This window comes from Puma concolor, chromosome C1 (genome assembly GCF_028749965.1).
Source record: "Puma concolor isolate L17-30 chromosome C1, mPumCon1.1.hap2, whole genome shotgun sequence".
Classification (NCBI taxonomy): domain Eukaryota; kingdom Metazoa; phylum Chordata; class Mammalia; order Carnivora; family Felidae; genus Puma; species Puma concolor.
The window spans coordinates 96,886,365-97,005,513 of NC_141674.1; the positions used below are offsets into that span (position 1 = coordinate 96,886,365).

General features: G+C 40.2%; 2 protein-coding genes and 1 long non-coding RNA gene across 4 annotated transcripts; 1 reads left to right on the forward strand and 2 right to left on the reverse strand.

Annotated features, from left to right (window-relative positions):
- Nucleotides 1-7,198: 7,198 nt before the first annotated feature.
- SLC16A1 (solute carrier family 16 member 1) lies at nucleotides 7,199-69,401 on the reverse strand. Of its 2 annotated transcripts, none has more exons than XM_086717869.1 (6): nucleotides 69,259-69,401; nucleotides 25,012-25,272; nucleotides 19,845-19,988; nucleotides 14,764-15,630; nucleotides 7,574-12,542; nucleotides 7,199-7,332 (listed from the first exon to the last, which is right to left on the reverse strand). In XM_086717869.1, exons 2-5 carry the CDS (start codon nucleotides 25,226-25,228, stop codon nucleotides 12,271-12,273), a joined length of 1,500 nt encoding a protein of 499 aa, XP_086573995.1. In that variant the 5' UTR covers nucleotides 25,229-25,272; nucleotides 69,259-69,401; the 3' UTR covers nucleotides 7,199-7,332; nucleotides 7,574-12,270. The 2 variants fall into 2 exon arrangements, with proteins under 2 accessions (XP_086573995.1, XP_086573994.1); XM_086717868.1 differs by lacking the exon at nucleotides 69,259-69,401 and adding an exon at nucleotides 52,685-52,823.
- On the forward strand, nucleotides 52,358-60,298 carry LOC147578254 (uncharacterized). The gene is made up of 4 exons (XM_086717870.1): nucleotides 52,358-53,258; nucleotides 53,545-53,643; nucleotides 55,781-55,860; nucleotides 59,871-60,298. Exon 1 carries the CDS (start codon nucleotides 52,580-52,582, stop codon nucleotides 53,033-53,035), a length of 456 nt encoding a protein of 151 aa, XP_086573996.1. The 5' UTR covers nucleotides 52,358-52,579; the 3' UTR covers nucleotides 53,036-53,258; nucleotides 53,545-53,643; nucleotides 55,781-55,860; nucleotides 59,871-60,298.
- Nucleotides 69,402-108,053: 38,652 nt separating the features above from the next.
- Nucleotides 108,054-111,356, reverse strand: LOC147578255 (uncharacterized). Its single transcript, XR_015254992.1, has 2 exons — nucleotides 110,703-111,356; nucleotides 108,054-109,347 (listed from the first exon to the last, which is right to left on the reverse strand). It is a non-coding gene; the product is annotated as an uncharacterized LOC147578255 (long non-coding RNA).
- Nucleotides 111,357-119,149: the final 7,793 nt, after the last annotated feature.

Sequence of the window (119,149 nt, forward strand, 5' to 3'; positions counted from 1 at the left end):
GGACCCAAGGGCTTTGTCTAAGGCTCTGCTGATTCCCCTTGTATCCTTCTATCATAGGGGGTGAGAGGTCATGGGTCAAGATACCTCCTACACAAGGAGAAGAGGGAAGGCCTGAATGTTGGCTATGTATCCACAGCTTCTCCCTGCCCACATTCAACCTCCCATCCCTACTCCCGAGTCTCTTAGTCATCCAGTTTAAACCCCCTTAGGTGAGACAGGGAGAAGCCTCCCTGCTTCCTGGCACATAATAGCTGCTTAATAAATGTTGGTGGCATTGAATTGCATGTAGGCCATAAGGTTCACGGGAGGGAAGAGGCTTTCTGTGAACTCAGCTTTCAGAGGCAGGGAGCCTGTAGGTGGGCACCACCCCAGGATCAAGTGCCAGGAGTCGGTGGGGGCCCACCCTTCTGGGTGTAGCTGGTGTTGAAACCTGGCAGCCACCCCAGGTTTCTCTCTGCTCCCACTCCCACCCCCTCCCGGTTGCTCCGCCTCCCTAAACTCCCAACAACCTGCCTTGTCTTTTCCCTAGTCCTCCTCTCGGCAGCCATGATCTTCAGCCCAGACAGCTGCAATATCATCATTGAGATCTTTGCCCACAGTCCGGCCCTCTCCAGCCTGCAGCACAAACTGCACTGAAGTGATATTTCAGAAACCAGAATGGTGATTCTCTCCCTGCTTAAATGCCTGCTATGGCTCCCCATTGCCCACAGGATAAACTCAAATTCTTCAAAATGATGTGGAAGCCCCTTGAGGTCTCCAGTTCCCTGCTTTCCTCTCCAATTTTGTTTCTTACCCACTGCCCTCACTCATCACCCTGTGCACTGGTCAGACTGAACTGTCCACTGGTGGAAAATGCCAAGCACCCCCCATCTTCCAGGGGTTTGTAGATATACATATGCTCCCTTAAGACTGAAATAGCATTGTGTCTCTCTCTCACACACACACACACACACGCCCTTTGTTCCCTCCTACTTAATTTGGATTTGGTTAATTTGTAGTTTTCCCTTTAAGCTTTGCATTAGACTCTGCTACTACTGGAAAGCTGGCTTTTACCATTCCGCTTCCCACCCCCAGACTGGCCCAGGTGGGCCCCCTGTGCTCTCAGCTCCCTGTGACCCCAGGCTTTTCACACACACGGTTACACCGATCACTTTCCTTGATGATTCCAGTCTCTGCTGCCCCTGGAGGGCCATCGCATCTTCAGGGTCAGGCCCTGTCTTGTTTGCGGGTGTATCTCCTGGGGCCTAGCCCTGAGCTGCCACCTGGCAGCCACCCAGCAGCCATGTAGCCGTCACCACAGGAGCCTCACCAGAGCCGCCTCCAGCCAGCAAGTGCTGTGTGCCTGGAGTGGTGAGCGCTCTCCAGGCTTAAAGGTGCTTGACCTCATGGGGCTGAGGGACCCGGTCCCACCTATTTCCTGTCCTTTGCAGGTACAAAGCTAAATAAAGCTCCATTTCTCAGACTGCCTCCTTCCAGAGTGGTGGGTGCCTATCGTGAGCCAGCGCTGAGACCCTCACGTGGGACTTCTTGAAGGTGGAAGGAGCCAGAGGCCGCCTTCCTGTGCCTTGGCCGCTCCCTTCTGACAGGCAGGCTGGTGCAGACGCGCATCCTTTCCTGCACTGGTGTCCAGGGTGCGGTCACCCCTGGTGGGGGAGGCCCTGCCTGCTCCCCGGATCACGGCCATGTCGGCGTGTCCCCTAACGCCGAGTGCCCGAGGCAAGCTCCGGACGCCCACCTGCCTTTCCTGCTCAGGCCAGGGGAGCAGATCCTCTCAAGCCTCAGCCTCCCCTCCTCTCCTCCCCCATCCAGCCACTCCAACCATCCCATGAGCACCCAACCCCCTGTATTAGTCACTTTCTGCTCAAAATACCCATGGCCAGAGGGTGGTAGAGCCAGGCTCTGAACCCAAGTGTCTCTGAGTCCGGGGCCACCACACCCCCTTGCTTCAGTGGAAATGCTTTGAGGTGTGCCAGGTGCCCGACGTGATCAACGTGGTGCCCACACAGTTTGGCTCTCTCAGCAGCCTCCCTGCCCCACACAACCCATCTGAGTCAGCCCCAACCTCTGGGACGGTCCCCAGGAACTGGCCCCACTTGTGCTGCCTTCTCAGGACCCGCCATGGCAGTGAGCCCAGCCCATGCCTGTAAGCCCGCCCAGCCACTTCCCGTGGTTAACAGATCAGCAGTGTTCGGAGAAACACTTCAGTGACGGGTGCAATATCAAAAGAGGCAGATGGTACGGTGGAGGTGCCACCAGGCCTGTGGGTCAGGAGGGTAACGTGGGTGGCACCGCCTTGGTGAACTTACAGTGCTTTGGTCTTGTCGGTATCCCAGGGTTGAATGGAGCCCGGAGCCTGACGGACGGTATATACCAGAATTCACAGGGAGAGTATGGCAGGCACTCAGATCGAATGTTCCTGCCGACGTGCTGAGTTTATCATCTCCTATCAGGTAACTAAACATATAGAGGAAGCCAAGCGAGGAGAAAAGTAAATCAAAGGAGTTGGTTGGTGCTTCGAGTATGTCAATGCTGCCGGTCTTTAGCTGACTACCTCTGAGGGCAGAGCAGGGCAGCCAGTCATCCAGTTTCCTCTCCCTGGACAAATCCTCTGGAGTCCCCATTCATTCATTCTTTCTTTTTATATATTCAACAAATGAGTCCTATCAGATAATAAGCAAATTCAGATACTCCCTGCCTCACAGACCTTAAATTCCAGAAGAGAACACATTGTCCTGAGTTTCCTTGTTGATTAGCCCCCTTTCAACATACTGCCTTTCAGCTGGCAAGGACTATTTTCTATGCAATGGCTTTGTGCGCTAGTTCCCGAAGTAAGACTTTGGAAATGCTTCCGGGTTGCCCCTGCCCATAGTGAGGACTTCCATTCCCAGAGATTTGAGGGAACTCACCCTACTTCTACATTGCCACCCATCTGGCCAGAAAAGTCTGATGAAGAGCAAGAGCAGGTCTGACAATGAGCGTAGAACAGATATTTTTTCATTGATGTCTCGGAGGCTGCCCAGAGGCTCCCAGCAATCTCCTGTCTTTGGTCCTTCATCAAACCTGGGCCCAGCAATTTACTTGAGTTTCTAAAGTTTGGCTTGTGGGTTTTAGGGCCCTCCTCGTACTGTGTTGTAAGCCTTGATCTCCTCTTATTGCCTGCAATGGAGTGCTTCTTGAAAACAGAGATCAGGCTTCATTCATCTGTCTTTCTAGCCTAGCCCAGGGCCTGGCATATGGTCTATGTTTAACACCTGCTTGCCAGTCATTTCTGCCATGGCCCCACACAGTGGACACTGTTCTCCTTTAAGGCTACATATCTCCACCCAGCTCAAATGTCATCTCCTGCATCTCTACCCAGCTCAAATGTCATACCCACTGTCCTCTACCCAGCTCAAATGTCATCTCCTGCAGAAGCTTCTCCGGCCCCTAAGATCAAAAGGGATCAAGGAGTTTGCATGTTGCTCCCTCTCATCTTAAGCAACTCATAGCTGGTGGGGTTTGGGTGTTTAGAAAGGCAAAAAATAGTGCAGCTATTGTGGTAGGAAAAATTGTGAGGTTTTACAAATGGGCAAAGGATTCCTGGGTGTTCTCTTGATGGGATGCTGGGTGTTGTCTAGGGTTCCAGGCCACCTGGTTCTATAGGGACGTCTGCATCTGTCTTCTGCTGGGCTACATATCAGCTCTGCAGAGATGGAAGCTAACCTGTGGAGGGCTGACAGTGGTGCAGGTGCTCCCTGTCTGATGTATGACGCAAATTGTTCCTGGTTCATGGCAATGCAAATGCATTTTGTCCAGTAGAGAATAAATCTCCATAAATCCAACTCTCAGTTGAAACAGTTGTAAGACCTTACTGGTTCCCTCCTTAATGAGTTATATAAACATGTGCATTTTATAACTATATGAGAGTTATTTTACCATTTTGAAAATTCTTCTTTGGCAGAAGATCTAGAACAGAGGTGGCAAAAATTCTTACTGAGCATTTATTCTGTCAGGTGCTATGCTAAGGGTCTTACAGACATTGCCATATTTAATCCTCATGGCAACCCTATAAGGTAAGTTCTTTCAGCCCTTTGTCTATTAGTGCATATTTATGGATGTATAAAGTGTGGCCTAGAGGTTAAGTAACTTGCTTAAGGACTCAGAATTAGTAAGTGGCCTACCTGGAATTTGTGCCCAGAGACCTGGGACTTGACACAGAATCATTCTCGGTGTTGTAGACCTAAGGGCAATTGAAAACAAATAGGGGAATCAGCATGGCCTCCTTTAAAAGACATGAACCAAATTGCAAAGGATGAATAGGAGTTGGTGCAGAGAGAGGAGGGAGGGGTTTCCAGGCACAAGTCAGCATGTAGGAAGGCAGGGAGGTGTGGAACTAGAGCCAGCATTACTAAGAAATTCAGCTGGCTCAAGAGCAGGGTGCGGCTGAGGACTGGCAGGAGATAAGACTGAAGCAGTCCACAGGTGCTGATAGCTGACAGAGAAGGGCTCTGGGCAGGGGTCAAACTGAGATTGGACTTTAACCTCAAACTACAGAATATTAGGCAGAGGAGTGACATGATTAGATGAGTTTTATTATTTTTATCTTTATTGCTTTTATGTGAAGTTATAAAAGCGGCTGAGAGACTGCCAAAAAATCATTTTGGCATCAGTGTTGAGGTTAGATGGGGGGTGGTGAGAACAGAGGTAGGGAGGCTGTTAAAAGACAAGCCTATGGCAGGGGAGAAAGAGGAGGGGATGAAAGGAGAAACGGGAAAGCTGTTCAGTCTACCCATTTGGGCAGCTGAGGAAGCATGTGGGGGTAGGAATGGGGAAGGGGAGGGAGGGGCTAGGGCACAGGCAGAAGTTTAGGAACCCTCTCCAAGTGCCTAGCTCACTTGACCCCCTACTGCAGGCCTGATCTTGCTCATTCTCAGCATTTGAGAAACAAGATGGTACCTGGAATTTAAAAGAAGGGTTGTTAATCAAAAGTAAAGCTCCCCTTTTGAGAAGAGTATATAAATAAACAGGGCCTGACATAAAAGCACCCAGGCCTATTTTTTTGGTCTTAAAAGGGATAAAAACAGTGAAAAAGGAAAGAAAGATGAATCACAACGACAAGAACCATTAGAAGCCTTCTCTTGATAATTATTGATGTACAGATTGTTAGCACACCAGGTGATTTGTAATCCCAGCCCAGTTCTCCTCCTGGCTTCTTAATGGCTGCTGGCCACTTCCTCTTGGGACCCGGCCAGGGTAAGCTCAGGAAGTGCAAACTTTTAATTCTGGAATTAGTAAAGCATATTAGGAAAGGAAATCCACTAGTGAAGAAATCACATTATGAATTCCAAAGCCAAGGAAAAGGACTCTAAATTATATTGTGAATACATTGGGGACAGGACCATTTTACTCCTTTTGGTGTACGACCCAAGTGATTGGTTTGGTCACTGTTCCAAGATTACCCAGGATTCGGCCTCTTCCATTAGGTACCTTCAGCTCTAGCCACTGAGCTGTCTGCAGTCTTGCTTTGCACTCTTCTGACAGCAGGGGAGATGCCCTGCTGGGATGAAGACCCAACTAAAGGGTATTTTCCATTACACCCACCTCCCCAGGATTTTGTGTGACTCAGATGATAGAATATACTTGAAAGGCCTTTGAAAACTCTGATGAGCCATACATATGTTAGCGGCTGTTTATTCCTTCTTGTTCTGGTTGGTGACTTGCCACTTGCCACTTAATTTTTAACACTATGAGCTCAATGTAATGCTACTATATACCCAGCAGCACGCCAAGTACTTCCACACTTAATCCTCACAATTTTACTATGTTTATTTTACCAAAGAGGTTCAGAGAAGTTAACTTGCAAAGAAATATACTTTTTGTCCTTTTGAGGGCCCTCTTGAGGTTGGGTTAAAGAATTCCCCATGTTCTGCCCTACAACACTGACTACACAGTCCTTCCCACTACACTAGAAGCTGTGAGTGCCAGGAATCAAATTTTGCTCACTGTTATTATCTCCTCTATCCAGCAAATAGGCACAAGATGGTTTAAAAAAAAAATACTGCTACTTTCCTTAGAACTTACTGTTCACGGTCCTTCTTCTGCCACTAGAATGTAAATGCATGGGAAGACCTATCGTGTTTTGTTCATGGTTGGATTCTCAAAGCCTAGAACAGTGCCTGTGACATAGTAAGAGTCCAATAAATACTCGCTGGTAAATAAATGATAGCTGTGCAGACAAGCAAATTCTCCTTTGTGTGACATCAATGAATTTTTTTTCGATGCTGATTTCGGTAAGATAACGCTTAAGACTGCAACATGTGATGTGGGTAAGTGCCGAATGCTCTAGCTTTCGGAGTTAAACATTCACTTGCAGCTAAATGATGATCAGAGGGGGAACTACAGGAATGCTGTCCCCAAGAGCACTGTCTCCAGGAAGACAGCACTGGAGGCTGGCACAGGCAGCCCGTGGACTCTATGCTCCACAGCTCTGGTCCAGCAGCAGCAAGATCATGCCTTGAGAGCACTGTGCTCTTGAGGTCCCGGTCTTACTCCCCTCCCTTTCACCAGATGCAACTATCGAAGAAACAGGAAAAAATAACCTGCTTGTAATAATCATCAGCTTCATTTTCTTAGGAGTCATGTGTCAGAACACTTCTAGATCAAATGTACTATTTTTTTTCCCCTCTGTAAACCAGTAGTATCTCCTACATTAAATATTTTCTTTTAGTATAAAAGTTATCATCACATTAAGAAAATTTAGGATATGGAAAAAATATAGAAAAAGTCATCTCTAATTATGGTCACAAAGTGATTAGCCTATTTGTGTATGTTCTTTCCCCCAATGTGAGTGTGTTATAAGCATTATGCATATATATGTGTGTGTGTATATATATATACATACATATATATGTATATATATGTATGCAGTGTATATAGATGTATGTATATATGTATGTATGTATATATATGTACGTGTGTGTGTGATAGACAGACATGTATCATAGTAGTTTGTGTTCTGCTTGTTTAACATTGTGCCATGTTTATACCACAAGGACATCATAACCATCCATTTAGTTACTGATATACACCTTAGGACTTTCCAAAGAAATTGACAATTTCAAAGACAGACATATTTTTCTTACATAAATTCCATTATCTGGAATGTGATGTGAACTCATGGCACTTGACACACATCATGAAATATGTCTCATATACTCTGTCAATATGTTACACCAATTTATTCAGCCACCAACTGATAATTTATAACTTAAATCATGTTACGTATATAGTAGGTAAAAACTAAAACCTCACCAATTTTTCAATTTGCATTTAAGAACATTGGTAGGGGGGCGCCTGGGTGGCGCAGTCGGTTAAGCGTCCGACTTCAGCCAGGTCACGATCTCGCGGTCCGTGAGTTTGAGCCCCGCGTCAGGCTCTGGGCTGACAGCTCAGAGCCTGGAGCCTATTTTGGATTCTGTGTCTCCCTCTCTCTCTCCCCTCCCCCGTTCATGCTCTGTCTCTCTCTGTCCCAAAAATAAATAAATGTTGAAAAAAAAAATTAAAAAAAAAAAAAAGAACATTGGTAGGGACAGACAATTTTAATCACGACTAGTTATGGCTTAGTTATATTTCTTCTTTTAGAATCATCACAAATATCAAGAGGAAAGCTTTATGTGCTGCTAGTCAGGCATCTCTTCCTTGGAGACAGTGTATTGTCAGAATATCAGGAGTGCAAGGGCTTTGAGATTTACAACCCTTTTGCTCACAGAGCTAGACATGTATGTACCAACCTTGTAAATTGTTCATTTCACCCATTCATTTACCAAAGAAAGACCATTACATTTACAAGAATAAAAGGGGGATCTAATCAGAAAGGAGAATCTGATAATTTAGCTAATATTCTTATCTTTAAGAGTCTCTTCCAAACTATCCTCTCCAAGTAAGGATCCATTTTGGGAATTAGAAGAGCTCAATTTTTTCCCCAAGACTTTTTTTTAATAGGTATTTACACTTATTAAGCTCTTACTTAACACCAGCTGTCAAATATCAACTAACCTTCCGGACAACTCTGCCGGGGGGGAGGGGGGGGGGGGCGGTGCGCTACCAATTATTCTTAACCCCTTTACAGAAGAGAAAACCTGACCCTTATGGAGGCTAAGTAATTTGTGTGAAGTCACACAGCCTCAATTTGAACCCAGGGGGCCTATACTGTTAAGCAACCAGCAGACTACAATTCCGTTGCTAGCTATCCCTGTCTCCTCTAGGCAAGTCAGGGTAAAACTCAGCAAAATGCAGTAGATCAATGCTGTTCAGTTGAGGAGAAAAATAATCTACACATAACACATGGTACTTTTTCCAACTACTCTCATTTGAAAGCTTTAGTCACTATGGCCCAGACTGAATGGGGGAAAAGGGGAGACAGAATCTAAAACGCTAAAGCTAGAACACATTTCAGAAATGATGTACCTGAAATCCCCTTAGATGCTTCTGAACTCTGAAGCAACCTGGCTTCATTGCTCACATCTGGGAAGCCAGGCAAGCTTGGGCTGTCGCTTCCTGTCAAGAACTGAAAGAATTTTCATATTGACACAAGTCTGTCATTAACCTCTTTCTTCATGTCTTCCAGGCAAATGCCTGATCTGATTATTAAAACAAGTCATGTTGCAAAGGTGGAAATCTGCTGTTCACCTTTCCTCGTCTTTCCAAGCAAAATGGTGGAGGGGCACATGGCTACCTGATTATTAAGTTTATTATACTATGAACCATTTGCTAGGGAAGGTAAAACCCAGACATTTAGGTTTTTCACACAAACCAATACCCAATTTATCAGTCTGAAATTCAACACAGTAAAACACTGGCTCATACAAAAATATTAAGTGGTTTTTGACAAAACTTTTTCCTTTTTAAAAATACAGGATTAATATTGACATACGTATCTATAATACACACATAAACTAATTCAGATAACCCAAGAATTCAGGACTAGTCATCAGTGTGATTAAATCAGGGATAAAACACCTCTGAATTTCCCATAATTTGTTTTACCATCATGTTTTCCTGAATACTTTTTATAGAAATTATTCACTTATCATGACTAGTTCAGATAATTTAAATTCTCAACAAACTTGTGTAGAGCATGAGAATATGGTCTTGTCACCATGATAATCTGCAACTGTCCAACCTATCAGCTTCTTAAGTAATTTCCCAGCTTTGGCCTGGGAGCCTGTTTCAGAATATACTCTTGAACAGAGCCAAGCACTACGACTACCTAAGAGCTGTATATGTCCTGTGACTTACAGAGGGTGTGGCACAGAGAAAAAGCAAACACAGGCAGGTACTTTTTGCATACATCTATTTTCCCAAAGCAGCCACTGAAACCATGTGAATTGGAATAAAACTTAGTCCTCACACGGAATAAAGGACAACAGACAGAATCAGAAAGCTCGGCTGCTTCCCACTGTTGAACATAACCTACAACACAGAGAAAATTCACGGGGACTGTTAGCAAGGAAGACGGCACAGAGTAGGCCTGTATCAGGTTTTAATGTTGGCTGTTACCAAAATTGATGTTGAATAAATAGCTGAAATCCTCCCTCTTTAGGGGGAGAAAGTTAGGGTTGGACTGGCAATAAAAAGTTTAATTCCAGCTTGGAAGCGGTTTTCAACCCTTTTTGCTAATGAGTAGTGGTCAGTCTGCACCACAAACCCCTCACCTCACTAAAAAGATTCAGCTATTGAACAAAGACTAAGCAGGCTCTTAGGTGCGGATGTAGCTCAACTGTGATGGGAGTGATGGGGTCCAGGACAGGGCTGCCCCAAATGGGCCACTTTAGCATGTGGATTATTTGAGCTGAAGGCCACCAATGCCTAACAGACTCAAGAACTTTTTACCTCCCTTGGTACTGCCTGAAAGAATTTAGACAGGGAGTCTGTACCAAGGAAGAGATTACCAAAGTTAACTTTTTTTTTTTTTAACATAAGAGTTCTCCACATGGCATAGTTTACCAAACATTTATTCTTCCCATCTTTCTATAAATTGTTTTTATTCCTTTTGAAGCTGAAGACCCCTATCCCCCTTCTCCTTAGCTCAAGATGGCTTGTAAGCCTTGGTTGCCTAATTATTTATGATACTGTCAAGTCTATGTGAAGTTCCCACATGTATGAAATTAAATTTTTCTCCTATTAATCTGTCTTAGGTCAATATAATTATTAGGCCAGCCAAAGAACCTAGGAAGGAAGAAGGGAAAAGTTTTCCTCTCCTACTGGGGAAAATAATCCTGCACTCCTCCTCCTCCACCCTACCTCCCCTTCCCATTTCCTTTACTTATATTACCTCACTGACAGTGATCCTCGTTTTTATGGAAGGGGAAAGAAGCACATAGAGGTTATGGACTCGGGGCCATGGAAAATAGCAGAGTCCCAACTGGAGCCGAGCCTGCCAACAATCACAGCAGGCTTCTCCCCTAAAATGCCTCCTCCATCTGCCATGACACTCAGGCACTGAAAGGGAGTTTTCATTGTGTCCTTAAGTCTAACTGCTTTGGATGCTTTCAGAGAGGTGATTTCAAAATTCCCCTCTTCTTTGCCTTAAAGAAAAGATGAAAGAAGAAAAATATAAATAAAATTAGCAATATGCACAATTCCCACAGCACATAAGCTAAATGATTTAATATTAGCAAGGGCCAAAATGGATCTTGATACTGAAAATAAAGACACACTAATACTTTCTCAAGAAAATAAACATTTGGAGGGAGAAACATTTCTTAAAAAAAAGAAAAAAAAAGTTTATTTGGAAAAGCCAGCCTCTTACACAAAAGGTTTTGTACCTATACTTTCTTTCACTGTGTCAATTACAATGATATTTTTAAATTCACGGAATATAATTTATCGAGTGTCTATCATTATCTTCTTGCGCCTTTTAGAAGATATTAGGTTAAAAAATATTTACAGTTTTCATTCTGGTCCATCCTCCCTATCCTTATATTAAACCCATTTCTCTACTTCTCAAGTAAGTAAAAAGGGTCACAATATCTTTAGGTTTGTGTGGAAAGTAAGAATGTATCCAATAATTGTAAGCAAAACATAATTTTCTGTCAGGCCTGAGAAAAAGAAAAGGAGCAACTTTCCTCCAAATCTTATCCTTATTTGTTTGCCTGGGGCCAAATTGCTCTGGCTTTCTTTAATTAGCAAACATTAAAGAAAAAAACCCAAATATACAAAGATTGAATATCTCACACGCAGCTCTAAGACTGACACAGATATAAATGGAACCACTATGAATCAATGGGGGGATTCCAGGAAAATCATTAACAAAAAAAGATTCCAAGTCTCAGTTTAACTGAGGTTTTGGTAAAACTGAAGCTGAATTCAGCTGCTGTTTGAAATATCTGTCTGCATTTAATTAGATGTGTTGTATTTACTAATAAGGAGGCACAAATACATAGTTTTGCATATTTTAAAATTAACTTTTACACTGAAAAATACTAAATGACCTCAAAGGGGGCAATGGCCTATAAGCACTCAAAATGCATCTTTGAAAAGGGAAAACAGTAATGTAATGAAATCAATTCTCAAACACTAATAATATTAGCATCCCAAGAAAAGATTCCAGAGAGGTGCTGATGAGTACAATGTGTCTAGAATGGCCAAGATGTTTCCAAAGCTTTATGCCTTAAATTTCCTAAATATATAGCTAGCAGGCACTATGCCAGGCAACTATTGATGCTAGGAAAATATTTTAGTCAGGATTTTATAAAATCCCAACTTGCAACGAACATTTCTACTTATAAATCTTCCAGTGATGATGTATGACACTATATTACAAGTAACAATGAAACAAAGGTTAATTTTAAATTTTAGATTGGTCTCAAACAAGTTAGTTGTTACTCTTCCTTACAACGTAACACTTAGATGAATTCAGCAGAATGGCTTAAAAAGTTAAGGCTCCCTAAAGAGTTCTAAAGACTAAAACTTAAGGCACATATTATAATCTTCTGGACACTGGTAAAAGCTAAGATTTAAACAAACAAACAAACAAACAAACAAAAAAACCCCCATACTACTTCCTTCTGTCATTCTTTGCTAACCACTCCCTTCCCAAAGGTATGGCATTTTAAATTCAGGCTACTGGTAAGGAGTGAAACAAAAATTCCATCACTGAACACCTGGTATGATTTCCCACACAAATGTCCACTATTTGCATTGAGCACCACTGCTGGATTACAGGCCAGTAGAACATTTTCAGGTATCTTGGGTCACAAGCTGCTCCATTGACCCTTGGGCCCCACACGTTTAGACTGGACTCTCCTCCTCTTTGGGACTTCCTTCTGTGTCTTTCTGCTCTTCAGATTCTGCTGTGTATTCTTTTGGCTTCTCAGCAGCATCTACACTGGTCTCCTCCTCTTTATTTTCCTTTTTCTGCTGCTTCTCTGCTTTCTGTTCTTTCGCCACAAGCCGATAATTGATGCCCATGCCAATGAAGAGATAGATGCCTGCGATAATTAGGATCACACCACACGCCCAGTATGTGTATTTGTAGTCTCCATAGATGTCATTCAGACGACCTGAAGATATCCAAAACACAGTTATGTGGGCAAAAGTAAACAAGTATACCTTTCCCAAATGAAGCTGAAGGATCTACTCAGAAAGATGTCAACCAATCCTCAAAGAGCCCATAAATGACAAATTAGTCTAAAAAAAGAACTGCTAAAAATTATCTCATCTTTTATGTCACACTTGGGTTTTAGATGGCCTTGCATATTTTGTTATTTTTAGCAACTTGAAAATAACGAAATCTTTCCAAATTTGAGCCAGGAAAGACCTACAGATCATCTAGAATCAATTCTCTGGATTCACAGTGGAAAAATTTGTTGCTCAAAAGAGGTTTAGGAGTCTTGCCCCAGGCCACAGAGCTAACTGCAGTCTCCTGGCCAATGCTCTTTCGCTGACATCAGCATTTCCCAAAGAGCGGTCCCTGTGAACACTTGGCCTGTGCTATACAATTAACAGCAACACCTTTCCACCATTCGAAGTGCTTAATCCTCACAACAGGCAGATTCTGTCATCATTCCCGCTGTAGGATGTACAAACTGAAGTACAGAAACCTTAAGTAACTCGCCCAAGGTCACAGAGCTCATAGGTGAAATAACATGGCTTTTAATCCAGGAAGTCTGACACTGAAGCTGCACCTGTAACCTCCTGAGTGTTCCCAAAGTCAAACTTAGGGAATGGCATAACATATTCTTTTCTGGTAAAGATTCACCACGTGCATATTAAATAGGCTTTGCAAGGTCCTCTGGTAATCTATCAAACTTGGGGTTTCCAAAAATGTTTTGGCCATGAAATCCTTGTTATAGTAAAATTTATTAGCATCTCACCCAATTGGTTAGTTAAGGAATAAACACCCAAGAGGACTAAATACAACCAATTCAAATATGATTCCATATGCTTTTCTAACTCAGGACATCGTTCATTCAGCAATATTTATCGGGCTGACGCATACACTCGGCTCCGGGCTGCTGGCCCTGAGGATAAGGGAGAGCAGAGGAGAGAACATCCACAGTTCAGTGGAGAAGAGAAATGTTAATCAAATAATTATACAAGCCGTGACAAGGAGTGTTTGAAAGCAGAAAATAGGGGGTTGGGAGCAGCAAGCAGGGTCAGGAAAGCTTCTCTTACAGTGTAAATGAAGCAGGGACCTAGAGGAGGATGGGACCCATCTAGGAGGAGGGGATGGGAGAAGGATGAGGCCAGAGCACAGCAAGTGCAAAGGCAGGTGGTAGGAAGCTGGGGTGTGAGAGGGGAAGGAGGAAGGGCGGGGCTGTTGGAGCAGAGAGAACAAAAGGTGAGTGACAGGAAATGAGGCTGGAGAGATTGGAAGCCAGGCTGGGGGGCGCCTTGTAGGCCACAAGGGAATTTGCTCTCCACCCCAAGAACAATGGGAAGCAACTGGAAAGATCTCATCAGCTGGAATATCGAGTTTGTATTTGCCTGCAGAGTAGAAAACAGATTGTAGGCTGGCTAGAGTGGATATGGGTAGACCAGTCTGGAGGCTGCTGGAGCAACCTAGATAGGGGACAGGAACTGTGGATGGGGTGGTGTTGTGACAGAAAAAGTGGGCCAACTAGAATCACTGGATATGGGGAGGAAGAGAGCAGTATCAGAAGGAGAGCTATAGGTCTTCTTTATGTATCCTTATTCCCCAAATCATACTTCTAATAAGTACACATCTTCACTAATCTGTTATCTAGTGAGCTATTAACTGAAAAGATAACCTTAAGAAACAGTTCCCAAATTATATACTCACTTACTAGCCATGTGATGTAAGGCAAACTATTTAACCTTTCAAAACTTCTATTTCTTATGAAGTAGGAACTATGACAGTCCTATTTCATAGGCTTATGAGCTGTAAGAGGATACAGAAAATGTTTAGGACAGTCCCTGGTAAACCAGGAGCTCACATGGTAGCTATTATCAGAGGTGTTGTATTTTACATGTTTCCTACAATAAGCACCTAAGTTTTATGAAGATAAAACACTTCAAAAAAGAATGCCATTTGTAAAAATACTGGACTCCCCTTTCAACTTGATGGTTCAATGCAATTTGATTCTGTAAGGATCTGAGCAATTATGCTGTGCCAAGCATTGTGTCAGCACTGAGGCTACAGAGATGAAAAATGCTCTCTGCCACCCAGAGGCTCAGTAATCTCTGCTTTTTATCACCTTCCCAATTTTCTATGCCTGTTTTATGTTAAGAGGACCAAAGAGGTAGTAAGGCATACTATACCTAAAAGTGGCGGCCCCAAGAGGACAGGACAGCATTCCACGATGGTCACCAATCCCACAGCACTGGAGAACCTCTGGGGTCCAACAAGGTCCATCAGTGTTTCGAATAATACGGAGCTGAGCCATCCAAATGCAAATCCAAAGAATCCCGCATAGACACAGAACCCAATGTAGCTGGAGGATAAAGGTGCTAGCAGATGACACACTCCATTTGCAATAATAGAAGCAGCAAAAAAGTACTGAACTCGAGGTCTTATCCACTTTGTGTTGGCTACAAGTCCCATAGAAGGTCTGGCTACCATATCGACGAAAGCCAGAATGGAAAGAAGGAAGGCAGCCTTCTCACTAGAGTAATGTTTACTCTTGCCATAATTACTGAGAAAGACCAAAGGAGTAAATAGTCCAAAAAACATGAGCACATTTCCGGAGAGGTATAGCAAAAAGCCTCTGTGTGTGAACAGAGATAAGTCCAGGAATTTATTAATTGTTTGGAAGAATGATCGTTTCTCTTGTTTGGGGTTTCCTCCAATAAGATCTGTATTTGCATCACCTACTCCCTTTTTTCCTTCAGATTTTCCAGCATCCTGAAGGGATTCTTTAGACCTATCTTTCCCTGCATTGGTTGGCGGGGGCCCTATCGGTCGCATCAGGGCACCAGCTACACAGCAATTTAGTAGGAGGCCCCCAAGAATTAGGAAGCTTCCTCTCCAGCCAAAGATACCGAAGAAAGCCTGATTGAGGGGGGCCAGAGTAGAGAGAAACACAGGGCTGCCTGCCATGGCCAGTCCATTTGCCAATGGTCGCCTCTTGTAGAAATACTTGCCAATCATGGTCAGAGCCGGATTCAAGTTGAAGGCAAGCCCAAGACCTGGGGAGGAGGGTTAAAAAGAATCACATACTATAATAAATGTCAGCAACGTATTTGGAATTACTTAACAAAACAAAGAAATTAAAATAAGAGTTATAAGTAATGCAAATGAGACAAAAATCCTCACCATTACAGGATATACTGTATAATGGTTTAAAGTGTGGTATCTAAAAGCAGACGTATGTGGGTTCAAATCTCAGCATCGCGACTTGCTGGTAATGTCGGACATGTGAGTGTCTCATAATACGTAAAACAGGTGCACAGTGCTGTTGGTTAAAACAGTGCCTGGTATTGCAGTCTGCACTCAATAAATGTTAGTTATTTTTATTATTGTTTATAGTATTTGAAGGTGAATAACTATTTGTCTAATCTCGCAAAACCACCTGAGGAATCATTGTAATGACAGAAAAATCATTAAGTGGATAATTATCAACTAGAGACAAGTTTTACAACAGAAAGTGCAACACAAAATTATTCCTTTTATAATAGCACCAAAGGGGCACCTGGGTGGCTCAGGTGGACAAACGTCCAACTTGAGCTCAGGTCATGATCTCATAGTTCATGAGTTGAAGCCCCACATCAGGTTCCTGTTGTCAGTACAGAGGCTGCTCCCTCCCTCTCTGCACCTCACCTGCCCGTGTTCTCAATCCCTCTCAAAAATAAAGAAACATTTTAAAAAATGACTTTACAATAGCACCAAAAGTAAAAAATGTGCAATTTTAATCACTGCAACCGTGTAACTTTCCTAAAGGGTCAGAGAATGAAAACACACACACAAGCGCACACACAATTTTTGGACAATAAAACACAACATCATCAAGACGTCAATACTCCCCAAATGAATGTATTAATTTAATGTGATTCCAATGAAAATGTCAGTGCATTTCATTTTGGAATAGGGTAAAATGACTCTAAAACATACTTAAGAGAATGCATGGGAGTCAATCAGGAAGTCCTCCTGTGGTACAGGAGGAGTGGGACAAACAGTAACAGATATTTAAATGGACTTCCAGAAGCTACAGTCATTACAACAGTGTGGCTCTGACTCAGGCATAAACACTGATCCATGAAAGTGGACAGAGTCCATGAACATTTAATGTAAAAAAAATATTATATATATATATATAAATAAATATTATGTATATATATAACATATATTTTAATGTAAACATTATATATACATACACTTAATGTAAAAGTGAAGTTTTTAATTCCTGTAGAAAGAATTGTTCAATAAACAGTGCTAGTAAAAGTGAATATTCAAATAACTTCTAGATGCTTTCCCTGGTCCCTGCTTGTTCCCTACCATTTATGTTTAAGCCATTCACAGAGCATTAAACCAATACACCAGGGCAGATCACTCCACTGTTTCAAGCCTGATAGTGGCTTCCCAACCATAACCTTCCCTTACGTTAACTCCCTTCCTCATCTCATACCAGACCATTCTCACCTGTGCCAAGAAGTACACTGTTGACCTGGGGCTTAGGTTCCCCTAGATTTTCACATAGCTAGTTCCCTGTTTACTCAGATTTCTTGGTTAAGGACATGTCTCCAGAGCACCCTACCTTCATAGACCACCTAGTCTTTCTCTGTCAGAACACTTTGTTTTGAGGCTTTGTATAGCATTATTACTAGCTGATATTTTCCCTATTTATTCATATATTTGTGAGTAGTATTGTCTGCCCCCTCCCATTAAAGAGTATGATTTAGCCCAATTTGGTTGTTCTATTCCCAACAATATCTAGAACAGTGCCTGATACACACATGGTTGTTAATAAATATTTGAGGAACGAATAAAAGAGAATAAGCTAAGTAACCATGTGGGAGCAAACAGACTTTTATATTTCTTCTCATTTTATGTAAAATGTTTTCTTCTATTCAGAAGTTTTAAATGTAAAACATGGCAGGGGGAGGGTAGGGTACCAGATGTTTAAAAATAGGCAAACAGGGGTGCCTGGGGTGGCTCAGTTGGTTAGGCATCTGACTCTTGATTTTGGCTCAGGTCATGACCTCACGTGTTTGTGAGTTCAAGCCCTGTGCATATTAGGCTCCACCCTGGCAGTGGGGAGCCTGCTTAGGATTTTCTCTCTCCGCTGCTCCCCATTTGCTGGTGCATACAGGCTCACGTGCACGCTCTCCCTCTTCCCCTCACTAAATAAATACATAAATCTTATAAAAATAAAAAAAAAACTTAAAAATTTTAAACGTTTACTTATTTTTGAGAGAGAGACAGACCGTGAGTCAGGGAGGATCAGAGAGAGACAGAGACACAGAATCCGAAGCAGGCTCCAGGCTCTGAGCTGTCAGCACAGAGCCCGACATGGGGCTTGAACTCATGGACCATGAGATCATGACCTAAGCAAAGTCGCATGCTTAACAACTGAGCCACCTAGGCGCCACCCCTCTTTCTGGTTTTTTCATGTTTATTTTTGAGAAAGACAGTGTGACTGGGGGAGGGGCACATAAGGAGGGGGACACAGTATCCGAAGCAGGCTCCAAGCTCTGAACTGTCAGCGCAGAGCCTGATGCAGAGCTTGAACTCATGAACCATGAGATCATGACCTAAGCTGAAGTTGGACTCTCAACTGACTAAGCCACCCAGGCACTGCCCCCCACCCCAAATTTTTCTTCCAAAGAAAAGTCAACAGAAAAAAATTGGCAACAGATATTTGGAGGGATGGGGACTGGGAAGTTATTGTTTAATGGGGTCAGAGTTTCAGTTCTGCAAGATGAAAACAGTTCTGAAAATGGATGGTAGAAATGGTTGCAAAACAATGTGAATATAGTTAATACCACTAAACTGAACACTTAAAAGATGGTTAGGAAAGTAATTTTATGTTATGTGTATTTTCACAAATGTAAAAAAAAAATTGCAAAAATAACTGTGTCTTATGCAAAGGGACAATAATTTAACATGTAAAGTTACTACACATTATTCTTAAACAAGTACACAAAAGCCATTAATAAGAATTTTGTACAAAGACAAAAAAACCCCAAATACACAGCCACAAATTAAAAATATTTACTTTCCCAATAATCAAAGAGATTTAAATTAAAACGAGGAGAAGACACCATTCACCCGATGAAATGATTTTTAAAAAAGATAGTATCCTATTTTTGCCAAGGCTGTATCCCCTCTCACATGATGATAGAGCTCTTAGTGAGCGTGATCTTTCTGGAGGGCAATTTAGCTTATATGTATTTTTCAAAAACATAGCAGTTCCACTTTTACAAAGTTATCCTAAGAAAATATTCATGTTCATAAAGGACTATTAATGTAATACTGTTTACTAACAGTAAGAAAATGCAAAAAAACCCCAAAAAACAAAAATTAAACCCTAAATATTGAACAATTAACTAAGAGACTGGTCAAATAAAACTATGGTATATATTAGGGAGCCTGTTTGGCTCAGTCAGTAGAGCATATGACTCTTGATCTCAGGGTCGTGAGATCTTGGCATACAGCTTAATAAAAAAAAATTTTAGTATATATCTATTAATGGAATATTGTTATCAGAATATTTAATGACATGGAAAGATGTTCATGGTATCTTGGTAAGTGAATAAAAAAGGTGACCAAACATAATCTTACCATTTTTTGTATTAAAAGGTTATACGTTTGTACACAGAAAAAAGTATGGAAAGACATACATTAAAATATTAACAGTCACATCCTCTGGATTGTGAAGTTATAAAACGTAATCTTTATTATACTCATCAGCAGTTCATTATTTTAATCTGGCTATCAAAAAAGGAAGAAGGGAGTTTATTAAGTGGATCTTTTATCCCTCAGAAATGTATCTGGACATTCTGTCAGATAATTCCAGCTTTATGTTTTATGCTCTCCTGCTCCAATAGAAGGCCATTCCCTGTGTGAGGAAGAGGTAATGAGAAAGAGTAATAACCAATGATCAACCTTGCAAGAAGTTGCCTGACACATTTTATCTACCACCATTGACTATTCTTAGGACAAGAGATGCTATCATCTCTTTGATTCATTCATTCAACAATGAACACATACTGTATGATAGCAATTTCTTTGAAAGTTTGATTTTCTAGTACCCTTAAAAGTATTTATATAGCTCTTCAAAATGATAATCAAGTAATTTCCGTAAGGAAGGAATTTCACTCAAAAGATCTGAAAGATGAATGTAAGTGAAAAGCAAATAGCCAGTAATAAACTAATGCTTGAAAATGAACCAACAGCAACTCACCTCCAATGACTCCAACACACAAGTAAAGTTCCTGAACGGTATTACAGAAAGAAGCTGCAATCAAACCACAGCCTGACAAACAGCCACCAGCAATCATGATTGGACGACTGCCATATTTATTCACCAGGATACTGCTGATAGGACCTGGGAGAGAACCAGAAATTTAGTAGCATAGAAGAAAGGAACCAACTCCTGCACATCTATAGAAGGCATTAATGACACTAAATGACAAGTTCTCCAAAATAAACAGAAAACAACAAAAGACGATGGTAAGAATATTGCTTTCTATAATTATTTCATAGTCAAAGTGTATTAGAAATAAAGATGCTAAAAAACATCACTGTGTGCCTTCTACATCTATAAATGTTGGACAGAATTTTGCTAAAATATAAAAGGGCTCTGGTCTCTCCTCGGTCTTCTTCTTATAAGGCAGAACTGGCTGAAAACACCTTGGTAATGGATGTTTGTAGGCTTGTTGTCATATCTAGGATATGATCAACGTATTCAATAAGTTTGCTCCGGGGGCGCCTGGGTGGCGCAGTCGGTTAAGCGTCCGACTTCAGCCAGGTCACGATCTCGCGGTCCGTGAGTTCGAGCCCCGCGTCAGGCTCTGGGCTGATGGCTCGGAGCCTGGAGCCTGCTTCCGATTCTGTGTCTCCCTCTCTCTCTGCCCCTCCCCCGTTCATGCTCTGTCTCTCTCTGTCCCAAAAATAAATAAACGTTGAAAAAAAAAAATTAAAAAAAAAAAATAAGTTTGCTCCGTTTTCATTTTTTGGACAGGCACTCTGACATGATGAGATGATTTTAGAGTATTATTTATACATTATCATAAATGCAGTTTGTGTCATATTTTTAAAAAAGAAAAAAATGAAAATGACCAATATTTTTTCCAAGTTTAAGTAATTTTGCAATTAGGAAATCTAACTTTAAAACAAAAAAAACTGTTCCCAGTTTTACCTACATGTCTCAGGTACTGAATTGAGTCTTTCTTTCAGAGTTAACTTGGCTCCGTGCCTATATTACTGTTTCATGGTAACAATACTGTGGGGAAAAAAGCTTGTGGGAGATTAAGTCAAATAATGGTCAAAATATCTTGGGTCTAACAACTCAAGAAGATAGAAAATAGAGTGTTATTCTGAGAAAATCAGATTAAAAACAAAAGAATATCTGATTAAATTTCCTCTGCTAAACAGATGAATACCAAAATATCAGCTTTTCTTGAACATGAGAGAAGGAACCAAATAAAATATGAAGTATCATAAGGATCAGGAAGAAAAAGATTTGTTGTATTTATCAGTTTTCAAATATGAATATCAAATGGCCTCTCCTTACTTGCTACAAATAGGTATAATCTGTAAGTCCTTTTACCAAACTTTTAAATGTTAATTATAAGAAAGTCTTATCCAAACCAATGTTTTAAAAGCTGTAACACAATTCTTAAGTAGACTAACAGTATTTCTAATTACACTGAATGACATTCATTGAATTTCATTTATGTATAAGAATACTTATGTCTCTACTTCATGGATATGGACTTGTGGGAATGACACCTTTGTTTACCTGACACTGTACCTCGTCTGCCTGGAAAAGGTAGATGACTGCAAACAGAAAGGATCACTGCAATGCATCAGTAGGGAAAGGACACAAGGAAATGATCTGCTGTTTGAACACTGCAAAGTCACAAAGCTACTGAAAACCAAGTTTCAAATCCAGCCCGTTTCTCCCCATTACATGCACTCTATGTGTGTGGAACTAAACTACAAAGCAGAAGTCATACAAATCATGTTTTTCTTCTATTAGCACAGTAAATTCTGACCTTCTTCTGTTCATTCTATAATTAGTTCCCTAGAAGACAGTCTACTTTTTAAAACAAATATACAGTGTATGTATTCAGAATATACTACTGGTTATATGTTGACATATTCTATTTCCATAAACACCATGGAAAATTCTGCAGTTACTTATATTGTAGTACTACACTCAAAGTTGCAGGATGATACAATTAAAAGGTCAGGCTCTGACCCCAGGGAATCCAAATTCAAATTATGGTATGTTTGCAAGAAGGAATCAAACCTTTTGACATCCTAGTGTTTCAGAGTACTCACTAAGTCTATCTCAGGGGCTGGTTTCAGAAATGGCTGCTAGGAGAGACTTCAGGCTCAGCTTGAATTTGTATAAAAATTTTTCATTGACTTTCTAAGTCACTTCATGAAAATATCAGACCACGGCTCGTTTGGAAATAATTTGAATTTATAGCTTATGTAAGATGAAATAATTAAAGAGGCGCCTGGGTGACTCAGTCAGTTAAATGTCCGACTCCTGATTTTGGCTCAGGTCATGGTCTCACAGTTCATGAAACTGAACCCTGCATCGGGCTATGCACTGACAGTGCGGAGCCTTCCTTGGATTCTCTCTCCCTCTTTCTCTGCCCCTCTCTGGCTTGCGCTCTCTCTCTGTCAAAAAATAAACATAAAAAAAAGATAAAATAATTAAATACTGGAAGAATATTCATGAAATATTTCCATATAAATTCCATATAAATTTTCATATACATTCTGTATAGTCAGAATTACAAAGGTCAAAATAACTGCCACATCGTTGATTCTGTGAATTAGAAGTTAATACTGTAAAGCCCACAATATTAAAGTAGGAATGTCAAAATGACGTACATTAGTGTGAAACTGAAAATATGCAAATTTACACTTTCATGTTAAAAAAAAAAAAAACTCAAGTAAATAAATCAAGAGTAGGCAACTAAGATTTCCTCCCTTAAAAATACACTTATGCTCTAACAAGCATCAGTATATATCTCTGAACCAAAGCATTAAAAAAGCCCACTAAACCACTCATAGGTCAAAACATATTAGCGTTGAGGGTGTGGCCCAAATACAGAAGTTACAGAATTATGGCAGTTTAAAAACTGATGATAATTCTTAGGGGATATACCACTTAGGAGCCAATCAAAACAAAATAACCCATTTAGGAAAAATTCCACCACAGGCTCTCAATAGGCAATTTGTCTTTCAGAGTTATTTCAGGAAGGATGGCCCCAATTAGCTATCATTAAAAATAGAGAGGGGTACAGTTCATAGGCCTATTATAACACGAATTCAGAGAAAATGTGCTAGTTATCTCTGGGTGAGGACAAAGAAGGAACTGTTTTCCCAGAAGAAAGTGTCATGTGCAATTAGCACAACTGACATCACTTACTTTTGATGCAAAATACAAGTGGCTCTCAAGCTCTGTGACAGCTCCAAATTGCAACATGTGAACCTCTGGTTCATCCTCAGCTCAACACACATTGAACACACACCTGGACTACTTCTGGATAATACTTATGCCAAAAATTTCTTCAAGCCATCATAGTCAAAACCTGATTTGAAAATCCAGGCACATAGAGTTCAAAGCCTCTAAAACTACTGGCTCTTACAATCTAAATAATGTCCAAAGTCCCTTTTGGTTTCTCTGAATTTATAAAAAGAAAATAACTACTACAATATAGCACTTAGGTTCTCTTATAAATTTTTTTTTTCAACGTTTTTATTTATTTATGGGACAGAGAGAGACAGAGCATGAACGGGGGAGGGGCAGAGAGAGAGGGAGACACAGAATCGGAAACAGGCTCCAGGCTCCGAGCCATCAGCCCAGAGCCTGACGCGGGGCTCGAACTCACGGACCGTGAGATCGTGACCTGGCTGAAGTCGGACGCTTAACCGACTGCGCCACCCAGGTGCCCCTAGGTTCTCTTAAAAGTACTGAAACAAAACAGGCATACCTTCAAAATTCAAAAGGTATAAAAAGATACGTAGTGAAAAAAGAAGCCTTCCCACTCCTGTTCCAAGTCACCCAATTCACCTCTCTGTAAGGCCACTAGGTTACCTGTTTTTTCTGTGCAATGAAATTATATACTTAATTAAATTAGGACTTCAACTATTTACTGTTTCAGAAGTTTATGTTATTGTCTCAGTTGGATTATGAACTCCCCAAAGGCAGGGATCAGGATCAAGTGTTCTCTGTCACTCACAAGACCTAGCCTAGAGGAGGTGGGGTGGAGAGAAAAAAACAAACAAGACCCAGCCTAGGGTGAAATATGTGCCTAGTGCTTAATATTGGTTCAATCTGCCACCAGGTGAGAAGCCCAAGGCTAAAGTTTTACAGTTGAAGTATAGAATCTTTATATTGGCTGGCTATTAAGGAGCTACATGTGAAAATAAGCTAAGGTACTAAACTGCCACCAAAAAATAGTATTAATAGAGGTGAAAGCTTGGCTAAATAAGCACCATGAGACACTGTCAATCTCAGTAAATAAATACACTTGGCTTTAGAATCTCTCACTAAGCAACTATACATTTTAAGTATTATGGAAGGTTTTGACTTCTACACGTTACATTGTGATTTGATGTTCCAAGGTGAAACAAACTATTTTAAATGATGTTAAGTAAGCAACTTACTCTCCGTATCTCCTTTAAAACATGTCAAGGAAAACAGAAAGGAAAAAGTGATGAAACTTAAGCTAAAATTTAAGTTTAAGGCGAAACTGAAATGCTTTTTAAAAAATTTTTTTAATGTTTATTTATTTTTGAGAGAGAGAGACAGAGTGCGAGCTGGGAAGGCGGCAGAGAGAGAGGGAGACACAGAATCCGAAGCAGGTTCCAGGCTCTGAGCTGTCAGCACAGAGCCCGATGCGGGGCTCGAACCCACAAACTGTGAGATCACGACCTGAGCCAAAGTTGGATGCTTAACCGACTGAGCCACTCAGGTGCCCCTGAAATGCTTTTAGGACAAATAACATCACAAGGAACAAGGGGAAGATTTTATTCAGTTCTTTAATGCTAATGCCATGAAAAGATTTTATCTGACACTTTGAACCATGCTACTATTCAGGTGAGCCTGATTTATTTCAATTCTCCCAACATCAATTTAAGAAAACCCTTCATGTTTACATCTCAAGAATCTAGCAGAGAGCAAGAAGAAAAATCAGTTGTGCACATGTCATTTTTCTGAGTGCTTTTTAAAGCTCAATGATTAGGAGTTAGACCAAATCACAGCTCCTTACAGTTTCTCATTTCTGTTTCAGAATACTACAGGGGAACAAACAGAGCAAGAGTTGTCATGGTTAACAAGAATGAAAAATATGAATAAAACAGCAGGCCTTGGGGGTTCTTACCTCCACCATACATGACAGCCAACATGATTGAGGATATCCAGGACACTTCACTGGTGGTGGCATTGAAGATACCTTCAATTTCTTTGAAGAACACAGTAATGGATTTGGGAAACGCATAAGAGAAGCCGATGGAAATGAAGGCTCCAACTACTACCGCCCACCCCCAGCCTCCATCTGGGGGAGTATATCCAACTGGACCTCCAATTGCTGGTGGCATTTTATGTGTAGATGAGTTCCAAAATGCAGTTCAAATCCAAATATCTGAAAAATATAAAATTAAAATACCATGTCAACAATGAAGCACTCCCACCAGCAAGGCACTTGCACACTTTATGGCCAGCTCTCAAGTAACTGAATTGTTTTTCAATATTACTTTTCCAATAGAGATTATCTTCTAAGGGCATTATCAGAAAAAGAGTCTTAGAGCCATGGTATTGCCCATAGTTTTTAGTAGGAAAACAGGTCCTTACCATTTAAGGAACCATAACGGAAATAAATCCTGTTCAGTAAATATAGCCTTTGTATTTCAAGTAAGCCTACTTGTTTTAGAAGTTAATATAATTCCTCAAATTATTGTGAATAACTAAATGCCTCATTTGATTTATCTGCATGCAAAATCCACGTAACACATGCCACACACAAGTTTCAAGTTTTAAAACAGACTTTTATAAGTTTTCCCCTTTCCCAAAATGTATTCTTCAATACTATTTTCTTTTTACTTTCTCTTATATGCTGACAGAATATTAGGAAGTGGGTACCCAAGTCACCAGATACATAGCAATTTGCAAAATAGATCATTCCGAACACACAAGAATTTCATTTAATGGGCTGGAAAATTATCTCAGAAAAGTTTCTTTTTATTTATATAATTGCTTTGACTCAAGATATTTTTTTCCATTATATGACAAGAAAAGCCCCTAAACAATAGCTCAGTCAAGTATCATTAAATCCACAAATTGAACTATGATGTCAAAAGATGATACTTCAAATTAAAAATTGTCCCCTTTTCTTGAAGTGACCTAGTATTAATGAATAGTATGGTTAGAAAATGCAACTTTCAGGGTGCCTGGGTGGCTCAGTTGGTTAAGCGTCTGACTTTTGGTTTCAGCTTAGATCATGATCTCATGGTTTGTGGGATCAAGCCCTGCACTGGGCTCCGTGCTGACAGCGTGGAGCCTGCTTGGGATTTCTTTCTCTCTCTCTCTCTCTCTCTCTCTCTCTCTCTCTTTCTCTCTTCTCCCTCTCTTCCCCCCCACTCCATCTGCCCCTCCCTTGCCCACATGCTCTCTCTCAAAATAAATAAATAAACTTAAAAAAAAAAAAAAGAAAATGCAACTTCCTGTTAAATTATGAATAAGAAGATACGAGTGAAAGGAAACAATCAACGAAACTAAAAGGCAGCCTACGGAATGGGAGAAGACATTTGCAAAAATGACTTATCTGACTAAGGGTTAGTATCCAAAATCTATAAATAACTTATCAAATTCAACACTCCCCCCCAAAAAACTCAGTTAAGAAATGAAAAGACATGAATAAACACTTTTCCAAAGAAGTCATCCAGATGGCTAACAGACACATGAAAAGATGCTCAATATCACTCATCATCAGGGAGATACAAATCAAAACCATGATGAGATATCACCTCACACCAGTCAGAATGGCTAAAATTAACAACACAAGAAACAACAGGTATTGGCGAGGATGTAGAGAAAAGGGAACCCTCTTGCACTGTAGGTGGGAATGCAAACTGGTGCAGCCACTGTGGAAAACAGTATGGACATTCCTCAAAAAACTGTTTCTTCCAATCCATCTGAACACTTCAAATAGGATTTAAGAAATGAATGTTGCAAGATAGGAAAAAAGTAGCCCATAGTGGAAGCTTCCCTAAAAGCAAGGACATAGGTTGTCTTTATTCACAAAGGACATAATTGTCCACATAGGCAATGCTAAAGAATATTAAGAAAAAGGTACTAGACCTAAAAATAAATTTAGGTTTCAGGATACAAGATTAATAAACAGAAATCATCTTTTTATAAACCAGCAATCAGAATTTTCAAGTAAAAAAAATAACATTCACAACAGCATCAGAAAACTACTGAATAGGGATACATCTAATAATGTACAAGATGTATACACCGAAAACTATGAGATATTACACTAAGAAATTAAAAAACAAAAAAAAAATTAAAAATACAAAAGATAACCCATCCTCATGGTTTGAAAGATTCAATATTTAAATTAGGCAAATATTTCTAAAAGCATGTAACACATTTATTAAAAAGTATCTAAATTGGATTTCAAGCTACAGGTTGGGAGAAAATATATATAAAATATATCCAACAAAAGACATGTCCAAATCTTTTATAAAAAGATCTTTTATGGCTCAGTAGTAAAAGACAAGAAACTCAAATAAAAATGGACAAAAGATTTGGGTAATTTATCAAGATACATGAATAACCAAGAAGTACATGAAAAAATGATCAAAATTATTAGTCACTTGTGAAATGCGAATTATAATAAAGAGATATTGATATAGGGGCACCTGGGTGGCTCAGTCGGTTAAGCATCCGACTTTGGCTTAGGTCATGATCTTGCAGTTAGTTCACAGGTTCAAGCCCCACATTGGGCTCTGTGCAGACAGCTAAGAGCCTGGAGCCTGCTTCAGATTCTGTCTCCCTATCTCTGCCCCTCCCCTGCTCGTGCTCTATCTCCGTCTCTCTCTCTCTCAAAAATAAACATTAAAAATAGAGAGATACTAATATATATCTACTAGAATGACTAAAATTAAGACTGATAATACCAAGAGTTGGTGAGGATATGAAGCAAATGGAACCCTCTGTTGCGGGTGGTAAAGCAAAATGGTACAGCCAGGTTGGAAAACATTTTGGCAATTCCTTAAAAAGTTACACAAACATATGATCCAGCCATTACATCCCTAGGCATTATCCAAGAAATGAAAACATACATCTTCATAAAGACTTTTATGAGAATTCTCTAATAGCTTTATTCATAATAGCTCAAAACTGAAAACAATGCAAATATCCATCAACAAGTGAATGGAAAAACAAATCATGAGATAGCCATAAAATGGAATACTACTCTGCAATAAACAGAACTACTGATGCAAACAAGAACATGGGTGAATTGTAAAAATGTTCTGCTAAGTGAAAAAGGACTAGACCTAAAACTATATTCTATATGGTCACATTTATATCAAGTTCTAGAAAGGCCAAATTCTAATAATAGAAAACTTATCAGGGAGTGAAGAGAAGAGACTGACTACAAAGGGGCATGAAAGAACTTTTCAGGGATAGGAAATACTCTTATGATTTGGCAGTAGTTACTCATCAAATTGTATATTTAAAACTGGCTAATTTTATTGTATGTACATAAAATTGATTTAAAAAAATAGTTCAAAGGCAGTGTCAAGGCAGATAAAATCTGTTTAGTGGCACATGGAGACAATACAAAAGCAAAAGATGATGGCAAGCAAATTTTCTCTCTTGGCCATCTGGTGGTTAAAAATAAGAGGAGGGGCGCCTGAGTGGCTCAGTCAGTTAAGTGTCTGACTTCAGCTCAGGTCATGATCTCATGGTTCATGGGTTTGAGCCCCGCATCCAGCTTTGTGTTGACAGCTCAGAGCCTGGAGCCTGTTTCAGATTCTGTGTCTCCCTCTCTCTCTGCCCCTCCCCTGCTCACGCTCTGTCTCTGAAAAATGAATAAACCTTAAAAAAAATTTTTTTGTTAACAAGTAAGAAGAGGAAAAGGAAGAAGACAAGGAAGAGGAGATAGTGCTCTCTTCTGAGAATTCACAACTACAGGCCTGGGTGAGCTTATGGTTGGCAGGACAATGTCTGTGGGAAATTTCTGTTGTTCTTCCAGAGATATGTTTGACTTTGTCAGTAAGATTTCCCACAGACAAAGCCCTGCCAAACATAAGCTGATGATCTAAAATTTCAAAACACTCAAGAACCAATTAACCATGAGTGAAGTAAAGCCAACTCAATATAGCTAGATTAGACACAAGAACTAAAGACAATGATATATTTGAAATGATTAAAAGCATGAAATAAGAAATTAAGAACACTAAATAAAAGCAACACATTAAAGACTATTAAAAGAGTAGTTGACTTGAAACAGAACTTCTAGAAATAAAAAGTGTACACAATGAAATTCATAACAGGTTAACCAGCAGACTGAACATAGCTAGAGAGACCATGAACCTGATGACAGGTTTGAAGAAAAGTCAATTAGGGGAGAGCTTTCTTCTTGATCTGTGAAAAATTTAGAAAAATAGACTTTAGAATGGGAGGATGTGCATACATCTAATGGAGCTTTGGAAGAAGACAATGGAAAGAATGGGGAAGAAGCAATTTTCAAGAGTTAATGCCTATACCTATTCCAGCTTCGATGAATATGAACCTACAGTTTGAGGAAACTCAACCAGATAAAGAAAAAAAAACAAAACAAAAAACCACCAAGAAAATATAGATTACATAATCTGGAGATAATCACGCTGACAAAACAGAATTCTCACTGATTTTGAAAAACTCTCAGCCACCATGTCTTCAAATATTTGTTCTTCCCTTTTCCCCTCCTTCCACTCCCTGAGACTCCAATTGGATGTGGACTGAACCTTCTCAAGGTATCTACTCTCTTTTTTTTCTGTGTTTTCCATCCTTAGTACGGTTCCATCCGTACTGAGAATTTGAGGCTTGGATATTATCTTCCTCCAGAGATGATTCTCATTTACCTAAGGCTATATAAACCCAGAATCTCTTTAAGAATGTTTCAAGGACCAAGATGTTTTGTTCATCCAGATGACCTGAAATCACGTTGCAGTTCCTTTGAGGACTGGTTTATCTCAAATGCACCCTTACTCCTATGGCACAGCCCTTTAGGATCCCAACCAAAAAGAACAGGATTTACCAGAGCTCTTACTCTTGGTGAGCCCTAGACTCCAAAATTTGTTCCTTTGGATCTCTGAAGCTTTCCAAAGCACTACTCAGGTTCCCAAGAGAGTTGCTCCTCCTTCTATAACCAGAAATCTGCTGACCCCATAATCATATCACTATTGCCATAATTAGGAAGCCAGCAAAATAAGAAGCTGCCAAAAATCACGTTATCATCAAAATCAGGAAGTCGGCACAAAGGCTGTTAATATCTGCAGTTAGCTCGAGAACAATATGTACCTCCTATGACATCATCAAGATGGATCTCATGTGCTCTGCTTCTCAAAATCTCAAAGCCAATGAGTAGACATAGAGACCTCTGTTCTAATTTTGCCTTACAAATGTCAGATGATCTATCTGACTGGCAGAATTTAAATCAAATTCAGAAATATAGTTGCAAGGGAACCTGAGAAATGTAGTTTAGCTTTAAAGCCTATGCAATATATTAATGTACACTAGAAAAGAGGATGTAATGGATGCTAAACACCATTTCCAAAATATACCTTAGACATATGCAGTATGATTTATGTAAAATCTAAATTATGTAAAACTATATATGTATACACACACATATCTCCATACCAGTGTCTTTATAAAAAGTGTACATTGATACTATTATATACAGACATACACGAAATGGGTATATAAAAAAATGAAAAACTGTTATAAAAATTTCTAAATGCTTACTTACTGTCAGTATTTGTATTTATCTCATCATGGACTAGCAATATACAACAGACTAGCACTGATCTGTGGGCCATACTTAGTAGTGCTCCTTTCAAAATTATCTGGGAGAAGTGATTCAAGAATGCTAGGCAAGGGCATCTCCTCCATATCCTCCTGGCATTGGAACTAGCCAAGATTGAGAGGATCAGATATAGATGGGAGGCCACCACAATTATAAATTTGTTCTTATCAGGAGTTTCCCTTGGTTAATTCATCAGGATGGGTGAAATTATGCCACAATATAATTCCCAACCTATTCTTGTTCACTGGTGAAACAAACAGGGCTAATGAAAAGGTGAAGTGCCCAGGGAAATAAAGAACATACTGTCCCATTTCCCTTATAGAAGAGGTTTAGACGGTATGAGAGGACATCTCCAAGAGTTATTCACAACCTCACTAGAGTTGCAGATAGGTCCTAATCTGATGCATAATTCTCCCTTCTCTAAGAATATTGTTTGCACAGCAAGAATTGCTGGCTTCTCTGGATTTCAGGTACTTCGCCTATCCGAGGATCCATAGCTTGTTCTCTATGTGAGAACAGTGTCAACATTCTAAAGTAATATTCTTTTCCTTGGAACTGTAGTCTTTAGTTTTCCTCAGTGTGCACATCATTATATGACACATCATTACTTGACTCTATAGTTTGCCTTAAGGTTCACTCTTGGTGTTGTACATTCTATGTCTGGACAAATTTATAATGATATGTATCCATCATTATAGTACATAATAAGTACTTTCATGGCTCTAAAAATCTTTTGTGCTCCCTCTATTCATTCCTCTCTCCTCTTTAACCCCTGGCAACCACTGATCTTTTTATTGTCTCCATAGTTCTGTCTTTTCCAGAATTCCTTATAGTTGGAATCATACAGTATGCAGACTTTTCAGACTGGCTTCTTTCACTTAGTAATAAACATTTAAGTTTCCTCTAGGTCTTTTCATAGTACATTTCTTTTTAGCGCTCTATAATAATATTCATTGTCGGCATGTACCAGTTTGTTCACCTACTGACAGAATCTTGGTTCCAAGTTTTGGCAGTTGTGAATAAAGCTGTGTAACCTCTATATGCTGGGTTTTGTGCATATAGAAAATAACCTACTGCCTTGTATATTAATTTTACATCTAAAGTTTATTATTAAGCTTAGGTTACATAGAATATAATTTCTGGCATATTATATGTTGTATTCTATGCACTTCAAATAGATTTCAAAATTTTGGCACTAAATATTTAGCCCAATTTATAGGAAATACCATATAATCTAACTGGCCAGTTCATTTTTAAACCAGTCAAGCAAAACAGGTTTCTGTCAAAGTCATACCTCATTTTAATTGAAATAAATGTATTGACCCACATCCTGTGGTAACTATTTCATTTTTAAAATCTAACTTAAAAAACAGAGAGGAAAGGAGTTTGTCGTCCAGAAGGAATAAAGTCCTGCCTCCTCCAATATTTCTCACCTAACCCCTCTTTGGATTTCTGTCATAAGACTCTCTCTGGGACAATGCATTCTGCAATTTTCTCTTGTTTGGGGATTCCAGAGACTTTGATAGTCTGGGGCAATGAGCCACAGTAAGAATTAGGATAAGTCAAAGATATACTTTTCTTTCATAGTGGGGTTAAGGGCTTTTAGATAAAACAAACTGAAAAAGGAAAGGAGAAAACTTCAGGCATCTATTTTCAGGAGACGTGATTTTTAGTTTAGAGTACATCTGAATCTGAAAATCTGAAGAATAATTCCCTTAAAAATATAACCCAGTTTAAAGATTAAAGATCTTTGTCCTAGGGCATCTATCTATGATTCAGGTGGGATAAAAATATTTACAAATTGAAGCTTCCTAAAATTTCTATTGGAATAAATATAATAAAAAGTTATTTAACAGCTCAGTTCTGCTAAAGGAAACAGTCTTGATTCTAAAATTATATTAAACAGAACTGCTCCCAACATTAGTTTCATGAGTTTTTCCCTCACTTAAGTATGAAAAAAGAGAAAAGCACATGAAATTTTTCAAAGAACCACTAAAAAGATTAGTTCACCCCAGATTGTTTACACACATAGACATCCATGCAGATGGCAAAGCTATTTAATGCATCAAGCTCTGACTCGAAAAGCTAATACGTGCTGGACGTGATTAAACTTTGAGCTTAGCTGCCAGCTATGATTTGTCCCGGTTAGTTAAAGCAGTTACAATTTTTAGTCACTAAGACTTGCCTCATCAAGTTAAAAATACCTTATTCCATAGTGTCAAAAATTTAAAACTTCAAGAAGCTTAAAAAAAAAAAAGATTCAGAAGTTAACAAGAAGTCTAAAAAATTAGACTATACAAACTGTGAAAACACTTCAAAAAACCAGATACAGATTCAACATAATTCTGCTACTCTCTAACAAATGGCTCTCCTTATTAACTTAAAAATTCTGATGGCACCTAGTAAAAAATTGTGTAATATCATTATTTATAGTACTTCCTTTAAATATAAATAAATTAAATATATTAGTTCCTTTTAAACTGACCATATCTCAGCTATAAACATAAGGGTTCATACAAAAAGTAAATTATGAGAACAGGGTCCCTTGCACAGTATTCAGAGCCCTGCTGAGAAAGAGTGCCCAAGTCTAGAGGCTAAAAGGGATTAAAGTTTAAGATTTTAATCCTTACAGTGTGCACAGTAGCCTTCCTATCAGCTAGCTATTATTTTATGACTCTCTAGCAGCTCCCTGAAAATGATGGAGAGATTTAAAAAAAGTGATATGGTGACGAGAAAGTTCTTCATCCCTTTGCCTTGTAAAGGACAATAAGAAACAACCTTAACTTCTTGGCGAAGACTGTAGTGCAACAATCGCCTCATTTCTCTTCTAATTGTCTTCTGATTTATTTCCTTTTTTCATGACTCTCAGGAATTGTGCAAGTAAACTCATCTGGAAAGCTGAAAATTTTCTCCATACCCCGTGCTCTGCCCCCACTCCACAAGAGTTACAAAAGCCCTTGCAAATAGTACTACTCATTATGTTTCCTACACTTTTGAGATCAACGTTGAAAACAAAGCCATTTTTCTAAAATGACAATGGCCAGTTGGCGAACTTAAAAGAGGCAGAAAGTATCTAAAATCAATAATTTTAAAATAAATTGTTACTAAGTGTAGACTAGTTTAAGGTTTCGAATTTACATAGAAACATTCACATGGAAAATCCAGAAGGCTGATTTACTAAAGCTATCACTGCTAAAGTAGCTAAGTTACTACTCATTACTACTGGCACTAGTCCAGTTTCATAGCTTACAGAACCACCCACCCCAAGGTAAATCCCAAGATCCAAGGTCTAGGAAGCCTCATCTTTTTACCCTCTTTTCCACTTGAAACTGAACAGAAAGAAACAAATGATTGTGAAGAAAGCAAAAACAGTAAAAAAACAAACATAAAACACCAGTGAAAGCAGAACCATAACTTTACTATTGTTGGCTAGCCAAATACTCAATAGTTATGAAATGCATGATTTTGATCAAACAGAATATAAAGAACCTAGAAAAATATAAACCTGGCTCTGCAAACTTCCAACTTATCACTTGAGGGTAAATCCAACTCGCATTGTAAGAAGTTAAATACACCACCTTTTTTTCCCCCTTAAGTTTATTTATTTATTTTGAGAGAGGGCTAGAAAGAACCCCGAGGAGGTTCAACAGTGTCCACACAGAGCCCAACACAGCTCAGGATTTCACCAGTGTAAGATCATGACCTGAGCCAAGACAAGAGTCAAGACACTCAACCAACTGAGCCACTCAGGCACCGCTAAATACACTATTCTTGAAGAGAAATTAACAGTTGCTTAAAGATTTTGGGTCTGTCCTTCTTAATATATGAAAATTAACTCTAGATTATGCTTTTATTTAGCTCATATTAATAATCTCTAAAAATATCAATATTTTAATTACTAATAACTTCCAGATTTTTTATTATTTACATGCTCAGACTATCCTACCAATAAATGTAAGATATATTTCTTTTTTAATACAACAGATCTCATAAGTTTTTGGTCTAAAGCCACCTTAAGCAGATACGTAGTTGGACAAGGGAGTATTTTAGCAGCCTATTCAGATAATTGTGGATATTCTACATTGATCCTATACCAAAACTTGATAAATTATCATTTATCATTTCTTAGTGATTAGTTACAATGTGCAAACTAAGGACTCCAACCTTGAGTCTTGAGGGGGCCCTTGGAGGGGCCCATAAACCACACTTTGAGAGAATGGTAGGAGATGGTACAGAATGTACTATTTTTCTATTTTTCATTGTAAGTTGTAAATCTATTTAAATTATATACATGTATTTTATAATTTGATAAAATTATAAGTATGTATATAACCTCTCGCTTAATAAGTAACTGGGAGCATGCCTGGGTGGCTCAGTCGGTTAAGCATCCAACTCTTGATTTTGGCTCAGGTCATGATCTTGCAGTTCATGAGATCAAGCCCCATGCTGGGCTCTGCACTGACAGCTCAGAGCCTGCCTGGGATTCTCTCTCTCCCTCTCTCTCTCTGCCCCTGCCTTTAGAGCACTCTCACTCCCTCTCTCACTAAACAAACAAACAAACAAACAAACAAACAAATAATTTTAAAATAACTTTGAGTAAGTATGTCAAATCTTTGCTATTTTTTAATCAGTCAAAAGAAAAAAATGTAATGCTTCCTTTAAGAGTTCTTTGTCTTATTAGGTATTCCCTGTCAATCCCTTAAAATATTTAGTCTCAAATACCATATGTAGTCTTGGAGAGTATTTTCTACCCAAACTGGGGAATTTTTTCTAAGTTTTTACCAACAGAAAGCTCACACAATACATACTTGTCAGGAGGCTGAGCACCATGAAACAGATGAAACCTAACATTTGTAACTGTCCTCATTTCTACTGTGATCTAGAAAAGGGCTGCTGTTTTAAGTAAATGTATCATGTGCCAAAGGACATGTGATGAAATGGAGAGTGTATGTAGGATCTAAGGGCCCTTTCACCACCTAAATAAGACTGAAAGGGGGGGGGGGTCAGAAGTCAAGGGGCAAGAGTTTCTCCAACATAAACAACCAATACCCTTAATTTCCAGCTTTTCTGCCACTTCTTTGTCCACTGTGGTCTTATGTACAGATCGTTCAAGCATAACACTTTTCTATCTTTCCATGAAGGATCTTCTTTAAATACTAGTCAACTACCATATGCTCAGCTGAGCAAAGCCACAAGGCTAAAATTTTTTGAAAAGGCAGAAATAAATATTTGTCAATAACATAGAGACATGGGGACATAAAGACTCACCACTGAGAAAGGTTTCCAGAGAATGGAATTTAGTGCCACCACTGAATGACCGGCATCGTAAATATTCCTGGCTTGTTTTGTGAAATGGGTTTAAGTTTTCCTACAAGGCTTCCTGGCACTCAATATATCACCTTTTATATCAATATATCTATATAGCAACAGTTAGAACTATTTTTGCTGTACCATGAACAAAGCCAGGTAAGCAATTCAATGAATGACAAACATGGTATATTTTGGCTATTTCCAACTTCAACTAAATTCCATAAGAAACTACAAAATGCCCAAGACTTTAATATTAATAGTGAGTGAAAATCAATTTTTGCTTATATCTGCTTGAATGGGCCTACACTGATGCACTTCAAATTAATTTATCTTGACTTTGTTTAATGCTCTACAATAGCCCTATGAAGTTGCTATAGCAACCCAAATTTTTAAATGTCAATCCTAATTTCTTGTAGCTGTTTTAAAAGAGAGGATCAAAGTTTTGTAAGTACCACAGAGAACGGGTGAAACTGATCATATCTGCAAATGAACAAATATGCAAACTTAAAGGTAGTGAATATACATATATGAACATCTGTGTATACGTGTGTATGTATACATATTTACTTATTTAATCTGCTTTTGTTAATCTCAGTTAATGTCATACGCAATCTGAATTATACCACTCTCAATTCTCCTTGTAAGAAAATGATTTCTGGCATCTATTCACCCAAATAAGCATAATTTTATGCAAGTGGATGGGGGAGGAAGTATGGTCCCTGTAATGTGTAGAAACTCTGAATCTGGGTTCTGGTTTCCCTGTTGAGGGTTAATTTTAGTATTTTATTTCTCTCTTCTCTCCATACCAGTGCAATTTCTTTCAAAAGTAATCTACTTGTAGACCCACAGAATAGATGGGTTTATTTATTTTGAGAGAGACTAAGAGACTGTGAGACGGGGAAGGGCAGAAAGAGAGGAAGAATCTCAAGCAGGTTCCTTACTGTCAGAACAGAGCCTAACACTGGGCTCAGACTCACAAAACTGTGAGATCATGACCTGAGCTGAAATCAAGAGTCAGACACTCAACTGACTGAGCCACCCAGATGCCCCAATTAATATGCAGTTTATACTGAAAACAAGAGTTTTCAAATTAAAAAAGAGAAACCTCCACTTACTTTTAAAGTCTCATTTGCCAACTATTAGCATAATCAAACTAATGCCAATAAAAATATTTCTCCCTTTAATAATTAAAAAAAAATTATTTTGTGAGAGACAGAGAGAGTGTGCACACGCACAAGTGGGGGAGGGGCAGAGAGCAGGAGAGACAGAATCCCATGCAAGCTCCATGCCATCAGCGAGAGCCTGATGTGGGGCTCGAACTCACCAACTGTGAGGTAATGACTTGAACCAAGAGCAAGAGTCGATGCTTCACTGACAAGCGCCACCCAGGCGCCTTTCTCCCTTTAATAATTTAATGTGAAACTCAAAACTTCCATGAAAAATTGTGAAATTTTTTAAATGTTTATTATAAAAAGGTACCAAGAAACTAGCAACTATTTCTACTCCAGCTGACAAACAGCAAAACATGACAACAGAATAAAACAGTAAGACCCACTTAGCATCTTGTACTACTAGGGTTATGGCTCCCAATTCTAAAACTAAGGTGACTTCATCTAAGGGGCCACAGCATGAAAAACATAAATCTCCAGTTTAACATTGCTCCTAGTGAATTAGTATTTCAAAAAGAAAAAAAAAGTGAAGCCCATTAGCTATTAAATACTATCCGGGATGAAAAGTAATAGTCTTACAACACAAAGAAATGGAAAGATGGGTGCTGTCAGTGAGCAGCCTGCTTGGGATTCTCTCTCTCCCCCTCTTTCTCTGCTCCTCCTCCTACACACATACGTGCACGCTCTCTCTCTCTCTCTCTCTCAAACTAAACTTAAAAAAAAAAAAAAAGAAATGGAAAGATATTCATGGATTGAAAGAACAAATATTGTTAAAAAGTCTATACTACCCAAAGCAATCTATACATTTAATGCAATCCCTATCAAAATACCAATAGCATTTTTCACAGAAGTAGAACAATCTGAAAATTTGTATGAAACCACAAATAGCCAAAGCAATTCTGAAAAAGAAAAGCAAAGCTGAAGGCATCAGAATTCCAGATTTAAAGTTATATCACAAAGCTGCAGTAATCAAAACAGTATGGTATTGGCACAAATATAGACATGTAAGGTCAATGAAAGAGAATGAAAACCCAGAAACAAACCCATAATTACATGGTCAAATAATCTTCAACAAAGCAGGAAAGAATATCCAATGGCAAAAACATAGTCTCTCCAACAAATGGTGTTGGGAAAACTGGACAGCTACATGCAGAAGAATGAAACTGGACCACTTTCTTACATTATACACAAAAATAAATTCAAAATGGATTAAAGACCTAAATGTGAGACCTGAAACCATAAAACCTAGAAAATAGGCAATAACTTCTTTGACATTAGCCATAACAACTTCTTTCTAGACAGGTCTCTGATGTAAGGGAAACAAAGCCAAAATAAATTACTGCTACTATCAAAAGAAAGTTTCTGCATAATGAAAGAAACCATCAACAAAACTAAAAGGCAATCTACAGAATGGGAGAAGACATTAAAAAATGATATAACCAATAAAGGGTTAGTATCCAAAATATACAAAAAACTTATAAACTTATGAACTCAAAAACTTATAAAACTCAAAACACCCAAAAAACAATCCAATTAAAAATGGGCAGAAGACATGAACAGATATTTCTCCAAAGAAGATATCCAGGCACATGCAAAGATGTTCAACATCACTCATCATCAGGAAAATGCTCATACCTGTCAGAATGGCTAAAATCAGCAACACTAGAAACAACAGGTGTTGGTGAGAACGTGGAGAAAAAAGAACCCTCTGGCACTGTTGGTAGGAATGGAAACTGGTGCAGCCACTGTGGAAAACAGTATGGAGGTCCCTTAAAAAGTTAAAAATAGAACTATCTTTTGATCCAGCAATTACACTACTGGGTATTTACTTAAAAAATATAAGAACACTAATTCAAAGGGATACATACACCCCCTTCGTTCACTATGGCATTACTTACAACAGCTAAGACATGGAACCAAGTGTCCTGTCAGTCGATGAACGGATTAAGAAGAGGTGGCATATATATACAATGGAATATTATTCAGCCATAAAAAAGAATGAAAATTTCCCGTTTGCAATGACATGTATGGAGCTAGAGAGTATAATGCTTAGTGAAAGAAGTCAGAGAAAAACAAATAGCATATGATTTCACTCATAGGTTTGTTTAACAAACAAAACAAACAAGGGTTAAAAAGTAAGAGAGAGAGACAAAGAAACAGAGAACAAACTGATGGTTACCAGAGGGGAGATGGGTGGGAGAATGGGTTAAATAGGTGATGGGAACCGAGGAATGCACTTGTGGTGATGAGCATAGGGTGATGTATGAAAGTGTTGGAATTTCTATACTGCACACTTAAAACTAATATAACACTGTATGTTAACGACTAGAATTAAAATAGGGGCTCCTGGGTGGCTCAGCTGGTTAAGCATCCAACTGTTTATTTCGGCTCTAGTCATGATCTCACAGTTTGAGTTCAAGCCCTGCTTCCAGCTCTGTGCTGACAGTGAGGAGCTTGTCTGGGATTCTCTCTCTCTCCCTCTCTGTCTCCCTCTCTCTCTCTCGCCCACCCCTACTCACACACTCTCTTTCTCAAAAATAAATAAACTTAAAAAAATTAAGTCTTATAGTAGCAGATTCTTTTATTCTTCTATATAACAACTTCCTAAGTGACACACTGCATTTCTTGGCCATTTAACCTTTCCTTTCTACTACCCAAACACAAACTGTGGTGTAACTTTCTTTACGAACGCTATGATCCCAAAAACAAGTGTTAGTTTTCATTAGTGCAATAAAGAAAGGGGCATACCTTGTTAATAATAAAGGCAGGATGTTCATACAAAGGCAGGATTTTACAGTCATGAGACCCAAAGACGATCAGCTATCAATGTCCTAAATTTCATGAATGTTTTTGTAACTCAGATTTTTAAAAAAATTTTTAAGTTTACTTATTGTGAAAGAGGGGGAGAGAGAGAAAGAGTGAGTAGGGGAGGAACAGAGAGAGAGGGAGAGAGAGAGAATCCCAAGCAGGCTCCACACTGTCAGCGCAGAGCCTGAAGCCAGGCTCAATTCCATCAACTGTGAGATCGTGACCTGAGCCAAAATCGAGAGTCATATGCTCAACCAACTGAGCCACGCAGGTGCCCCTGCAATTCAGATTTTTAAAGCTACACATAATAGAACTGTATAATCATTTCAAAATTGTATCAGGATATACATCAAACTTTTTTGCCATTCATTTAATAAAATTTGAGTGCTTGTAGCAAAAGCTGTAAACTAAACAGACATGGTCCCTGCCTCATGGAGTTTAGATTACAGGGAAGAAAGGGGGAAAAAAGGTAAATTAAGTGAATTCAATAAATATGTTCTAATAAATGCATCTGAAACTTTAGATTGGTTGGAGGTTGTGAGGAGTAGATAATATCCTCCTATGATAACTATGTTGTTTGACTTGTTCCAATGAACATATATTACTTTATAATAAAAAACACAAAGTAGCAAAGTTTTAAAAGATGACAAGTTATACATACTCATTATAGAAAAATTAGAGGATATACACACGTACAGTTTTTAATGTTTATTTTTCAGAGACAGAGCATGAGTGGGGGAGGGGCAGAGAGAGAGGAAGACACAGAACCCGAAGCAGGCTCCAGGCTCTGGGTTGTTAGCACAGAGCCTATGTGGGGCTTGAACTCAAGAGCCGTGAGATCATGACCTGAGCTGACGTTGGACACTTAACCAAATGAGCCACCCTGGCGTCCCTAGGATATACATATATAAATTGAAAATAAAATATCTCTGCCATTCTATCATCCTTGTATCAGTTATTCTACATTTTGATGAGAATTTTCTTAAATTTCTTTCTAGGATACCATGCATAAGCATATATGTGATATAAACATGGGATTGTGTTTTATGCTGCTTTATACGCTTTTTCCATTCAATATCAGAAACATCTCTGAATATGTATCCAGATCAATGGTATTATTTCTTCTACTTTATGGTAAGGTTTATTTTAAGACAATAACCAACATCTTCATTTTTTTCTGTATTTAAAGTTCATGGATTGTTTAACATCAGATGAATTAAAAAATAGGTAACTCTTCAATATAACAGGCCTGGGGTGGTTACTTAGGGCTCAGCATTAAGGTTCCTGAACGAAAGTTGGGGACACCTAGTCAAAGAAAGTGGCAAACTCATTTTTACTTTTCACTGCAAATCCCTAACTTTAGAGAACTTTCCCACTTCGCTGTGGTTAGCCACCTAGGCTACCCCTCAAAGTCATACCATAGAGAAAGTCACATTCAGAGAAGCTGAAGTTATGTAGGTCTGTAATACAGATTAGAAAACAACAGTATAATTAACTAAGACAAAACCCATGAGATTGAGTTAGTTTAGTTCTCTTTAATACTGGGACTCACTTGTGGGGATAAGGAAGCAGATAAGGGTGTCCAGAAATTAGTAATAACTTCTATGGATATTTCAAAGCTTTAAGAGAAGTTAGTAGAACCAATTCTTTATTACATCAGTCATGATTAAAATGTATACTTACAAGTTTCCCTTTTCCTTGATACTGTTACATCATTAGCACTTCTCACACTTACTAACAAAGATTGAGGCTTTTTTTGTCTCATAAACCAGAGAGGAAAGAAGGAAAGGGAAAAGGAAGAGATATTCTGGTAATGCTACTGTGTAAGAGTTGGAAGTAGAGGAAGGAAAAGTGAGGGACTCTGAAAGTATGTATTTATAATTCATGATGAAATCATGCTTCAGGCAATCTCAGTTGTGGAAGAGCAAAGAAGGAAAGAGAATGTGAGCTGGGGGCACCTGGGTGGCTCTGTTGGATGAGCGTCCAACTTGAGCTCAGGTCATGATCTCACGGTTTGGTTCATGAGTTCAAGCCTCACATCAGGCTTGCTGCTGTCAGCCTGTCAGCGCAGAGCCTGTTTCAGATCCTCTGTCCCTCTCTCTCTCTGCCCCTCCCCCATTTGTGATCTCTCAAAAACAAACAAACATTAAAAAAAAGAAAGAAAATCAACCGTATGACTCCCCAGGGAGAAAAGGACAACAGGCCATCAAGAGGCACCATGGTTTTAGGACACCTTAGTCTTAAAGGCCAAATCAGAAACAAAGGCAAAAAGATAGTATCATTTTGTTCCATATTCACATATTGAGCTGATAAAAGCATTTAGTAACTTGTAAAAATGAAATTAATGTTCACTGACGATTTCCATAATTCTAATTTCATGTAATACTAAAGATCTACTCTAGCCCACCAATATCCTTACTGCTTTTCTGAATATACCATGTCACATGAAGTGAATTTCCTCCATGATATCTTAGTGCTTCTTGGGTAGCATTCTGAAAACTCTAAGATACTAAACTATATGTCTCTTTCTTTCTTTGTAAGTTATTATTTCCCTAATTAGTTTAGGTGTGTGCTTTTAGATCATGAATTAAGGACAGAGGCTATTCTTCCCACTTTTAAAAATTTAACCTCCTCCTGCCCCCAAAAGTTAGCATTAGGTGAACTTCAAAGACTCTGATTTCCCCAGTTTTTGAGAAGCAGAGAAAAATATGAAACAAGGAAAAACTCCTCAGTAATGTGATGTTATGCTTTCTGGACCTAGTGTCCTCTACAAAGAGGCAGAAAAGGTTTTTTGTTTGTTTTTACATAAAGAAAAAAAATTACTGAATACAACTTTTGGCACATAGAACTTACCTGATCAGGGGTGCTAAGGGGCTCAGTTGGTTAAGCGTCTGACTCTTGATTTCAGCCCAGGTCATGATCTCACAGTTTGTGGGTTCAAGCCCCATGTCGGGCTCCACACTGACCAGTGCACGGCCTGCTTGGGATTCTCTTTCCCTCTCTCTAACCCTCCCCTATCCATGCTCTCTCTTTCAAAATAAATAAATAAACTTAATAACACCAACAACAAAAAGATCTAATCAGTCTCACTTTCTGAGTTATTACTACACCAGCAGATCTTGGCCTTCTTTAATGCTTCATTTTTGCCTGTTTCTCAGACTGAAAAATTGGCTATATTCTATGCTGAGGCCAAGTCCTGTTCCCTTTCACATGCTAATTTGCTTCTTGCTTGGGCAAGAGTTTCCAAATACAGACCCATTTCACATTATATAAAACAAAGAGTGTGAATAGTAGCAAAGAAGGGGAAGTTGGAGACTATATCCTTCAACAGCATGTTCTGTTTGGCAGAATTGCAGATTATACTCTGGAATACCTGAATATGTTGTTTTTCTTCAGCAATCCAAAAATATATTCACCCAATCAGTATCTAAGTGAGCCATTTCAATTTATTAGTGTAAGACCTACCTTGTTTCAGAATTTGAAAAAAAATGTACTAGCTAGACTAAAATTACAAATAGATATGTTGTCGGTGTTGTGTCATTTATATTACTTTGAATATAAATGAGTATTTGAATACAATAGGTGATATTTCTGCTAGAATCTATTTCACTCCCAGTATTCTGAAGCCTAATGGGGAGTATAAGTGGATTACAATTCATTAAAAGATAAACAAAGAAACCTTTTCCTTTTCTTGCAAAAAGCAGATATGAACTATTCACTGGCAGAAATAATTAACACTATACTTACTTTCACATAAAAATATCTTAAGTTTCGAGGACTAGAAACAACAGAGTAACGTACTAACATTTCATTTCAAAGCTTTATTTTCATTCTGAATGTTCTCAAACCACATTTTATTTTTTTAAAGTTTATCCATTTATTTTTGAGAGAGCATGAGTGGAGGAGGGGCAGAGAGAGAGGGAGAGAGAGAGGATCCCAAGCAGTTTCTAAGCCAACAGCACAGATTCCAGAGGGGGCCTGAACTCACGAAACTGTGAGATCATGACGTGAGCTGAAATGAAGAGTCGGATGCTCAACTGACTGAGCCACAACTGAGCCACAGTTTGAGGTACTCCTCAAAGCACACTTTAAACTATATATTCTTTCATCCCTTTCTAGTAATTTCTTGTACACATAGTGACTATTTAATAAACATGCCCTGAATGAGTTTGAACTTCATTAAGTTCAAACTTTGACCCTCATTATCTCAAAAAACTAAGTTGTTTTGTTTTGTTTGTTTCATCAATAACAAACCACACGAGAGTATTAAATTTGAGTATTGTTTGTTTGGAATTAAATCATTACCCACCATTCTCAAATGTGTATTTGCAAAGCTTTTTTAGAAGATATTCATAGACAGTAAAGATGTAGCAAACAATCAGCATACTACAATTAAACTGAAATAGTCTTTTTAATTGCTGACATTATAAATCTTAGATTATATTGTCTTTAAAATAACTATCAGTTCCGGGGCTCCTCAGTGGCTCAGTCAGATTGGGCGTCTGACTCCTGATTTTGGTTCAGGTTGTGATCTCACAGTTTGTGAGATCAAGCCCAGTGTCAGGATCTGTGCTGAGAGTGCAGAGCCTGCTTGGGAATTTCTCTCCCTCTCTCTATGCCCCTCCCCTGTCTGTGCTCTCTCTCTCTCTCTCAAAATAAATTAAAAAAATATAATTATTAAGTTCCTTTACTAAAAATATACAACTTTCAAATTAATGTTTTATTTTCCTAGAAACCACAGTAATTGTTAAGCCATTCTTTTTCCCTCTACTAACCCCATCAGGTAGTTTTCCAAGTAACAGAGTAAATACATACAACATCATTACACAATCACAACAGACTGAAGTAAGGACGTGTATTTCTAATCTACAGAGCAGGTATTTCAAACCTGACTTCCACTGACCTCTTTAGGGGTTCACTTAGTTGAGCAAAATAAAAAACCCTACATCTAATACAGCGAGCTTGTGAAGTTAAGATCTGAAGCAATTTGAAGCACCTTTGCTGATATATCCAAAAGAGGGCAAGAAAACTCCAAGTCAATGAAGACACTCCCTATTCCATTTACCTTATGGTGTATTTTTTAAGTAAGCTCCAAGCCCAATGCAGAGCCCATCGCAGGCTGATAACAAGACCTGAGCTTAGATCAAGAGTCAGGACACTTAACCAACTGAGCCACCCAGGTGCCCCTAACTACGGCATTTAAAACAGAATTTTGGGTGTACCTGCCTGGCTCAGTCCATGGAGCGTGTGATTCTTGGTCTCAGGGTCATGAGTTCAAGCCCCATATTGGGCCTAGAGTTTACTTAAAAACTTTTTTTTTTTTTAATTTAAAAACAAATAAAAAAAACATTTCGGATGTATTAATTTTAAGTTATATAAACATATACTTCCTGAATACAAAGGAAAATTATTCTGCCCATATTTGTGGAAATCATCTTACTAGTCCTTAGCAAACACAAGTATTTTGTTCCCTACCATTTATGAGGTCAAAATTTATGATGATTTAGTACACAGAAGTCAATGGCCAAATAATTTACATAAACCTGTGACATCATGATTTGTATTATATATTTCATCACAGGTTCTGGCTAACTACTCTTCTATCAGAATACACATACAAGAATATAAACAGGAGTCCTTAGGCTCTTTGGTGCCTTTGACAGATTCCTTTGACAATTTGGTAAAAACTGTCATTATTCTTGTTAGAATGAGGTTTTTAAATGCATAAAATACAAACGTATAATTGTCAAATGTATAATTGTCAAAATATTTTTAATTGATATATACTTTTTAATTGATATGTCCTTTCAAAATTAACAAATTAGATAAAATCTAGTAGGTCTAATAACCACAGTAATTTTGAAGTAACGATAAGTTTAAACAATTTTAAGATGGCTACAATCATATTATGATATGAAAATATGTGATTTCTATTGGTGACAGTTACCACGTACTACTAAAACTACTATAGCTTAGTTGTAGCTATAGTTGCCTACACTCATAGTTGAAATAAATCTAAATTTTACTTAGAAGTTAATGAAAAGGTGTAATTTTTTTCTTTAGCCAAGTTCACAGACTCTCTGAATTCCATCCATCAGGGAGGACCAATCTGCAGATTCTAGGGTACAAACCCCTGATACGGGAACAGAAGAGAAAGTTAATACAGTAAAAGTTTTGAGTCTCAAAACTATTCGAGGCAACTTAAAAAGCCCTGTTACAAGTATGTTTATCATGATGAGCACTGAGTAACGTATAGAATTGTTGAATCACCATTTTGTACGCCTGAAACTAACATAGCACTGTATATTAACTATACTGGAATTTAAAAATTTAATAAAAAAGAAGTTCCATTACTATCCAAAATAGTAACACACTAGAGCAGTATTATCAGACTTTCATTTACTCAATAGTCTTTGGTGATTTACATAGGAAGAGCAAAATCAAAGAGAAAAAAGTATTTTTCTTTTCTTTAAAAAAATTTTTTTGTCTTTTATTTTTGAGAGAGCGGGAGGGGCAGAGAGAGGGAGACACAGAATCCAAAGCAGGTTCCAGGGTCCTCACTGTTAGCATAGAGCCCGATGTAGGGCTTGAACTTATTAACTGCGAGATCAGGACCTGAGTCAAAGTCAGACGCTTAACCAACTGAACCACCCAGATGCCCCTTTCTTTTCTTTTTAAGTGTTTATTCAGAGAAAGAGCACAGGGGAGGGGCAGAGAAAGAGAGAATCAATCCCAAGCAGGTTCTGCGCTGTCAGCATAGAGCCCGACACAGGGCTCAATCGCACAACCTGTGAGATCATGACCTGAACTGAAATCAAGAATTGGATGTCTAACCAACTGACCCACTTAGGAGCCCCCAAGAAAAAATACTTTTCAACCAATGATCAAATATGCAGCTTACAATGCTTGTATGTTTTGAGGAATTTCTCCTTCACAGGAGGACTAAGTCATTGTAATCAAATCAGATTAGATTCAACAACATTATGAGATGTGATTAGCAACAGAGTAGTGTGGACAAACAACACAGCTGGATCCCACTACTTCTGCATAAATGGTCAGTGGTACTCCTAAACGGCTCAGCCCTTTTGCAGCCAGTCTCGCTGTTGGTAGATGTGAACTCATGCTGTCATTGTGTGTGCTGTGACCTCAGAAGAGAAATCACCATTTCCTTAAGATTGTTATTGCTGTTTTATCACTTCTTTATAGAACACAAGGGTTCAAATATGTCACCTATACTAATCTTGGCATAAAGATCCATTATAAAATGGATCCCATGACCAGGAAAAGAGAAAACAAAATTACAGGGGGAAAAAGCACGGAGAAAAATTTCAGTTTGTCAGTGCAAGTTAAAGGAAGAATAGCATACAACTTAGAAGGATAATTTGGAGCTATATATTGTAGAAGACTTAAATCTATACAGGCAAATACTAAATTTGGTAGGCACTAGAAAGCCATGAGAAGGTTTTAATTAGAGAGATGACATGATCAGAACTGGCAGCACACTATAGAGCAGATTAGAGAAGGGGGATGGCAATGGGAGAAGGTATAAGGCCACGCCACAAATCATGGCAGCAGCCTAAACTAGGGAGTAGTAATAAAAATGAAAAGTAGAGTGGGGGAAGCAAATGGATACAACAAAGGAAAGGTTTGGCACTTAATTGCACTTGGTAGGGCAGGGGACCTACTAGAGAAATATTTAGATGACTCAGAGGTTTTTAACCCTGACTACCTGAAAGAATGGTAATCAGAAGAAAAGAGTAGGTTGGGGGTGGGGGGTGTGAGGAATGAAGGGAAGTTGGGAACAGGCAGAGATAATGAACTTTAAGCAACATTTTAATTTTGAAATGCCCAAGAATTAGAAAAGCAGATCACTGATAAGAGTAATCAATCTCTGTCCTCAAGGAATTTAAAATCTGTAATGTGGTTACAGCTAGAGATTTAGATTTGGTAGTGATTCTACCAGAAACTCCCCAAAAGCTATGGGAACAGATAAGTTCTTCAAAGAAATAGCAGAGAAGACCAAAAGAAACCCTATCAATTTAAGAACAGAAATTCTATATATCCCAAATAATAAAAACCATTTGAAATATTAACATCAGGTGCTAAAAACATTTTAACAAAATACTGGCTTTTAAAGAAAATGAACCTTGATACAATTAAATACACCTCTCCAAAAAGACAGTGTCTCAATCACATAGGATATTGTATTAAAACATAAACTTTAACTTACCCTTACATTCAAAAACCACTTGGGGAAGGTGGTCAAAAGGTACAAACTTCCAATTATAAGAATAAGGGATAGGAGGTACAACATGGCAACTATAATTAACACTAATATGATACATATGAATGTTAAGAGAATAAATCCTGAACTCTCTTTGGGACAAAAAAAATTTTTTTTTGCTTTCTTTTTATTGTATCTAATGAGCTGATGGATGCTAACTGAATTTACTGTGGTAATGACTTCACAATATATGTTATTCAAGCCATCATACTGTACACCTTAAACTTATACAATGATGTATGTCAATTATATCCCACTAAAACTGGGGGTGGGGGGGGAAAGCCCTACTTCTCTTTATAGAGGTATTCCAGTTGATCAACTGAGAAGAAATGTTAGAATTAGAGGGCATTTGCAAACCACTAATGAAAAAAATGGAACCATGCCATTAATATAGCAGAGTCAGCAGCAACCAAACATAGGCCTCCTGATGGAAATATACATCATCATCTACGGATTATATTTGCCCTCTCCCCCACACTGTCCCTACCCTCAGAAATCAAACCTAAACAGATCTAAGCATGCTCAAAGTCTTAAATCTAGCCACCAATTTACAGGAAATACAGGGAATCAAGAGACATGTTGAACTAGAACATATTAAAACTATTCCAGAGGGACAGATTCAACTAAATCCAGAATGAGGGAAACTTTAAGAAAAATAACCTGGTTCCTTCAGCAAATAAATTATGAGGAAAATGAGAAGGGAGGGGGGGAACTGCAGGTTAAAATACATACCAACCAAATGTAATGTGTGATTGTGTTTGGATCCCAAACCAAGCAACCTAGTTATTTCAAACAATTTAGGGGGACACCTGGCTGGCTCAGTCCATAGAGCATGGGACTCTTGATCTCGAGGTTATGAGTTCAAGCCCCATGTTGGGTATAGAGCTTACTTTAAAAAAGGGGGGAAAAAAACTTAGGAAAATTTGAATTTTCTGCTTATTTGATGATGTTCATTTTTACAGGTAAGATAATGGTATGTGGTTATGATATTTTGGAGTCATGTCTTTTAGAGACATACTGAAATATTTACAAATGAAATAATTGTATATCTAGGATTTGCTTCACAGTAACCCAGTAGCAGCTGTAAGGGAGCGGTAAAGGGTATAGATGAAACAGTACTGGCTCTCAATTGTGTATGAAATTTTCAATAATAAATTGTTTAGAAGGGAATAAGTAAGTGGGGCGCCTGGGTGGCTCAGATGGTTGGGCGTCCGACTTCAGCTCAGGTCACGATCTCGCGGTTTGTGAGTTCGAGCCTCGCGTCGGGCTCTGTGCTGACAGCTTGGAGCCTGGAGCCTGTTTCGGATTGTGTGTCTCCCTCTCTCTCTCTGCCCCTCCCTGGCTCGCACTGTCTCTCTCTCAAAAATAAATTTAAAAAAATACTAAAAAAAAAAAAATTTTAAAAGGGATTAAGAAAAAAAATCACTATCAATAACACCAACGGAACTAAAAAGACAGGAATGGATTTGTTTTGTTTCCAACACTCAAACCTGAGCAGCCCTGGGCTAGTCACATGTCTTAAATGTCCCCATTGATTAAAGGGAGATAAATACCACCTAATAAATCTGTAAAATCATATTTGGTCAAGCTAGAAACCTATGAGACATTGTTAACTCTTCTGGATGTCCCAGTCTCTCCCATCTGGTCTGCCACAGAATCCTGTGTGTTCCCTCTCTCTTCCATCCTCCCACTACTGCCTATCACCGTGGTCTCGCACATTCCAACAGCCTCCCCATCAGCCTATTCCCCACATTGTATATGGAATGATGCTCCTAAAATGAAAAATGTGATCAGGTCATTCCCAGTCCCACTTAAAACCCTTAAACTGCTTTAGACTGCCTCCAAGGCAAGAGTGCTTCCTTAAATTTTTGACGTAGTCCCTTCCCTAATTCCTTAAAATAACTTATAAGGCCATTATCTGAGATTATCTACCTCTCCAACTTTCATCTCTCCTTAATCTCCCTTCTCCCTCTATGCTTTAGCTTTGATTAAATTCTTGCAGTTTTTCCAATGTACCCTGTACTGACTGAAGTTTCAGTATTCATGTCTGGAATGCTCTTTCCACCATCACTTCCTGGCTCAGTTAGCTCCTAACCTTCAAGTCTAAAAAGCTAAGTACCATTTCTTCAGTGAGGCCTACCCAGATCGCTTCTATACTAAGTTGGGTGTCTTCTCATATCTCCAGAATACACTATTTGGTTCTTTGGGAACTGCACTTCCTCTACCAGGACACTCAATACTTGTGGTAATCACCTTTACCTATCTATCTGCTCTTCAGTTAAACTACAAACTCCAGAAGGGATAGGGCTGAACTTGTTCACTGCTGAATCCTAAGTCTTTCCTAGTGCCTAGTAGCTAGTACCAAATTGCTGAATACATAAATATTTATAACTTTCTGGTCTATTTTTCTTATAACTAAGTTCCATCTTCCAAGTCTTCATCTGCAATAAAAAAAGACTGGCCATGTAGGCATTTACAGGACCTAAATCCTACAAAGGAATGTACTATAAAGTAGACTGAAAACACAATGGGAATGAAGAACATAAATTGGGAAAAAATTACTCAAAATAATTTTAGTATAATTTATATCCACATTAACAATTTTACAGAAAGCTCAAGAGTGCCAATCTGATTAAATGAGAGTCAAAAGACACATTAATTCCCACCCAAGTATTAACAAGTTTTCAGACCTAGAATGTTAAGTCACTTAACTTCTCCAACCTCAGTTTCCTGATGTGTAAAATAAGAGAATCTCACTAGGTAGTGATTAAGATCTTTTCCAGGGCTAATATTATATGCATTAATATTTAAAAGATGAAAACACATGTAAACTATGGAAACATTATCAACTGGTTTCATCCTATGACCTTTTACCCCTTTTTTTTATCTGCTTAGGGATGTTATAACCTGTTATGTTACCTTTAAACCTACTCGGCTATAAAAATCTCACAAAACGCTCTCCACACCATTAACTTACATATTTAACAAGAGTCACTGTAGTATGATTAAAGAACAGCATTTATCTAAACCCTGAATTACTCAAGTATGTTACACTTTTAAATAATACTTACCCATTACCTATATTAAACGCTAGATGTCTTGAATTCCTGATATTTTCCATGGCAGTTTGAAGGCAAAGTTGTACTTCAGGGCATAAGACTTGGATTTATGGGTACAATTTAATGCCAAACTAAAAAGCTGAAGATTCATAGTTTAATTCACTCATAGGTCTGGTAACTGACATTGAAGTTGTTTATTAATGCCTAATTCCTGGTCATACTCTTCCAAACTCTCACACAATTCAGAGTTCACCCTATCACGACATTCCAGTAGTTACTAAATCCACATTTGTTTCATTAGGGCACTGACGTGTACGCATTTTATTTCGAAACCGGAATAACTTTTGAAAAAAAAAAAAAAACTAGCTATGGTAAGCTCTGTAAACATTCTACTGTTATCAGTAGACGCCTAGGTTGTAAGCAAACGATGGAAACTCCAGTCAAGTAGAAATCCGTTTGTTTCTTGGTTGAAAATAATTTCAAAGTAGTTTTGGCAACTGCGTGTCACACCAAATAAGTCATGGCAAGGAAATGAAATGTTAAAATGCACGTGGGGAAAAAAGGATGTACTTGGAACAAACCGAGTGCATCTGACCAAGTGTAACGCTATCCTTCAGACTGCTCTCAACAGGGCCACCTTCAAGCCCAGGAGCGCGAGGGCGCTACAGCTGACGTTCCGCAGCCACAGGTTGAATGACAAAGAGCCTCCGTCAGCACCAGTCCCGGGGCCGGCCAGCTGCACTGTTCCCTCCGCAAAGTCCACGCGAACCCTGCAGTCACGCCTTAGCTGCAGGGACTGCGGCTCCCCAAACCACCCTCGCAAGTCACCAGGTGGGGCAAGGATTGGCTGGCCCAGAAGGTTGGGGCGGGCATGCCACGAGTCCAAAATAACTCCCGCCCCGAGTCCCTTCCCTCGGATCAGAACGCGGCCAGGAGAGCCGGGAGGCACCACGTGAATCAGCCCCACGTCGTCCCTTTTCCAAATCAAAAGCATCTCTTGAGAAGACTCCTGAAGGCTGGGGAAGAGCGACTTTCCCAAGGTCACCGGCACCAAGACCCAACTCCTCGGCCAGGCCGGTAGCCGGCACCTGACCGGGGGGCCGCAGCTCAGCGGGGCGAGGCGCTGTCCCCACCGCCTCAAGGTCTCCTTCACCAAAGCCGCGCTCCGGGGCCACGCGGCGGCCCGCGGCCACGATGCCCCTGCCGGGCCGCCCCCCTCCCCCGAGACTCAAGTCTGCATGCCCCCCACCCCCTGGCTCCCGAGGCTCCCTCCCACCCGCGAGAGCAGCAGGGGCACCGCGGGGTCCGCGCCGAGCGCCGCCGCCGGCCGTTACTCAACTAACCGTTATGCGCGGCTCGCGGCGCCGAGCGTGTGCGTGACGCGGCTGGAGTTCCGCAGGGCCCAGGGTCCAGGTCGCGTCCTTCACCAGCTGCCTCGTTCGCTCGTTCGGGAACCCACGCGGCCGGTTGGTCACGTCGCAGCTCGCCAGCACTTTGTGGGGCCGGGCCCGTGGCGGGGCTGCCTTATAACCCGCCGGGACCGGAGCATGCGCACAGGGGGCGGAGTCGGCCCTCCCGGCCGCCGCCCCCTCCCCCCTATACATACGCCCGAACCGCGACTCGCGCCTCCACACGCTCGCAGGCGCGCGCGCCCGCCCGCCCGCGCGCGCCGGCGCCCCCTCCCCGCCACGTGACCGGCGGCTCAGCACGACCCGCGATTTGCACCCCCGCTACGCGGCGCGGACGGAGCCGCAGCGCTCCTCTGCGGAGCTCGCCCCTCAGGTCCTCAGTCCAAGGAGCTCGCGGTGACTTACACGCGTGCGGGACGCCGGCGCCGGCCTACCCCTCAGTCTCTGGCAGAGAAAAGGGAAAAGCCGCGAAGGACGGATGGGGCGTACCCCCGGGGTCCTGACTCAGGTGTGGGGGGCGACGGGCGGGCGCGCGGGGGAGCCGAGAAGCTGCTGGAAGAGGAGGGGCTGGGCGGGGTGTGAATGGATGCGGGTGCACCTCGGGCCCGGGAAGAGGCCGAGGGGCGGGCGGTGCGAGCGCGGGCTGTGGCCTCCGCAGAGTTGGGTGAACTCGGAGAAGTCACCCAAACCCTCAGGGCCTGTTTCCTGTTCTCTAAAATGGCTAACAGTAGTAGATCCGACCTCATAGGCGCTTTTGGTGGTTTTGACGAATTTATGGAACTTTCTTAATACAGAGCCTGCCCTGTGGTATTTGGTGGATGGTGGTGGTTAAACACAGGAACCGGGAAAGAAGAGCGGCTCAGAGGGTGGCGACCCCCGTCTCTAGGGGGAAGGTGTGTATGCCAGAAACGGGGAGACAAGGGAATGCAAAAGCCAAATTTCTATGGACACCGAATGTTCGGGACAGGACATAATCAGAGCTAGCAGTTTTGAGGAACCGATTATATACTTAGCAGTTCACCTGAATTATCCTCATAATCTTATGAGGTCGGTAACTATTATTAACATTTTACAAATAAGGGACCTAAGGCTCAAGAGAGGTTAAGTAACCTTCCAGAGGTCACAGAGTAAGTGGCCAACACCTACAGTCAGACTCCAGAGCCAGATTTTGTCCTAAGAGCCATTGTAGTTTCTTGAGCAAGTCCTGACAGGGGAAGTGGTTCTGTTTAAGTGATCAGATTGAATAATTATGAGGTGTCTCTGAAGTTGGCCTTCAGGGAATACCAAAAATGTATGAAGGCTCCTGCCTTCAGAGAGTTTACAAAATTTTACGGGCAATCTCCCATTCAGGCAGAAGAAATCAGCCAGCATTTGATGACCATTTGCTCTTTCCCCCAACCGAGTCCTTCCTTCCTCCTCCCACCCTTGATTCTCACAAAAACCTTGTGAGATTGGCTCTAAGGTTTTGTTTTACAAGTGAAGAACTGAGATTGAAGAGTGGGGATTGAAGGGTCCGGTTCTGAGAGGTGATTGTGCTTTCCCCTTACCCACTCTGCTTCTGTTTCACACAACGAAAAGTTTTCAGTAATAGTTCAACACCTTAGAAGACGGTATGGAATCTATGGCCAAGTACTGTGTATGAGCAGTAATTAATTGCTTCTCACCTTTGATAGATGCTGAGAAGGAAGGCACTTTAGGCCATGGGGGTGTCTAGGACTTAGAACAGTAGTGCTTTAGGATTGTTAGGGTGGTAGCAGCATTCATGGTAGACGGTAGGAGAATTGAGTTAAGGAGACAGCATGGGACTGGTTCGGACATGAGCTTATCAGGGCCCGAACTATAGAATGGAGTGGGAAGCAGTAGATTAAGATGATTCTAGGAAACCCGAAAAGAAGACTTATATAGGGTGGGATGGGTTTATATTATCAACCCAGGAGCCAGATCTCCACAGTTTCAATTTTGATACTTGGCACTTATAAGCTCTATATCCTTAGGCAAATTATTTTACTCTCTAAGCCTCATTGTCTGCTTTGTAAAACAAGGATAGTACCTACCTCCTAGGGTTGTTATAATAAAAATACTATTTACTTAAGTGTTTGGCAGAAAGTAAGCACTAAATAATTGTATAACCATGGAAACCCGTGAAACCGAGCCCTAAAGATTAATCCTAAAGGCACTTCACTTGAATAGACCCCTTCCAGGACCTGACAGGGGCCCTAACAATGTGTTCACAGGATTATATTAGTGTTCTATTGTAATTTTGTATTCCTTTTCTTGAAAATGTCCACCAAAATTGTGTATGCTGCATGCTCCACAAAATCTGGATCTGTCCCTAGTAGAAACTGTAGTGTTGTGAAGAGTACATACTTTGGGATCAGAAGGTTTGTTCCCATAATTTACTATTGGTGTTACTCTGGACAGTTAATTCATTGAACCATTGAACTCTTCTGGGCCAGGTAAATTGGAGATAATATCTATCAGCCCAAGCTATTGTGATAATCAAGTAAGAGTATATGCAGAAGGGGTTGGTAAAACTTGGAAAGCACTCCACAAGTGTTTATGATTAACATTATAATTTGTTCATAAAGTGCATAAGAGGGAAAGATCAAAAGCAAGGAAAAGGTTCTTAGCTGAAAAAGTAGAAACAGGGTGGGTGAGCTGGCAAAACTGATGAAATAATACAGGTAAAATGTTTTTCTGCCAAGTTTCTTCCTGATTAATCCCTGAGACATCGAAGAAATAAAATTGTAGTAGTTGCAGGATCAGAAATTTAGAGCCGAGAGGAGGTTGAAGATCATCTGACACAACCCACCACATTTTACGGAAATGGAAATTAAGGTCCAGAGAGCTAAAAGATTTTTCTAAGGTCACTCATATAATAAATGGCATGTACCAAGTAATCTTTAAGATAAAAAGCATTTCACGGTGGGGTCTTTCAGAATCATTACATCAAAACCAGAGAAGGCATGATATTCTCTAGTGGCTTTTGGTTTTATCATGAAATTCTTCAGATTCACCTTCCTGTTTTAGAGGCTGATAGACTGGATGATGCATGGGTAATCTGCTGTTGGCAAGCTTGTTAAGTGAGCAAAACTTCTGAAGATTTTAAGGTAAGAGTTATAACCAGAAATTTGTAATGGGATGAGAAATGCAAAAAATTTGAAAATGTGTAACAGTTACTATTTAAGCTGAGTAAGTTATCCAGTTGCTTTATCTAAAAAGGAAAATAATAAAATTATAATTTATTTTTTCTGGAATTAAAATACTACACTTACATTCCCCTTAATTATTCCATCATTTGTCTGTGTTAGGAAATAGGAAGATGCTGTTACTCACATTTCACTAGCACCAAACAAAGCAGGAAAGGGTTTTTTATTATAAACACAACAATACTTAATTGATTAAGAAAAATTCCCCATTTATAATTTATGATAACTCAAAACAGAATATAGAAAATGAAATTTGAAATTTGCTTTCAACCAGATTGCCTGAGGCTCTGTTTGTATGTGGCAGTCCAGTTCCTATACCCTTACTCCATTCGTGGTTTGATACAGCTTGTCTCCTGCTGCTTCTCTCTGCCAGCACAGAGACAGTTTTGGTCTATGCTCTTTCTAATCTATATCATTGTTTAGGATCTTTACTAGTAAGCATTCCTTCTAGGCATGGCCCTCCATATTTGCCAAACCTGTCTACCTCCTTGATCCTGGCTAACCCTGGGCTTCTTCCTTCCTTTTACCTTTCTCTCTCCTTCCTTCCCTCCCTTTCTTCCTGTCTTTAGTATTCTAGGCAGATGGGGTAGGGATTGGAAATATAATAATAATAATAATAATAAATTGGTGTTATAATTAGGGAGTGCTTACTATATGCCAGGCATTGATCTTAGCACTTCATATAGTAATTCATTTACTGTTCATAAAAATACTATGAACTAGGTACTGTTATAATCCCCATTTTACAGACAGATACAGATACAAGAAGTTAACTTGCTTAAAGGCATATAATATTTTCTGGAATCATCAGGAAGTATTCATTTAGTTTTCACCAAAAATACAGGAGCAGAAATGGTTATAAATAACTATTAATACCATAGGAAACTAATCCCTAGAGTTTGAAGACCTCTTGATTTAGGAAGATCCTGTTCTAGTTTCCTTCTACCCATCACAGGGCTAAACAATCCTTATAAAAGCTGTTGGCCACAAAATCTGCCTTTGAAACCAGAAAGTGCACTGCAGGAAACTACTCCCTGATTATCTGAATTTGGGATAGTTGTGAGCCTCTAGGCAGTAAGTTGGGGGTGGAGACATTGGGACATATTTTTTAAAGCTTAATTTTAAGAATACCTGTATTCCAGGAAGTTCTGGGTGTCCTGGCACCTATATTCCATGCTGTAAGATCTTTCATTGTGAGAACTTGGATCTTATGGCTCTTACCCAACAGCAGCAGCAGGCAGTTGGAAATTCTGAACAGCTGCACCTCAAGCTTGATGTGAATTAGAAGAGGGGTGCATGCAATGAAGGAGACCTCTTAGATCATAATGATTAGCTTTATGTATCCACCTGCCTGGGTAGCCAGACCTGGGTGTTCTAACTGGACCTTGATGCTGCTGCACTGGTGAATGAGATGAGGCTTAAATAAAGCATGAGCTTAATCTGTGGTGACCTCTGAGAACTGTGAATCTGCCACAGTGCCCCGTGCCACACAATATCTATGACACCTGTGCCCAAGTGAGGTCCAGGGGCTACCAACCTCACTTCTGAGCTGTGTATTAATAGAGTGAAGCCTCCTCCCTCCCCCCACCACCTTACATTTTGCACAAACCATGAGTTCAGATGTTATGCCTGCTGTGCTTTGGTAGGATTATTTTTACGGCCATAGAGTGAAGTTATACCTCTTTGGTAGGTATATCTACCTTTGGGTAGGGTGCAGAGTTTCCTTAAATAAGACATTCTTATTATCAGTCATTCAAAGAAGAAGAAGGTCCTCATACAGGAAAAACTTGGAACATAGAACAGATAGAAGGTGGCACTGGTGGATTTACCTTTTCAGGGTTTGAACTTAGAGGAGTTAGAAAATGTTGAGGGCCCTCCCCACTTACATAAGGGAAATGGCCTGTGCCACAGAGCTGCCTGGTAGGAGCCAGGCTGACAGGCTTCTGTGGATACCCAAAAGGGAAGGTAAGTACTCATGTTTTGTAAGTCTGTTGATTGATGCATCACTCTACCTTATCCTTGAATTTTAGCCAAGTTTAATCTAAATCACCGATTGAAAATTGAAAAGCCTTCAAGGACTAGGAAAAGGTAACCAAGCCCAGTATAAGGAGTGGTGAGCAGCATGGTGAAAGTGACCATACCCATCTAGGCCTCAAAGTTCAGATGTTTCAAATGTGCTTCATGAAGCCCTTCCCTAAATAATACTAATCACAGTACAAGTTTACTGGACATTTTTACATCATACATTGTTCAATAATGCAGAAGAAAATAGAGTTTTTTAAACTCCTAATACTTTATTTTTAATCAGTATGAAGTGGAAAACAATAGTGATAGGAAATTGTGTGGAGGGTTGAAAATGAGGAATGGGCAGGCAGTAGGGAGGAGGCCAAACACATATTACAGCAGCTAGTGTGTTCCAGCTTGAGCTCTGCTGAGCTATTTAAGAAGCAGGTAAGGAGTGCCTGGGTGGTTCACTCGGTTGAGCACTTGACTTCAGCTTGGGTCATGATCCTAGGAGTTGTGGGATTGAGGCTCAGCATGGAGCCTGCTTGGGATTCTCTCTCTGTGTCCCCCCTGCCCCTCTCCCCGCTCACACTCTGTGTCTTGAAAGAAAGAAAGAAAGAAAGAGAGAGAGAGAGAGAGAGAGAGAGAGAAAGAAAGAAAGAAAGAAAGAAAGAGAAAGAAAGAAAGAAAGAAAGAAAGAAAGAAAGAAAGAAAGAAAGAAAAGGGAATGCTCCCAACCCCCAGTCTTCCTCGTGGTGTCAGTGATAATTTATGAAAGTTTCCCCAAGGAAAAGTTTAAGTCAGAACAAGAGTCTTAGTAACAAGATTTGGCAGTCTCCTCCCTATGTGGAGATTCTCCTTTTGTTGTCACCTTTGACAGATCAAGATTCAAGTTTAAGAGACCCAGTGGATTTCCTGACAACTTCTTCCACAATTTTCTCTCATCTCAGGCCATGGTTCCATTTTGATCATGGCTACAGTGACTGAAATGGCCCACTATACTCTTGACGGTGGACAGCCTTCAGCCTCAGATGCCAAGCTACCTGCTTATAGACAATTCTCTCTAGTGTCTTCAAACTCATAGTCTCACACTGAGGGCTTTAATTTTATCCTGTTTTGGTAGAGCCCTCTTTAAGTCTTCTAGGTGTGCATATATACCTCTGACTATTTATCACCTCTAATCTAGTAGCAAGAAAACTGGAAAATCTTGTAGTAGAGGAATACCCTTTGTACTATGCTACCAACTTCGAGGACTGCTGGCCTGCTCAGTACCTCAGGGCCAGAAGTATAGTAACTCTCATCAAGCTCAGAATACACCATTCTGGGGCCACCTGGGTGGCTCAGTCAGTTAAGCATCTTGACTTTCGGCTCAGGTCATGATCTCACAGTTCGTGGGCCCAAGCCCTGTGTTGGGCTCTATGCTGACAGCTCAGAGCCTGGAGCCTGCTTTGGATTCTGTGTCTCCCTCTCTCTTTGCCCCTCCCCTGCTCATGCTTTCTCTCTCTGAAAAATAAATAAACATTAAAAAAAAAAACAAAAGAATACACCATTTCTGCTTCAGCCATTGTTTTCACCAGTCTCTTGTCCCCACCATGCACACACACCTTATTGTTTGTATACTCACCATAGCCACATCAGTGGGAACAAGAATCTAGAAAAGTTAAATGCTGCAGGAAGTTAACAAGAGGCACAAAGACATAAATTGCAACAGGTAAGACTCATCAGGTGTAGACATCTAAGTAGAAGACTGCATACGGCCTTTGTCTCATATTCCATTAGGCCCAGACAGGCTGGTAATAGGGTTTTGCTTCTGTTTGCAATGAAAAGATGAAGTTAATCTGGGAGCCCCCTAACTCCCATCTTGTATATCTCCTATGGTTCACTAGTCATTCTTTTGACCAATGCAGGTGTGACCACATCATGCATGAAACAGCCCAGACGTGCTTCAACCATAACATGGGAGTACATGATTCAGACTATGTCGGCAACATAGCTCACTTACGGAATCCAGTGGAATGAGAGACAGATGGACTCCAAGAGTCATTGGGGAGAACTCTTCATCACTGCAGCCATGCACCTAAACCTAAACAGGTTTTTCTGCCAAGAATCTAGGGAAATCCCATCCCATCTCCCGAAATTTACAGATAACATCACTAAGGTTTTTTTTACCTGACAAGTACTATAAAGCTGAGATTGTGCTCACTTTGGTAGCACATACACTAAAGAAAAGCTGAGATTTTTTTTTTTTAACGTTTATTTATTTTGAGAGAGAGAGAGAGAGTGGGGAAGGTCCAGAGAAAGAGAGAGAGAGACTCCCAAGCAGGCTCTGCCATCAGTGAAGTCACGACCTGAGCCTGAAAACAAGAGTTGGACACTTAACCAACTGAGCCACCTAGGCGCCCCTATTAAGCTGAGATTTAAACCTAGGTCTATTTTACTTAGCCTGTGTTAAATACTAGGCTATTTTCATTTTATTTTGTTCAAAATCCTGAGGTCATAGAGAAGAATAGAAGGGTAGTGATGAGGTGGATAATAGGAGGCAGAAAACGCAGGGTTGTTTTAAAGTCTCAACCCTGAGCCTTCTATCTTTTGTACACTGTTTCTTCATAGAAGACACTTTCTCCTACCTGGTAAGTTGTGTACAGGACAACATGGAAATAAAGGAGAGGCAGATAGACCAACAAGGGAGTAATTTTAGTAATTCTATTATATAATTCAAACCTCCTTGTAATGCAGTTTAGCTTCCCCACTGATTGTGAATTAATCAGGTTTCATAATTATATTTATAATCAGGTTCTTTCTACGTAATTATTGTTTGTACTTGAGCAAATTGCTTAGGAAGGCCACCTCCAAATCCAAATTAAATGTTTCATTTCCTATTTCCTTTATGGGGGCACATGATTATTTTGGGAAAAGCATTTGCTTGACAATTAAATTCCATGTCTTGCTGTATCTCCCAGGGAGGACCTAGATCTCTTTTAATTATTTTTTAACATTACATATTCACAAGTCTTACCAACCCATGGATGGGAAGGAAGGGCTCTTAGTGGATCCCTGAAGTATTACAGACCTCAGGCAAACTTGTATGCAGTCTTTGTATTTTAAAAATTCAGGTATTCCGGGAAGCCTGGGTGGCTTAGTCAATTGAGCATCAGACTCTTGATTTTGGCTCAGGTCTTGATCCCAGGATCGTGGGAGCAAGCCCCACATCAGGCTCCATGCTGAATGTAGAGCCTGCTTGGGATTCTCTGTCTCCCTCTGCCCCTACCCTGCTCATGTTCTCTCTCCTCTCTCTCTCTCTCTCTCTCTTTAAAATAAAGAATAAATAAAAAGGGAGTAAAATTCATGTATTCTAAATCCCTAATGAGTTATCCACTATTAAGAATGCAAAAGCTTCAGAATTCAGAAATTACCTTAACAGTATCAGATAGCCATATAAACACGTTGTGATCTAAATTAAACATTCTCCATGTAGAAAACTTTTCTTCGAGTTAGCAAAGCAAATAAAATTTCTCCTTAATTTTCACCTGAAGAGGGAAAGCTAGGGTGAGTGAAGAACAGGGTGTATTTTAAGCTAGGTATGAAAGGCCTAATAGAAAAATCAAGGATAGATTTTTCTCTTGTATGTTGAAGAGAAATTTAAATTATGTGTTAGTGTTTGGTATGATTTCCTGTCAGTTTGGAAAGTTAACCTTTCCAGGACAATCTCTACTAGAAATTAAGGCGCTTTTTTTCCCCCCTAAAGTTTATTTATTTATTTTGAGAGAGAGAGAGCATACCCGTGGGAGGGGCAAAGGGTGAGGGAGAGAGAGAATCCCAAGGCGGCTCCTTGCTGTCATTGCAGAGCCTGACACGGACTCAATCTCACAAACCAGGTGAGATCTTGACCTGAGCCGAAATCGGGAGTTGGACACTTGGGGCTCTGTGCTGACAGTGTGGACCCTGCTTGGGATTCTGTCTCCCTCCTTCTCTCTCTGCCCCTCCCCCACCTCAAAATAAATAAACTTAAAAAAAAAAAAAGAGTGGAATGTTTAACTGACTGAGCCACTGAGCCAACCCAAGCTTTCTTTTCAAAAAGATTTTTGCCTACTCCTTTTCAGAGAGATAGCAAGACATGTTTGACTGAAGAACATTTGCCACCTTTTGGTTATCCAGTGTAGTGTAGTACAGTTCCTTTTATCCCACTTCCCTTTCTTTTCATAGACTGGAAGATGATCCAAAAATGAACGTGTTCAGAAATGGAGGTATACATACATGAAAGCTAAGGACAGTCCCGTGTATCTAGGTCTCTAGGCAATCTTTTCCTGGTCTTTTCATCTTGGTATTCTACCCTTATCAGAAAAAAAAGAAAAAGGACTGTGCTGTAGACTCACTATATGAAAGTGCCTCACTTTCCTGAGAATTTTGATTCTTGTATTCAAGATATATGTGGAGTTTGGTTCAGTTAGATTTATGACACCAGAATTGTTGAAAAGCAATAAATTACTACTATAATTTCTGTTTTATTTTAAATAATAATGATCTCTGTTTTTAACTTGTTTGGGAAAGAACAAGCTATGAACTTTTCTCAGCCTTTGATGCAGGACTCCAGCTAAACTAGCAAAAGACACTGCCTCAAACTAAATATTTTTTTTCTTTAACAATTTAACTTTCTATCTTTTCTCCTTCAAGATGTATCATTATAAACTTCTTACAAACAAGGACTGTTTCTTCTCATGGTATCCTGCAGATTGCCTTATACAGACCTACATATGGCTAATAAAAACTTGAGTATTTTAAAACGGTGAGTCTCAATGTAATGATGATGATGGTAAATGGCAACTAACATTTATATAAAAAGTCTGTGCTAGACGCCGTTGTAAACGTTTCACACAGAATTGCTCAATGTAAAACCACTTTTATCCAGTCATCCTTAATTTTTTGCAAACCTCTTTCAGAATCTGTGTTACAGTGAATTCCACAATTCAGCCTTCATCTCCCCAACAAGAATAGCTAGAATTCCACTCTCATCCTTTATTATTTTGACTCCAGGAAACTGTCACTTTTTCCATCCATGCTTGTCCCTAAGGCTTGACCTGAATACACACAGCAGGTTGCTGCTTTGCTTATCTTAGGACATAAAGAAGTAAACAAAGCCTAAAGTAATTTTGCAGTTGGTGTAAATCCTTGCTCACCTTCACCGAAGTGAGAGATACAATAAACATGGTGATTTGAAGTCTGTCTGCCCTACCTTTTACTATTTTTCAGAAAAATATTAGGACCAGCTTCCTCAGCAAATGTAGGGAGATAACAGATCTTCCTGGGTATTATGATGGAGTTATATCCTAATAAATCCATTGTAAATTGAAAATATCCTAAGTTGAAAATGCATTTTTTAATATACCTAACCTACTGAACATCATAGCTTAGCCTAACCTACCTTAAACCTACTCAGAATACTTATGTTAGCCTACAGTTGGGCAACATCATCTAACACAAGACTATTTTATACTAAAGTGTTGCATATCTCATGTAATTTATTGAATACTGAAAGTGAGAAGCAGAACGGATGTGTGGGTACAAAGTGGCTATAAGCACAGGGTTGTTACCCTCACGATCACAGGGCTGACAGAGCTGCAGCTCACTGCCCCTGCCCTGCTTCATGGGAGAGGATCATACTGCATGCATATCACTAGCCAGGAAAAAGATCACAATTTGGAAGTACGGTTTCTACTGAATGTATCACTTTCACACCATGGGTAAGGCAAAAAAATCGTTAAGTCCAATCATTCCAAGTCGGACCATCTACATTATGAAACTTCTTTGTAATATATAATGGGTTGTTTCCATTTAGAAATCTAACAAAGTGATAATAGTTTTTCTCCCCATTCGGTCTTGATTTCTGTTTTAAAAAGCCATTCAGTCTCATGCAATTGGGAAATTGCACTGCTTAGCAGTGAGATGAAGGTTGATAAAACTGCCATTAGACAAGCTTGGGACCTGACTCTTTAATAATGGAGTTAGTACACTTTCTTCCAGACCACAAGAGGTGTTTCTGCCAGAGTGGTGGTTCACAGACCTGGGCGGTGGAGGATAATCTGGCTTTGTTTACTGAGGAATTTTTAAGGCACTAGCCTAGAACACACTTACAAAAATGCTGTTCTGCCAACCAAAGCTCCTTTCTTGGTGATATCACAATTCTGCCATTTCTGAAGATTTACAGATATTGACCAATTACAGCCTTAAGACTTTGCTGTGGTTTTGGCACATAACGCCACTGCTATACATTATGGATTACACAAGGCTTTTGTGCAAGTTTTAAGTGCAAGGGCAAGTGTAAGGCACTGATTCATTTTACTTAATTCATCCATTTATTCATTTAGTCTTTCACTCCGTGTTTACTGAGTGCCTGCTATGTGTAATAAAATTTTTATTAAATTCTATTTTTAAATAGTTAATTCCTGTACATGGAATAAAAATTTTAAGGTACAAGAAGTATACAGTGAAAAGGAAACCCTGCACCCCTGATACCCAGCCATTCATCTCACCTGGTAGAAAACCAATATTAATACTAACATTTTGGTACTTTGTATCCTCCTGTGTATATTCTGTGTGTATAAATACACATTTTTTATGTTATGGTGGCATACTGCATATAATATTCTGTCCCTCTTTTTTTTTTTTTAAGTTTATTTTGAGAGAGAAAGAAAACCAGCAGGGGAGGTGCAGAGAGAGAGGGGACAGAGGATCTGAAGCAGGCTCTGTGCTGAAAGCAATTAGCCCTATGCGGGGCTTGAACTCACAAACCATGAGATCATGACCTGAGCCAAAGTCAGACATTTAACCAACTGAGCCACCCAGGCACCCCAAGTTTCTCTCTGTTTTTCACTTAACTGGTTCTAAGATTTATTGCTCTTTTGGTACATTGGATTAATTTCAACATCACAACCAACACATTTCAATATTAAAGTGTTAGTTAAATGAAAAAACAGGATGTCCCAGAAAAGACCTTGAAGTGATTTCCTTAATGTCAGTAAGGACAGTGTTTGTTACAGAATCAAAAAGTAACAGAAACTTTTGTCTTTTCTAAAAAACAAATTCTAAAAATAGTTATACACATGAAACAACCCAAAACACAAGAGAAATTAAAAGATATATTCCAAAAAAGAATAGACACAGGCTCAGAGAAAGGTAAAGGGACAGTAAGTTATGTGAAGATGTGCTTTGTTATTCCGTACATGGCCAGTGAGTTACAACTTGTTCTTTTGAATGATCAACAATCAACAATAACCTGCTGAGCCAGTAAGTCAGAGCCCAGCAAGGCGGTTCTGTGGGTTTCCAGTGCTTCTAGCTTAATATCCTAAAGGCTCTAAAGAGCACCACATTTGTTAGGCCACAGAAGACTTATTTATTTATTATTATTATTATTTTTATTTTTATTTTTTTAAGTTCTGGTGAAGGTAGCCACTTCAAGGTGTTTGCCTATTTATTTACCTAGCTAGTCCACACACACAATGTGCTGAATCAAATTGTAGGTACATACCTGAACGTAAATCTTTTCTTTTGCTGCCATAATTTTGATACATACACTATAATAAGTTGTACATTTAAAATTGAATACCCACAATGTGCTAATGTCCTGCCAATTTATCTAGTATTGGCCTACCAATGTTTAAGATTTATTAATGTTTCAATGCACAAAATTAATGAAGTTCTTAGTATTTTAATTCAAGATACTTCATTTTTAAAATGTTGCTGGGAATGGTGCTCCAGAAAAGAGTCCTCAAATGATTTATTGGTAAGTTTGTGATTTACATTGCAAAACAAAACAGGGACGCCTGGGTGGCTCAGTTGGTTAAGCGCCCAACTTCAGCTTAGGTCATGATTTCATGGTCTGTGAGTTCGAGCCCCACATCAGGCTCTGTGCTGACAGCTCAGAGCCTGGAGACTGCCTTGGATTCTGTGTCTCCCTCTCTGACCCTCTCCCACTCATGCTCGCTTGCTCTCTCTCTCGCTCGCTCTCTCTCTCTCAAAAATGAATAAACGTTAAAATAAAATTAAAAAATAAATAAAATGCAAAACAAAATCATAAAATGGTTCATGGATAGTCCAGAGGAAAACTAAAAAAAAAAAAAAGGGGGGGGGACATTAGTTGAAGTTTGGTCTGGGACCATAATTGTGATGATTATGATCTCCAAAAACAACTTTGAATCTCCCTGAATCTGCAGGGCACCTTATAAAATTTATCCCATCAAAAATAATGAGACATTTTGAGGTGTCTCAAAAAGGAAAGTGGTGAGCAAGTGGAGAAATGAACAAAGTAATGGAGTAGACACTTAACCAAAAAAAGAAGTACAAGTGACCAAAACCAAATAGAAAAATATTCAGTAATAATCAGATATGTATATATCTGATTGACAAGGGCTCCTCTAAATTACAAAGTCTAGAACCTCAAGGTTTTTTTCACATGGCATATTAGCAAGGATTTCTTTAAATTATAAAACCTGTTTCATGGGGCAGCTGAGTGGCTGAGTCAGTTGAGCGTCTGGCTCTTGATTTTGACTCCGGTCATACCAGAGTTGTGGGATCAAGCCCCACATCTGACTCTGCATTGAGCGTGGAGTCTGCCTAGGATTCTCTCCCTCTACCCCTCTCCCTCGCTCTCCCTCTAGCTCTAAAATAAAAACAAATACAGAAAAGAAATATAAATAAAAACTATAAAACCTGTTTTATAACCCCCAGGGTGTCTGGAAACCAGCACTCAAAAATTGTTAGTGGGAGTAACTCTAGTTATGAAATTTATTCTTAAGAACTAATCATTTATTCTTGTACAAATTTGTTCACTACAGTGTTATTTATAACACAGATTATAAATAACCTAGATGTCTAACAATAATAGATGAGTTAAATTGTAGTATTTAATAGTGGATTACAAATACAGCATGAGAGGGGCGCCCAGGTGACTTAGTTAAGCATCCGACTCTTGATCTCAGATCAGGTCATGATTTAACAGTTTGTAAGTTCAAGCCCTGTGTCAGGTTCTTCACTAACAGCATGGAACCTGCTTGGAATACTCTCTCTTCCCCTCTCTCTGCCCCTCCCCTGCTCACACATGTGCGCATGCTCTCTCTCTCTTAAAGCAACAACAACAAAATGTAGGTTTCAAATAAGTACAAAGTGATCACAATTTTATTTTTTAAACAAATACGCATAAAAAACTAAAGTAATATTAGAAGATTATAACTCAGTGAGATTATAGAGTGGTATTTTCTTTTTTATTTGGATATATTTTATAATTTCAAGTAGTGCCATGATTACCTGGGGTAAAAAAAAAAAAAAAGGCATACATTCTATATAGAGAAAGCTATTTTATTCTAAGCATCTGTGGTGATTAAAAAATAAGTTGGAAAAAATTGAGGATTCCACAAACGACAAGAATGACAAAGGGGAGAGTTTGCTTGTCAGATGAAATCACAGAAAATTCAAACTGGAGGACAGGTTAGAAATAACCCAACTCCCTCTATTTTACGGATGAAAAAATTAAGTCCAAACTTAACCAAGGCCACAGAGTGTTTAGAATTCAAACAATACTTGGATTGATCTTTATCTCATCTTTCTTCCTTTCTACTTATGTGTTATAATGCCATAGTTGGCAACTATGTTTTTTAAGTCTGAAAAATGGAAATGGAAAAAGTTTAGGATAAAGAGGAAAAGGTTTAAGATACAGGATATCTCAAATAAACGTAGTAACATAACTGTTCTTCCTATTTTTGAATCTGCATTTGTCAAGAAAAAAAAATACATACATACTTTGTACTTATCTTCAGGATAGCCCATTGGAAATAAAACCTTGAAATACAACTTCAGGATGGTGAGTTAAATATCCCTTTTTCTTATACTCTCTCTTTTCCCCCAGCCAGTGCTATTAGCCTTCCCCAAGGCCACAGACTGATTACAAGAAGTAAAAATGAAAATCAACTATTTCCATGGGCCCTACTAAAATCTGAGTTATTGATGGATGATGTTGAAATGTTTATGAGATTTTAATCAACAATGTGGTTGTCAAAGAATGTAATACATATTAAAAAAGTAGCATTGTATACATATCTGTTCATACATATACACATTCACCCAATATTTACTGAGCACTTACCATGAGACAGACACTGCTATACTTTGATATAAAGTGGTAATTGCAACAGACCCAAAACCTGACCTTGGAGTTTACAGTCTAGTGTATAAATAGCTTCCACTAAATTGCATATTAAAAGGCAGGAATCATGTCTTATTCAGTACAATGAATATAGTAGATTTTCTTTGAATATCTGTAGACTAAATGAATGAATTTACCAGGAGTTACTTTGCCCTAAACTGAGAAGTTGTTATTACTACTTCAGACATGGACTTGTGGCAGTTGATGAATAATGTGGACTAAGAAACCGTGATAAAACCTCACTACTAACTTTAGCATACTTCTTCCAAAGCCAACCCGTCTTTCAAATCATCTAAAATTGGGTCTAATGTCTGGTTATGAAAAGATTTCTGACAAAAAAAAACACAACCCTATATAAATGTGGCCACCCAGTGATAAAACAAGCAGCCTTGATGCTCAGAGATTGTAGTCATTTGGATTAGAACAAATTATTGTTATTATTGTAATTTTGCTCTTTAAAAAGAAAACTCTCTGACATTTATTTTACAGTGGTTTTTTTTAAGATTGTTTTTTAAATGTTTTATTTATTTTTGAGATAGAAAGAGACAGAGCATGAGCAGGGGAAGGGCAGAGAGAAAGGGAGACACAGAATCTGAAGCAGGCTCCAGGCTCTGAGCTGTCAGCACAGAGCCCAACGCGGGGCTCGAACTCACGGACTGTGAGATCATGACCTGAGCTGAAGTCGGACGCTTAACCGACTGAGCCACCCAGGCGCCCCATTTACCGTGGTTTTTATAGTTGCATGACATATTTGGAAAAATAATATGAGATTGTATGACCCAGCATTTTTAGAACAAGTAACAGATTTCAACCACCAAAACTTAACAGAAATCTCTAAAGTAATACATTTTCAAATGATCAGAACATCATGAACACTTTTAAGTTTTGGTGTGCAAACATACCATTTACTGACATCTCAGTCACTTCAGGTTCTGTGCTCTTGAATCAAAGAAGCAAAGGCCTATAAGGGCTTTCCTGTTATCTCCCCTGAAAATAATAGATTTTTCTACCTTAATTTATCTGGGGAGGTAAACACAATACAAAAAGGCAAAGACTTAGCTTTCCTTAGGTCTAGTCTACCTAACAGATAAAGTGGCACTTACCTGGGACCTCCAAGAGTTTGCCTCTACTGTGTCCTCCAAGGGAAAGAGAATGGATTGTCCTCCAGGCTGATATAAACGGGGGAAGACAGCAGCTGTATGTGACCTTGTGTTCTGATACGGTTCTGGCATCTGGACAGAATCTTTTTGGTGGCCTGTGCTTTGTCACTTTCTAGCAAGTACAGAGGCTGGGCGTGTCGGCCTGCCTCAACCAAGACTCCAGACCTCCTTAAGGGTAGGAGAAAGGGACCCCAATATCCTCAGCATTTGGTTATCACTCTTAGATGAGCTTTTTAGTCCAGTTAATGAGCAGGCACAATGCCAGGAAGAGATACATGAGCTTGGACCTCGAAGGGTATGTACTCTGAAGCTGAAATCATAAACCAGAACATCTGATGTGTGTCTCATACACAATGAGGGAGGGAGTGCTGTTGATGGAAATGTCACACGCAGCTGCTTTTAGCGCTTGGCTCTCACCAATGAAGCTTCCCCCTCTGCCACCACACCCCTCCCTTCCTGCATGAAAGCCTTTAGGGCTCTTTAGTTCTCATCCTGCACGCTGTGAAACAGGCTGAAAATTTATATCTGTTACGTCAGTCTGGTTCATGGCTGACTGATGCACCTGATGGGCTATAGGAGTGACTGGCTTAGCTACGTTTGAGTCAGGAAAGAGCCTACCTTCTACAATTGTGTGCCCTGCTCTGTAAAGTAACGAATATGGCTTATGGTCCTAATTAAGCTACTTATTAAACAGCATCCTTTGAACAAGTCATTTCTGCCATCTCTCCAGCTATATGATTGAGCACGTAATCCTGTTGAGATTTCACAGTGGGGTTGAGAAGACAAGCTATTCCCTCCATCTGGAATTCTCTTTCCCTGACTTTTCATGCCAAATCCTCCCTATCTTCTGGATTTAAACTGAAACACCTGTTCTTGAGATCTTCCCTGACTGATTCTACTTTCTTATTGCTGAAGACCAATAGTTTCCCAGTTCACTCAATAACACCTGTTACTTCCCCTTTTGCAACCTATGTCATGCTTATTATAATAGTTGTTCAGTGTCTCTCTTCTCTATTAGATCATAAGTTCCATTGGGGTAGGACTCATATCTGTCTTTTGCACTGGAATCTCCTGTACCAAGCATTCTGCATGCACGTATTTGGTGCTTAATAAACATTAGTTGAATAAATGATGAATTACATCTTTTTCTAAAATGTTTCTTTTTGAGAGAGCATGAATCCCAATTATTTTTGAGAGAGAGAATCCCAAGCAGGCTCCTTGCTGTCAGTGCAAAGCCTGACGTGGGGCTTGAACCTACAAACCATGAGATCATGACCTGAACTAAAGTCAGACACTCAGCCGACTGAACCACCCAGGTGCTCTGAATAAATGATGAATTACATCTTATAATCGTTTTGAGATTCCTTTGTGAAAACCAAATATTGAACCTTCTGTGCCTTCCTAATCATGTGGGTAATGTTAAGAACAGGTGTTGAATTAGAGCCAAAAGGACAGCTACTTATTGTGCCTTCCCCATGCCTGACTGCTGCTTGCCTTCTCGTATCACCACAATCTAAATTCTTATCCTGGCAAATTGTTCCCAACTCCCTAAGCAATCATTTTTGGGAAGATTGCAGTCTGTGTTCATTTGTTAAATGAAACCAACAACCCAAACTGGCTTTTAGAGTTGAGTATTGTATTTCCTCATATTTATGTCAATTTAAAGAATCATTAAGCTCCCATAGAAAAGATTTCATGTAATTTGTAATTACATTTAAGAATGAGTGTGCCAACTTCAAATAACTTCTTATCAAACTGGCTGCTTCTTTTTAACACTAGGTGTTTCTGAAATATTAACCTGAACTTGCATATCTAATTCTACCTGGAAACTGCAGATTCGTAGTTAAAATGAGGAAAAGCAGCTTCAGATGCCATTTATTAATTCATTCATTTATTCATTTAATAATTGCTAGTGAACACTGTAGGCCAGACACAATTCTAGATATTTGGGAATACCAGTAAATAAAAGATTCCTGCCCTCAAGAAATAGGACTACTGTGGTATAGATAGTACTCACCAAATATTCTATTGCTGCTTTGCTTTTCTCAGCTCGCTTCAGGTAGGTTCACTTCAGGTAGGATCACTTCTGCCTAATGGCCTGTGAAAGAAGTGATTTGTATCCCTTTCGGGCGTCACTTTCAGACCAGACAAGTTATAAGCCCATGTGCCTTTCCTAACCCTTTTTACCCTGTCACAGCAATCTTGGAGGTTACACGTTCCACTTGGTGCAGCTAGAAGATGGTAGAATGTGAGTCATGTTGGCTACTGCGTAAAGGTGTGGAATAGAGTGACACACAGCTTTCACTGCCTGCCAACTTGTGCTAGATCTGTGACCTGCATGAGACAAAGTTTTGTTGGTTAAGCCACAGAAGATTCAGCATTAGCTGAATTAAGTTTTGTTGGTTAAGCCAGCACTAGCTATCCTGAGTAATGCAACATGTATTATTTATTTAAAATCTTTTATGTGCTAGGCAGAGTAGTAGGCTGTTTGTAATAGTGATTTATTATTGTTAAAACTCTGACAATTCACTTTCCTTGCCAAAAGGGAGGCACATTCAATGTTTTTCCTGAATTACTATGTTCATTTTCATCAGAGCTGCCTTTTTTTATATATATATAGTAGTAAGGTTGATATCAGCCTTGTAATTTTAGAGGGAAAAAAGGATTTTAGGCTTATTCTAGAGGACTAAATAAGGATGAGTCCTTATCCTGGCTGTTCGAATAGGTTATTTAATCTGCCTTATTTTTCCATGGATAGAATTGGGGCTAATAGTTTGCTGCTAATATTACAAGGTTATTATGATGACCAAAATGAGTTAATATATAAACCATGAAACACACAAATGTAATATGACTATTCTCATTGAATCTGAGACACCACAGATTGTAGAGCACACCATTATTTTATAGTCCACTAAGAAACTAATGATACAAGTTAATCTGTTACACAATACTTTCTTATCACTCAGTCCTTATTAAAGGGCTTATTTAGGTGTATGTAAAATTGATTTTTGTTATATTTAAAAGCTGTGCATTAAACGGAACAATTCAGTTAAGGTAACCCAAAATGTCTTTATATCTAACGAATAACTTTTCAACTCTGAATAATTGATATACTGAATTTTTCTTTTTTTAAAATGTTTTATTTATTTTTGAGAGAGAGAGAGACAGCATGAGCAGGGGAAGGGCAGAGAGAGACACACACACACAGCCTGAAGCAGGTTCCAGGCTCCAGTTGTCAGCGCAGAGCCCAACACAGGGCCCGAACCCATGAACACACAACCTGAGCCAAAGTCAGACACTTAACTGACTGAGCCACCCAGGTGCCCCAATATACTGTATTTTCAATACAGTGCTACCTTCTGTGCCATCAAAAGCAGTGGCAATGCAGCAGTCCTTAAACAGGGCTCCATTTGGGGGTAAGATTTTCTTCCAACCTTCTGGCATCAATTCCGCAAATTTTGATGTTGATGCGCTCTTGTGCCTGATAAGCTATATACAAAAAGGTGTCAGTGGAAGTTTTTCAGACAACAACTAGGATCATATTTCTTGTGCAAATGTTGCTTAAGTGGTTGGCTGACTGAAATGTCCCTGGGTTTTAGCTGTCCAATCATTCAACCAGGAGTAACAACCAAATTTGCAGATAAGCAGACAATAGCAGTGATATCGAAAGTGCATAGTGGTGGAAACAGCTGAAAAACACGAATTGTCTCAATTTCAGAGATGTTAAAAGGTGACAGTATATGTATCTTGGAATAGGTAAAATAAAGTATTGGGTTTTTTGTTGTGTTTTACAAATAAAGGTGTATAATAATAAGGCCTCAGAAAGAGCACTGGGGGTTATATGTATGTGATGAATTGCTAAATTCTACTCCTGAAACCATTGTTACACTGTTATCTAACTTGGATTTAAATAAAATTAAGATATTAAAAAAAAACAATAATAAGTCCCCAGGAAGCTCAGCTATGCGGGAGCTTCAAGATCATTCTTTGATTCCATCTCATTGTAGCACTCTGATCCAGGCCTACACAATCTTCAGTCTAACACAGCACAGTAAGAAGAGTCTTGGGTGCCGGGCAGAGAACTGGCTTTGGGGTCTGAGTCTGACTCTCAACCCTGCCATTTTTCAGAAGTACTGTTTTTGGGGTCAAGTTACTTCTCTGAGGGAAATTACTAAGGTTTGGGGTGGGGGGCTAATATGTACGAAAGCATGCTGTAAACAGTAAAATCCACATGCAAAGGGAAGAGAACTAACATTTTCATTGAGTGCCAGGAACTGTGCTGGGTACTTTGCATTATCTCATTTGTTCTGAGACATATAGTGTCTTGATGGTCACCTTGACATCTGATACATTTCATGCTATGTTAATTTTTTTCCAAAATACCCCTTTCATTGTCTCACACTTTTTTAAAAATTAATTAATGGGGGCGCCTGGGTGGCGCAGTCGGTTAAGCGTCCGACTTCAGCCAGGTCACAATCTCGCGGTCCGTGAGTTCGAGCCCCGCGTCAGGCTCTGGGCTGATGGCTCAGAGCCTGGAGCCTGTTTCCGATTCTGTGTCTCCCTCTCTCTCTGCCCCTCCCCCGTTCATGCTCTGTCTCTCTCTGTCCCCAAAAAAATAAATAAACGTTGAAAAAAAAAATTTAAAAAAAAAATAAAAATTAATTAATGAATTAATTTATTTTTAAATTTACATCCAAGTTAGCATATAGTGCAATAATGATTTCAGGAGTAGAACCCAGTGATTCATCCCGTATGTATAACACCCAGTGCTCATCCCAACAAGTGTCTTCCTCAATGCCCCTTACTATTTAACCCATCCCCTCACCCACAATCCCTCCAGCAACCCTCAGTTTGTTCTGTATATTTAAGAGTCTCTTGTGTTTTGTCCTCCTCCCTGTTTTTATATTATTTTTGCTTCCCTTCCCTTGTGTTCATCTGTTTTGTATCTTAAATTCCACATAAGAGTGAAGTCATGATATTTTTCTTTCCCTGACTAATTTCACTTAGCATAACACCCTCTAGTTCCATCCATGTTGTTGCAAATGGCAAGATTTCATTCTTTTTGACTGCCGGGTAATACTCCGTTGTGTTTGTGTGTGTGTCTGTCTGTGTGTGTGTGTGTGTGTGTGTGTGTGTGTGTGTGTACACCACATCTTCTTTAACCGTTCATCTGTTGATGGCCATTTGGACTCTTTCCATACTTTGGCTATTGTCGATAGCGCTGCTATAAACTTTGGGATGCACGTGCCCCTTCAAAACAGCACACCTGTATCCTTTAGATAAATACCTAGTACTGCAATTGCTGGGTCGTAGGGTAGTTCTATTTTTAACTTTTTGAGGAATCTCCAGACTGTTTTCCAGAGTGGCTGCACCAGTTTGCATTCCCACCAGCAGTGCAGAAAAGATCCTCTCTCTCTACATTGTCTCACACTTTAAAGCACAAATCGTCTAAGGCAATTCTTTGGATCCTAAAACAAGCTGATAACCATGATCCCATCACAGAACTGCAGCCTCTCACTTGTTTTTGCTTTGTAGCCCAGAAACATTTGAAATAGAGAACCTTGGGCGACCAGTGTACCACCTTCTCTGTGACTCTGGCACCAAAACTAGCCCCTGGGGACCATGCAGAAAGTTTTTAATCTATGGTAAAATGTCCTAAATGAATGTGAGATCCAGGGTGTGGATCTAAAAGGGCATTAAGCAATTTACACAGATTCAGGCACACAGAAAGTTGATATCCAAAAAACCTGACCATAGAAACCAGAGGCCTCAATGGGGGCTGCAATTCTATTTTGGGAAGGAGAAGTTACCAGCAGGAGAAGTACTGGGGAATAGAAATATAAGGCAGGAACCGCCCCAAAGCCTGATTGTCTTTGAGATTGACTCTTTGAACTAATGACCCATTCTCCTCATGTCCTTCTACCAGGAATTGGGGTCCTTGGGTTGGAGCAAAGCTTAATCTATAAGTTAGGGTTACAGATTCAAGCTCAAAGGCTAGAGAGATAGGAGTTTAAGAACTAAGCATGCTATTACATCAGCTGTATATGAAATGGTGTCTTGAAATACTAATAGGTGGGGATAAGGTGGATGGGGGGGGGGAGTTAAAGCAATAAAATGTCTTATGTTTCAAATGTCCACAGGATAGAGAACTTTGTGAAGGCTCAAAAGAACAAAGACCTACAAAAATTAGGGGACTCCCAAGATCCATCTCCAAGAGCAATGGTATAATGTTTAATTTGTAACTCAATGTAACACTCATTGCATTGTTCTCTAACTAGTTTGTGTATGTACACATTGAATTCCCACTAAGATTTTTCTTTAAAGTTTATTTATTTTGAGAGAGACAGAGACAGCCCAAGTCGGGGAGGGGGAGAGACAGAGAGAGACAGAGAATCCCAAGCAGGCTCACAGAGCCCAGTGTGTGGCTCAAACTCATGAAACTGTGAGATTATGACCTGAGCCAAAACGAAGAGTCGGACGCTTAACCAACTGAGCCACTGAGATGCCTCTGAATTCCCATTGAGATTTTAAGCTTGAGGTCAATAGTAACAATGAAAAAAAATATTCTGCATGTATGGCATAATGCTGTGTAGTGCTAAGAAAACTTATTAATGTCACTCCTTTCTATTTGAATCTAGCAGAGATTATATCTTGCTACAATGATTACTGTAAAGGTGAAAACCCAGATTCCTTTTTGCCATTCAGCACATGTTTTTCCACGAACCCAGCCACTCCAGAAAATCTATCTTATTTGCAGAACTATTGCAAAATCCGACACTCCTCTTCACTTCACTGGAATGCCCTTGTAATTGCCAAATGTTGCCTTGCCTCATGGAAATTCTTGGCCAGAAACCTATGGATTGCCAGCCCTTGCAGCTGTTGACCCTAATTCTCCTATAACATCAAATCAACATTTTTTTTTTAATTTTTTTTTTCAACATTTATTTATTTTTGGGACAGAGAGAGACAGAGCATGAACGGGGGAGGGGCAGAGAGAGAGGGAGACACAGAATCGGAAACAGGCTCCAGGCTCTGAGCCATCAGCCCAGAGCCCGACGCGGGGCTCGAACTCACGGACCGCGAGATCGTGACCTGGCTGAAGTCGGACGCTTAACCGACTGCGCCACCCAGGCGCCCCAAATCAACATTTTTTAATGACCTACTGAGAACAGGCACTGGCTAGGTGTCATTGAAGGTATAGAGATATGATCACTGCCCTCAAGTAGTTTATGGTGTATATGAAAACAAACATATGAATATTTAAATACCAGGTAAAGACTTACTTAACAGTCATCAGTCGTAAAAGGGTTAGCAAAGGCAATGGTGCAAAAAAAAAAAAAAAATGACTAAGAATTCACAGGAAGATGAGGCATCATTTCTACCCCCTTCTATCTAGAAAGCCAAGAGCCCAGTGTAGGAGCCTCTCATGTCCTTTCTTTTGTGTCACTATTTTGAAGTATACTAATGGAAAAAATATGGTGTCCTTTTCCCCTATAAATCTTTTGTGTATTGTGGGTCACCTCCTGGGTTTTAGGTTCTTACCTCTTGACCTGAGGTCACTCAGTGGCACCCATTGAGATTCCTGCCTTGGGAAAAGTTCACCTCCTCTCTACTACTAATTCTATACTCTATATATTAGAGTATATATATTTTTTTCTAAGCAAATTCTTCACCCAACTTGGGGCTTGAACTCACAACCCTGAGGTCAAGAGTCACATGCTGTACTGACTGAGCCAACCAGTTGCCTGTACTCTCATTGGCTTGTTTTTAAGTTTTGTAGACCTGGGGATGTTGGACTGGTAGCAGGCCACAAAGACCTATTTATTCCTGTTGCCACAAGACTGACTCTCTTCTAGGATGGTGGGCCAGAATATATAGGATTTCTACTCATCCTCATCCTTCTGCCTAGAATATGATCTTCCTGGAACAATCTTTTCTTCTCAGATGAAGAGACTTTATCAAAAGTAGTGTAATAGCCCCTTTCCCTATTCCTTCATCTCATTTTCCCTGTTCCCTCCCTACCCTCTCTTCTTTGGCGACTTCATCTGTTTCTCTACGCGAATGAATGTTATCCCATTCCAAGTCTTCAATCAATGTGTTCTAAAAGGAGAGAAAGCCTAAGAGTATGAGTCAACTTTATTCCTGGTACGGAACGATGTTTGTTCTCTTATTAGTTGCCCTGAGGAACAGGGAAAGGAAGTGCAACTTCTATTTTTCTTGCTATGAAAAGGAAGTAAATGGCAGTCAACCTACTTCATTAACTTAAAAGATTCATTTATTTTTTTTTTTTAAGTTTACCTATTTTGAGGAGAGAGACAAAGCACATGAGTGGGAAGGGGCAGAAGGAGAGGGAGAGAGAGAAATCCAAGCAGGCTCCACACTGCCAGCGCAGAGCCCGATGCAGGGCTCAAACCCACAAACTGTGAGATTATGACCTGAGCCTGAGTCAAAAGTGGGATGCTTAACTGACTGAGCCACCCAGACTCCCCTAAAAGAGATCCATTTATTTTTTATTTTATTCTAATTTTTTTTAACGTTTATTCATTTTTGAGAGACAGAGTGTGAGGGGGGAGGGGCAGAGAGGGAGAGACAGACAGACAGACAGAATCTGAAGCAGGCTCCAGGCTCTGAGCTATCAGCACAGAGCCCGATGTGGGGCTCGGACCCATGAATTGTGAGACCATGACCTAAGCCAAAGTGGGATGCTTAACCAACTGAGCCACCCAGGTACCCCTAAAAGAGATCCATTTAAAGGAAAGTGTTACACTGAGCTACTGTTACATGCACATAGAGCATTACAAAATATTTACTTTATGGTGCATAACATGTTGGCATTAGCATTGACCTTGGCTTGTCATTGGCTTCTGAGGCAAAAACAATCAGACTACCCCAGCTGATCAACAGGCCTAGGCTTAGTGGCCTCGCAGACTCACCTTTAACTTTTCCAGGTTATAACTGTGACCTATCCTTACATGCTTACCTTGTATGACAGTGATTTCTGTGTGCATCTATGTCTCCATTACAATGTAGCCTTTTTAAGGAGGGATCTGTTTTCCTCTGTTTCCCCTCCACATCATCAGGTTGTACATTGCATGTGCCAGTGCTCAATAGATGTTTTTGAATCAATCAGTTGAGCAAGCCTTGCTAAAGTGGCAACCTGTTTCCTAGTTTTGTGGAAGTCTTTCAACTTTGTGTTCCAGCCTTCTAAGTATTAAAAATAATGGGTGGCTCAGTCAGTTAGGTGCCCAGCTCTTGATTTCAGCCTGGATCATGATCTCACGGTTTGTGGGATTGGTCCCTGCATGGGGCTCTGTGCTGACAGCTACTTTTGATTCTCTATTTCTCTGCCTCTCTCCTGCTCTCTCTCTCTCTCTCTCAAAAAATATATATATATCAAAATATATATATATAAATAAGTAAATATATTTTTGAAAAGAAACAGGAAAATAACAACAACAATTATAATAGGAGTTACCTGTGGCAATCATGAACAGCAATTCCCCTGACAGCTGGTGACAACAAGAAAAAGGGTAAGGAGTCGTGCTGGGAATCATCCAGAACCTAGCTCACACAGACCCAGGGAGCAGCTCTGAGGAATTACATCCAGAACAGGGCTGCTGGAAAACACCCACATTCAACAACAGCATCTCTCTCAGCACTCCGCAAACAGCCTCTGAGAGACCTTGCTCCATGTGTTACACAGTGAGTGAGGAAGGGGAGACTCTCTATGGCCCCAGCCTGTAAACTTGAGAGGTTCCCTGACATGAGGACTGCTGAGAGACTGAGCAGATGCGATAGGAATGCCTGTGCTCTTCCCTGACTGCCTATTTTGGCCATCTCCCTGCTTTTAGACTCTGCAGTGGAGAGGTCAGAGGCTTAGCCAACTGAAAGATACAGGAGAAAGATGTGGAATCTACCTCAGTGGGTAGGGCCAATTAAGACAAGAAGGGAGTACACAGAGGGGAATATTCAGAAAACAAACGTCTTGCAAGAATCTGGAGTCATAAAGGGGCCAAGTCTTCCTACTCAGTTAACCCCTAAACACTGGTGGGAGCTTCATTTTAATGTGTGAATGTTGGGGAGACATGGGATGTGGTGAGAAATCATGATATCTTGAGTGAGTGGACTTGATAGTAGTCCCCTGGTTGGCCTTTGGTGAAGAGAATTAATAACTGTATTTTGACTTCCCGATCAGCCCGACTCCTCTTTCCCAGCATCATCGAGGTATCTTTTCAGGGAGAGAGAGGCTGTGGGTATCATGGACTCTGTCCAGTGTCCTGTCTAGGCACTAGGAGCTCTGGATCTTCTGAGATACTTTTTTTTTTTTAAGGATGTCTTTTTTTTTTTTTTTAAGTTTTATTTATTTATTTTGAGAGAGAGAGAGAGCATGAGCAGGGGAGGGGCAGAGAGAGAGGGAGAGAGAGAATCCCAAGCAGGCTCCATGCTGTCAATGTGGAGCCCAGCCGTGGGTCTCCAACTCACAGGCTATGAGATCATGACCTGAGCCGAAATCAAGAGTTGGACACCTAACTAACTGAGCCACCCAGGTGCCCCTGAGATTCTTTTTATCCTGTAGAAGGGAAGTGGGAATGGTAGGCCCCAAAAGCCAAAGGCTTCAGTTTTTGTGCCGTCCCAGTAATGCTGGAAAAATTCTCCTCTCCCAGGGTGCTCTGCCTTTTCATTATACCCGAAGATATGTAAATGCCGCACCTGCAGGAGAGGACAGGAATTTGTCCACACTACTTTTTTTTTCGTATGATCTGCTGTGCATGGCTATTGTGTGGCATGTGTACACACTGAAGCATCCATTCCTTGCCTTTAGGTTCTCTCTCTTTTTTTTTTTAAGTATTCTTCACACCCAGTGCAGAGCCCAACATGGGGCCTGAACTCACAACCCCGAGATCAAGACCTGAACTGAGATCAAGAGTCGGATGCCCAGCCAACGGAGCCGCCCAGGCACCCCTTGCCTTTAAGTTCTGAAGCTACCCTGAGCCCAGAGGTTCTGGGGTAACCGCTCTGCTTTAAGTCTTGGCTGCTGTAGGTGGTGGGGCTTCCAACCTCTTTGACTAGTTCCAGTCATTCCATATTGTTATCAGCAGGAGACTCCCAGGCATTCTGGAAGCTTTGCATGAGGGTAGGAACCACTGCTGTTGCTGTTGCTGTAGCTGCCTGGACCTACAGCAAAGAGCCAAGAAAAAAAAAAATCATTTCACACTCTGTACACCAAATTCCCCCAGTGCTGGCAGAGCCAGGAAGTCTGCAGAGCCATGTAAATCTCCCTTTAAGCAGTCTGTCTCTTCGGTAGCTCCAGAAATGGTGTTTGTTACCTTTTAGATTTTAGTAGATGGGTGAAAACTGCTGGCAACAGTCCCTGTTTCTCAAGCTGGAGAGCCAACCAGCAGGAGTTTCATAGAGAAGGCAGCTTCCACCAGAGGGGTCTGTCTCTTATTGCTGCTAGTAGTACTTTGGGCCTCAGTGAGAAGATTTCCCACCAAGAACCTGGAATTCAAGTTGCCATTTTATTTTATTTTATTTAATCATTTTATTTTATTTTAATTTCAAGTTGCACGTTTAGATTTAAACCTTCAAATCAATGCAGAATACATCAAAGTATAGTTGTTCAAAATCTCAGTGAAAAAGAATTATGCTGTAACCTGGAAAAAAAAAAAAAACTAACTTAAATTCAAGAAAGAACATGGTGTCAGGGAAGGTTAGCCCTGAAGACTTAGGAATAAAGAGGATCTATGAGGCAAATCCTGGTGGTATTTATCCAAGTGGTTTTAGGTGAGAGGTTACATTGGTTTGTTCAGTTTGGAGGCAGGTAAATTGTTGCTTTGGAGTTGGATGGCTTTTTTGTCAAACGTTCACACATAAAACAGACACCCTTATTTTTAGTTCCATGCTCTGTAAGCAACCTACTCTTACAATCTGATTCCCCAATGTTGGTCACAGGACATGAATGTTTTTATTCATCTATTTATTTTTTTAAGTAATCTCTACACCCAATGTGGGACTCGAACTCACAACCCCGATTAGCAAGAGTCACAACCTCCGCCAACTGAGCCAGCCAGGTGCCCCAGGACATGAATGTTTTAGCCCGTGGCTATTATATCTTTTTCTGTTTATATTCATAATGTTCATTATGGACAAACTTGTGGTTTTGAACACCAGGCTCTGGGAGCATGAGTCTGCTTTGGGAGATGAATTTATAGTCTGTGTGTTAGCATATTGGATTTCTAAGCCTATACGGCTGAGGACCAGAACCTCACTCTGATGAAAGATAAGACCATACCAATGCAGGACCTTTGGGAGTTCCTAGAAACTCCCTAACTGGCCAGTGGTCAATATCCTTACTACTCAAACTGCTGATGTTATCAGGACTAGTGGGAGTTTTGTCTATATTCAGGGACTGGCAGGATAGAATTATATTTGGGATCCTGGTCTGGAGTCAGATAGACTTGGTATAAATCCTATCTTTCATGTTTAACTTAAGCAAATTGTGTAATCTTTCTGTGCCTCAATTTTCTCATCTGTAATTTGGGCATAACAGGAGTGTCTACTTCATGGAATTGTTAGGAGACAATAAGACAGCATGTTAAGCACTTTATGTGTACTAGGCCTTATGTAACACCTAACATAAAATGTTGCTTAATAAACAGTAGCTACTCATATTTTTAGAGCTCTTACTAGATGCTAGACACTGTGGTAAGCATGAATATATTTGTCCATAGTCAAACAGTTGGCAAGTGCTAGAACTGAGAGTTGACCCAGGCCAAAGCCAATGTATTTGACTACTAGCTTAAACCGTCTCTGATGGTTTAACAAACGCAGCAAACCTTGTGCTTCCAGAAAGTATTGCCTCCTTTAAAGGAATAAATTTGGAAGTCTGTATATTTATTCCTAAGCCTATTCAGGACTCCTGTTTTGAACTGAAAAATCTGTGATTTATTTTTTTTAACATTCTTAAGAAGGGCAAATCGTTGTTCTTTGAGAGAAGATTTGATCTTCCTTAATAACCAAAACTTACTCAATGCCAAGCCCAGTAAGTAAAGTGGAGAATTACATTGGGACATGCCATCTGTGGCTGAGAGCATGGGGCTAAGAAAGCAGTCCCACAGTTTTGACAGAAGTAGCAAATACTTCTTTGTCACAAAGCATTTTCTTTAAAAAAAAAATTTTTTTTTAATGTTTATTTATTTTTGAGAGAGAGAGACAGAGTGTGAGTGGGGGAGAAGCAGAGACAGAGAGGGAAGCACAGAATCTGAAACAGGCTCCAGGCTCTTAGCTGTCAGCACAGAGCCGGACGCAGAGCTTGAACTCGGGACTGGCAAGATCATGACCTGAGCCGAAGTCGGACGCTTAACCAGCTGAGCTACCCAGGCACCCCGTCACAAAGCATTTTCCATTGTGGCTGACTTCACTTTCCTATCCCACTCCTTTTTTATGGGATTAAATAAGAAAATATGTGTTGTTATTTGTAAATTAGGTTAGCTACAAATGGGTTAAATTATGGTAACTAATGTTAGCAGATGAATACAAACATAAAGAAAGATTGCCAACGAAGGCCATGTCTTTTTAACAACTCTATCATTGACACAAAAATATGCTCATCAAAATAATTTGAGAATGGGTGATTTTTAAAAAAGGATGAGGGATTGAAAGTTAAGTTTAGCAGAGTTAAATGTAAGATCCTGTACTTCAAGCTGGGAAAAAATAACTGCATATACAGAATATAAACAATATAGCCTAAAAGTATATAAGAAAATTGCTTAGAAGTTTTAGTAGATAAGAACTTAATCTAAGTTAATGACTGCCAAGAAAAATACTAAGGTGTCACGCTGAATTAAAGGAAGCCTAGACTCTAGATGAAGGAGGTGACCTATCCACTCTGCTCTGCTGATTAGATTTCTGGAAGCTACAATTTCAGAGGCTACAATTTGAATATGGCCATACTGCATTCAGAAGAGAGTAATCATGGTAAAAGAGCATGAGAAATGTTGAATGGTTTGGAGATGTGTTGTTTGAAGGTGAAAATATTGGGGCCATGATAGATTTCTTTAAATATTTCATGTGCAATCACATGGGGAAAGGATTTGGTTCATTTCATATGGTAGCAAGGGGTGGAATAAGAAAAGTGGGTGGAAGCTTCAGTGAGATAAGAGTTTTAGTTCAGAATGCGGAAGAAGTGTATAAAATTGGCAAACTAAAAATGAAATGAGGTTTCAGGGAGAAGTTTCTCCACCACCTGAGGTGCTCCCACAGAAACAGAAACTGAACTACTTCTTTCTCCCTAAGAAAGGTCTTAAGCCTATCAGATCCTATTTGTAATCACCACTATTATCCAAAAGCAACTTTATTTATTTATTTTTTTAAGTTTATTTATTTTCAAAGTGAGAGAGAGCAAGCAGGAGAGGAGCAGAGAGAGAGGGAGAGAGAGAATCCTAAGCAGGTTCTGTGATATAAGCACAGAGCCTGACTAGGGACTTAATCCATGAACCACGAGATCATGACCTGAACCGAAATCAAGAGTTTGACGCTCAACCGACTGAGCCATCCAGGCGCCCCCATCCAAAAGCCCCTTTAAAGCACCCCTTATGTGTTGTGAAGCTAGAGCCACCAACTGTCCTGATTTTCCCAAGGAGTGTGGGAGTTAGTTTGCTAAAACTATGAAAGGTCCCATGTGAACCGCAGCAAGTTTATCACCCCAGAGTGGAAGGAGTTTTGGATAAAGAAGGTCCTTTAAGGGGCACCTGGGTGGCTTTGTCGGTTAAGCATCTGACTTCAGCTCAGGTCATGATCTTGCAGCTCATGAGTAGGAGCCCCACTTTGGGCTCGCTGCTGTCAGCCTGTCCTCACAGAGCCTGCTTTGGATCCTCTGTCCCCCTCTCTCTACCCCTCCCTGACTTGTGCTCTCCTAAAAATAAAAAAAATATTAAAAAAAAGAATGTCCTTTAAGTCGTGGTTGAGGCAAACATAGAAGATATGCAATCAAACCTTCACTGAAGGTTTGATTTATAAACCTTCATGAATTAATAAAGGAGTTGTCTCGTCTTCCATATAAATGAAATTTCCAGATATTCGAAACTTACTGTTTAAATACCAACAAATTTATATGTATTAGATTAGATTTTAAAAATAATTTTAAAGATTACTTATTTTGAGAGAAGGAGAGAGAGCATGAGCAGGGGAGAGGCAGAGAAAGAGGGAGAGAGAGAGAATCCCAAGCAGGCTCCACACTGTCAGCACAGAGCCTGATTAGAGGTTCAAACTCACAGACCATGAGATCATAACCTGAGCCAAAACCAAGAGTCACACGCTTAACTGGTTGAGCCACCCAAGTGCCCCTGTATTAGATTTAAAATGTCTTAAAACATATTACATAGTTCCCTGTGCTGTTTATCAGATAATATGGCATATAGATGTCTTCTTTTGAAAATATGTTAGGAAAGAATTAGGATTGGAATATAGGGCAATAAAACAAAATAGGTAAGACTTAAGTTTTGAAGTTTGACGGAGGTGGGTTTGAACTGGCCTCTATCCATTATAGCATGTCAAGTTATTTAATCTGTGTCTCAGTTTTCTCAACTGTAAATTGGGGGTAATATGTACCTACTGCATAGAGTAGTGCCTGGTAGACCATGAAGAGCACTGAGTAAATAGTAGCTGTTTTATCATCATTATTAAAACCCCTAGAGTTATTGTCTGGACTAAACAGCTGCAGCTGGTTACACCATCTTCTAGATCATCTGAATGGACTCTGCTGCTGCCATCGTAATCTCTGGTCTGTGTGCTTGATCTTTATTTTATGCATAATTAAATGACTGTGTGAGAACACTTAGACTTCCTAAAGAACAAAATGCATGTGCTTTTTTGATGTCTGTTTACTCATTGATTTCTAGTCCCTGGACTATATTCCAAATACTGGAGTGTTTTGGAAACATTACCTACTTATAAGTGTGGCATTACAGAAATCAGTTGATTAATCTGCCTATTTAACCAGCAGTTCAAAGTTTAAGTGATTGTTTTCTTTTTAAAGGCATTAAATGTTTTTATTTATTTATTTTTGAGAGAGAGAGAGAGAGAGAGAGAGAGAGAGAGAGAGAGAGAGAACACAAGTGGGGGAGGGGCAGGAAGAGAGGGAGCACAGAATCCAAAGTAGGCTCCAGGCTCTGAGCTGTCAGTGCAGAGCCTGACACAGGGCTCGAACCCATGAACCCTGAGATCTTGATCTGAGCCGAAGTTGGACGCTTAACTGACTGAGCCACCCAGGTGCCCCTAAATGATTTTTTTCAAATAGAATTTTACAAAGGCTCTTCTCTTTGTTCTACCACCCATTTGGTCCAAAAATAAAAATCCTTATTCTTTTCTTACGGTTCCTAAAATACCAAAGTACTTGGACAAAGTATGCATCTGAACTTTATTAGTTTTCTTTGGGAAGCCCAAGAGGATAACATTCTTAAAGCACAAGTCCGTAATTGCTTTTCCCTTATAACATTACCCCTTGGTCCTATGCAAAAAAGCAGTAGATAAACATGTCTGCGAGATTCATAAGAAAGGTTGAAAAAAAGCACATGGAGGCACATTTAACATGGCTGTGCTGACTTTCCCTATCCTTCCTTCTCTTCTTTCTACCTGCAAGACCTAACCATGCCAACCCAAATCTGTGGGTCATCATGTAATCAACTGCACTTTTCATTACAAGACTGGACAAAGATTACCCATTTAAACTCGTTCTCTTAACTCCATACTACTCCCTTTAGGTGTTCCCTGGGAGGGAGGAAACTCTTCAGAAGAGCAGATAAAGTCAAGCATACTGGCATCGCTCACACATCTGTCAGAAAATTGCGGAGTTTTAAAAAATCACTTCAGTCCAAAGTTAACCTATTTGAAACTGACCACTGGGAGTTGGCCTCCTGTCTAAAGGTTTAGCTGTAAGTAAACAAACAACCAAAAAAATTAAAGACCTTGTTTTTGATCAGACTGTTCAAAGAAAGATTTTTGTGGGTGAAAGTTCACCAGGCTGAAACAATAGAAACACTTGAGAGTGGAATATGGCCTTCACCCTTAAAGCAGAGGTCTTCGTTCACCTTGGCTGGCCTCCTTCAAGAGCACAGACATGACTTGTTTTGCCTCTCAGAATATTTTGCACGTTCATCTTTGATAGGGGAGTCAGAAGACACTATGTTCAGCAGTTGGGCGTTTAGGACTAGAAGTTGGCAACGACTTTCAGCAGGGTTGGTCTTTACTTGGCAATAACCTGGTGAATAGTTTTTAATGATTAGAAAGCAAGAGGAAAAAGTAGCAGAAACTTTCTCACTCCCATGGCTCTGTATTAGTCCCAGTGTAGATTCTTGAGCTGCCTAATAAAAATCACCCAGAACTGCAAAAGTAGCCAGTCTGACCCTTCCCCTGATTTAAACTAATTTTTTAACCTTTAAGGGAATCTTTAAGAGAAAAATGAACTCAATCCTTAATTAATGAAGCTCTAAGTGAGAAAAGGCCAAAAGTAATTACTACTTAAAGAGTATGAAGGTATTACTTGTCCATGCGTCTGCCAGTGTGCTCCAGTTATGGCAACTATATGTGCTAAATTATCAGGGAAAGTCCAGATTTTATATATCTTCTCTCAGAAATCCTTTACTCCTCAGATTATGAAGTTCAGAAATTTTTCGAGTTTGTAAAATATGATAATTTTTATTATTTTAGCTCATAAGCTCTGTTAAAAATAATGATGTGGAGGGGCACCTGGGTAGCTTAGTTGGTTAAGCATGTGACTTTGGCTCAGGTCATGATCTCACAGTTAGCGGGTTCAAGCCCCACATTGGGCTTTGTGCTGACAGCTCAGAGCCTGGAGCCTGCTTCAGATTCTGTGTCTCCCTCTCTCTCTGTCCCTCCCCACTTGCATTCTCTCTCTCTCTCTCTCTCTCAAAAATAAATAAACATGAGGGGCGCCTGGGTGGCTCAGTCGGTTAAGTGGCCGACTTTGGCTCAGGTCATGATCTCGCAGTCCGTGAGTTTGAGTCCCGCGTCGGGCTCTGTGCTGACAGCTCAGAGCCTGGAACCTGTTTCAGATTCTGTGTCTCCCTCTCTCTGACCCTCCCCTGTTCATGCTCTGTCTCTCCCTGTCTCAAAAATAAATAAAACGTTAAAAAAATAAAAAATAAATAAATAAACATGAAAAAAATTAAAAAAAAATAAAGATGTGGAAAGCTGTTTGTTAATCTTAAAAATAAAATTGTCAGTTATTTTACCAGCAAAATGGGTTTATTCAGGAATAATGGAGAATTGCAATTCGGGGCATGCGACATATGAAAAGCCATAGGCAACTCCAACAAACAAAGACGAACCTCATGTTATGAAGGAAAAGGAGGTTGGGGGTCGGGGTTGTTTTGAATGAAAGTCCATTGAAGGAAAGAAAGAGTTCAGGGTGATGATGCTTTCTCATTGGTTGGGTTGCTGGGGCACTCGATTTCTTGCATGAGATGCAATGCGTATAATTGATGATTCTTTCCTTTGATTCTTCTTTTGGGGTCTGTAATTGACAGTTCTTCTTGTAATTAATGTAGGGCACCCCCTTCCAGGCTCCTATTCTAGACTCCCAAGTCCACTTCAGTGAGGTGCCTTTTTTTATTAATTTTCACATGTTTTAAACTGAGGGAAAGCTATTGAAATACAAATAGTTACCATTCACCATCTATGAAATCTTACCAATGTAATTAACAAGTCATATCCCTGTATAATTTTAATGCACACGAAAAGAACAGAGCATAACACAATTACCACTTAAATTATCCTGACCTCTGTCCTCTAGTGTAAGTGGAGAAAGGAGAGGGGTATTGGTTTATGTCCCTTCTGAGCATCCTTCTCCTAATTTGGAAATTACATGCTCTTCACCAGGCATTTGCTCCATCATGCACCACCATTCACTTAACTACAGATCAATGCCTCAAACTCCTGGACACAGTTCTCTTGTAGGATGTTGTTTTCTGTGATGGGTGCAACATAAGATTAAATGTGAGGCAGGGCATGCTTCTCTTTACAGTTTCATCCCTTTATCCTCCACACCTCCACCACACAAGGTAGTGTACATCTATTAGACTTAATGAATGGTTGGATTAACTTAAGGAAATCACAGTGTAGGAAGGGGAAAAAATGTAAACTGAATGTGAAACCTGCTATAATCACCCAACTCACAGCGCATTTGATAGGTAGGAACTCTACTTAAACTACCTTCCTGGAAATCGCATCAAGCCTTCCACTTAATACATTAATAAGAAACTTAGACTCCTGGCCACATAAACCTGCTGCTTCAAGAGTGAAGTCCACATTCTACTCTTGAATTTTTCATGTCACTCTGGTTTCAGCCTAGTGACCCACAAAAGACTGCAGGAGGGAGGCCAGCAAAATTAAGTGCCCTGACCTCTCCCCCACCATAAGGGAAAGTCAGAGGTTGAAGAACAAAATGAGAATAGTGATACTAATTGATACATGATACAATGTACTAATTGTACATGTTTTTTGTACATCCTACGTTCAGTGTATCAATGGTAATTCAGCTAAATAACCTTTCCCATCATCCCAGGAAAGTGAATAAGACATTACACCTTTGCTGGGAGATTGATTGCCTTCTAGATAACCCAATTTATAATCTTTCTGCCCTACCCTCAAGTTTGAGAGCCCTGCCATTTCCTAACCTCTGCTATTTGGCTGTCTGCCTATCTTTGACAAACTCTAGTCATCACCCATGGAGTTGGTCTCATTCCAGGAACTATTCCAGTAGTTCATTCTTCAAGTCTGAGTTATTCAGTTAAAACAGCCCAAATGCTTTAGACAACTCCCACAGACCAGTCACAGTTCTTTGGTGCTAGAGCCCTACAGAACAGTCCAGGTGGGCACGTAAGACCTCCAAGTGTGATCCCTGTTTGTCTCCTCACTGCTGTGAGTAGCAAATATGCCTCTTTGTTCTTAAAATTGTCTAGCTAGTAACTGTTAGAACACAGATGGACACACACACACACACACACACACACACACACACACACACACACAAAACACCTTTCAAGGGCAAATGTTAATCATGGAGACAATATACAACCAAAAGCCCTCAGACTGCCTACATAGTGAATTCTTCCTACAGATATATCTGATCTCGTTGTTGTTGTTGTTGTTGTTATTGTTGTTGTTGTTGTTATGGTCTTCAAATGATTTGTAATGTCTTTAGAAGGGGCATGCAATTGTTGTTTCCCCCCAGTCTCTACTCTTTCTCCTTATTCACATCCAGCTGCATCACTCATTTATATACTGGCCTGATCTTGAAAAACGTTTGAGTTTGAGATCCCTGCATCTAAACCCAAATGAGGGCTGCTTGGGTGGCTCAGTCCATTAAGCATCCAACTCTTGATTTCAGCTCAGGTCATGATCTCATGGTTTGTGGGTTCAAGCATAATATCAGGCTCTGCTCTGACAGCATGGAGCCTGCTTGGGATTCCCTCTCTTTCTCTGCCCCTCCCTCACTCACATGTACATGCACTCTCTCTCTTAAAATAAATAAACATTTAAACCCATAAGGAGGAAGATATACATTTTCCTAATTACTTTTAATATATGAACATATCTCCTTTCTCCCCCTTCTGCTTTTAAACTTTGCCCCTTGGGTCTTCAAGTTATACCAGTCCACTCCCTTAGCTAATCCCAAACCACATACAGTTTTTACTATTTTTAATTTTTAAAAATTTTTTGTAATGTTTATTTATTTTGAGAGAGAGCGAGAGAGCGCATGTGCATGCACATGCAAGTAGGGGAGGGGCAGAGAGAGGGAGACAGAGAATCTCAAGCAGGCTCCATGCTTTCAGCACAGAACCCATCACAGGGCTCGATCCCACAAACTACGAGATTGTGACCTAAGCCGAAATCAAGAATTGGATGCTTAACCAACTGAGCCACCCAGGCATGCCCCCCCAAACCACATAAAGTTTTTAAATGTTCCCTTAAGGATCTAGGTAAGTTCTTAGCAAGACTTCTCCTCTCTCCCAGCCTTTGAACTACCAGAGATGGAGGGGAGGTTTGATTCTTTAGGCCACATTAATAGTAGCCAAGTTCTTCCTTAGCATTCTCACGGATATTGTTTGGAATAGTTATAACTGGGCAATAATTCCTTCACGATTTAGTTTTAATACTTTTTCATTTTGTATTGTGCCACCATTTTCATGTGTTCAGATATGTATTGAGCTCCTACTACAAATCAGGCATACTTGTACTGGGAATAGAGCAATGAACAAAGCAAAGCTCCCTGCCCTCATGAAACTTGCATTCTAGTGAAGGAAACAAGACTTCCGGGAAGATGGCAGAGTAGGAGGATCCTAAGCCCACCTGTCCCATGGACATGCCTAGATAACAGCCACATCCTAAACCCACAAAACAGCAAGAAGACTGGCAGAACAGACTTTTCACAGTTCATCATAGAGAGGGGGCCACATCTAGTAAAAGAAACAATTTCAGTAACCATGATAGAGTTCCTATTGTTAATGTCTGTAACGCTGCAGATTTAGTATCCTCTGGCTTTAATTCAGAATTATCTCATTCATGTAATCAGGAGATTTTATCTCAACTCAAGTAAAGTAATTGTCTGTTGTTAAATACCAATTTAGTAATAAAATGGCCAAATGTAACCTGTCTGTGACTAGTTAGCTCAATAGATTGAGAAAGGTATGATGACATCAAGGTCATTAACTCTTGGGCTTATTCTACACACAAACCAGTTAATATTAGTTAATATCTTTCAGTCTCATTGCCACAGATTACTTTGCTAACGTGGCCAGTCCTCCAGAGGCATCCAGTTGAAAACAAGAGAAATAAGGGGATGATAGACTAGGTGTCTGTTAGCACTGTTAGAAAAACAACTTAACACCCGTATCCTGATGATGGTGTTCTAAGAGGCATGCCAGACAATAGTGTCATTGTGATCAAATATGGTGCAGGGCCATCTTCAAACTGAAAGTTCTCCAGGCTTCTGTCTCTGCCAGCCAGGAGAATCATGAAGGAGTTCTTTTCCTTGAATAAGATCCTTGGGGTGAGATTGCAGTCCATTTATTTCTGCGCTGCTTCCATGGTATAGTCCTCAGTCTTCAAGAGAGTTTCTCAATTAAACTATTAATGCCAGTAATTTTAAGAGCGTAATGAACGTGACGGGGTGTTTTGAGAACTTAGGCTGACACATTCTCACATTCAGACGTACCTGGAGGACCTGTCTGCCAAGGTTCCATATATGTGAGAGATTAAGAACAATTTCATTCTAATGGAAGAGAGTACCACAGGACAATGTTGACCATAAGAAAGGAGTGATTCTGGGCACAGACCAGATTCATGTTTGAATCCTAGGGAAAGGGAGCTAAAATAAAGGGCATGTAAATTTCAAAAGAGTAATTTCCATTAAATCTCTGAGTCATCAGGACCTTAACGCAGCCCTTCCAGATTAGCTGTTTCACTGTGTGGAGAAAATTTGGAGTGAAGAATGCTTTTTCCTGGTGGAATTTCTATCGTAAGCATTAACAGGCTGAAAACCAGAGAAATCAGTCAACATTAGGGCCCCCCAAAGAAGCAGAAGAGACATTACCCTTCAGTTGAGCATTGGGAATGTAGCGAAATTATCAGTGCTTCAGGTGCTTTCGGCCCCAGTATCAGTGTGTGTATACAGTTTGGCTTAAGGATAACAAGAGATTGCACTGAAGTGAAGTGGGAAGGTAAGAGTGCATGTAGTGGTTAAGTGTAGAAGTTAAGACTGTGGTTCTGCAGATTTCTCACTGTCTTAGAAGGGGATTATAAGTGTATGGAAAGGGAGGAGGCTTGAACGAACCCCGCGGTGCTGGACTGGAATTGGAAATATCAGTATGAAACCATTGTTTTTAAGTGTGTGTGTGTGTGTGTGTGTGTGTGTGTGTGTGTGTGTGTGTGTTGGGGAGTGGGGAGGTTGTTCTCTGAGAGGACCTACAGGCAATGACACACTAGTGCAAATTAACACAAATAGAACCCAAGTCTTTCTAAACGCTGTTCTCCACCAAAGGAACCAGTGCTTCTTAGAAAAGTGGCCGATTTCAAGGCTGGTGCTAGGAAAACACTAGAAAAACCTGGACTATCTTCTTGTGTCATAAAGTTAGGAAGCTCAAAGAATTTTAGGGACATGTCAAAAGGACAGTTTGAAGGGACTCCCACTAGCTGTATCAGGGACAATTTGAGTATCCTAATAAATAGTGTCAGTAACAGGTTATAACCCATGGAATAGAATAGGAATCTATGAGTCTCTACAGGTATAAATAAACACCCAAGCAAATCATGGAGAAAAGTACATTTTTCCTTACAGTAGAACACCAACTAAAAAATAGAAAAAGAATGAAAGAATTATGAAATCACCATTTGGCAATCATCGTGGTAATAATTGACTCAGGTAAGAATCATCATGCATGCTAAAACTAGTGGATAAAGTTTGATGAAGGATAGGATAGTTACATAGTGTCAAAGTATCTCCCCACAAGATACTTGTTAATGATGAAGAGAAAAACAGTAATTTTAAAGTGGAAAAACCTTAACCAAGTCATTAAAGGGAAATTCAACTGTAATGGAACAAATCAACTAATATTGTATACTGAGAAGATCACAACAACACTTCTGAGGTATTTCTGCTAAGAATGCATAACCTGAATCTAATCATGAGGAAAAATCAGACAACCCAAGTTGAAAAACACTCTACAAACAACTTGCCTATAACTCTTCAAATATGTCACGGTCATGAAAAACAAAGTATGGAAAATCTAGTCTAGATTAGAGGAGGCTAAAGATACTTGACAACTGAATGTTGATCTTGACAACAGTGTATGGTATGGAATTTTATTTAGTGGACATTACCAAGACAATTGAGCAAAGTTGGAATGAGGTCTATAGATTGGATAGTATTACTGAATCAATATTGACTTCTTACTTTGCATAATTACACTGGGGTTGTGAAAGAGAATGTCCTTGTGTTTTGGAAATACACACTAAAGTACTTAGGAGGAAAGGGCATCATGTCTACAGCTTATTCTTCATTTATTTATTTTTTTTTAATGTTTATTCATTTTTGAGAGACAGAGACAGAGCGTGAGCAGGGGAGGGGCGGAGGGAGAGGGAGACACAGAATCTAAGACAGCCTCCAGGCTCCAAGCTGTCAACACAGAGCCTGACGCGAGGCTTGAACCCACAAACCATGAGATCATGATCTGTCGGATGCTTAACCGACTGAGCCGCCCAGGCGTCCCTCCAACTTATTCTTCAACAGAAAAAATTATAAATAAATATGTACAGATAGTACACAAGTGCACACAAGGTTGGCCTAGGTTGCTAGGAGAAAGAATTAAAATTAACAAGCAATTTTTACATGACTAATCAGAAATTCTGAGACTATGCCTCAAAGCTCTTTTTATTTGGTGCCTGGTGCCAATTTAAGATGTAAGATAAGACAGCAGCCCATACGGCAGAAAGTCTTGAATACCAATGAGTCATTCTCTGTATTTGAGACACCTATAGAACACACTCTTCTAACCCAGTCAATTTAACTCACCTCAACTTCAATACCACAAGCTCTTCTACCAAAAATTATTTCTTTCTTTAACTTTCATATTCAGACAGAGTTATTATAGTCACAAATTCCATGCAACTCTCCTGCTTGAGCAATAGAATAATCCATTTACTGATGAACAGGTTTAATCCAAATAAATTCTAAACACTTAATATAGCGATAAAATATTTTGGACATAAAAGTCATAGCTGATTAAAAAACAGCACAGATAACAGATTGAACCATCACTAACCTTTCTTTGCTCTATTATTTGTTTGCTCTCTTTGCTCTATTTTTTTCAGTATCACCTGTGGGCAGGAAGCAGCCATATTGAAATACAAATTTTACTTGTTTCTTTAAAAAAAAAGAAAAACAAATACATGGTTTATTCTAAGAACGTACAGGAACTTATATTCTAAACGTCCATAAATACATATTCCAGGGACTCTTATCACCTCAGAACTCTACTACAGCTTCTCTTTAATCTTTTTAAACATCCTGTTACATAAATTGCAGCTGCATCTATAGCAGGAAAAATAATAAGATAATAATTGCTCAAACATCAAAAGCACTTGGGTGGGTCTTACATAGGCCTTTAGTCTTCTCTCCCACCAACACCATGTTCTTAAATTTTTTTTTTTTTACCCACCCACATTAATGTATTTTTTGTTTGTTGGTTTCTCCTTTCCTTTCCCTTGAGTAATTACTATGAATTTCTGCCAGGTCAGAAACTGTTCCAAGGAAGAGACCCTGAGTATTAAGAAAGCAGACAAACAGTACCTAAAGATAAGATGTAACTCTTTTCAGGCCTGCCCCTCCCTTAGATTTCTTTCTCCATTTGAATGTAATTAATTGGTGGAATTGCACGTCCTCAGTGTTGTACGAGGGAGAGTTCCTCTGCCTGACCTATGCTAGGAATTTCCTATTAACTTTAATGGGACCTTAGAACTGTTCTTACCACCTGTAAGAACCACACAAATTGTTTTATGAAGGCTGCGAGTCTAATATATCCATTCCTCCAAAAAATATTTCTTGATCATATGTTAGAGATAGGAAGAGTTCTAGAAGTCATTTGGCTTGACCTGTTTTCCAAAGCCAGCATTTCTTCCATACTTTTTCTAACAAATGGTCACCAGCCAAGACTCAGTTATTTAGTATAATGAGGAACTTGCCATGGTGTTGGACAACCCATTTCATTGCTGGACAGCTCTCATCATAACCCTTGCTGCTTGCTGTGGTTCTTTGCAGCTTCACAGAATATGTCTACCCCTGGTCCATATGACGCACCATTGGATGCTGCTAATTTGTCCTAACTAAGTTTCATCACTCATAATAGTTTTTTCAGATCACGCTGAATAATGGACAAACATCCAAAAGTTAATAGTAGTTAATCTAGGAAGGTAAGATTGTGGTTGTTTTTAAATTTTCTTGCTTCTATGTAGAGTCTAATTTTTGCAATAAATATTTACTTTAATATCTGACAGTTAAATTATTTTGGGGGGGTTTATTCTAGATACCAGTCCTAGAATGCGTATAGAATTATCCTATAATAAACCTGAGAGATAGGAACTATAATTTTCCCCATTGTACAAACGAAGAAACTGAGGCATAGAGGGATTAAGTAATTTGCCAAGGTCACACAGTTAATTAAGTGGCTGAAAAGAAATTGAAACCCAGGTTTGCTTAATTCTTGACCATTCCTCTTATAAAAGTAAAACAATTTTTTTTTTTTTTAAATAGGCTCCTTGCCCAATGTGGGGCTTGAACCTGAGATCAAAAGTCAGATGCTCCAGGGGCGCCTGGGTGGCGCAGTCGGTTAAGCGTCCGACTTCAGCCAGGTCACGATCTCGCAGTCCGTGAGTTCGAGCCCCGCGTCAGGCTCTGGGCTGATGGCTCGGAGCCTGGAGCCTGTTTCCGATTCTGTGTCTCCCTCTCTCTCTGCCCCTCCCCCGTTCATGCTCTGTCTCTCTCTGTCCCAAAAATAAATAAAAAATGTTCAAAAAAAAAATTTAAAAAAAAAAAAAAAAAGTCAGATGCTCCATCAACTGAGCCAGCCAGGTGCCCCCGCAAAAAAACAATTTTTTGAGGGGCAGGAAAAATATTTATTTTTAGTGTGGTGTCCAGAAATTGACACAACAATCTAGGTTTGATCTGGAGAGCATAAAGTACACTGTGATTATTATGCCCTTGGATTTGGACACATTACAATATATTAATGTCCCTAAGACTTTGTTTGATTTTTCACCTCGTATATGGCTCATATAGACCTTTAGCTCTTATTTTATTTTTTTCACTTTGACTCCCACCTATCTCTCCTCCTTTGTCACCCCAACAGTTCTAACCCTTCCGTAACCATTTTATCAACCTATTTAATATTTTTCTCCATGCTCTATAATAACACATAGACAAATACAAATGTACACATATTTGTTATAGACTTTTTTTGTAATTTAAGAAGTGACTAGGGGTGCCTGAGCGGCTCAGGCAGTTAAGCATGTGACCCTTGATTTTGGCTCAGGTTATGATCTCACTGTTCATGAGTTCAAGCCCCATGTGGGGCTCTGCCCTGACGGTGCAGAGCCTGCTTGGGATTCTCTCCCTCCCTCTCTCTCTGCCCCTACCCCCTTCAAAATATACAAATAAAAACTTAAAGGAAAAAAAGAAGTGACTACATTTTTGCCTCTCACTTTTACTTAAAACAATTTCTTGTTTAAAATCTCTCTAAATTAGGGGCACCTGGGTGGTTCAGTTGCTTAAGTGTCCAACTTCAGCCCATGTCATGGTCTCACGGTTTATGAGTTCCAACCCCACATTGGGCTCTTTGCTCTCAGTACAGAGCCCGCTTTGGATCTTCTCTGTGCCACCCCCCTCCCATCTCAAAAATAAACATTAAAAGGAACAAAACAAAAACAATCTCCAGGGTGCCTGGGTGGCTCTGTCAGTTAAGCGTCTGACTTCAGCTCAGGTCATGATCTCATGGTTTGTGAGTTAGAGCCCCATGTCAGGCTCTGTGCTGACAGCTCAGAGCCTGGAGCCTGCTTCGGATTCTGTGTCTGCCCCTCCCCTGCTCACGCTCTGCCTATCTCTCTCTATCAAAAATAAACATTAAAAAAAATTTAAGTTTCTAAATCAAATTCATTCCTTTTAATGGATGTTCCAAATGTGGATGTACTATAATTCTTGCAACCATTCCCCTATCAATGGGCATGCATGCTATTTACAACGTGTGTGTATGTGTGTGCATGTGTTAACACTGAAAACACTGCTCTAATAAATATCCTGGTACATTATGTACTATGATGTTTTTCAACAGTTTTATTGAAACTAGTAGTTTATTTTAGTAGGATAGATTTCCAGAACTGAGATTGGTAGGTCAAGGGATATATGTATTTTAAAGATTTTATTTTTCAACAATCTCTACACCCAACATGAGGCTTGAACTCACAACCCAACATCAAGAGTTGCAGGCTCTACCAACTGAGCCAGCCAGGCACCCCAAGGGGTGTATATATTTTCATTTTTTATTTTATTTATTTATTTATTTATTTATTTATTTATTTATTTATTTATTTATTTTGAGAGAGATTGCCAGCAGGGGAAGAGCAGAGAAAGTGGGAGAATCTTAAGTAGGCTCTACGTCCAGTGTGGAACCCAACACAGGGCTGAACTCACCAACTGTGAAATCCTGACCTGAGCTGAAATCAAGAGTTGGATGCTTAACAGATTGAGCCACCCAGGCACCCCACTTTTTGTATTTTTAAATAATAGGTGTTGCCAGATTGCTTTTAAAGAGCCTGTAATGCTTTGTATTTCGTGACACATGAAAATACTCTTTATCCTATATCCCTGTAGCAATAGGTATTATAGCAGTCATTCTAATAAAACCCCTGTGAAACAAGAGATCAAAGGAAACTACTTAAATATAATAAAAATTATTTATTTTATTTTTTAAATTTACATCCAAGTTAGTTAGCATATAGTGCAACAATGACTTCAGTAGTAGATTCCTTAATGCCCTTACCCATTTAGCCCATCCCCCCCTCCCAAACACCCTCCAGTAACCCTCTGTTTGTTCTCTATATTTAAGAGTCTCTTATATTTTGTCCCTCTCCCTGTTTTTTATATTATTTTTGCTTCTCTTTCCTTGTGTTCATCTGTTCTGTGTCTTAAAGTCCTCATATGAGTGAAGTCATATGATATTTGTCTTTCTCTGACTAATTTTGCTTAGCATAATAATACCCTCTAGTTCCATCCACATAGTTGCAATATAATAAAAATTATTTACTGCAAGTCAACAGCAATTATAATCCTAACTGGCAAAATATTATAACTCTTTCATTTAAAATCAGGAACTACAATGGAGCAGCTGCATGGCTTAGTCAGTTAAGCGTCCGACTTCAGCTCAGGTCATGATCTCACAGTTTGTAGATTTGAGCCCAACATACGGCTCTGTACTGAGAGCTCAGAGCCTGAAGCCTGCTTCAGATTCTGTGTCTCCCTCTCTCTCTGCCCCTCCCCTGCTTGTGCTTTGTCCCTGTATCTCAAAAATAGATAATAAATATTTTTTAAGAAGGGTTAAATATACCTGTCAGGTCCTTTTTACCTCAACTTTAAAAGTGTATAATATACATATAAAAATGTGGATAAATCATAACTTCACAGGTCAATGAGTTATTGCAAAGTAAACACATTTATACCACCACCTAGGTCAAGAAATAGACACTGGTTCAAGAAATAAACACCTCAAAAGCTTTCCTCATGTCCCTCCCATTGCTCTCTTCCTCCTTCCTTAAGAGAACCACAGAATAGTTTTGCCTGATTTTGAAGTATATAGATATAGAATCATGTAGGACATACTCTTTTTTTGTGTGTCTGGTTTCTTTCCCTCATCATTTCCTTAGTGAGGTTCCTCCGTGTGACAGATACCAGTAGTTCACTCATTTTCATTGCTGCACAATAATTCGTTGTATGAATAATATACTACAACTAATTACCTGTTGTGTTGTTGATGGACCTTCAGGTATTTTTGAATCTGAAACCTGTCATCCAATACATTAACCACCAATACTCCCAGATTTGTATGTCAGAAATTTGAATGATCACACCATTTTTGTCTACAGAAATCATTGACATTTATCCGTTTGACAAGACCAGACAGATTTGTATCAGACAATTAGAGATCTCTCTTCAGGTTAATCTTAATGCAGTAATAAATAGTATTCGGGCGAGTCGTTCAATTAGCTAACATGGAACTGTCTGTAGTGTCATTTAGCGTGCATTTCTGCACCTCATCTGAATTCAGTTTAACAAATATTTATCGAAGGTATACTATGTTCTAGGTACTGACTGGGGACGAAGCAGTGTACCTACCAGATCAGATCCATACCCTCGTGGAACTTACATTCTAGTTGATGAGACCAATGTAAACAAAAATCAAATACTCTGGATAGTGTTAGGTAAGTGCATAAGGAAAGTGAAGCAGGGCAACATCATAGGGAATGCTGAGGAGGGAGGCAGACAACTTTAGGAGAAGCTAGGAATATAACGTGAAGGCTGGGAATAGAACACTGAGGCAAGTACAAAGACCCTGAAGAGGGGATAAGCTTCAAGAAACAGGCAGGCTAGTGTGCCTAGAGCCAATTGTGAACAGAAGCCAAGTGGAGGAGAGGTAGACAGGAGGCAGATCATTCAGGGTTTTGAAGTCCTACATGTCTAAATGCAATGCTGACATGGATAAGAAGATGCAACAACCAGATATCCCTTTAAGGAAGTGCTTGATGCCCAGAAATGGAGAGTGTGGTCAGCAAGGAGCCTTGAGCTGACAGCTCTTTCAGGTCTACCTTAGGTGCAGAGAGCCTTGCTGCCTGAGGACATACCCCACTTAGAACAGACCGTATCTGTGACTGAGTGGGCGGGGATATAAAGGCTCAATCATTTGGATCATTTGGATCTTGCACCGCACAATTCTGACCGACCGCACTCATTCCTGGGCTCCCTGGTGGGTTAGCCCAAGCTTTATTGGGTGTGTATCACTGATTTCTTCCTCTGCCGAGTCCCGCTTCCTCTTCTTTCCATTCAGAGGTGTTAAACCCTGATATACATCTTGGATCCCAAGCTTGGTCCCCACGTCTATGGAGAGCCCAACCTGTTACAAATGAGAAGCCGCTGAAGGATTTTAAGCAAAGAATTCAAATGGTATAGTTTAGTTTTTAGATCACTCCAGCTGCTGTACAGAGAATGGATTGCAAGGGGAGGGGGTAAAAGTGAAAACAGTGGCCCAGGAGAGAGATGGTGGTGGCCTCATCCAGGGAGGAAACAGAAGGTAAGGGAGAAGTGGGTGGATTTTGGACCGAATTTGGTTATAAAACTGGTAACTGTGGTTCTTTCCAAGTGCTTTGATCAAATGGCTTGCTGAAAATAAATTTAGTGTGTCTTTGTATTTCTTTAATCTACTGTCCTGTCATTTCAAAAAAGGAAATAGCCACAGGGCTCCTGGCTGGCTCAGTTGGAAGAGCGTGTTACTCTTGATGTCTGGGTGGTGAATTTGAACCCCACATGGGGTGTAGAGAGTACTCAAGTAAAGAAAAACTTTAAAAGAAAGAAAGAAAGAAATAGCCTGCGTGGTATGGCCCCTAATTACCTGGATAATCTCATTCTTGCACTCACCTCCTGTTTACTGTTCCAGCCACATCAGCTTTTTCTCCTTCCTCTAGAATGCCAAGTTTATTGCTGCCTCATGCATTTTTCACATGTGGTTTTCAGATTTTCCCTGTAGCACTCCCCACACTTTGCCTATCTAAATTCTATTCATCCTTCAGGGCTCTGATTACATGCTGCCTCCTCACAGAGGATTTCTCTAGCATCACCCTCTCCTGCAATGAGGCTAGTTCCTCTAATTATGTGCTCACATAAATCCCTATGTTTTCTTTCATAGCACTTATCACAAGTTGTAATTATGCCATAATTTTTGTTATCATTTGTCTTCCTCAGTTCCACAAGGGGCAGGAACATACCTGTTTTGTTTTCTGCTTCATCCCGAGTGCCTTGCACAGTAACCAGGACCAGTAAGTAGGTGCACAATAAATATTTGTTCAGTCAATGAACTTGCCCTTAGTGGATCCATATTGGTTCCTAGAGTCAATTCCTTTAAGTGCTCATAAAACACCTTTAAAAAAAATTTTTTTAAGTTTATTTATTTACTTTGAGAGAGAGTGAGCTTGAGCTGCAGAGCGGTAGAGAAAGGGGGAGAGAAAAAAATCCCAAGCAGGTTCCACATTGTCATTGTGGGGCCTGATGTGAGGCTCGAACCCATAAACCCGTGAGATCACAACCTGAGCCAAAATCCAGAGTCGGACACTCAACCAACTGAGCCATGCAGGCACCCCCTCTTTTTAAAAAAAATTTTTTTAACACCTTTTAATAATTCATACCAAAATCTCCCAGGGGTCACTGAAGATTTTCAGACTATAATTTTTAGGGTCTCATTTTTTTACACACACACAAAAACCACTTTTTTTTCTTTTTAAGATTTTATTTCCAAACAATCCCTACATCCAATGTGGGGCTCAAGCCCACAACCCCAAAATCAAGAATGGCATGCTCCACTGACTAAGCCAGCCAGGCACCCCTGCCAAAAACACTTTTTGAGTGAAGAAGTAGTACCAAATATTTATAATGAAAAGAGTAATCTTGAGGTAGGCAGCTACTTCAAACTAAACAGGTTTGACCAATCTTCTATCTTTAAAAGAAGACCTTATTCACCCTTGAAAATCAATACATCTCACCTTCTGACATTTTTCCCACTGTCAAAATAATTTTTATATTTTCATTCGTGGTTTATAATCACACTGGCCTTACAGTATTTGGGACTAGAAATCTTGCTTTGTTAAAAGTGACACAGGGGCGCCTGGGTGGCGCAGTCGGTTAAGCGTCCGACTTCAGCCAGGTCACGATCTCGCGGTCCGTGAGTTCGAGCCCTGCGTCAGGCTCTGGGCTGATGATGGCTCAGAGCCTGGAGCCTGTTTCAGATTCTGTGTCTCCCTCTCTCTCTGCCCCTCCCCCGTTCATGCTCTGTCTCTCTCTGTCCCAAAAATAAATAAAGGTTGAAAAAAAAAAAAGTGACAGAATACTTCATATTATTTCACCTCTGTGGAATTTCAAATTTCTTACCTATGTTTGTTCTTCCCCTTCCAGCATGAAAATTATCTTTCTTTATTTTCATTGAGTTGTAATTCACATACCATAAAATTCACCTTTAAAAAAAAAAGTGTCTTAAAGAAGATAGAAAGAAAACCAGACCTTACCTGGTTTATCAGCAGACATTCTACTGTTTTCTAGAAGCCAAAGCCAAAGTAAGCAGGGAGGGCAATAGTGAAAGCAGAATTAGATGTGGATTTATTCTTTATACAGTTTGGAGTGTTATGCTACCCAGGTCTAATTTAAGAGCCTTTTGTGCTCTAGGCATTTGTAGTATTCTTTGCAGTATCCTATATACATAGAGGAGATCCTGTGTAGTATCCTATATACATATTAAAATATATAATGACATGCAGGGCCACCTGGCTGGTTCAGTCGGTTAAACATCTGACTTCGGCTCAGGTCATGATCTCGCAGTTTGTGCGTTCGAGCCCCACATCGGGCTGTGTGCTCAGAGCCTGGAGCTGCTTCGGTTTCTGTGTCTCCATCTCTCTCTGCCCCTCTCCCACTGGGGGTCTGTCTGTCTGTCTGTCTCTCTCTCTCAAAAATAAACACTTAAAAAATTTAAATATATATATAATGACCTCCCAAATCAAATATCAAAATATGCTGTAAAATGTTGACAGAATTTTGTATAATTTTTCTTTTGAAATTTATTAAGCTATGAGCAAGTAACATTTAATGTACATTTGGTTATCATTTCTCAAAAACTGTTATATAATTTTGTGAACTTGTGCAGAATGAAGTAAAATTTACTTTCAAATACTTGTTAATATACAGTGTTATGTTAGTTTCAGGTGTGAATTTAATGAGTCAACACTTGCATGCAACACTCAGTGGTCATCACAACAAGTGCACTCCTTAATCCCCATCCCCTACTTCACTCATCTCCCTACCCACCCACCCCCTCTGCTAACCCTCATTTGTTCTCTATAGTTAAGAATCTGTTTCTTGGTTTATCTCTCTGTGTCTTTAATCTTCAAATACTTTTCAAATGTAATAAACTTCTTTTGAATATCAACTACATAAGCAATAAACTTCACATGTTGCATGTGTAGACATTTAACTGTTTTATTTATTTCCAAAAAAACTGTGCACAAACATAACTTTTGTTTTAGATGGTAGTTATTTTTTATTTCAATACTAATAAATAAACGTTAAAAAATTAAAAAAAAAGGGGGGCGCCTGGGTGGCTCAGTTGGTTGAGCATCCCACTTCGGCTCAGGTCATGATCTCACGGTTTGTGAGTTCAAGCCCGGCATCAGGCTCTGTGCTGATGACTCAGAGCCTGGAGGCTGCTTCAGATTCTGTGTCTCCCTCTCTCTCTGCCCCTCCCCTGCTCACACTCTGTCTCTCTCTGTCTTTCAATAATAAATAAACGTTAAAAAAATTTTTTTAGATGGTAGTTATTTTTTAAATTACATGGTAAACAAATCACTCAATCCAGGAAAGTATAAAGTAAAATCTTTTTTCATATCAGCAATTCCCTTTTTTTAGAGTCTACAAGTAGTGGCTGTTGAATGTATCTTGTATGTCCTCCCAGAAAATTTGCATACCTATCCCAGCATGAGATATATTTATAAACATACAAAAATAGTATTGCATTATAGATATTGTTATACACCATGCTATTTTCACTTGACAGTTACTATGGGAGTTTTTTCAGATGCATAGATTTATCTCATTGTTTTCAAATGTTGCATAACATTCCACAAGATGAACTATAATGTATTGAGCTAGTGCCTTATAAACATAACTTTTTAAAAATGTTTATTTTTTTAAGGGTAGTGGCATTGTGGGTGACTTTTTCTGCCTTTTATGTAGAACTGTATTAATGTTGCTATACTGATCATGAAATTAAAATTTTTTTAACTTACTGAAAAAAAAAAAGACCCATCCTTTAGAGTGTGATTTGCAGTAGCAAATTGAGTAAGAGACTCTGGATGCCAGTCAAGACTGAGAAGGGACATTTGAATCCACCTATTCCAGAGTAGATAATGACCCCTAATTACATTCTCAATAGAGAACAAAACTGAATTATTGGAAGTTAAGAACTGAAAATAAATGTGAGTGCAGATAATTTGTCACAGGAGTTTGGCAAAGAAGGGTAGAAACAGGACAGAATCTTTAGGGGCAGAGTTGGGCAAAGCTTTTGTTCTGAATTGGAAAAACACAGACAAGAGAGGTATAAGCTCTGGGTCCTTGACTATTTCAATTGCAAGTCTAAGTCTGAAGAAGACCTGATTAATAGTGGAAAGTTGATAGCATGCAAAGAGAGCTTCTACCCCCCCCCACCCCTTTTTTGTTGTTGTTTTACTTTGAAAAATGGAGAAGACTCTTAATATAGAGAACAAACTGAGGGCTGCTGGAAGGGAGGTGGGGGGGGTGGTGGAATAGGTTAAGTTGATGATGGATATTAAGGATAGCACTTGTGTTGAGCACTAGGTGTTATATGTAAGTGATGAATCCGTAAATTCTTCTCCTGAAGCTAACATTATACTATATGTTAACTAACTAGAATTTAAATTAAAAAATTGAAACTAAAAAAAAGGGGAGCAGAGGGTAAGGGTCTTCATAAATTATGCTCTTGGGAGGTCAGGGTCAGGGCACTGGAAAGAGGAGGAAGCTTTTGATTATACATTCCTCACATTTCACCCATAAGCAAAATCTCGTTTGTGTCCAGCTCGCTCTTCTAGAAAATGTGGGGCTGTTGGAAGAATGCATCACATTTAAAATCCTAAAATTAGATCTGCCTTAGTGAGGGCCCCTCAAGGCTTCCTCAGTTGAGTGTTTGAGGATGAGAATGGGGAGAACAAAATCATCAGAGAAAATAATTATTGGGTTGATGAACAGAAAGCCCATTAGGCAAAATTACTGAGTTTGACCATTTCCCTTTTCCTGTGTAGTTCTGGAGGTAATATCCCCATCTTTACTTTAAATTTTTCTTTTAAGTTTCATTTATTTATTTTGAGAGAGAGAGAGAGAGAAAGAGAGAGCGCACATGAGCAGGGGAGGGGCAGAGAGAGAGAATCCCAAGCTGCACTGGCAGTGCAGAGCCCAATGTGGGGCTTGAACTGTGAGATCATGACCTGAGCCAAAGTCTCAGGTCACCGACTGAGCCACCCAGGCGCCCCTCCCCATCTATGCTTCAGTGCAAAGTGGGTGATGGGTATTAAGGACACTCAGGGGGGCAAATTTCCTACTAGTTTGAAGGGGAAAGTGATACCCGGCTGATGGAGATATATTTCAGACAAGGCATCGGATCTTTCCACACTTATCATCACACCATATGAACAGTTTTCTCTTGTACTACCTAGAACCCTCTGTGTTTAGGCTGAATCAAGGTCTCTGGAGACCCTGTGGTGGTCAAGCTGGCTTGGGGGAATCAGAGGTGGGAGGATGACTTTTCTATCTATTATTATTCTGCATCTTTTGAAAATTGTATTGTGAACGTGTATCATTTCATTTGAAAAGCTTAAGTTGTTTTAAAGACTTGATTGAGACTGAGAAGGAAAACTGAAGTCTCTGTTGTCTGGTCAGTAAAGCCTCCTGGATTTACTGTAGTAAATCTGTACTTGGATTTACAAGTAGTTTCATAACCTACTTGTTCATCTGATTCACGACTTTGTTGTGTGATCTTTTAGTTTAAGAACCTCTTCCTGAGAACCACACCCCCAACCTGGGTTATCTAATAGAATCTAAACAGGTCAATTTCTGTGTGACATCTCATTTTCTTCCACCCCACTTTTTGTTTGCCATCAGCAAACAAAACATCTTTTTAAGCACAGACGATCTACCTCAAGTTTGAGATCAGGATTACAGGCAGGTGCCAGCCTTGCTATTTACTAGCTATGTGACCTTCTTCAGGGCACAGAAAATGCTTTGGGATTCGGTTTCCTCGTGTGGGACTGTGAAAGGTGCACCCACTAGATCAGGGGTCAGAGTGGGTGGGTTCAATTTCTGGGTCTGCCACTTGGTTGCTGTGTGACCTCAGATATGTTGCCTGGCCTGTGAGCTTTGGTTTCTATGAAATGGGTGCAACTCTTATTTTTGGGAGTAAGGGAGGTTGTGAAAGAGATCAGAGATACGAGGTGGCTGACAAGCGGCTGACGTCTGAGACACAGGGGCTCTCGAGACATATTAGCATCTTTTTCTTCCTCTTCACTTCCTTCTGTTTTTGTTGCTGTTGTTGTTTCCTTGTTTGTTTTGCTTTGTAAAACCGGCCTGTTATCCAGATCCCCAGCCTCTCATCGTGTTTTATAAACTGCAAAGCAGAAAGCAGAATATGTGGTTGTTTTGGCACCAGGCAGACAGAAACGGGGCCCCAGGCTGTGAATTTCTCTGACCTCTCTAAACTGTGCTTGAATTCCAGAGGAGAGCTCTGTTTTTCTAGGTGGAAGTTAGGTAAACTTTTCTGGGAGCTTGCCCCAGGCAACAAGCTGGGGGCTGGGGACTACCTTCCTGAAGTCCTTCCCTTGATTAGCAGAAGAGACTCATCATGGTGGGGCCACCTGGGTGCTGGCTCACTGCCTCCAGGTGAGAAGCTGCTCAGGCTTTCGAATTTTCTTTCTTTCTTTCTTTCTTTCTTTCTTTCTTTCTTTCTTTCTTTCTTTCTTTCTTTCTTTCTTTCTTCTTTCTTTCTTTCTCTCTTTCTAATTTTTTTTTAAGTTTATTTGTTTTTGAGAGAGAGAGACAGAGACAGAGAGACAGAGTGTGAGCAGCGGAGGGGCACAGAGACAGGGAGGCACAGAATCTGAAACAGGCTCCAGGCTCTGAGCTGTCAGCAAAGAGTCTGATGTGGGGCTCAAACTTACTTACGAACTGGGAGGTCATGACCTACCCCGAAATAACCGACTGAGCCACCCCTGAAGCGCTTTTTTTTAATGAGAGTAATCTTTACACCCAACTCAAAGTCTCAAACTCACGACCCCAAGATCAAGAGTCACATGCTCTACTCACTGAGCCAGCCAGATGCCCCTAATAGTGCATTATTAAAAACCTATTCACATACAGAAGACAGATAAGGATGATGATGTTAATAATGCTAATAATAGTAATAATAAACCACACCTGCTGTTCAGTATGTATACTGTGCTCTGGGGGAAGTCAGAATGCCTTCAGCCCAGTACTGATTATTAAAGATGTTATTGCAGGGGCTTCTAGGTGGCTCAGTCGGTTAAGTGTCTGACTTTTGATTTCAGCTCAGGTCATGATCTCACAGTTTGTGAGATCAGGCCCCATGTCGGCCCCATGTTAGGCTCTGCGCTGACAGCACAGAACCTGCTTGGGATTCTCTCTCTTTCTCTTTCTCTCTCTGGACCTTTCCCCCTTATTCACTACCTCGCTCTCTCTCTCTCAAAATAAATAAAGTTAAAAAAAAAAAAAAGATGTTACTGCATTTGTATCTCCTCTGAGATTTTACTCCTACAAGCTCATCTAGGTAGGTATAAAATAAAAGTTCTAAGCCAGACACACTAAGAGAAGGGAAGAGAGAGGACAGTTATTCTAAAAATTGGCAATTTTGTCATTTTAACTAGTTTGGACATGAGCCAGGGGTACAAGTGGAAGTTCAGAAAAGTCATTAAGACGCTTGGCTCTGCCACTTAGTGGATTTGTAGTCTTTATTAAATAAGCAACTCTCCCTGGGTCTCAATTTCCCTGTCTCAAGGTGAGGAAAATCGGTGAAATCATATCTAACACTTCCTAGCTCTAAGTTTCCTAGGCCAGAGGCTTACACGCTGAAATTCTTTGAAATTCTTCTGTGTCAACTCTGTCCTCTTCTGTGGACAAAGAGGGAGGAGAGAAGCCTTCCCAGTTCTGATAGAGCAGCTAACACATGCCAGGCATTGCGTGAGGGATCTTGTGTACATTAATGTATACATTAACTCGTGGGACAGCAGAGCTGTCTTAATTTGACTAGCGATCTTAAGAAGGGGGTGGGCACACACACGAGTGGTATCATGAGGTTCTCTTATTTATGTATTATTAAGAACACAAGGAAATAGGTAATCGACAGAAATGGATAGATGGAAGTATCTATGCATATAAAATCACTCTAAATGGTTTATACAGACATAAATTACATATATATGTGTGGCACATAATTGAAATTTTACATTAGGAATGTAAAATTAAAGAAAAGAAAGAGTTGTTATCCTGGACACTGGAAGTAAGAACATCGCAGTTAACCTACCAAATAGATACTTTACTTTGGGGGGAATTGAGAGCTCATAATATGCTTAAACAAAGTATAAATCACAGGTGGGCTATTTCTCAATCCATTATTTCCTTTCTTCCCTGGCTAAAAAAAATTACGCATGCAATTCACTAAATCATTCTCATTGTGAAAGAGTCCAGCCATACAGAGCCAAGAGCCCTGGGGCGTTCCCACTGCCCTCCTCCCAGCTCCAGCTGCGCTGACCTCTCACCAGAGGTAACCACAATGATCATTTTGGTGTGTGTTCTGCCCACTTTCAAATTACAGTTTCATTATTGCTATCCTTAAGTTGTTGCCTTAAGGAAAAAGAGCCTGGAAAGAATAAGGGGAAAGTGGGATTCAGTAACCTACAAAATATTTTAGGCAGGACACTTTGCAAAATGCAGCGGGCAGAAGTGGAAGTGGAGCCGTGTGTGGTTTCCAGGGCAGGGCTTCGGGCCACGTCCACCTTGGTAAATACCGCTGGTTGGCTCTGGCTCTGGCCTGCCTGCTAGACAGCCAAACACAGGAAACCTGACAAATCCTCACATCCTTCACTTCTTTATTTTTATTCTTTATACTCATCAGTCTCCTGTACCCCGATAACAGCTGGGCATGGCAGTTTCTCTTACACACAGTAGCAAGGACCTACTTTCTCTCCTTCTCTTTCCTTGCTGAAGCACAATGTCAAGGGCATGTCTAGGCCAGGTCAGAGAATGTTACATCAGAGATACTGCTGCTATATTTACCCCCACTTGTCTTTCAAGCAAAGCAATTTGTATGATGAGAAACAGTAGAGACGGGCTGTCCTGGGTTATCTTCAGGGAAGGAAAACATTGAATTTTAAAGCCGTGTATGATTTTATGTTGCAATACATTTCTCCATTTCTCGGGGAGCAAAATTTCTTTTCCTCTTTCTTTTTGCCTTTTTAAAATTCTCTTTGAGGATGGAGTTAAAGAGACATTACTTCACCCCAGGCCTAGAGACCGACAGTTCCTAGTCACGGTTTAATCCATTCCAGGCTGTCACCGTAGCCTTGAGACAAGAGAGACTAAACAGAATGACAAGCAAAATCATCACTGGGTTTGCTTTGCTATGGACGTTCCCATATTGGCCTCTGTAGCCCTCACACCCCCAACCCCCTCTGGACCAATTATTTTTATTCTCCAGGCCTCAGTTTCCTGCTCAGTAAAATAGGAAGAATGAATTCTGTTTCCCTTGGAAGAGCGTTGTTAGAAGAATAAATATGAAGAGGGTCTTGAGGGGGAAGGAAGGTTATTCAGCTCTGATCCAATTCAGCAATCCCTTCTTGAGTACATATTAAGTGTCAGCAGAGGGGACCATCCAGTCAGACATCTCACCTACGCTTAAGCAGTCAACAATATGATAACTGGTAGAAAACAAGATTTCAGAGAACCTTCCATCCCCCAAGTTTCAGAGGAGGGAGTGCTGGGGGAATTGGGAGAGGATTAGAGGAAGCTTCTAAGGGAGGAGTGGCGTTTGAGATAGGAGAGAACCAAAGGACATTCCTGAGAGAGAATAAAGAATAAAAGGAAGGGAGAGCCTGGGTGGCTCCGTCCGTGGAGCATGGGACTCTTGATCTAGGGGTTGAAAGTCTGAGCCCCATGTTGGGTATAGACATTACTGAAAAATAAAGGTCTTTATTTTTTTAATTTTTTAAAAAAAAAAAATTTTTTTTTTCCAACGTTTATTTTATTTTGGGACAGAGAGAGACAGAGCATGAATGGGGGAGGGGCAGAGAGAGAGGGAGACACAGAATCGGAAACAGGCTCCAGGCTCTGAGCTATCAGCCCAGAGCCTGACGCAGGGCTCGAACTCACGGAGTGTGAGATCGTGACCTGAGCCGAAGTCGGCCGCCCAACCGACTGAGCCACCCAGGCGCCCCCAAAAAATAAAGGTCTTTAAAGAGGAGGAGGAGGAGGAAGAGGAGGAGGAGGAGGAGGAGGAGGAGGAGGAGGAGGAGGAGGAAGAGGAAGAAGAAGAAGAAGAAGAAGAAGAAAGGTGCAGAGGAGCCAGAGCTCAGGATGAGCTCAGGGGACAATGAGTACCACAATCTGGCACATGACAGGGAGCACGGGTGATAAGATGGGTTCACACTGGAGAGGCTACAAAGTCTGTGCTTAATTCCGCAGGTGTCACCAGCATTTAGGTGAAGAGTGACATGATTGACCTAGTACTTTAGGGCGATTACTATAGCAGCTGGTGGGGCGGGGCGGCGGCGGTGGGGGAAGGGCAGCTTGGAGGGATAAAAGGAGCTTCAGTGAGGTGAGGGCACAGCACTGCAAAGCTTTCCTTGACCAGTTACCCACCGTGAACCTCTGAGTCCACTGCTGTTAAAGGAAGGATTTCCCTCCTAGCACTTACACATTCAACATTTATCCTTACCTGAGTCTGGTTTTGGTGGGTCTCTCTCTTTTCCAAGCGTGACTCCTAGCTCCCCATCAGACAGTGAGCTTCCTGTAAACAGGAACTTTATTTGTCCTTCACCCTCCTCTTTGTGCCAAGGCCCTCTACGCCATAGCCAGCTGTAGTCATCACTTAGGGAGAAAAGATTGCTGCTTAGCCTTCGGACCCAGACTACACTTTCCTTCTGCTTTTGTTCCAAGAGTTTTCCAACATCAGCCAAAATATCCAATGAGCTCAGGGCTTGCAAAGGAAATAGTCAGTAGGCAGATGGGGGAGGAGGAGATGTCCTGTGGCATAACAGAAGACCGATTTGGGTTATAGTCCTTTGAAAAAAATGTAAGGCAGCATTTCTTAACGGTTATTATAGTGCGAGGCATCTTGCACTTCAAACGCGTTATGGCATTGCATCCAGTTGGCAATCCGATGAGATGGTTACTGTTATTTTACAGATGAGAAAACTGATGTACAAAGTTCAATAATTTGGTCAATAACTCCTAACAAGTGACAGAGTCAGGATTTGAACAGTGTCTCTCTGCTGTCAAAGTCCATTACTTTAACCACTGTGGTCTATTGCTTCTTTTGCATTATGGACCTAGATATCCAGGTCAACGTATCTTCAGCCTTTCAACACATACCCTTCTTCTCCAGCACAATGGCAGTGTTGCTTGAATGTTTTACTAAAGAGTTGATCCATTTGGATTAAGACTTTGTTAGTGGAGATTAAGTTGCAAAGCCCTAACCTTTCACCACTCTACAGCTTTCAGGGGGGATCTCAGTGCTTCAAAAGATTTCAACCTGCCAGACAAATATCCTTTATTGATTAATTCAATTTCCCAACTCAGGCCTACTACACTGAGTTGATGGGACACCAGAAAAAACAAAGGAATCTGAGTAGCCTAAAAAGAATTGACAATTTCTCTTTAGACTCCTTTAAAATGGAGACAACAGCTCTCAGACTCCTTTTGGAGCCTCCAAGGTAGTAGTGTGGGGGCAGGGGTGGGGGATTGGGTTGGGGGAGGTAGTAAAAGTCCTGGACCCCTGTTGGAAAATGCCGCTCTGACCTTTTATGGTAGAATGCATTCTAGAGAGCTCTGTTTGATGGTAAGAGAAGAGAGCAGGACACCTAAGTAATGAGGGAGAGAAGGGAGGTTGAGAGACAGAAGGTGAGACAGAGAGGGTCAGAAAGCCCCGTTCCGGTTATTCTCCTGCCTTAAGATAATGCTTCTAGCTTTTAGCTAGTTAGCTAAATTAGAGCCTGCTTTGGTTCAGTTGGGAAGGCAGTATTAGGACAAAAAGATCTTGGATTGTAAAGAGAGGCACATTTGGACTTCAATTATTGCTTTTTCTCACTACCTTGCCTAACTTCTGAATCTCATGGAACAAAACAGTTACTTTTTAGGATGGTTATATATGAGATAGGATATATATATATTTTTAAATCCTGGTATTAACAGGCATTGAATAAAGGTCACTTAGTGAAAGTCTTGAGAACCACCATTTGGTACTGATCTAAGAGGTTTCAGAATCAGACAACTTGCATAATTCAGGCTTTCTTATGAATTTCAAGCCGTCATCACTAAGAAGTAATGGTTGAAATAAACTAGAAAGACCTCAGACATTTTTAGTAGATGATAGTGGTCAGCCAAACAGAAGAGCAAGACCTTAACAGATTTGCTGATCCTCAGGAAGACAATATGTTGAAGAAGCCACAAAATTGTCAGAATTTTTCATTGAGCTTTTCTAATACCGTCTGGATCAGTTTTAGACTGATACTTGATTATTTTCGACATGAAGATCACCTAGGACATACTAAGTGGCGTTGTTTCAAGTTAGATCTTGAGACATGTTTTTTGTTTATTCCTGTATGTAGAGTCCTCATTCCAACATCTGCTGGGCTGGAGGCTTGATATTTCAAGGGTCTAGTTTTACTCCCTAGCTTCTTCCTGACTTTCCTGTTTTGTTTTATTTTGTTGCCTGAGGCCAGATGCTGAACCTTAGCTGGCAGGCAGAGTCCTATCTAAACAAATGGCCCTATCTCACAATCTCTCCAGGGAATGCAGGGAGGAAGGGGAGTGGGGAGGCTGTCTCTCTAGCACTACTATAAGTGCCTCTTAAGCAAGGCTATGAATGGGGAGTAGGGAGGGGGTTGGTTTGTTTTTTTTTAAGCATCCCCAAGTAGTGACAACATTTGCATATTCAGTGGATATTCTTAACGGAATTCTGAATTCAAATAAATTTTTTTTGGGGTTAATGTTTATTTGTTTTTGAGAGAGAGAGAGAGAGAGAGAGAGGAAGAACATGACAAGGAAGGGGCAAAGAGAGAGGGAGACACAGAATCTGAAGAAGTCTCCAGGCTCTGCGCTGTCAGCACAGAGCCCGATGTGGGGCTTGAACTCACGAACTGTGAGATCATGACCTGAGCCAAAGTCGGACACTCAACTGACTGAACAGTCCAGGTGCCCCTGAATTCAAATAATTTCAAAAAGTGTAACAAAATAAAATTCAAAGAATGAGCAGGGTAGGTGTGTGCTATCTCTCTTCCCCGCCCCATGAGAGCTCTGTCCCTTCAGAAACTGGTTTGGGCAGGTAGGGCTCGATGGATACCTTTCTCTCTCCAGTCCAGCTGTATTCAGAGACAGGAGTTGAAAATCAGTGTATATTTAGCAGATTTCCCCCAAGTTAGGAGCGCTACACATCAATGTTATGAAACGCCAAGACCGTCCCCTGGTCCAGCAGGATTTCTGCCGGAGACCTCCTTCCCTATGTCTTCACCTGGTTGCAGTCAACTCAGCCGTCCCCTTCTCAGGGCAGGCCTTTCTAGTCACTTCTTTCTTCATCAGTCTGGGTTAAATACAGGCTTAAACTTCCTTCTCATAAAGCCTTAACCTCTGTGTGGCATTATTATGGACTGCTTACAAGTTTTTAAAAAAATTTTTTTTTTCAACGTTTTTTATTTATTTTTGGGACAGAGAGAGACAGAGCATGAACGGGGGAGGGGCAGAGAGAGAGGGAGACACAGAATCGGAAACAGGCTCCAGGCTCCGAGCCATCAGCCCAGGGCCTGACGCGGGGCTCGAACTCACGGACCGCGAGATCGTGACCTGGCTGAAGTCGGACGCTTAACCGACTGCGCCACCCAGGCGCCCCATGGACTGCTTACAAGTTTATTGCTTTGCCAGAGTGTGTTTCCCAAGAGAATTTTTTTCACCCTGTCTATAGAAAGTAGCACAACACCTGGTAAATAATAGGTATATAATATTGGTTTGCTCATGGAAAGGGGGAAGGAAGGGAGGAGGGGGGGAGGGATGGAGGAAGGGAGGAAGGAAGGTCAAGGAAATCCCATCCATCCCCCTCTTCACTCCCCTAACCCACTTCTCCCCCAGCCCCCACTACCTGCCCAGCTCTGTCAGATGAGAGGACCAGTCTACCCAGCTACTAGCAGGGAGCAGCGGTAGAGGTCTTTGAGCATTAAAAAAAAAAAAAAAAAAAAAAAAAAAATTGGGGCGCCTGGGTGGCGCAGTCGGTTAAGCGTCCGACTTCAGCCAGGTCACGATCTCACGGTCCGTGAGTTCGAGCCCCGCGTCGGGCTCTGGGCTGATGGCTCAGAGCCTGGAGCCTGTCTCCGATTCTGTGTCTCCCTCTCTCTCTGCCCCTCACCCGTTCATGCTCTGTCTCTCTCTGTCCCAAAAAATAAATAAATGTTGAAAAAAAAAATTAAAAAAAAGAAATTAAAAAAAAAAAAAAGCAAATGCATTTTGGGTTCCTAATTCACCCAAGTTTCTCCATTTGCTAGGTCTCAGTGTTCTGGCATCAAATAACTGAGCATGGCAGAGAGCCCACACAAAAATAGGCAAGACGTTTATGCACCAACATAGCATTTAAAACAAAAAAACATTTTTTTTAAGTAGGCTCCACACCCAGCATGGAACTCAATGCAGGGCTTGAACTCATGACCCTGAGATCAAGACCTGAGCCGAGATCAAGAGTCCGATGCTCAACCCCCTGAGCCACCCAGGTGCCCCCAAGATAGCATATTTTTAAAATTATCCCTTTCCAATCAAAGGTGTTGTTCTGAGTGGAATCTAACTCCTTGCAGGAAAAGTTGGGAGTGCTAGCCCTGGTTTTGACGCTGGTGGTGTGACCTGGGCCTTTCCTTTTGTTTTAATTTGCTCATCTGTAAAATGAGTCTGGGTTTAAGAATGAATTGTGAGCCATCAATAGCCTGTGTTAATTTAGCCAGTGACACCTGGCATTTTAACATTGAAACCATTGAATAGTTGTGGTAAAGCAAGGGCTGTTTCCTGAAACTTGGTTTGGTTGTACTCTATGTGCACAGGTACTAGGTCAGGATATAAAATGCACTTCTTACCGTGTTGCCACGGTCCAAATGTTCAAAGAATTGGGTTGGATGGCAAATGAGGCCCTTCCAACGTTAACGTGTGTGAATGTGGCAGGACTGCGGTGAAGTCACCTAAAACACAAGGGAAAGAGGGACTGGCAAGAGTGAAAGAGAGATCAGTTGGAATAGCGGGGAACCATTGGCCAACTGTAGAACAGGATGAGCTGACAGAAGAGCACTGGAAAGGTACAAAATAGAAATCCTTCAGGGAAGTGTGAGTTTGGCTCTTCCCCACCTTCCTTCCCGACCTTAAATCTCTGACCTGTCTGTTGCCTTTATTTCTGTTAGCTGGGAAGAACATTGGCACAGCTTTTTATGAGCCGTTCCCTCCAGCCCCACCCTTAGTCTTCTCCTCTGGTTATAGATAATTCCTCTCTGCCCCTCCCCCTGACCCCATCCCAGTGCGCCCACAAACGTGCACAGGCGCTGGGCCTAATTTGCTGGGTGTCTTGCTCTGGCCTCTTTCTGTTCATCTTTGGTGGTCTTGCCACACGTACCCTACACACTCCTGGAGCCAAGAAGCGTGTGTTGGAATGTGGGGTCTAGAAGGCGTGGTTAAAGGGGTGGAATGTTTCTCTTGGAGGAATCTTCCCAAGGAGGCAGATCAGTATAAATTAAAAACATATAGGGGCGCCTGGGTGGCTCAGTCGGTTAAGCGTCCGACTTCAGCCAGGTCACGATCTCACGGTCCGTGATTTCGAGCCCCGCGTCGGGCTCTGGGCTGATGGCTCAGAGCCTGGAGCCTGTTTCCGATTCTGTGTCTCCCTCTCTCTCTGCCCCTCCCCCGTTCATGCTCTGTCTCTCTCTGTCCCAAAAATAAATAAACGTTGAAAAAAAAAATTTATAAAAAAAAAAACCAAAAAACAACATATAGTATAGGGCCCTGCTTTGGATCCTCTGCCCCCTCTCTTTCGCCGTTCCCCCCCCCCCCCCCGCCGCCCGCTCATGCTCTCTCTCTCTCTCTCTCAAGAATAAATAAACATTTAAAAAAAAATTCTGTTTTCATTCCAAACATTTTGTCAATTTACATGAAAAAAAGGTATAGGACTTTATGATTATTATCAGTTTTAGTCAAAGGAGATCATGAGCTTTAAAATTTGGAGAATGGAGGCTCAACAGAGTCAGCAGCAGTAGCAACAGTACCTCCACCAACTCTAGTCACCTGTCTTGGTTTCAAGGTGGCCTGGAGGGCCAGCACAGAGAACACAGGTGGAAATGCTTTTTTGGAACCCTGCTGCAGGGTGACTGATGAGAAAGGTTTGGGCCTCAAAGCTGGGACAATCTGATTTCTTTCTTTCTTTCTTTTTTTTTTTTTTTTTTTTTAAATTTTTTTTTTTTTTTCAACGTTTATTTATTTTTGGGACAGAGAGAGACAGAGCATGAACGGGGGAGGGGCAGAGAGAGAGGGAGACACAGAATCGGAAACAGGCTCCAGGCTCTGAGCCATCAGCCCAGAGCCCGACGCGGGGCTCGAACTCACGGACCGCGAGATCGTGACCTGGCTGAAGTCGGACGCTTAACCGACTGCGCCACCCAGGCGCCCCTCTTTCTTTTTTTTTTTTGAGAGATCTTTTTTACAGGTGTATTTATTTTGAGAGAGAGAGAGAAAACAGAGCACACGAGGAAGGGAAGGGCAGAGAGAGAGAGAGGAGAGAGAGAGAGAGAGAGAGGGAGAGAAAGAATTCCAAGCAGGCTGCACACTGTCAGTGCAGAGTCTGATGTGTGGCTCTAATTCACAAACCATGAGATCATGACCTGAGATAAAACCAAGAGTTGGAGGCTTAACCGACACCCAGGGGCCCCAGGGACAATCTGATTTCTAAAGTCCCTTTTAGTTATCAGATTCTTAAAATCTAAGATTTGTATGATTTAATGAACAAATGAGAAGTGATAGAAGATTTTAGCAGTTAACTACTCTTCTGTTATGGGGGGAGGGGCACAGCCTGAAGACACGGAGACATAAGACCTCAATGTGTAAGCCTAGGCCCCCTACTCTGGTTACAGATGCTTCTGGGCGGGCAGTGGTTAACACAAATCCATGAAAGAATAGACTGTCCTCAAGGCCCGTGTTGGGAAAAGATGTTATGAACCGTGCCTCTAGATTCTTAGATGAGCTCTGAGTCACTGCCAGAAAATAGAGGCCAGTAGGCTAAATGCTACCTTTCTAAGGTTCTAGTCCTTTGCAACTGACCTATCAAATGACCTTTGACATCTGGCTTGACCTCTGTTTCTCATTCTTCCTTTTCTGTTAAGTGAGTATTCAGATAAACAACAGTAGCTTCCACTGCCAAGCATTCTTAAGGTAACATACATAAATTAAAAGTAGTGGAAAAAGAAGTAGACATAGAAGAAGCAGTAAATATCGCTCCCATTTTATAAATTAGAAAACTGAGGTACAGAGGGGTTAAGTACCATACCCAGGGGTATGGCATTTGTGTACGTGACTGAGTCCGCAGCCTCCAGAGGTTATGTGACTGGGAGGTGAGTAACTGGTGTCAGTTGCTGGGAACAGGGGGTGGAAGTTGCTACAAGGGGAAGACAGGTCTGGCCCTGCCCCAGAGGAGTCTCGAAGTGATGCTGAGTCACAGCCCTGCCAGGTCCCCCTCCGGAAATGACATTGGTTGGAGCCACAGTCCTGTAACATTTTTGCTCCTGTATCTTTTAAAAGAGTTTTGAAAAATCTTGTACCTCCTCGTACATTTAAAGTTGGCATCTAACATTTTTCATCATTAGCTCGAAGAGTTCTGAAAGTTGTAAAATACTGTTGGCCTTTTGTAAATATCAATAAAAACTGTGAAATCACTCTTTTAAATGCATCTAAAGGATTCATATAAATACCAGAGTAATTTGATATTACCCTTGTCGATTTAGCTAATTCATGATGAAACTCTTTAAAATGGAAGTTTTATATTGTTTCTTTCTCTCTTTGAAATCACATTATCACATTTCGATTCCTCTTCCATGTAATCTTAAAATGATTTAGTGATAAAAACTATTGGTCTTTGATTACACATACTTTTCTGCAACAAAAACACATAAATTGAAATTCATTTTAAAAGATATTTCCAGTGACAGAAGGTTCTAATTGTTTGAAAATATTATGATTAGTAACATTTATCACAACAACAGGTATTACAAATTTTTATAATTAGTAAACACTGGTTCACTTCTTAAGAAGTGAAATTTTACTGGGAATTTGTCTTATAAGGAGATGGAAAGACTGGGGAGGTATTTATGGTTCCTTGATTAGAATAATTGTGGAATTGTCCCTTTGATGTCCCAGAGGTTCTTATACCTTAGAGCAATGCATCAGCTAGCAGGATTAGAGAACAATGAGCAGTAAACTTTTTTTGTGTGTGAAATGGGAGGAGGGCAATTGAGGAAAAAAAGGTGAGGAAAAGAGGAGCCCCTGGCTGGCTCAGTCAGTAAGAGCAGACAACTCTTGATCTTGGGCTTTTAAGTTCAAACCCCAAGTTGGCTGTAGAGATTACTTACAAATAAAATCTTTAAAGTGTTTTTTTTTAATTTTTTGATGTTTATTTATTTTTGAGAGAAAGAGAGAGAGAGAGAGCACAAGCCAGGGAGGGGCAGAGAGAGAGATGAGGAGACACAGAATCCAAAGCAGGCTCATCTCTGAGCTGTCAGCGCAGAGCCCAACACGGGGCTCGAATCCACAAACCATGAGATCATGACTTAAGCCAAAGTCAGACGCGCAACCAACTGAGCCACCAGGCAAAAAAAAGAAAAGAAAAATTGCGGTCAAAGGAAATCAGTGCTGCAGATGCCCTCTGAGGCACATCCGTTTAGGGAAGAATATGAATAGAAACTGAAGACCTGCAAATTGATCCCTTTGAAACTGACCAGTGTCCCATACCCTTTGGAAAGTATCTGCGTACCTAAACTACCTGCCTTGTTAACACCCGTGCCCCACACCAGCCTAGCAGAGAAACTGGGTATAGCAGTAACCAAGCAGTATTCTTTATTCTCTATCCACGGGGTTTGCACCACATACAGCCCCTTCAAGGTC

Excerpts from the sequence above, each read along its gene's own strand:
- SLC16A1 (XM_086717869.1), bottom strand. The coding sequence starts at position 25,228 with ATGCCACCAGCAATTGGAGGTCCAGTTGGATATACTCCCCCAGATGGA. Across the intron at positions 15,631-19,844 it reads GTGTGTTGGAGTCATTGGAG|GTCTTGGGCTTGCCTTCAAC; the intron begins GTGAGTTGCTGT and ends CCTCCTCCCCAG. Across the intron at positions 12,543-14,763 it reads CTTGGGGCCGCCACTTTTAG|GTCGTCTGAATGACATCTAT; the intron begins GTATAGTATGCC and ends GGATATCTTCAG.
- LOC147578254 (XM_086717870.1), top strand. The coding sequence starts at position 52,580 with ATGCCCCCCACCCCCTGGCTCCCGAGGCTCCCTCCCACCCGCGAGAGC.